Here is a 144179-nt window from a genome sequence, read left to right as displayed (position 1 = left end):
TACGATATTTGACAAAGCGGTCTAACTACAATTCGAAGCAGCAAAGCAGCACACCACCCAACTTGGGTGGGTCATAAATATCAAAGATAAGTAAAGAAAGGGAAGCTTTGCGAAAACGAATTGTACAAGCCGAAAGCCAAACTCCTACAGTACTCCTCATGCATGACATTGTGATGGACTAGTTGACTACAAAACAAGTTGTTTCACACGACGTACGTTTCGCCGTATGGTTCGTGACGGCTCATCAGGTGTGCAATTTGAAACTCGGATGTTGAGCCATAAATAAATGTAAAATAGAAAAGGACATATGGATACGAGTTTAGAGTAACTCTCCATCACTGTAACATGATACTATATACAGTCAGAAAGTGCAATAACTAGGCACAAAACTGACAGAGTACTGAGACATTCGACGTCCTGACACCTAACTTTAACACATCTCCGTAGCGCTAACCGACAGCCTTCCAACTTGGAAGGTTCAAGGTTATGGAAAAGACCAAAGAGGGGAAGGCAAGCGCAACGAAAACGAGCAAAAGCTACAGTCCCAACGGAACAAAGAATGTCGATTGTTACTGGACGATGACGAGACCAGTACGATATTTGACAAAGCGGTCTAACTACAATTCGAAGCAGCAAAGCAGCACACCACCCAACTTGGGTGGGTCATAAATATCAAAGATAAGTAAAGAAAGGGAAGCTTTGCGAAAACGAATTGTACAAGCCGAAAGCCAAACTCCTACAGTACTCCTCATGCATGACATTGTGATGGACTAGTTGACTACAAAACAAGTTGTTTCACACGACGTACGTTTCGCCGTATGGTTCGTGACGGCTCATCAGGTGTGCAATTTGAAACTCGGATGTTGAGCCATAAATAAATGTAAAATAGAAAAGGACATATGGATACGAGTTTAGAGTAACTCTCCATCACTGTAACATGATACTATATACAGTCAGAAAGTGCAATAACTAGGCACAAAACTGACAGAGTACTGAGACATTCGACGTCCTGACACCTAACTTTAACACATCTCCGTAGCGCTAACCGACAGCCTTCCAACTTGGAAGGTTCAAGGTTATGGAAAAGACCAAAGAGGGGAAGGCAAGCGCAACGAAAACGAGCAAAAGCTACAGTCCCAACGGAACAAAGAATGTCGATTGTTACTGGACGATGACGAGACCAGTACGATATTTGACAAAGCGGTCTAACTACAATTCGAAGCAGCAAAGCAGCACACCACCCAACTTGGGTGGGTCATAAATATCAAAGATAAGTAAAGAAAGGGAAGCTTTCAAATTGCACACCTGATGAGCCTGATGAGCCGTCACGAACCATACGGCGAAACGTACGTCGTGTGAAACAACTTGTTTTGTAGTCAACTAGTCCATCACAATGTCATGCATGAGGAGTACTGTAGGAGTTTGGCTTTCGGCTTGTACAATTCGTTTTCGCAAAGCTTCCCTTTCTTTACTTATCTTTGATATTTATGACCCACCCAAGTTGGGTGGTGTGCTGCTTTGCTGCTTCGAATTGTAGTTAGACCGCTTTGTCAAATATCGTACTGGTCTCGTCATCGTCCAGTAACAATCGACATTCTTTGTTCCGTTGGGACTGTAGCTTTTGCTCGTTTTCGTTGCGCTTGCCTTCCCCTCTTTGGTCTTTTCCATAACCTTGAACCTTCCAAGTTGGAAGGCTGTCGGTTAGCGCTACGGAGATGTGTTAAAGTTAGGTGTCAGGACGTCGAATGTCTCAGTACTCTGTCAGTTTTGTGCCTAGTTATTGCACTTTCTGACTGTATATAGTATCATGTTACAGTGATGGAGAGTTACTCTAAACTCGTATCCATATGTCCTTTTCTATTTTACATTTATTTATGGCTCAACATCCGAGTTTCAAATTATTATTATTATTATTATTATTATTATTCAACGCAATAAATAGAGTAAGCTGCGCACTCAGTACAAACACCATAAGCAAAACTTGTTTTCATGTATAATAAATAAGCTTGTTCCTAAACGTTTTCGTCGCCATCTCATCAGAGGATTACTGGCAAATCAACAAAAGCTCTTAACTCAATATATATACGCACAATGCAAGTAATAATTTAGACCCTAACTAGCGCGATAAAATGAGAGCTGAAAGAAACATTACACCATTCAACGATATCAGGTGACAACAAATGCGATAAATTCACCACTAGAAAGTTACCAAGCAACCACAAACGAGAACTACTGATCTAGATTCACAAACAATTTCAACGTAAACAAATTCTTTTTCTGCCTACACAAAACCGGCCTGGTGGTAAAAATGTAAATAGACTCCAATACACGCAAATACCTTTGACTACGTGAACGAGACCAAACAGAAAAGCAATCATCAGCATAACTAGAACGACAATCACTATTCTGAACAAGATGGTTGGCGATAGAAGATTCATACACCCTAACAACGCTACTAGAACCAGTACATACTTTGGAATTACGTGACAATGAAACCGACCTGACATTCCTTGCCGCTACTGCCAATCCAGACGAGGCCGATGTAGATGTCCGTACCAAAGGCACGTCCGTTGCTGGCACTGCCTGCTGCGATGATGCTCCCTTTGACGTTCCAATGGCTGTTGATGTTGATGAAGAGGAGGAGGGAGATGAGGAAGACGCTGACGACGACGATGACGACAACGACGGAGACGATAAAGACTCTGCTAACCTCGCCCTAGAGCGAGTCACTGGTCCCGCAGACACACCATCCGGTGGTTTCTTCGGTGGCCGGCCACGCTTTTTGCCACCGGAGGTGGACACACCGGATGACGGTACAGAGGAAGTCAAAGAAGACGAAACCGCAGATACCAACGATGATGACGTGAATTATTATTATTATTATTATTAGTGAAGAAATTATTATTACGCACACACTCATGGCCAAGGCCAATCAAGGAGGAGGTGAGGGCGATTATAGCCGGCCATGGCAAAAAAAAAGAAAAAAAGAAAAACAAGTACAAATCCTGCTAGGGGAGTTTAGAGCTACACAGGTACAATGTCATAATATTACTACTTGTACAGTATAATGGCAATAAATAAGATAAATTGTGCACTCATAACAACAGCAAAAATGAAGAAAGTCAAGTTCCATAACGTTTTCTTGTGACTGTCATCAGTGGACTATTGTCTCCTCGTTGATTGTTTAAATACTTGTACAGTATAGTAAACTTTTGGGTTACCATGGTTACCGGTACGTGTTCTGAGGGCAGGGTCCAGCGGATAATGCTCCTAAAATGTTCGTATAATGCTAGCCATAATGCTCTAAAAACTGCCTTATAATGCTGATTATAATGCCTCAGCAAGGAATAAAATGATCTTGGTTTGGGACAAAAATGGAAGAAAGCCTGCACATTGTCAAATTTCAAGGAAATTCCTAGCCTGTTTGACCTTTTTTGGGTGCACTCCTGTCACTCGAGTTGAACTCGAGTTGAACCTTGGTGTGAAAGTTGTCGCCTGCTGGCGTGGTGACCAGGTGATTTGGGCACCCAGGAGCATGTGACCCGGCTTGTTCAACCATGTTCGTTTGGGAATAAAGGAGGAACGCTGCATCGCAGCCTTTTCGGACCAAAACCAGTCGACTCAGCGTCCAAAAGAGTACAACATATGGACCAATCGCCGTCATCCGTGCTTTTATAAGAACGAAATGGCGCTTTTAGTGACATTTTGCATACAAATCCCCATCTAGTAGGGCGCAGTCACCCAGTTTCGGTGGAAGTGCGCGAGTTCGATTGGGATTCAAGTAGGAAGGGAGCGTCTCAGCTTTCTCGGACCAAGACCATTCGACTCAGCACCCCGAAGACTACAACTGGTGAAATTTTGATTTTTGCCTTAACTTCCCCTTTACGTTATGCCTTTTAAAGATGGTACGTCATGTAGCATAGCCTAGGCCTGACGATCAGGGACTAGTCGTCAAATACCGTATTTTCCCCATTAAACGTACACGTCTCCATTACTAGTACGTCCCCAATTGTAGTACATGTTGGGTGTGGATCGAAAATATAAAAGTACACGCCTCTAATAATAGTACATGCCGGAATGATATGATGGGCATTAGTGGGGTACAGATACCAGGGTCCACCTTACTTCGTTTTTCTTACCCGTTCATCGTCATTCTGTGTGTCTTTGTACACTGATTCTTACCATGGTTGGGTGTATTTACAGCCTTACAGCATCATTATCACGGGTTGTTTGCCACTCAACCCAGGCAATCATTCTTTCCAGAAATAATAAAAGTACACGTCTCCAATACTAGTACAGTCTCCTAGGCTATTGTAGTACAGGTCTGACCACCTTTGAAAAAAGTTACGTACTGTACATTTTCCTCTGAGACAAAAATGCGATAATACTCATAAAAAGGACACACTTCAGGCTCATTACAAACATCTTGAAAGACAAAAACTTTCAAGATGTTTGTAATGAGCCTGAAGTGTGTCCTTTTTATGAGTATTACTGTACATTTATTGGGGAAAATACGGTACTATTGGATGTTTTGGCGACGACTGCAGAGTGCAGATCTACATGAGGTAGGAAGGCGTGAAAACGCCCTGACATGACCCTGGATCGGCTGACCTGAGCTGAGTGCTACTGCAACCTCGATGACGTCGGCTGGAGACGGCCGTCTGGAGCGGCCGCGGCTTCATCGTTTTTTTCCGTTGTGCGTGATCTCGACCACAGACTGCCATGCTACCCCCCGATCGTCGACAGGCTTGGCCGTAATTGGCCATTCCTAATCGTAGTGCCGCTCATGTGACTAACGCGGGACGGGTGGGTCGACTGGGTCGACCTCCGCTACGTGACATGAGCGGCACTACTACAATGTAGGATTAGGAATGGCCCGCCAAGCCTGTCGACGATCGCGGGCCGGGTAGCATGGCAGTCTGTGTGGTCGAGATCACGCGCCACGGAAAAAACGATGAATACAGCCAGTATGCTAAATGTACGCCATGACATCTACACGGCCCCGGGCTTCAATCGATTTGTCTCTTGCCTTGCAGCTGGTCCGAGATAGCTTTTTTTAGTTATCTGTCTTGGTCCGTTCCTGTAATCCACCAGTCCGCTGTACAGTAGATGCTCCCGACCGAGAAGTATCAACGTTTCAACGGTTTGTCAAGAAGGGAAAATCGAAGACAGGCGTAGTTACCAGCGTAAGAGTAATAGTCGCCCATCTTCAGTCCACCGCAGAATTAGGAGCTCGTTTTGCTGCATGCTAGGCTAGGCCAGTACAAGTACTTGAAGTAGCTAAGACCCAGTGACTTCTAGACTAGAACCAGTTTGTAGAAGCCCAGCCCCTGTTTGAAAACGTTGAAGGCGTGCTCTGTAAGTGTAGCTAACGTTCCTTGCGCAGACCATCGCTCACCAATACGTTAAGACTCAACACCCGCTGGTGTGAGCTAGCGCACCCTTCACTTCCCGCTGATCACCGCGGCTTAGCGAAAGCTGACTGAGAGTTGCCAGCCTCAGTAGCACGGTGAGTTTCAGAGTTTCAGAGATGCTTCATGTCTCGCTGCTAAAACATGCATGCTGGTTTTCTCTACTTGTACTAGGGTAGTTCTGGATTTCATTCCAAACATATCCAGGGGCGTAGACGTTGGGGGGGGGGGGGGGGGGGTGAGGGGTGAGGGGGGGGGGGGGGGGGTTGAGTGCCAAAGCACTCAAATTTCCGATCTTGGTTGGAGAGACAGCATTGTACACTGTCCGTTCATCACACGTGCAACTCTGCAGAACGTACAGTGACTGTTTACCTATCCACAATATTTCCAAATGTAGCGTATTTTCCGGAGTATAAGCCACACTTTGAACGCTCAAAATTCACCCAAAAATGGGAGTGCGGCTTGTACTCCGATGATCAAATTAACAGTGATAGATAGGGTAAACGAGAGAGCTTGGAAGCTCAGGGCCCTGCGCTATGCTTTGTTGCCTAGCTCATCGTGGATGTTGTTAGAACTGATGGAAATGCTTTTTCCTTTGATTAGCTACATCATTGTACTGCAAAAGCGTTTCAATAAGATAATGAAGTAACGTGTTCTGCATACCTATGGGACCGGCGCTGACTCTGCCGATCACGGGCGTTCTGGAGTCCACGGGATGTCTGTCCTGTTGTTTCCTGGGACCGGCGCTGGCTCTGCCGATCACGGGCGTTCTTCTTCTTCTTATTATTATACTGACGGCAACTAACATCCATTCTGATTGCATTTACTCGTCTCCCTACTTCGTATTACTTTCCAGAAAATCTCCCCATACAGCAGGGAGTCCTTTACATAATATGACTCCCTGCTATACATCTACATGACTGTATATACGTTATAATTATTATGCTATCGGCCTACATGCGATTCCCGGGCTGGTCGACAGGCAGCCCAGCCAGCCTGCTAGTGGGATCTCGGCCTCGCACACAAATCCACACAAAATGTTACTGCACTGAATGCATCCCCCCGATACACTTCGCATATATACTCATTCTTTTGATGGTACGGGACAGGTACGGGATAGCGCCAGGCATGTCGATGGCACAAACAAACAAAAATATTGTGGCCAGCTGTCTTTGCTGGTACGGTACAGTACGGGACAGATACGGGATAGCGCCAGGCGTGACACAAACAAACAAACACCAAATTAAAGCTGTGTGGACCCTGGCTAGCACCAGACGTTACTGAAGTAACGTCTTCTGCATAGCTACGGGAATAAGTACCCTTAGCATTGAGACGCTAACGGTAAAAGTGAACATTGAATTTTGCGTCAAATGGACTTTATGCGTTAGCAATCTGACGCTACTTCAACAGAGACTTCTGTGTGTTGGTGCTGTGAGAGTGTACCACAAAGACCCGGCTTATACTGCAGTGGCGCTTATGCTCCGGATACTAGCGTACTGGTCGGTGTTTTCAAAATGGTCAAGGAAATTTCTGAGAGTGTGTAGATGTACAGTAGGTAGAAGTAGGCTAGTACCTGTCTGCAGTGGAGTGGTGTTAATACATGATTATAATGTTTTGTGACAGGGAGTAGTAATATAGTAGTATTTTACTACTCTCTGCTTTGTGCATACTGTTTATCCACACAAGCAGCAACAAAACTGGATTCTCCACAGCACCACAAGATATGTGTTGAGGAACACATCAAGCAAAGTCGTTTGCTTCAGCCGGGCAGATCGCCCCTGGCACTTGGCCCATATGTCCTAGTGTTTATGTCGCTGATTGCTGGTGATGGTTGAATGTAGACAAGAGGGGATACGTCTATGAACTAAATCAGCGTGTAGCTGTCGCACAGCCCTATAGACTCATCCTTTGATAACACAAGAAAAAGCCGTGCCGCATAGCAATTTGTTTCGTTGTGTTTTGTAGTTCTGGCTTTTTAGTGTTAGCGTTGGCGGTCGTGTTAAAGAAAAAATAAGTTTCGTTCATGTTTTTCCAAGTGCACTCATATATTAGCGGAAGCAGAGCGGTACATGTACAAGTTGAAATGCGATTCACTTTACTTTAGGAAAGGTAGTAAGTCTGATCAACCAGTCAGGTTTCCTGCACTATCCGAGAAGATAAAGAGAAAAAAGAGGGGAGAAATCTGATTTGGGGATCAAAGCAGAGTGTGGTAATTCCAGCAAAAGCAGCATCCAGGATCTGGCTCATTACTAGGAAGCTGAACATTGAAGAGTGATCTTGAATGTCAACTGTGGTGGTTGCTTCTGTTGTTTTGCCTTCATTGGCCGTACATATCATGGACTATGTGGTAATCTAGCGGCATCCTAGCAGTACTTGAAAGTACAGTCATGTAGTACCATGGCATGGTGTGTGTATGAACACACAGAACACATCTACAAACATGTACTTTTGGGGGAAATTTGTGCCCCCCCCCCTCTCTTGATCATGATCCTGGCTATGCCCCTGAAATCCATATCGCAGTGTGTCCAATCAGCAGCTGTTTGAGCCAACACCAATAATACGTGGCGGGAGAATTTCTTCTCTTACAAAAAGAAAAGGGATTCCCGGGCCGTCCCGCACCAAAATCGAGCCGAAGTCATTTTTTATAGTACTGATCGTGTGAGTAGATCTGTGACAGGGAGTCACACAAACCCGGGGTTGTACGACTCCCTGGTGTACGACTGAGGGCCGTTGTTGACCGAAATACCAAAATATTTTCAACATAGAGTTCTCTATAAGCAAGGGTAATTATAATTAGCCCCTGGGAGGGTGCAACTCAGATGGGATTCTTTACCAGCCAAGTCAAAACCAGCAAGTTCTTGTGTTTGTAGTACAGGTAGAGATCAGCCGTGTGTCTCTATCCGTACAAGAGAGCAGACTGAGTATGCACAACTGCACATCACATTGCTCAGCTTTTCTCATCTTTAATTCCAGATACTGTTTTGTAGAATGTACTAACTTACAAGCTTGAGCAGGCCAATGGGAGTTATAAAATTTGGACTTTGATGTATGTGTATGTGAGTGGGGGGGGGGGGGGGGATTGGGGCTTAGAATGTGCAGATCCTTTGTTTGAAAGACATTCCTGCTCCATTTTTCTTGCTTTCTTCAGATACTAATTTCAGTGCGACGGCCGGCCGTGTGCAAGTATTGCTGGTACTATGGTCTGACGCTAACTGTCAACATTGCTAGCAAAGAACTGACGTGCAGTGAATGAAGCCTGATTGTCAATTCTTGTAAGTTTCAGTCCTGGATCAACAGTTGCTGAACCACAGCACAAACACACAACACAGGCACGGTTAGAAAGCACACCATTCCACTAATCACCAACTAGCGATTACCTTAGCCATCCTCTATGACAGTGAGTCACGTGTGAACTGTGTGGCATGTTTGTCAGCTAAGTTTATGAGTCAAACGGTTTGCTTGAGATCGAGACTGTAGATGTGTTCAGGCGGTAACTAGATGCTAGTTTAGACCAGAGACAGTTGTTGAAGGGGAAAGGATGTGTTGTACTGCAAGACCGGAGACAATTGGTTGGTATGGCAATGCAGAATTTTCCCTTAAAGGATTAGGTACTGAAGTATTTTTTACAGTGCTATGCAAGATAAAAAGTTTGAACTCTTATCAAGCTGTGCAGGACTTGAAATGGATTCTACAGACTCATCGGGCCTACCAGTGGTGTACCCAGGGGGGGGGGGGGGGGGGGGAGGGTGCTTTGGGTGCTCAACGATCCCCCTCAAAATGTTCGACATAGGCCAACGTTCATGATGTTGTACCCACAGGGGCGTAGGAACAGGTCCGGCAGGTCCGGCATCCGCCAATGCTTCGGCAAAAAAGAAGAAGGAAAAGGCAACAAGCTCGTTTTCAACCATGCGGAGGGTCAAGTCCTACACAGTACAACCGGCCAGGAAAGGCTCAAACACATGACTCCTGATGTTCCTGAATGTCCACAAGAAACTGCTGGACGTCTAGTGCCTGAAGAGTGAATTTGAATGTGGAAGTGAGCATCAGCTCTCCCAATTCGGACAGTTTTAAAACCTCAAGTCTTTCATGATACCACAGTATTTGTTCATATCAATCCTTTTACAAGTAAAATCACCCTCTTCATTCAGTAGAGACAGAGTCGAGTGAGCTGTATTCCCGGTGCCAATAGGCGGGCTCACCACCCCTGTATGGCAACTTCCCCATGCCTAACCCCCAAGACAAAGTGAATACTGTTGTAGTCATACTGGGCGGAGTTAAAAATTGAAAAATTGCGACCTTTACGAGCTAAAAATCCGCTGGACCATTGGAAATCTGCTTCCTACACCCCTGGCCCATGCCACTAAAAGTATCATAACTTTTCCACCGTTAGTCTGATTTTTTTGCCTTCCACTTGCTGTCACTAGTTGATCATAGTTAACCCTGTTACATGTACTTAAATGTGCCAGGACGGAGGGCTATCCATATCGTCAGGGCCTCGACTTGTTCTATTCCGATTTTCCGGAAACACTCAGTTCAGTTGTTATGAAAAAGCGACCGAAACGATTGTTCACGAAAGTGTACTAATTTGTTGTTTCGGGCCATTGAAATCCTAAAAATGTTACGGCTTCTAAAAGGGTCGCTGTCCCTTCGACTCCCTGCCATTGAACACCTGCTTCTGATTTCTGCCAACAGAAAAGTGGCAGCCCTCTGCTACTATCCTGTTTGTGAAGCTACTATTGTCCATTACACTTGCTTCCTCTATTACCTGATTCTATTTCTCCATACCAGAAGCAAGAGTAGATAAGCTCGTGGGAGCTTATTTACTCTTGCCAGAAGTTTTAATGGTAGTTTTACCTTCTTGCCCATTCGATAAGTGAAGTATGTTGTTCCTACACGTGGACTACCTCTAATTCGAATACGGTATAATTCAAACATTCCGTGTAATTCGAATTTTTTCGTCGTACCCGTCTTCTGCAAGTCACTTCAAGTCAATTTTTCATGAAAATAAATAAACACAAGCGCAACCTCAACAGTACAGGAAGAAAAAGAGCAAAAAAATGGCTGTGAACACGGTCGAGAGAGCAAAAATGGCTGTGAAAACAGTCTAATACGGAGCCTCGGGAGGGAGTTAAAAAATGCCATGGCTGTGATCACAGTCTATTACAGATTTTAATGACTCTCAAAAGAACCTAACCGATACTGCTCATGGCAACCGCACATCGGGCCGAGTCGTTTGCATCTGAGGATACTCAGTGCCGATGGCCTCGCAGACTGGCAACAGCAGCACGGATGAGGGCTAAGCTTCGCTTGCCTCGGATGTACGAGATTGTGGCAGAGTTCGGCTCCTGCTTCTTGGCTGAGCTGCTCGCCGCCTTCTGCATGAGTGGGAGGAGCTCAACGGCATACATGGGCATTGCCATCGGGTCTCCCTGGGTGGTGTCCTCCTCAGAAAGAAGACACTCCCCATCGACGAACAACCGTGCGGGATGCCGGTAGGTGTTGGTGACGGCACCCGCAATGGCCGGACAGAGGTGCCGGATGTTGTGCAAGCACACACTGCGGTTCAGCCTGTTGAACACATTGCTTGCGTCTGCCAGGAGGACTGCTTCGGTCTCTTCCTCGTTCCACAGGTGCCGCATTGCGTGTATTGCTGCTTCCACTCCACATTCTTGGCCGCCACACAGCTGAAGCGACCCGACCGCCTGTTGGATCTGCCCTCCGATGATGGTGAGGATGGCTTTGCCTACTATCCTTCTGAGGACTTCACATATGCCAATTGGGCGCAGCCCGGACTTCTTATCCAGAGGCACCAAGTGGCATGCTGTGAATGGCTTGAGGGAGATTGGGTTGAAGATTCCGGTGGCGATGCGCTTAGCACAGGCGGCGATGCTATCACATAGCTGGTCCGAGGACGCTCCAAACGAGGTGCACAAACGTTTCCAGCTGGTAGAGTCCATGGCGGATGGGCCCGCTGCTCCATTTGTCCGTAGCACCGATTGCCGAATGATGTCTCTGTTCAGAACTTCGAACAGCACCGGATGCGGCAGTTCGGGGCAGGGGCCGATGATGAGGGCATCTGCATGCATGGGTTCCGCCGGCAGTTGCTTCTCTTTCAGCGTTTGCCTCACGGTTTTACCATCAGTGGAGGAGTCCAGATTTAGCAGCCCACCCGAAGGCGTTGCTGTCAGGGACTGGAGATCTGCACCCAGTTCACCATTTGTGATGAGGGTAGCGAAACTCGCGCATCATCTGGACTTTGGGCCCGTTTCCGGCCACGTTCCTTGGTTAGTTGGCGTTGGATGGTACGTGCCTCCCGGACAAGCTCATCGATGTTTCCCTCGTTCCAAAGCTGCATTCGTCGGTTCAGACATTCCACACGCACCTTGCGTGTCAAGCAGTTGACCGGTTGTTGCAGTAGAAGACTGTGGCACATCATAATTGCCTTCAAGGCTATGCTTTCTCCCGCTGCGTTTGTTCAGAACGTGTTGAGGTAGCGAGCGCTCAAGTCCACCACTGACCTGCCATGTGCACCCGATGGGATGGAGAACAGGTTAGGCCGGAAGTGTACGATTTCCTCGTACGCTGTAGATATGATCTGCCCTGTGTCCTCGGGGCTCAGCTCACCGAGTCTGAGTCGTTGGTCAGCTGGCGGGATTGGGGGTGTTGCAGCCCCCTGCCCACTAGCTGTGCCATGCGAATTTGTGGATTCCGGCTCGCTGTTGCTATTGAGCTGCGAGGAGCTCAGGCTCGCCAGGAGGGCGACCTCTTGTGCAGTTGGTTGTCGGTGTTGCAGTGGAGCATTGGCATACGCCCGTGTCTACTACTATACACTGTGTGTAAGTTGATAACCTGTATCAGTATAGTAGAGTGTTAAGTAAAGACACATGTAAAGCCATTACAGTGTAGTTAGTGACTAAGAATGAGCATAGGCTGCTCATCCATGATTCATGATACATCTCTTCTGAATAATTATCAGTACTTTAAAACCTGACTTCTATTCTCAAATTTCCTTCTTTCAGACACCACAACAAACGTGTGCACCTTACACACTGTACCGGCAGATGTAAAGGTTGCGACAGCGTAGCAAGGAAGGAACTGATCACTGCAGTGAATGAGGCATTGTCAACTCTTGTATGTTGAAGTGACCTGGATCACTGGCCCAGCTGAGTTTCTGGCAATCACATAATCCAGCCGATCAACGCCTAGCAGCTGCTTTCATCTCCCGATGATAGCGGTGAGTTGTATTGCAGAGCCATGACTTCCCGCTGCTATATTCTGTATTCCTGGGAAAGTCTTCAATGAAAACTGGGCATACCCAGGGGCGTCACCCGTGATGGGCACGGGGGGCACGTGCACCCCCCCTAAAAAATTCGACCTTGGTTTTTGCGAACTCCTGGTTATGGCGGAAAAGTGTAGTGCTGGTAGAATCAACTTATTGTTAGATTGACAGCATGAAACAAGGTGGAGGACACTGTGTTCGGAAACAGTGACCTTACTACAACTTCCGCGATTGGCAGAGCCCCGGTTCCTGCGGACCATTTGAACCATATGGGTGTTGAACCCGGTTCTGACCTCATTATGCTAGGGGGGGGGGGGGGTTGGAGGAGACTACTCCTTGCGTCCGTCGTACCGTGTATTCTTTGATCGCACCACACTTGAAGAGTCTTTGGAGCTGTTTCCTCTCAAAATGTCGTCTTCTCGAAAAAGGAGAGTGTCTGGCCAGCTCACTATCAGCGAACTTTTTCGTGTTTTCCGGTGCATAATTTTTCCTGTGCAAAATTCCTGTGCACCCCTCTGAAAAGGAGTCCAGTGACGCCCCTGATACCGGTTTGAAGAAACAACAGCACCAGCACCAGCAGTGGCCTATCTCAAATTCAGTTGTGTATTCATGTGTGTGTGTGTGTGTGTGTGTGTGTGTGTGTGTGTGTGTGTGTGTGTGTGTGTGTTTGGGGTTTAGAATGTGCAGATCCTTTGTTTGAAAGACGTTCATGCTCCATTTTTCTTGCTTTCTTCAGATACTAATTTCAGTGTGACCACCGCCCGTGTGCAAGTATTGCTGGTACTAAGGTCTGACCCTAATTGTCAACATTGCTAGCCAAGAACTGATGTGCAGTGAATGAAGCCTGATTGTCAATTCTTGTAAGTTTCAGTCCTGGATCAACAGTTGCTGAACCACAGCACAAACACACAACACAGGCACGGTTAGCAAGCACACCATTCCACTGATCACCAACTAGCGATTACCTTAGCCATCCTCTATGACAGTGAGTTTGTGAACTGTGTGGCATGCTGGACAGCTAAGTTCATGAGTCAAACAGTTTGCTTGAGATCGAGACTGTAGATGTGTTCAGGCGGTAACTAGATGCTAGTTTAGACCAGAGACAGTTGTTGAAGGGGAAAGGATGTGTTGTACTGCAAGACCGGAGACAATTGGTTGGCATGGCAATGCAGAATTTTCCCTTAAAGGATTAGGTCCTGAAGTATTTTTTACAGTGCTATGCAAGATAAAAAGTTTGAACTCTTATCAAGCTGTGCAGGACTTTAAATAGATTCTACAGACTCAGTTCATACCAGTGGTGTACCCAGGGGGGGGGGGGGGGGGGAGGGAGGGGGGTGCTTTGGGTGCTCAAGCATCCCCTCAAAATGTTCGACATAGGCCAACGTTCATGATGTACCCACAGGGGCATAGGAACAGGTCCGGCGGCCGCCGATGTTTCGCCAAAAAAAGAAGAAAAAAAGGCAATTAGGGGTCGTCCGTATTTTTCGAAAAATTAAAAAATCCGTCCTCAGGCAAAAAGGGGGTGGGTGGTCAAGAGTGCTGGCGGAATTTAATTTTTTGATTTTTCGTACCTTTTTATTTTTTGCTCCAGTGACTTTCATACACTTGTTGCACTGATTATAGCTGACTGTGTAGTGTACTGTAGACGTAGTGTAGGATCGATTGTCGCTAACACCAGTATCTACTATGATATACATGTACATGACTTTTCATGTAGTTGTAGGACGGTGCATGGCCGGGACGTCGGTAGACCTACTACTCACTGTACTTAGCTACTAGTACTTGACACAGGTGCAGTCAGAAAACATGGGATCAGCAGTTCTTATTTTTCGAGCTGGGTATGCCGGCATCGGTAAAAATCAAAAAATTAATGGGAAAAAATGGGGGGTGGGTGGGTGGGTCAGAGACAATTTTGCACGAGGACGGATTTTTAATTTTTCGAAAATTACGGACGACCCCTTAGCTCGTTTTCAACCATGCGGAAGGTCAAGTCCTACACAGTACAACCGGCCAGGAAAGGCTCAAACACATGACTCATGATGTTCCTGAATGTCCACAAGAAACTGCTGGACGTCTAGTGCCTGAAGAGTGAATTTGAATGTGGAAGTGAGCATCAGCTCTCCCAATTCGGACAGTTTTAAAACCTCAAGTCTTTCATGATACCACAGTATTTGTTCATATCAATCCTTTTACAAGTAAAATCACCCTCTTCATTCAGTAGAGACAGAGTCGAGTGAGCTGTATTCCCGGTGCCAATAGGCGGTCTCACCACCCTTGTACGGCAACTTCCCCATGCCTAACCTCCAAGACAAAGTGAATACTGTTGTAGTCATACTGAGCAGAGTTAAAAATTAAAAAATTGCGACCTGTATGAGCTAAAAATCCGCCGGACCATTGGAAACCTGCTTCCTACGCCCCTGGCCCATGCCACTAAAACTATCATAACTTTGCCACCGTTAGTCTGATTTTCTTGCCTTCCACTCGCTGTCACTAGTTGATCATAGTTAGCCATGTTACATGTACTTAAATGTGCCAGGACGGAGGGCTATCCATATCGTCAGGGCCTCGACTTGTTCTATTCCGATTTTCCGGAAACACTCCGATCAGGTGTTCCGAAAAAGCGACCGAAACGATTGTTCACAAAAGTGTACTAATTTTTTGTTTCGGGCCCTTGGAATCCTAAAAATGTGACGGCTTCTAAAAGGGTCGTTGTCCCCTTGACTCCCTGCCATTGAACACCTCAGACACAGCTTCTAATTTATGCCAACAGAAAAGTGTCAGCCCTCTGCTACTATCGTGTTTGTGGGGGACGCGGCGGCTGGAATGTATTGTATGGTTCGAAAGCCTACGGGACTGGCCCTCGCCGCGGTGGTTTGCGAATTTCGGCATCTTGCCCTGTTCCCGGGCCCGCAATCCTCGCATAGCTTGCCAGCTTCTGGGCAACAGCAGCTTTTTCCACACTTGGAATTGCCAGTGCACTAGCAACACTGGCTTTCAGGGGCGCCAGTCGCGGGGTTGCCCTTTGCGGGCATCGCTGTGGAGAGAGCTGTCAAGTCTACTTATGCGAAGTTCGCGAAACTCGGGGAATTCACGAGTCAAGTTCGAATGCATAATTCGAAGTACGAAAAGTGCGCCCGCTGGATAATTCGAACTCACTCTTCTTACAGAAAAGCTGTTTACAGTACAGTGGCTATGTCCTTCGAGCGCTTATTTCGAAGTGAAATGGAGTTGCTCTACTCGTAATTCGAAGTTCATTTTTTCTCCTTCTCTAGCCAAGAGTGACTCAAAAATTGATCCCCGGTCCGCTCCAGGATCCACAATATCGTTGAAGAACCCCACCTTCTCTCGAAACTTGATTCAAGCCTGTGCAAGACAAAGTGCAAAGTTTTGATTGAGGACGACTTCTTCCAGGTGTCTGGTTCCCTTCGCGGATCTACTGAGATCCGCTTGGCTTGGCGTGCCGTGCCAGCTCATGCGCAGCGATGTTTGGGACTGAACAACAACTAGAAATCGTAATAATAATTGTCTGCCTATGTTCCACTTCCGTTCAGACTTCTTCTAAACGACACCGTTCTGCTCTCCGACAGGCTTTCATGACGCTGAGAAGTCAGTGCTGTTCTTTTCCATTGAAATAGTTTCAGGACAGCTGCAGTGACTGACAAATTCTTCACTAAGAGCTACCTAGAAGATGAAAATAAATGTCCAATGACCTTGTGTCGATGCAGTGATTTGATAAAATGAACTAGTTCGTTGTACCTGACCACCCATATTTCGTTGATGCAAATAAATTGTGCAAAAGTAGTCAGCATGCAATTATTTCAAGCATTTTGACATACATATCATGTCAGTGCATGGGACTGCATTTGGATAACTAGAAGTTCCGGATAAATTCGAAGTTGCGGCCTTGCAATTTGAGGTTCGAATTAGAGCTGTCCCCGGGGAAAATTGCAATTCCGCGGCCGCGTTTTTTTTCCGCGTTTTTTGCGATTTTTTAAAAGACCGCTTTTCCGCGATTTTCCCGCGTTTTTTGAACTTTTTTGTTGCACTACACGTACACACAGTGCACTGTTCGGTCAGCAACGTCTCATCGTGGCGGCTTTTTACTCAAATATGACGAGTGCTTACACCAGAGACTTGTAACTGATTGATTTCACTACATACTCACTGAAAATTGCCGCAGATCAATATTATTCACCGCATATTTACCGCATATTTACCGCAAATTCACAGCAAATTATGCCATATTATGCCGCGTTTTTCCCCGCGTTTTTTGCGATTTTTTCCCGCAATTTTCCCCGGGGACAGTTAGAGGAAGTCTACATTGTAGTACTTCAAAGAAGAAGGGGGCAGTAGTGAAATAGAAAATGTTTTAGTGAAATGATCTAGCAAGAGGGGTGTTATCTTGGATCTAGCAGAGGCAGAGGAAGTAAAGTTTGTTCTCCAAAGTGAGGGATATGTTTGGGATTGCCAAGTGGGTTCTTCAAGGCCTCATGGTTGCTCCATCCTACAGAACCGGTCCTACAATTTCCCTCGACTTGGTACATCATGGTAAATAGCGCACTAAAAATCAAGATGTCAACCATCCATGCATCACATGTACATGAATGGTCCTTTATTGGGTTCTTTGGGAAAGGGTTGGAGCACTCCCCTCATTGCGGATCCTGCATACGCCCCTGTCTACTACTATACACTGTGTGTAAGTTGATAACCTGTATCAGTATAGTAGAGTGTTAAGTAAAGACACATGTAAAGCCATTACAGTGTAGTTAGTGACTAAGAATGAGCATAGGCTGCTCATCCATGATTCATGATACATTCTCTTCTGAATATTATCAGTACTTTAAAACCTGCCTTCTATTCTCAAATTTCCTTCTTTCAGACACGACAACAAACGTGTGCACCTTACACACTGTACCGGCAGATGTAAAGGTTGCGACAGCGTAGCAAGGAAGGAACTGATCACTGCAGTGAATGAGGCACTGTCAACTATTGAATGTTTGAGTGACCTGGATCACTAGCCAAGCTGAGTTTCTGGTAATCACATAATCCAGCCGATCAACGCCTAGCAGCTGCTTTCATCTCCATAGCGGTGAGTTGTGTTGCAGAGCCATGACTACCATTGCTAGCTTCTGTATTCCTGGGAACTTGTGCCGGATAGTGTTGGGTCTGTTGCCAACGGGCTCGGCAGCTTGAAGGTGTAATGTTGTACCTACCACCTTTGTTGGTTTCAGGGTTCATACACTTTCTATTTGAAGTATACCTGTTAACCATGGACTACTCTGGCTAGATTAACTCTTGTGTAATCATGGTGCTAACTGTTAGTGAAGCTTGTATCAGATCCACTCTGATTTAGCCACCCACACTAGTAGCAAGTATTACCTTCACTGGGGGCAAGGGTAACTGCAGTTGGATCCCGGGACGGATACCCTGATGCCGTCAATCCTTTTTCTGCACCTTGTCCTCACCCACTTACTGAGGTGTGGTGAGCCCATAAGTGGGATCATTTTCAAGTCCACCCAGAGTTTTGGAGATTTCAGGGGGTGTCGGCTGTTAGGCGGTTCAATAGCCAATTGAGTCATCTTTCCAAGATTCCTTTTGAGTCTCTCTCCCCTCGCCCGGGGAGACCCACGTGACCAGTTTTGGCAGTGAGCAAGAAGTACAAGTGTGTGTGTGTGTGTGTGTGTGTGTGTGTGTGTGTGTGTGTGTGTGTGTGTGTGTGTGTGTGTGTGTGTGTGTGTGTGTCCCATATGGTGCAGTGGTATGTGCAGTCGATTTCCAATCGAGAGGTTGCCGGTTCAATTCCCGAAGATTATGGTCGCACACATCTTTCTTCTCTTTCTCATTCTCCTAGCTCTTCTTTCATCCTCCTGGGTGGTTACCAACAGCCAGTGTATGCCGGAGTATGTGGTGTGGCGTGTGTGTGTAAAAAAAAATAATAATAATGAAAAATAGGGATTCGCTGGCCAGAAAAAGCCACTTAACCCTCACACCACAGAAGACATGAGCCAGTGGGGTGTCGCAAGCTTATATTGAACGTGAGCACGACATGATTATTGTGATCATGATGACGTATAACATAGTTCGCGGGAAATGATCGGACTGGGCCATCTAAGGCCGGCCATCTGAAACATAGTATGATAGGAACAAATAACGGCGTCTATCAGCTTTGAAAGAGCGTTTGAAAGATGACCCATGGGGACATGTAACAATCATAAAGGCTGGGTGTCCCAGTACATTGCTATGGCAACTGCATGACCACTAAGTACTCGGTAGTACCCACAAGGAGATTTAAAAAATGTATTGTCTGCGGCAGCCGATGGATGTGCACCATGCGGATTTCGTGCCCATCGGCCGAGCCCGTGTCTCCCCTCCGTCCGCTAGGTGTGGGAGGGTGGGAAACGAAATTGCGTGGAGAGCTCTCACAGCAAAACAGACAACTGGCAAAAATTACACCAGCCAGCAGTAGAAGAGCCGTCTACGGATGCATCCGCCAGACGAAGGGTGGCTCGTGCGGGATGTCGTACGCGAGTTCGACTCGAATGCGGAACTCCGCAAGAGTGCGTGCTTGCGCAAGTCGACTGCGGCGGCACGGCGGAGTGTGTAAGGTCACCTAAAGTCATCTAGCGGGAATATTCCCGTGCGGGGCGTGGCCCGTGGCGTGCTGGTTAACTATGGTTTGCGCAACGCAAACCAACATCTCAATCATCTGTTTGGTGGATACCAGGCTAAAAATTAGTGGCGGTCAATTATAGTGCGTTTCAAAAGTATAGACCTCTAGACGTTTTCGAATAATTCAAATTTGGTTTGAGCTTTTTGAGAAATTTCTTCAGAATATTGCTCAGGCAGCTCACGCAATTTTTCTCATGGAAATTTCTAAGCGATTGGATAACAGACGCCCAATTTCGAAAATTTTATGCACAAAGTGATCACAGATTTTATGTGGTATTGATGCTGGCCTAACGGTTTTTTGAAACCAGAGGTCTGGACTTTTGAAACGCACTATAGTGGCGGTCATTTCATCAGTCTTGCAAGCTGTTGAATGGTGTAATCCCAGCACAAGTTGCTATGTCCAACAATGTTACATAGCTGTTCGCTATCGTCACTTCCGCGATGGGCATGTCTGAGGTGAGGTCAGGGGCGGATCTAGGATTTTTCCAAGGGGGGTTCAGTTTTCTTCCGCCCTTATAAAGGGCGAAAGAACGGGCTTTTTCCAAAAAGGGCCGAAAAGGGCGAAAAAAGGGCGGGCACCTTTGGGAAAGGGCTAGAGGATAGGCGCTCTGATCCCATTGTCGAGCGCTCGAGCGCAGGTAGTGCTTCAGCCATTTCAAGGAAGTGTTGCTGCGCTCATTCTCCGCAGAGGTGACGGGTAGTGTTGAAGCAATCCGGAGGAGGACGTGGATGTTCGGGAAAACATCAGCATCGCAATGCACAAGAGCTCGTGGGGTAGCTGGAAGTGCGCCAGACTTCTCTGCTGCGTCCTTCCATTTCCTGACCCACTTTCGGATGTCAGTTGATATAGTTGAAGAGCTTGGCAGATCATCAGAGTACGTGTCGACCAAGCGTTGAATGTTGGCAAGTAGGCCTTTCCCATATCGGCCGGCCGAAAAATTCGCCCAAAGTAGCCTTTTCAGAATATCGCCGATCTTTTCGCCGAATTCTGAGATTTTACCAAGAAATCGCCGAATATACAAGTAAATGTACATGGAGAGTTACTCTTAACTCTTAACTCGTATCCATATGTCCTTTTCTCTTCCACAAATGTACATGTAATAATAATAATAATATCTTTATTAGGATGACCCAGAGGCTTGTCGCCTATCAATACCTTATTCCTTGGACTTTTGCTGACTTGGCTCCTAGACTACAAGTACAAGGGGTTCACCGCTTTGAAGGGTGTACATGTACATGTACATGTACCGGTATATGTATGAGCTAAAGTGAAAGTAGTACAATGTACATGTTTTGCAGGGTCGTGGGCAACTGGGCATGACCGCTCGTGTGCGCCTGCGCCACGGCCCGTGGGCATTTCCCAAATCGGCCGGCCGAAACATTGGCCGAAAATAGTGGTTTTGAAGAAATCACCGATCTTTTAGCCGAATACGCAATTTTCGCACTGAATTCGCCGAAAATTGATGTTTTAGTGCCTCAGTAGCATGCAAATACAATTTCTGTAATCATTGCCTGCGAAAGGTGGCTGCGACTTTAGAGCCGAATTTCCACCTTTTACAGACATTTTCAGCCGATTCTGGCGATTTTTTCAGCCGATCGAAAAGCCGAATAGCCGAATAGGCCAAAATAAATGGCCGATTTGGGAAAGGCCTATTGGCAAGGTGTTCGTCTGAGGATCATATCAACGTATCAATGTAACATCTGCATGATTCAGCTCGGGTTATATATGCGCTACGTCAGGATCCTAGGAGCAATTCGCATGCCTGGCTTTTGTAAAAAAATAAAAAATAAAGCACCATGGTCGGAAAAAATTTAGGGGGTTCGTTCGAACCCCCCCCCCCCCTGGATCCGCCCCTGGAGGTGTGTGTGTGTGTGAGTGTGTGTGTGTGTGTGTGTGTGTGTGTGTGAGTGTGTGTGGGTGTGTGTGTGTGTGTGTGTGTGTGTGTGTGTGTGTGTGTGTGCCATCCCATGCCCGACCTGCTCTCGGAAGTTCACACGTCTCCAGTACCTGGCTCAACACAAATGCAAGAAGTAACTCTGCCCTCCTTGCCTCTTTGAGGCACTGCATCACCTTTAGGTGGCAGTTTCAAGGTTCAAGGTTCAAGGTGTGTGTGTGTGTGTGTGTGTGTGTGTGTGTGTGTGTGTGTGTGTGTGTGTGTGTGTGGGTGCCAGCTAGTTCAGTTGGTGGGTACACTTATGCCAGATAGTGGTGGGCCTGTTGCCAACGGGCTCAGCTGCTTGAAGGTGTATTGTTGTACCTACCACCTTTATTGGTTTCAGGGTTCATATACTTTCTATTTGAAGTATACATACCTGTTAACCATGGACTGCTTCTGGCTAGATTAACTCTTGTGTAATCAATGGTGCTAGTGAAGCTTATATCAGATCCACTCTGATTTTGCCACTCACAATAGTAGCAAGTATTACCTTCACTGGGGGCAGGGGTAACTGCAGTTGGATCCCGGGACGGATACCCTGATGCCGTCAATCCTTTTCTGCACCTTGTCCTCACCCACTTACTGAGGCGTGGTGAGCCCATAAGTGGGATCATTTCAAGTCCACCCTAGTTTGGGGATTTCAGGGGGTGTCGGCCGTTGGGTGGTTCAATGGCCAATTGAGTCATCTTTCCAAGATTCCTTTTGGGTCTCTCTCCCCTCTCCCGGGGAGACCCACGTGACCAGTTTTGGCAGTGAGCAAGTACAAGTACAAGTACAAGTGTGTGTGTGTGTGTGTGTGTGTGTGTGTGTGTGTGTGTGTGTGTGTGTGATTTCCAATCGAGAGGTTGCGGGTTCGATTCCGGACGATTATGGTTGCACACGTCTTTCTTCTCTTTCTCAGACTCCTCCCGACTTGTCTTTCATTCTCCTGGGTGGTTACCAACAGCCAGTTCATGTCGGAGTATGTGGTGTGATGTGTGTGCAGAAAAATATGAAAAAGACCAAACGTGGGGAGTCACTGGCCAGAAAAAGCCACTTCATAGCCAGGGGCGGATCCAGACCCCAAAGCTGAGGGGTGCGAGGATGAAACTTACGTATTTTCTTTTGCAGTAGTAAACCAAAGACATAGTATGTTATGTGTGTTACTGTATAATATCATAATTACACATAGCACCAACATGAGTAGTATGATTAGTTACACATTGAATGTCAAAATTTACAAGTAATTTACGACTGCTACCGGTATGATTCTCAGTCAGACAAAGATTATGCTATGTACATGCTATATACACAATGTAGGGAGTTCAGTTCCGGTCACTGAAAAGCGAAAAGTGCAGTCACAGCTCGCCTGTACAAAGTGAATGGGCGCCTCGTGGCTGCAGTTCGAGATGCAGTTCGCGGCCCGAGTATCTTCTCCCACGGCCTTTTCGGCCTTGTCGATGCTATTTTTAGGTAGCTGAGGTCATTACCTTTCCAATGGTGCCACACATGCCATGCTTCCAAAATAATGGATTAATGCCTCCGCGCTTGGCGCGGGTGCACTTCGAAGTACTAATTTTGACCAGATCCGTACTCGGCTTCGCGAGGAACACCCGATTTTCGTGTTCAGCGGCCTGGAATTAGCCTAAACCAAGAGGATTCTACAACATTGAGGCTCGCGCTTTATCGCCGTAGAAGGAAAATGATCACAGAATCTATTTCATTCCTTGGTGCTGACCGCTTTAATGCGCTTCCCGAATCCCTTCGCACAAATCGTATCCCCAATTCATTTCGCCAGGAACTTAACAATTTCATTCATCTTGGGCACCCTGTAAGAAGACCTTAGGGTCTGTTGGGAATGTCCAAGTAAAATAATAAAATACAATACAATACAATACAGAAACCAGGCCACGGCGATTTCCTGGTGGTAGAAGAAAAAATCGAGTGAACTGCGCGCACACTGGTAGAAGCAGTGACGGTGAAAACGTGTGACTTCTGCAAGTCGGCGCGCACGGCATGCGTGCACACTGCATGCATGCACACATCCTGTATCGCCATGTATGCACCAGATAGTGCAGTGCTGGACGGAAACCACACGGCTTCCATACATACTTGCATTTACTTCTGTGACTACTTTCTCCCCCGTTTTCCGATCTTCAATCGACTATAACTCTAGATTGCCTTGGAATTTTGGGTTCAAATTTTCACAGGTTGTTTCTCGATTCTTCCCGGTTTAGAAACACAAGCGTTTTATGCAAAACTCTCGAATTTGATTTTTCAATTGAAGTCCCTACACAATGTCAACTCGTTAGTTCCAAAAAAGTTCTATTCCAAATGTGCAGCCCTGGCGCGAGCACGTGTCCAGAACGATCACGTGATTGCACACAAATCATCCGCGGATCCGCACAGCCAGCCTGGGCCTGGCCTGACCTTTTTTTTTTTTTTTTTTTTTTTTGGAAAAATCCTGACGGGTTCATTTGCACCCTTCGCACCCCCCTGGATCCGCCCCTGATAGCTGTGTGGTGTAGACCAGGCTGAATAGTGGCGGTCAATTCTTCAGCCTTGCAAGCTGTTGAATGGTGCAATTCCAGCACAAGTTGCTATGGCTTCTGCTGTAGCATTGCCATCATCGCCTCCTGCGATGGGCGTCAAAAGCTCAAAGGTTAAAGGATAGTGTGTGTGTGTGTGTGTGTGTGTATGTGTGTGTGTCTGTGTGTGTGTGTATGTCTGTGTGTATGCAGTAAACTACACAGACCATGATTGCAGTGAAGAGTGTATGAACCGTGCTACAATAACCAGTTTATCATCGTCCTGAAAGTACTTCAAAATGTCTAACAGTAAGTCAGACCAGCAGTCCACCATAATTGAATGTGCAGTATCTTAGCAACAAGCCTTTGGTTACATGTGATTACAAGAGCAAACAAGAAACAAAACTCCTATAGACAACAGACTTGCTAAAGAAAGTAGATACCTTGTAGAGAACCAAACCCATTATGGAATGTTTGTTGCTTACAACCTTTGAGCCGCTGTTTTCCTGCCGACTTGACTTGTCATTTGACTGATCGTGACTGCCATCCCGCAGAGCCGCCCGTATACAAGAAATCCATCAAATGAGTCACTTTGCAAACCTTGGATGCAGGAGGCTACATGATGTTGATATGTCCAAACATGACCCAGTTGTCATGGTGATTTGTTGTCCAGGATACTGTCCCAAAATTGCTAATGATTATCTGTCAATGGGGTTTTGATTAGTCAGACATTCCTGTATATTTGGTTTGTGTCTCTTCGTATTCTCACCAGGTGTCGACGACGTCAAGCCCAGGAGAGGAAGACCGCCCCAACAGAAGGCACTCGCAACAGCCCTGTCAAAGCCAGCTATCGCCGTTTCAACCAGCGTACAGCGTGTCAACTCCAGGAAGGGAGCGCCCAAGAAGGTGCAGGCAACAACAAGCACTCGTCGTAGTACTCAGCAACTACGACAGCGTCAAGTTGCAAGGACACCGACCAGGAGCTCAGCTGATCAGATAGCGCTGACAAACACTATCTCGAGTAAGTGTGATCCCAACCAGCGTGATTCACACAACCCATCAGCTGAGATAAATCATAGTGCAATAACAACACATTTTATCATGTCCCCTGCGTATCTGAATGCCATACATAAGAATGTTCCGGAGCACTTTAAGATTCACTCGCGGACGTGCAACAATTGCCACCTAGATGTGCTAGAGGCTGTTTACATTGCCAAGCTACAGCTTGAGCTTTGTAGACAGAAGGAGTTTGTTAGGAACAGCGGTGGATCCAGCGATCTTTACAGGGGGGAATTCCAGTGTAGTCAAAACTGAATAGCTGACACATATACATGGGCATGCATATGGTTGCCAGTAGTAGATTTAAACATTTTAGGGGGTTCCCCAGAACCTCTGGAACCCCTCCTGGATCCACCCCTGAGAAAGCTAGTGCTATTTTCACTTCCCACTTCCCAACTCACACCATTCTAATTACGATAACTTTAAGTACAAAGTAGAGGCGATGGTTCGATACCGGAACGTCTTGACAGCCACATTTGTATAGACCCAAAACGATCATCAGCGTTGATTGTTCACTTGAAATATGTTTGTGGAAGGAAACTGGCATGTTGAAGTTTGCTCTGAGGCCAGAGTCAATCGAACTGAGCCACTCCTTTGTGTTGACCCACTGCCTCCAAGTTGCCCAATTTTTCGCTTCAAATCAGAGGTGGCTCCAAACCGGACATGTTTTAGAGTGCACGTCAAATTCACTCTGAGTTCTGAAATTGGGTAATTGCTATCGCTCCACGATGGCCAGTACAGAGTAACAATAAGCCTTGTGTGTGCTTCCATTAGTTTTCATTAGTTTTGATTGGTATGCGGTGCTTTATTGGCGAGAGGCGAGCCGCTGTTTACCTGCGACAAGAAGTTGATTTTTCGAAAGTCGTAAAACTCAAGTCGCAGTACAAAGCAACGTGTCAAAATCTCACCTGCTTGATATGGTGCTTCTGGTCATCGTAGAGCCATACAATTTTGGCTCGGAGTAAAACACATCGTAGTCTCACTGTGATATATGTTTTCTAATCAAAATACGAAGAGAGAAAGTGAATATTGAGTCCGGTCCGGTTTGCAACCTATGTCCTATTTGAAACCGTCGCCTACCAGAAACTGGTGTAAAAGATATTCATCATGCAATGCATACATCTCACTGGTGTAAAAAATATTCAGCATGCAATGCATACATCTCACTGGTGTAAAAAATATTCATCATGCAATGCATACATCTCACTGGTGTAAAAAATATTCAGCATGCAATGCATACATCTCACTGGTGTAAAAAATATTCAGCATGCAATGCATACATCTCACTGGTGTAAAAATATTCAGCATGCAATGCATACATCTCACTGGTGTAAAAATATTCACCATGCAATGCATACATCTCACTGGTGTAAAAAATATTCAGCATGCAATGCATACATCTCACTGGTGTAAAAATATTCACCATGCAATGCATACATCTCACTGGTGTAAAAAATATTCAGCATGCAATGCATACATCTCACTGGTGTAAAAAATATTCAGCATGCAATGCATACATCTCACTGGTGTAAAAAATATTCAGCATGCAATGCATACATCTCACTGGTGTAAAAAATATTCAGCATGCAATGCATACATCTCACTGGTGTAAAAAATATTCAGCATGCAATGCATACATCTCACTATATCTACTTCAAGTACATACATAGTAAAAATATTAATAATGAAAAAATTCCTGCCCACACTAACTTCACATGGGTCCTGCCCGGAAATCTCGATTCTACTTTGATATGGCCTTACAGAGAACCAAAGCCATTATAGAATGTTTGTTTCTTGCAACCTTTAATTAAGCCGGTGCTTTCCTGCCAACTTGACTTGTCATTAGACTTACTTGTGAGTGCCATCCCGAAGAGCTGCATACAGGAAATCCACCAAATGTTTCACTTTGCAAACCTGCAAGAAAACACCTCTCCCTGTTAAAAGCGCAGCTTTACCGGGAGGTCACCCCACATCAGTTTAGCTTGTTTATGCTGAGGGGGGGGGGGGGGGGGGGGGGTGCACAAGGCTACATGATGTTGATGTGTCCAAATATGACTCAAATGTCATGGTGATTGGTTGTCCAGGATACTGTCTCAAAATTACTAATGGCTATCTGTCAATGCTGTTTCGATTAGTTCGACATTCCTGTATATTTGTTTTGTGTCTTTTCGTATTCTTTAGATGAACCATTTGGTGATCCCAAGTTCATTGCTAATATCCTACCCTGGATCTGTGAAATTGATACAACGAGGTTTCGACATGCTGTGCAGGGCAAATGCGTGTTCATAAGTATAACGGAAATTGAGACATTGCTGCGTCTGGAGAAGTACGAAGGAAAGGAAAAGCATAATTCTCACATCATCAGTCTTATTCGTCCTGGAGGCACAGCTGCTTATAAACTGCTCTGCAATGCAATCCATGACTTGGGTCCACTGTACAATGAAAAGTACCAAGAAATGCTTCTCCTGTTGCCCGTTGACCAGCGACCAACGACCAAGACATCCTCTCATGAGACAGGTAATTGATATGTCCGGAATGGGGATGATCACAAGAATGGTGTTGGGGGTGTGGGTATACCACTTACAGTCTGAACATCCCCAATTTAAACATTGCCATCAATCAAACTTCTGCTGTGAAGGGAAATTTTAGTTTTGTACCTTACCAGCAGAATTAAACTCATTACACCAAAGTATAGTCTACAGTACATTCAGAAAAAGATGATATCCTAGCTTTTGGCCAGAAATGGGTCAAATTTTGAGTTTTTTCTCAATTTTTGTTCGCAATCCCCATGGAATCCTCTTCCAATTGTGTTTTTGAAGTCTATTTCTCCAAAAAGCAAGCCATAACAAGAAAAGGATTTCGGCCGGGTTTTGCCCCCAAAGCACTGAATTGGGGAAAACCATGAAAATCCAACCCGTGCACTCCACTTGCAGAACAGTGCATTTGAGGTTCAAACCCCAGTTGAGGTACCTTTTTTGGACCCTTTTCAAGTTTCGAATCTCGCGTCACTGGCGAAATCACCAAGCACGAGTGCTCTCCGGGGCCAGCGCTCATCTTTTTCTGAATGGACTGTAGCTAAAACCGAACTGTACCCCTCTTGCGGCCGCGATACACAACAGAAGGCCAGCTGTGTAGTAGGAGAGAATACTTTGTTCTTTCTCTAAGTAGACGTCTGGGCAACTGACGTATGACAACTAACAAGTGAATATTATCCAGGAAAGTGGTGCACTCATCAGGGCAAAAGTGGTACGCTCACCAGCACAAAATGTGCACGGGTCAGCGATACAATGCTGTCCCAATGGGGACCAGTGCGAGAAGTGTGTACAGAGCGGGTGACTATAAAGCCTAGTTCACATTCGACGGGGCACGACGGGACGTGACGTAAGGATCGACGGGAAGCGACGGGACAGTCTGACGGCGTCCAATGTGAACACCAGGAAGGGGAATACAGCCGTACTGCCACACAGATCGGGAAGCGACGGGAAGAGTTTGATCGATCCAACTTTTCATACCGTAGACGGGCGTAGACGGGGATGCAAGTGTACAAAACAGCTGCATTTTGAGTGTGAACAGGAGACGGCGTTGTGCGCCGACTACTCCCGATTCGTACTTTGGAAATTTTTAGCATTTCGAACACTGTGCTTCCCATGATAACTCGCAGAATGGCTAACACGACTTGAGTTGAATTTTTGCAAGATACGGTCTGGTGTCACTTATGGTATTTTGGGATAGTTCAGGAGCGTGACAGACGAACTGTTTTATCATTCCCTGGAGCTATAATTTGAATGGCACAGCTTTCGATGCTACTTTTTTGGTGTTCATGAAAAACTGGTATTGTGAACTTGATTCCGCTTCATTCAAGGAGAAATAATTGAAAAGAAATACCGAAAATAAGAAAATAGGGCCAACGGTCACCCTGTCATGGGCCGTGCCTTATGACTGGCGTCGTTCGCTGCTGAATGACGAAACGACTGCAGCATGTCGTGTCGTACAAATCGTACAAGATTTTACAGTTCATCCCAGCCTTCCCGACAGGCCTTACGTCCCGTACCGTCAGCGTTCCGTCGAATGTGAACTAGGCTTTATGCATGTGAGTACACACCTGTTGCAAAAGCGCAGCAGCGTGTACCACGATTCAGCAGCGTGTACCACGATTCAGCAGCGTGTACCACGATTCAGCAGCGTGTACCACTATTCAGCAGCGTGTACCACTATTCAGCAGCGTGTACCACGATTCAGCAGCGTGTACCACTATTCAGCAGCATGTACCACTATTCAGCAGCATGTACAACTATTCAGCAGCGTGTACCACGATTCAGCAGCGTGTACCACGATTCAGCAGTGTGTTCCACGATTCAGCAGCGTGTACAACTCTATCCCCCACCGAAAAAAGACATCCTCTCCTGAGGATGAAAGCGAAACAAATGAAGCCCAAAAAATTGAAGAAGACGAATCGGGGAAGACAGAAAGAGGAAAGAAATGAGATTGTGAATGAGCATAAAAATGCGAGAATAAAACACATGTATGACCACAATTGTTGGACACGTGACGAGTAGCCGCACGCTGGACTCCGCGACGCTGCCGGGAGCGGTGAGACCGAAGGCACTCACGGACCGAGAAGACAGTGGCGGCAGAACTGGGTATCCAGGCATCTTGCAGCACAGGACGCACACTGGACGGTTGACCGAAAAACCACAACACAGCCGATGGGGTTACGAAAACTCACAGAGAGACAAAGACGCACACAGAAAGAAACATGGACTGACACAAACATCTCAACCATTGCCAAAAATCAGAAAAGAAAACCACACGAAGGAATGGAAGAACAGCAAGGAAGAACACATCGACTGAAACAGGATCAATTAATCAGTGAGGACACCAGATACCACGCAAACAAATCGGTTACCAATACGCAAAAAGACATTAAAGAAAAAATCACACAACGCTACCCTGAATAGCCCCAGGGCTCCACCCTCACAACCACAGGGATCCACCCTGACAACCACAGGGCTCCACCCTGACAACCACAGGGATAACACCATAATAACACCGGAAACATTTAGTACATCCGCTCGCAAAGCAAAAAACCAAAACCGTCAGACACTTATTGTGACGCACATGTGACAACCAGCAACACCCAGAACCCACAACACCCGCAAGGCAAACCGATACAAATAAGAGCATGATCCCTCCAGCCCACGAGGCAGACCGTGGTTCACCAAGATCGGACGCTCGCCCACCCAGGTGAACTGAAGAGACCCACATGCCGGAACACAATACAAAATAAGACGCTCACGAAAAAATTTCAACCTGGATCTAGAACGAGAATCCTAGATGCATTTTCGCACCTCCCACCAAACGAGAATCTAGCAGCTTTGCTACATTTTCGGCAGTGCATGCCTGAGCACAACAACGCTCCACACAGAACATGGAGAACAGTTTTTCAAGAAAACCCTGCCCTGTTTATTGTGTTGGACATTGTGAAATGCAGCTGTGGAATATCGACGAGTGATACTGGCAAACTTTGAAATTATTTTACAACAAAGCTGTACACAGCGTCAATCGAGATTACTCACTTATTTGTTTCTTTTGTTGATGCCTTTCAGCCCAGTTCTTCTGTAAAGAGTACAATCAGTGGTTCACACACACACACGCACACGCACACACACACACACACACACACACACACACACACACACACACACACACATACACACACACACACACACACACCTGTCCTGTCCTGTCCTGTCCTGTAGAGCCACTACCACTAGGGTCACGTGGGCCCCGAAGGGGCAGCAGAGAGAGCGAAAGAGCACGCCACCCGATGGCGCTCCAGATGCGAGACTAGTCGGAACCGGCGAGAGCAGATACACATATGCGGGAACTTGTCCCGTTCTCTGGCCATTGGACGGTGGCATTGCGTTGAACAGCAATGGCGGTTGCGTCCCTGGGTTGAGCGAAAACAACGATTGCAGGTGTCACAGTGAGCATTGCAGCACCTCCGAGCGGTAGTGTCACCGGTGACAACAGCAGCTGGTTCTGTCGGTACTGGGCACGCGGTAGAAGCGGAGCAACGATGCACACCCACAAGCCTCCGCGGCTCCGGAACCAACGATGACACCGAGGGCACTGATGTGCACCTCTCTGCTCCGAAACCGGCTTCTGCCGTTCAGCCGTGCACTTGTGCCTAGCGAGGTCACCCTGACGTGCGAAGTGCCGGGCGCATGTGAAACAAGTCACCGGTGAGGGTACGAGGGGATCCGGGGCATCCCAGGTGTAAGCCAACCTCCAGTCTGGGCGAGAGTCACAGGCAACTCTGTACCAGTCCGCATCAAGGTCTCGTGAGCGGAGGTCCTTTACAGCGCAGTCTTTCCACCGCCGACGTGGGCCATGTGCCGGGCGACGAGATGGCAGGGTGCCGAACAGCAACTGTTTGGGCAATTGCACGTCGTCCATGCGGGCGACATGGCCTAGCCACTCGAGGCGCCGATGCTGAACCTTGGTGACGATGGTTTCAGAGTCACCCCACTACTCAAGCAGCTGGTTGTGTGATAATTATGTGGTCATCCCAGCAACGATGGCGTGTGATACCCAATATGGACCGCGCGCATCGAATGTGGAAAACGGACATGCGACGGAGGTCCTGCTTCAGCGGCGTCCAGCACTCGGACCCATGCAGGAGCAGAGACAGGACACAGGCATTAAACACACAGCGTTTAATATGAAGATCTAAGTTCTTGTTCCTGAAAACTGATTGCTGCCAAGCACCACAAGCCCGGGACGCACTTGCCACCCGAGCGCTGATATCCTGCGAAGATCGGCCGCCACAGTGGATGATACACCCCAGGTACTTGAACTCCGGCACACACTCAATGTCCACACCGGCAAGCTGTATGGGCGCCTGGTCTGCAGCCGTGACGCCAGCTCCCGCAACCAAGAACTTGGTTTTGGTCGCGCTCACGGTGAGGCCAAACTCCGAAGCGGTCAAGTTGAACAGATCCAAGGCAATCTCAGCACCAGCACGCGATGTTGCAAACAGAGAGGAATCGTCCGCGAACTGTGCCTCTAGGGCGGTGGCAGCGGTGTCAGCCCGGCGTGCCTTGCGATATAGTTGACCCTCACCATAGTGGTAGCTGAACTGGAAACCAACGCCAGGAATACCTCTGACCCTCTGTTGCCACTTGGTGACTACTGCCCACATGAAGATGTTGAAGAGGACAGGAGCCATAGTGCAGCCTTGCCGCAAGCCGTTGGTGACGCTAAACAGACCCACACCTGTGCCACTGACGCGCAATACTGCATACATCCCATGGTGGAAAGATCGGATGACTGCAAGCAGGGGGGAGGGACACCAGCACGGGAGAGCACCTGCCAGAGGCACTCACGGGGCACGGAGTCGTAGGCCTTCTTCAGGTCAATGAAGACGAAGAAACCCTTGGCTGTATGCTCGATGGTCTTCTCGAGCAGCTGACGTACGCTGAACACCATGTCCGTGCAGGATCTGCCTCGCCGAAAGCCGCATTGTGATTCCGGGAGGAAGCTGCTGGCCAGGCCCTGGAGTCTCGTCTGAATGAGACACGCCAGGACCTTGCCGACAACATCGAGCAGCGCGATGCCACGCCAGTTGTCGAATCGGGTCAGGTCCCCTTTTTTCGGAATTGGTACCAGGGTAGCGTCTACTCACTCCTGCGGCACTTGGCTGGCACGCCACACATCTCCAAATAGCTCCACAAGCTTGTTGTTCAGCGACTCACCCCCTGCCTTCACCATCTTCGGCAAAACGCCCGAGGCTCCAGCAGCCGTGCCATTCTTCAAGCGAGCAACGGCGCGGCACACTTCGCGCAGCGTGGGAGGTTCAGCAAGGTCTTCGGCAAGCGGTAGTTGAGGGACACCATTTAGCGCGTTCGGTGTCCAAGTGCTCATGACGTTGAGCACTCCAGAGAAGTGCCTTCCCCAGCGCTGTCCCTGCAACGCGGTGACGTGCATATATTTCCGTTCTCGTCAACGATCGCTGCTGTCCGTACTGGTTGAAGGCCGCGCCCAGCAGACTGGAGGTCATGGATACATTTCCACACGACAGCGCCATTGAAACGGGCGTCGGTGGCCGCCTGAGCTTTAGATTTGATCCAGTCCACTCTGGCCATATCGATTGCTGCGCGTGCGTTCGAGCGGGCTGCCTTAAGCTCCTGATGAAACGGAGTGTCTCGCTGCTGGCCCCGGCAAAGCCAATCCTCGTAGGCCGAATTCCGCGTGTCCAGTAGTAGTTGGATGTTTGGCAGGGCTTCCTGGAACCAGTCCGGCTGACGCCGTTTGGTGATTCCAAGGGCTGTGGATGCAGCAGTGTCAAGGGTGGACTTGATAGAGGACCATTTCTCACTAATGTTGGCATTCTCAAGCCAGTTGCGGTCGATCTCCTCCTTGATCACTGCCTGGTATATATCGGTAGGCGTAGGATCTTCAGGGGAAGACGTGCGACAGTCCTTTAGCTGTGCAACGTCAAACCGGCGCCGAACACTATCCTTGCTCTGCGCCCCGCGCCGCACCGGCGATGGAAGCTGCAAAGCCATATATAGCAGTTGGTGGTCGCTGCCGAATTCAGCACTCCGGATGACGGCCACGTCGGTGCATAGATGGCAGTCGTCTTGCCGCACAAGTATGTATATGCAGTGCCACTGCAGCGTGCCACGGTGCTGCCAGGTCTGTTTGAAAATGTTCCGTTTAGGGAACCAGGTGTTGCATATACACAGTTGATTGGAAGCAGCAAATGACAGTAGCTCAGCTCCTGATGCATTCATTGTGTTATACCCGTGAGTGCCTCGCACATCGGACCACTCATCGCCCCTTTGGCCTGAACCAACCCGTGCGTTGAAATCGCCAACTACGACACAACAATCAGATGGTGGAACGTTGTACAAGACACTTTGGACATCGTCAAAGAATTTTTCTTTCACGGTGCGACTAGCTGCGTAAGTCGGGTCGTAGGCACAAACCAGAGTGAAACTCTTAGCTGACCCATCAACGAGGGCGAACTGCAGGAGGGCAGATACAACGCGAGAACTCACCGCCTTCCAGACGCAGCCACCAGCTCTCCACGCGCTCGCAGCGCAACGATCCAAAACAATTGCGACTCCTTCTCCTCGGCGGCGAGAGTCGACTGTGCCAGGAGATGGACGGCCAGAGCTGAGGATAGTGAAACCATCCACGACGTAGCTCTCCTGTCCAAACCAGTGAGTCTCCTGCAGGCCTGCTGCGGCGATATCAAACCTCCGTAGTTCCGCCACACCCCGATTTATTTTTTTGTTTTCAACTACTCGGCCAGAAACGCTTGCCGTCTCAATGGCTCCGTCTCGCTCGACCAGAGACCTGACATTCCAGCATCCAAAGCGCAACAGATGGCATCTCCTTCTCTCTCTCCTCTCTTCAACAAATTTCATGGCGCGTGATGGAATCCACTCGGGGGCTTGTCAAACCTCCGCGAGTGGCGATGAAGGGTGCAGTCAAAGGTGACGGCATCAAACGCCGTCCCGTCATTTAGCTGTTTCGGTCCCCTCGTCGAAAGCGCTTTGCTGGCCTCCGGCTTGGAGAGAGTATACTGAAAGGTTTTGACCAGAGATAACTGGAGCTCGAAAAAGGCAAACCGTCCCCCACGAGTACAAGGACACACACACACACACACACACACACACACTATCTACATTTAGGAATATACTTGTCCACATATCATCACAGTACATCTGTACAATGATATACCATCAAACAATTTGTTCTTTTTCCTCTTTCCTGTCCTGTGTTTCACCACAGTTGATGTTGCTACTATGCGTGCAGCCAGCAACACAGCTAACGATGGCACAGTGACATGTAATATACTGTTAGTGAATGATGATGGAGCAGACAATGGTGGGCACATTCAACGTCTTAAACAACATCTACACAGAGTGAATACACATCTGTGCAAGACCACCGCTGATCATTCAGATCTAACTTGCTTGTCCGGCGATGTCAAGGATTGCTTCGTGCCCATGCAGGCTCTGACGGAGAAAGATGCTCTGCAGCTGACGTATCGTGCGCAACAAGCTGCAACTCGCCGTGTCACTGGAAGACAGCCAATATCTGACCGTGCACCAGGCGTTGCTATCCCAGGAGCTAAACAAGATAAGAGTGACAAAGTGGAAGGAGGAAGGCAGTTTGGTCTGTCCAGCGCTAAGCAGCTCTTGTCTGATCCCCATTATTATGAAGGTGTAACAAGCGCTGGCAAAAGTGGTGTTGGTGTTGGTGGTGGTGATGACACAGTTGACACAGACATTCTGGAAAGTTGCATCGTAATTGGGAACGCTGGGCAGGGAAAGACAACACTGAGCAAACGAGTCATTGCCGACATCATGGAGACAACGACTGGGAATCTGGCAAAGATTGAATTCATTTTCTACGTGCCATGCCGTGATTTGAAACGTATGCAGTCAACTGATTGGTGTGTATTTCTTGGTTTGGACCAGTTGCGCATCAGTACACAGGAGCAATATATACTGCTCAATTACCTCTCTGAGCATTCCGACCAGGTATTGATCGTTATTGATGGCATCGACGAACTTGGCAGTGGTGGGTTTGGCAAAGGATCAGCAGCCCAAGCTGTAATATTGAGGAGCAGCAGCAGTAACTATTCACTACTACCTGATGCTATTGTAGTCGCAACTAGCCGACCGTGTGATGAAGCGTATCACCATATCCAGAATTTCCGCTTACGTTTCCGACTTCTCGGCTTCTCGACAGACCAGCTCTTTGCGTACTGCTCACGACAGCTCGGAGAGGAGGTTGCCAAGAAGTGTATGACAGAGCTCTCACAGCCGCCCAACTGTCTGCTGAAGGAAGCCATTCAACAATCTCCACTCCTATGTGCTCTGCTCGTTCAGCAATATCCCATCAACAACTCTCTACCCTCCAGTGTGACACTTTTCTACGACCACTACTTACGCTCCTCAGTCGCAAAGCTGGAAAAGCGGCGAGAAGGGAAGTTTGGTCAAGTACGGCTTGCACATGACGTCATCAGTCACTGCAGTGGTGGCCGGCACTTCAGTTGTGGTGATCTTGTCAGTATCCCCGTGGTAATAGAACATCATTTGGAGCGCTATGTGAAGGAGACAAGCAACAATGATGAGGAGTGTGATCACCATGCTGTGGAGCTAGTCAAGGCATTGCACAATCTCTACACGATGTGTCTTGCAACATATCAAAGGGGCATGGCTACTTTTACATCCACGCTGTCAACCCTCCACCAGTCCATTTGTCAAGATCTCGGCTTACTGCTCAACCCTGGTATGCATCCGTCGGCGGTCGGTTCCACTCAGACTGTGTCCTTGACTCACTTGACACTGCAGGAGTGGTGTGCATCGAGATGCATCATTTCTTCTGACTCGTGCGTAGACATCATCCGCAGCTGCATCAACACTGTCGGCACAGACTTGAACACACTTGTCTTTTGGCAATTTGTCTTTGGAGCACTGAAGCCAGACCTTCTACATTCATCTTTGTTGGCTCTGAAGTCTGAAAACAGCATCAGTGATTACTCTTTCAAGAGCAAGAAGAAGATGCTTCTGTTCATGATAAGATGTTTGATGGAAAGCCACATTTCACTCCAACATAACCGCGCTCTGGGAATTCCCAATCAGGACACTGACATAGTCACCCATAGCTGCTATGGAATGTCAGCCAACCTCCTGGCCAGTGATGGAATTGATGTTAGTGGAGTCCACCTTGAAGTTGTTGATGTGATGGCTTTACATACTGTTTTGGAGCTTGTCGACCATGTAAAGTCTCTGGATCTCAGCACTTGTAATCTGTCAAGTGACAGTGTCATTTTGCTGTCTGATCAACTGGATAAATGCGTCAAGGTGACTTTGCGTAGTGCCAATCTCACTGCAGCACCATTGGCAAGAATATCAAGCACACTGTCTAGATCAACACGGCGTACCCTCCAGATTCTTGACATTAGCAACACAAGGTTGACCAGTGGATCTGCAGATGGAGCAGCACTTGCTGGATGTGTAAAACACCCAAGTCTAACGTACCTGAATGCAAGGGCTACAGTACTTGGCAATGATGGTCTGGCAGCATTTGTGAGCAACTTGGCTCCATGTTATAACCTCCAAAGACTAGAGCTGGCATCGTGTAGACTGAATAGTGGATGTGGATCTGACCTGGCAACACTGGTCACACAGTTACCATGCCTTGAAGCTCTATGGCTGGATAACAACTCACTCTCCAACAGTGACGTGTCATGTGTACTATCCAGTCTCCATTCTCATGATACCATACAGCATCTTCACTTCGAGAACACCAGACTGACTGATGAGCTAGCCGCTAGTGTGGTTGACTTTCTGCAAGCTCGTCGCGGTCGTGAGCACACTGGGAGTGTCAGCACAACACTACCACCATGCAGGGTTTATCTGACCGGCAGTGGTGTAACAATCCGTCTTCTACAGGAAGTGGCTACGTCTAGTCAATGTGGTGGTGACGTAATCGACATTGGCAGCCGCTATGCTACTGGTACTTTAGTACAGACTCAGTCGATTGATTATCTAGTCAGTGTACATGGTGGTAGTCTACAAGGCAAGGTTGATGACTCCATGATGTCATCACTTGGTCAGTACCTTGCAACCAACACTGACCTAGACCTACTGGACATAGCCGAGAGTAATATCACCGATGCTGGAGCAACTGCTCTGGCAACATCTGGCCTTGCTCACAACACAGTGCTGAAATACCTTGCTCTGGACAGCAATAGGATACAGCTATCTGGTGTTGTGAGTGTACTACAAGCAGTGACATCACCACAGTCACATGTCAGTGTATTGGGTCTGGAGGGCAACCCAGTGTTTCATGATGTACAGCCCAGTCATGCTGATTGCAGACTGCTATGCCAGCTTCTCCCCGGATTCCACTGGCTGCGCTTCATTTCATTTGCCAAGACGGGCATGAGTGATGAAGTCGGTGCAAGTATCTTACACTCTCTCCATTACCATACACGTATTGAATGGATGGATGTGGAATACAATGAGATTGGTGATGCCACAGTGCATGCCCTGGTGGATATGATGAAGAAGAACACAAGCTTGAGATTGATCAGCCTATCTGGCTGCAAGATCACCGATGATAGCATTCAAGCCATGCTGCAGTCACCAGGCATCATGAGGATGGAGGGTGTACACTTGTACGGGAACCCATGCTCTATGGACAAGCTTCGACCTCCATTGTACAATTCCTTGCTATGGTATACCAACTCTACTGTCCTGGAGTTCATCTCGGATTGATTGCAGGAAGACGTTGCACAACATCAGCATATTCCCAGGTATGTGTTGTACAGTAGTAGATGTACAGTGTTGATCAGTGTATGAAATACGGGTACACCTGTTTGTTGATGAATAATGATGATCAGACAGACACTACACTAGTCACCCTAGCCAGACTCTCAATCTACAGATGTGTGTACTTGACCAGTACCATAAAGTCTGCAGCAAACTTTCCGGTCAACCTCAGCTGGTCTGTATCAGGGAGCAGTAAAGCGCGATGCACAATATCAATTCTGCGATGCGATGAGCGTCGAGCGAAAGTCTTTTTTCGAATCGCACGAAGAGTCTTCGATGCACAATGCACGGCACATCGTTGCAGGGCATGCACAGTCCAAAAATGTACGCGAGCTGTCATGTGCGCCCGCCGTGTAGAAAGTGATGCGCATCGCTCGTCGCTTGTCGCAGAAGTTGAACTAGGCTCAACTTTCCGCGATGAGACCTGCGACGGAGGTGCGATTCAAAATTTTGCAGAAAAACATTTCGATCGCATTGCTCGTCGCTCATCGCGTCGCATAAGTGATATTGTGCATCGTGCTTTAACCAGTTAGTTTGTAGAATGCCAGTAGCGTCGGTCAGTGTCGTGCAATGTTATCACATGAGCTAATTGTTCAGTAACATGTAGGCTTTGCACAGCAAAGTCTAGTTAGCCCTGGCACACGCGCAATATTGGCATATTGCTGTGAGTGTGTGTCACGTGACTGTCCCTGCACGATTTACAAGCTGGCAAAATTGTACGGACATCCTGTTAGTGTTATGGTGTCATATCGGAAGACGTGTCTTCTTCAAGCTCTTGAATTGTCGGGATGTGAAGGAGCGTTCCTTTGCAGTTGATTTCTTCATGTGTCAAAATGCAGTTTAAGCTTTTAACCCAGGCCCACGGGTACACACGCAGGTCAGGTCACACGCACACACACACACACACACACACACACACACACGCACACACACACACACACACACACACACACACACAAACACACATTCATGTACACAAACATAATTGCAGACACTCCAACGCTCCGTCTGTGCGTACAACGACGTACTCACGCACGCACTCACAAGCAATCAACACATAGGTTTGGGGGTTGCCATGACTTCATTTTGATTAAATATATTAATATAATAGTATGTGATGATAAACCAGTTCCAAGACAGCAAACGATAATATTTGCGTCATATCATCACATTCGGTCGTCAGTAATTCGCACCGCCCACCGGCGGCAGACGCACGAATGGTCCACCATTAGGCCAAGTAAAAAAAAAGCTAGATGATCGTCCCCGTCCGCCCGAGTTTTTGTCAGCGCCCCAAGAAATATTTTATTTTTTAAATCGTGAGTTTTTGCCGAAATCGTTGGTTTTTTACCGATCGCGGATGCAGGAAACATGTGCACGCTTTGTTTAATACTTTCTTTACTATATGGACCACATACTACTAGTATATCACAACGTCAGTATCGATCTGCTGAAGAAAGAAAAAGAAAAAAAGAAAAAAAAAGAAAAAAAGAGAAAAAAAACCTTGATGTTGTTGTGTACACTGTGTGCATGAGAGGGTAAAAAGTAAAAAAATAAAAATAAAATCCTCCCGCCCTCCCCGATTTTTCCAAAAAAAAGGACGATCATCTAGTAATTTTTTTTACTCGGCCTTATATTGTATGTGTGTGGTGTGACGCCTCATGCCAGGCAGTTGTTTGAGTTCTTGGCCACTAAGGGCTAGCCTGCAGCTGCCCAAGGTGGGCCGGTGACATGAGCGGCTGGGGAAGTCAACAACCAAGCCACTGAGGGCTAAGTAATCCTGCCCGCTGTGGACCGTTAGCATACTGCCCGCCGAGGGCGCACAAATGGCCGACATGGCCAGAAACATGCCCACTGCGGGTGCATGAACGGCCGCCCAGGCGAACAGCTTACCCATCGAGGGTAAAAGCATACTGCCCAACCGAGGGCACGAGAGAAGCGTATAGCCCGACCGAGGGCGCATGATTGTAGCCCGATCGAGAGCGCATGATTATAGCCCGACCGAGAGCGCGAAGAAGCGTATAGCCCGACCGAGGGCGCATGATTATAGCCCGATCCAGAGCGCATGATTATAGCCCGATCCAGAGCGCATGATTATAGCCCGACCGAGAGCGCATGATAATAGCCCGACCGCAAGAATAAGCGTATAGCCCGACCGAGGGCGCACGAACGGCCGCCGAGGCCAGAAACCTGCCTACTGAAGGCTAAATCATACCGCCCAACCGAGGGTGCACAACGGCCGTCAAGTCCAATAGCCTGCCCCCGAGGGCTACAGCAAACTTCCCGCCAAGGGATAAAGCCTAGTACCCACCGAGGGCCAAAGAATGCTGCCCACCGTGGACCGATTATATACTGCCCACCGAGGGCTGAATCATACTGCCTATTGAGCAAACGAATAGCCACCGAGGCCGACAACCTGCCCGCCAAGGGCAAAAGCATACTGCCCGCTAGGGCCGACCTCATACTGCCCAGCGAGGGCAAACGAACGACCACCGACGCCAAGAACTCACACAACTGCCTGGCATGAGGCGTCACACCACACACATACAATATGATGGTGGGCCGTTCGTGCGTCTGCCCCCGGTGGGCAGTGTAAATTACTGACGACCGAATGTGATGATATGACGCTAATATTATTGTTTGCTTTCTTGGAACTGGTCTATCATCACTTTGCTGAAGTAATCAAAATGAAGTCATGGCAACTCCCAACTTATGTGCTGATTGCTTGTGAGTTCGTGCGAGAGTACGTCGTTGTACGCACAGACGGGGCGTTGGAGTGTCTGCAATTATGTTTGTGTACATGAATGTGTGTGTGTGTGTGTGTGTGTGTGTGTGTGTGTGTGCGTGCGCATGCGCTTGCGCATGTGCATTAGCCCCATCCCTCACACAAACAAGTCAACAAAGAGGCATCTTTGGATTGAGGAGTGCTGGTTTCGAAACAACTGGTTTGAAGCTCAAAGTATAGCTGGTGTTAGCTCAGAGCAGAGCTGCTGTTAGCTCAGAGCAGAGCTGCTGTTAGCTCAAAGTAGAGCTGCTGTTAGCCCAAAGTAGAGCTGCGGTTAGCTCAAAGTAGAGCTGCGATTAGCTCAAAGTAGAGCTGCTGTTAGCTCAAAGTAGAGCTGCTGTTAGCTCAAAGTAGAGTTGCTGTTAGCTCAAGGTAGAGCTGCTGTTAGCTCAAAGTAGAGCTGCTGTTAGCTCAAAGTAGAACTGCTGTTAGCTCAAGTAGAGCTACTGTTAGCTCAAAGTAGAGCTGCGGTTACTGTAAATATACAAAATTTCGGCGCTGCAAAATTTCGGCACTTCACGATTTTTGACATTTCGGCGGCGATATATTTTCGGCGTGGGGTACGTTCGTAGAGGGCATGGTATTGCGACAGATGCTGTGAAAAATTTCATCGGCGTTTTAATTTAGGCGTTTTGGGTCGGTGCCGAATATAGCCGAAATTAAATACCTGCCGAAAATTTGTATATTTACAGTAGCTCAAAGTAGAGCTGCTGTTAGCTCAAAGTAGAGCTGCTGTTAGCTCAAAGTAGAGCTGCGGTTAGCTCAAAGTAGAGCTGCTGTTAGCTCAAAGTAGAGCTGCTGTTAGCTCAAAGTAGAGCTGCTGTTAGCTCAAGGTAGAGCTGCTGTTAGCTCAAAGTAGAGCTGCTGTTAGCTCAAAGTAGAGCTGCTGTTAGCTCAAAGTAGAGCTGCGGTTAGCTCAAAGTAGAGCTGCGGTTAGCTCAAAGTAGAGCTGCTGTTAGCTCAAAGTAGAGCTGCTGTTAGCTCAAAGTAGACTGCTGCGGTTAGCTCAAAGTAGAGCTGCTGTTAGCTCAAAGTAGAGCTGCTGTTAGCTCAACATAGAGCTGCAATGCTAAATGGATGTAATATAGCGCAAGGCAGAGCCGCAGCAAATAGCTAGATAACACCAGTTGTGAGAGTGGACCCGATTAGTGGGTACGATAATTATGATGGTGTGAATAAGTTGGATAGGGAGGGATGGTGGGAAAAGAAACACTGCTGAAGCACGATCCGTTGTCTGGAAGAGCACAACAGGGCAAGCAAGATTTGTTTTTCTTTTCCGCAAAATGGGCTGGTGCCATTTGTGATTACGCAGCAAAACAATGCGCATGACGTCAGTCTTGAATGCAGTACAAAGAAATGCAGTGCAGTGTGTGCGCTAGTTCGGATTGTTGCTAACAAGTACTAGCACAGCTAGTACACCATATGCAGAGGTATGCCCGGAGACCTGGGTGTTTACACGTGGGCCTGGGTTAATGGTGGTGTTAGTGGATATCATAGCGTAACTTGTAGTTCCTTGGTCATTTTTCTTTTCTATTTTCTATATGCAGGTCATTTCTTTGTGTGTTGAATTTGTATACGAGAATGACCGTACTGCCTACGAACTGCCTGTCTTTCCAGAAGGCCAACATTTTTGTGTGATTTGTGTGCATGTGTGTGTGTGTGTGTGTGTGTGTGTGTGTGTGTGTGTGTGTGTGTGTGTGTGTGTGTGTGTGTGTGTGTGTGTGTGTGCGTACGTGTGTTTGTGCATGCATCTTTGTGTGCATCGTGTGTGTGTGTGTGTGTGTGTGTATGTGTGTGTGTGTGTGTGTGTGTGTGTGTGTGTGTGTGTGTGTGTGTGCGTGTGTGTGTGTGTGTGCGTGTGTGTGTGTATGTGTGTGTGTGTGTATGTGTGTGTGCATGCATGTATAATGTTTTCTTTAAAAACTTTCTATCACTTCCAGCCGTTGCTGAAGGAGTAGGCAAGGACAGAGCTGACGTAATGTTCAAGTTTGATCTACCAACCAACAGTCAATGAGTGCACAACTTCCAGAATGGTGTGTGTGTGTGTGTGTGTGTGTGTGTGTGTGTGTGTGTGTGTGTGTGTATGTGTGTGTGTGTGTGTGTGTGTGTATGTGTGTGCATGTGTGTGCATGTGTGTAGGCGTGCAGCACACATCACACTGAGTATTGAATTCACTTGAGTACAATGTAATTTGTGTGTGTACTGTTTTCAATGATTGTATTGTGTAGCATGCATGACTCTGCTGAAGAAACAGTTCAATGATCAGTTTTCTGGTTATTCTAGGATTTACGGATATAATTCCTCACAGTCAAGTATATACACAAGAATACATGATGTTACTGGTAGTGCAACTGCTGATGTTGCAGACAATACTTCTGTTCATACTGTTGCACACTACGTAGCTCTCCGTCACGATTCTTCTGTTGGTTTTGTTGATGTGGTTATTGTCACCAGCAAGTGCTGAGTACACTGTACAATAGTCTTATAGATATGTATATACAGTATAATTATACTGATGGTGTTCACTGCTCTTCTGCTTCTGCTCTCATAGTCCATTGCTGATGTACGTGTTTGTCAATATTGACACCAATGCCAGCATTTTAATGAAATACATTCTTTATTGCTGGTGGTACGTTTGCTGGTGGTACGCTTGATCAGCTGTAGCCGGTACTGTAAAACCGGAAAGTTTAAAACCACCAAAAGTTTACCTTTTTTTGTAATTTTGGCATGATTACGTGCAGAAAGTTTAACGATGGCTACCTGGCTGCCCATCTGTATGCGCATCTTTACACAGACATCTAGTGATAAATTTTTTTCAAATAACGAAAAATAAATTTTAAAATTGGTCGTTAAAACGTTAGACTTTGTGACTCGTTTGACTTTCCGGTTTTACAATACTGTGCTGGTCCCAATGACTGTGACCAAGAGTTTAGCTAGTCTTGCTGTGACCAGATGTGCGGTAACTCCAGTGGTCTCAGTCCACACTGCATTTGCGGCCTTGCTGCATCACCTCATCACACATGATAAAGTTGTAATGTATTTCCTTGATCTCAAGCATGCAGTCACGGTTTGCACTGCACACCGAGGCACCATTCCAGAGAGGGCAATATTACCTCCAATAGAGGGCACCATTCCAGAAAGGGCAGTATTACCCCCAATACAGTGCACCATTCCAGAGAGGTCATTATTTTATTACCCCCAGTACACATAGTACATTCCACCATGTAACTTTGCGGATATCTACTGCATGTACACGATGTCAAACTTACACTGTACTGTTGGGTTAGAAAGAACTGGGGGGTCAGCCTGGTAGTAGCCTAGAGCATTCCTATTTTCATGTACTATGGTTTATGCACAGTTGAGTTACTGTCTATACATTGGTATGCTGTGCCAGGGTGAAATTCCAGCCTGCATGTCCGTTTTTCACCTAACCCAACCGTTCTTCAGCACCCCACAGTACAGCTATCTGTACTCTTGATGATGTAACCATGCACTGGTCATGTGACTATAGTATAGATATTCAGACAGACCGTACACATATACACACACGAGTGCAGTGTAGCTGGCTCAAACGTGCAGCGACGTACAAAACAACAGTAAATAGATGGTAGAGTGTTGATTGCTGTTGCAGGCAAGAACAAAAAGGATAGATTCAATAGATTGGAAAGCTTTCAGTATGACAGCAGGCAAGGGGTGACGGGGAAATCACTGATCACGGTAAACTCACGTCATCTCAATAAAAATGATACGTATACGGCGGCGGAGGCAGCAGGCGATGGAAAGTAACCCGGTGCATGATTCACTACGTGTACTATGCTGAAGATGCTGAGAACAAAAACACACAACACACGCCAGCCACACCACGATGGTGTGTGCAGAGCAGTAAAACTGAACATGGGAGGGAGATAAAGTGTGTACTGTGTTGCCATGGTACCCACTGCTGCTGCAGCTGTACATACAGATATTACAGGTATGTTAACAGGAGAATGACGTCATGTCTGCTGCTAGTAATACTATTAGTCTTGAAGTAATGATGCGCTTACTTGCTTACAATAGGTCAGGAATACTAACACATATTCATAAGAACACAACACACACACATATATATACTATAAACAGCACTTGAGAACATACACACACACACACACACACACACACACACACACACACGCACACACACACACACACACACGCACGCACGCACACACGCACACTGTTCTTCAAAGACGTAAAACGAAATAAAAGAGCCCACAGGCGTTGCACGCAGAGTACACTCGACATGTTAGCAACACAACGCATCAAATGTTCTTGTCATCACTGCAGCTTGATTGCTCGTGGAAAGACCACGTGGCAATGAACACACACATACACAAGAAGTGTGTGTGTGTGTGTTTGTGTGCGCGCACGCATCATGCCAGAGGTCGTACGGCGAATAAAACAGATTGTGAGCGGCTGGATGGAATCAGGTCACTGCTACTGGAGCATTGTTGTATACTGGACTGAGGATACGGCGGGCTAGTAGGCAAGTTTGCTGCTGCTGACACTGCGTAAGTGGAGTTTTGCTGATCCTCTATTGATGGTGAGGGTGTACGACGGAGCAGTAACACTGTGCCTGGTGATGAACAGGGTTCATGCTCATGCTGCTGCTGCTGCAATTTGTCCATTTCGTCCAATGTAGCAGCAGCTGGTGGCATTGATGGTGGCAGCGACGTTGCTTCAGCCGTAGTGTCTTCTGGTGGCTGGATGCTCGATGGATGTGGTCCAAGGATGGTGACGGCGGCCACCATTGCACGGTGGCATATCGAGTCAAACGTCACTCCCAGCAGCCTACACACGTGTGCAAGAGAAGATACACACACACACACACACACACACACACACACACACACACACACACACACACACACACACACATACACACAGGCATGCACAGACACAGGCACAGTTTTACACACATGGATAGGACACAAGGATGACACGATAGGACGCATGGATAGCAACACAAATGGATAGCACAACACACATGCTGTTCACACGCAACATGTGCATACACATCATGTATGCACAAACATGGACAGGCACACTCAATGCTCACTGTCGAGTCGGGAGCGACAGGGACTGTCCCCGGTGGGTGTCTTCACCAGCCGTATTTCGTTAATTTATTAGTATGCTGACAATGGCCACACACACACACACACACACACACACACACACACACACACACGCACACACACGCATGCACACACACACACGCACACACACGCACACTCACACACACACACACCTTTGACCATTGACGCCCATCGCCAGAGGCGATGATAGCGATGCTACGGCAGAAGCCATAGCAACTTGTGCTGGGATTGCACCATTCAACAGCTTGCAAGGCTGAAGAATTGACCGTCACTATTCAGCCTGGTCTACACCATACAGCTATTTGAAGTGACATTTTCTGGCCAGTGAATCCCTGTTTTTGGTCTTTTTTCTTCTTCTTTTCTTCTTTTTTCTTTTTTTTCCCGCACACACATCACACCACATACTCCGGCATGCACTGGCTGTTGGTAACCACCCAGGAGAATGAAAGAAAAGTCAGGAAGAGTCTGAGAAAGAAAAAAGACGTGTGTGACCATAATCGTCGGGAATCGAACCCGCAACCTATCGATTGGAAATCGCTGCACATACCACTGCACCATATGGGACACACACACACACGCACACACACGCATGCACACACACACTCACACGCGCGCACACACAAGCGCACACACACACACTTACCGAAGACAGACCAGCTCCAGCACTGCCGTGACAACAATCACAGTATACTTGGCCAAGTCATGGAACGGAACATGTTTAATCACAAACGTCACTGTGATCGGCATGGCAACGATAACACAAATGAGTAATGACGAGCGTAAACCTTGCCTACAATAAAACACCGGACAGAAACCAACAACTGATGAATACACAGGGGTGGACGTCATGGTTGAGAGAGAGAGAGAGAGAGAGAGAGAGAGAGAGAGAGAGAGAGAGAGAGAGAGAGAGAGAGAAAGAAAGAAAGAGAAAGAGAGAGAGAGAGAGAGAGAGAGAGAGAGAGAGAGAGAGAGAGAGAGAGAGAGAGAGAGAGAGAGAGAGAGAGAGAGAGAAGAGGCACAGCGAACTAGAAAGCAAAAACTGAACACAGAGTGAGCAAGGCAAATGCTTACATAGTTGTGCAGGAGAATTTGAAGCGTCGAGTTCGGTCAAGCACGTACTGAACACGTAACATCAGCACAAGAGCACACACACACGCACCGTACACACACACACACACGCACCGTACACAAGAACACTCATTAAAACTAATTTCATACTGAGCCTGAGTACAATCATGATGTAGATCTACATGATATTGTACTACTGTTCCCAGCCACTATACTACAGTACAGTACAGTACAGTACAGCACTGCACTGTACTGTACTGCACTGCACTGCACAGCATTGCACTACACTGCACAGCACTGCACTGCACACAGTGCACACAATTTACGTCCAGGGAATACATGACACAATTGTAGAGATTTGGACAAAAACAGGTGATAACTGAAAACAGGTGGTTGTTGAAACCAAGTGGCCACGAGACTACTTGGCAGCAGCGGCAGTGGACAAGAGTATCATCAATGTACAGACACTGCCAGTCAGTACTCCATAGTATCATCAATGTACAGACACTGCCAGTCAGTACTCCATAGTATCATCAATGTACAGACACTGCCAGTCAGTACTCCATAGTATCATCAATGTACAGACACTGCCAGTCAGTACTCCATAGTATCATCAATGTACAGACACTGCTGGGTCAGTACTCCATAGTAATCTGATAAGACGTACCCCCAGGATGGGCAGTAGGAAAGTGTTCTTTAAAAAAGTATCCAAGTTGCAGTGCCGCTCATCGGCTCATCCCCTAATTCAGCCGTGTCACTCAAGTTTGTGTCTTACATTATTTCACAGCCTAGTGTTGACAGGTCTAGGGCTGCACAACGTCCAGTGGCGTGTACTTGAGCAACGCCACGGGATTTCATTTAGCAACACTGTACTTCTTTGGGGCCGTCCACAATTATCCATCTTTTACACGAAGAGAAAAAAAGTTTTGTTTTAACATGGGTGGGTGGGTTAAGGTGAGTTTCGTTTCGAAAAATATTCATATGTGAGATATCAAGGCATTCTTGCTGTCAAGTCAATCTATTTTCCGTTCAGGGGGGTGGGTGGGTGGGGAAGGGTCCTAAGTAAACTTTTTTTCGTTTCGTGAAAATTATCGATAATGCCGGATATCCCCTTATCCCAACACACTTGAGTATGTATAAATATACTGGTGTGCTCCGGACACTGTGATGACTGCACAAAGCAAGAGAGTAGGTATGTCTTTATCAGAGTACCGGTATGTACAAGACGTGTGTTCCACTGTACATGTACGGGAGAATATGTAATCGATTCTTGTCCACTGCTGCCACCAGCACCAGCACCGCCGCCGCCACCACCACCACCACCACCACCAGCACCACCGCCAGCACCACCACCACCAGCACCACCACCACCAGCACCACCACCGCCACTACCACCACCACCACCACTACCACCACCACCAGCAGCAGCAGCACCACCACCAGCACCAGCACCACCACCACTAGCACCACCACCGCCGCCACCAGCACCACCACCACTGCAGCACTGATACTCAGCAAACCTGCACTGATATCTCTGATAGAACATGGCTCTTGTAGTCTCAGGGCAAACGCTGCAGTACAAAGGGTCCCGGCCCCTCAAACAAAATGCAACAGCTACATTAGCCATAGAAATGCACGAGGAAGATAACAGCTGATGCAAAAGAAGAAGAAAAAAACACGTTGCATCTTGAGCAATTACACTCACAGGCTTCTTGCAGATGTCACACTGAGGGACCTTGCGCTGAGACAACTCTCCTTGCTGCTCATATCGACACAGACACACAGACACACACAAACACATACAGACACAGAGACACACACACAAACACAGAGACACACACACACAAACACACAGACACACACACAGACACAACACAAACACACACAGACACAAACACACACAGACACAACACACACAGACACAAACAGACACAAACACAGACATGGACACAGGGAAGCACAGAAGCACAGAACTTCATTTTAGAACGATGCACGGCTAGACAGACAACGTGCCAGCATGCTGACGTGCAATCAAAGTTAGTACCAAACGCAAGAATTCAACACAAGCTACAATGAACGGGCAATCAAAAGCAATCCTGCGCTTTGGTTTTCAAAGAAAACACACCATGTACCACACACACACACACACACACACACACACATCACTGATCACTAGGGTTATGCCATATCCCACACATCACTGATCACTGGGATAAGGAATATGATTATATCCCATGTCAGAGTGGTGAGCATGTGAACCAGGTATCACCCCCCCCCCCCCCCCCCCCGCCCTCTTTTGGGCGCCACACACACACACGCGCGAATCAGATATCCCCCCCCCCCCCCTTCTTCCGGGCGCCACACAGACACATACGTGAATCCAGGCGCGTCGGAACGACTTTGGAAGTGGGGCGGCCATGGAAGGGGGGTCCGGGGGTCCTCCCCGGGAAAAAATTTCAAAAATTAAAGCCAATTGCAAGCATTTCCGGGCATTTGGTGCCATTTCAGTGTACGGTAACTACAATGAAAGACTTTCTGATTCTGCAAAAAACCAAGAAGATGCTACAATCGGGGACAAACATTACCCTCCCCCGGGAAAAAAATTCAAAAATTGAAGCCAATTGCAAGCATTCCCATCCCAGGCATTTGGTGCCATTTCAGTGTACATGGACTTTTGATTCTGCAACAAACCACGATCGGGGACAAGGATTTGCCACGTTTGCGCTGAGATCACCGCGCTTTGTTGCAGTGTGCTAAAAAAAAAAAAAAAAAAAAAAAAAAACGGCCGAAAAAGTGGGGCGGCCCGGCCGGTGCGGTTCCGACGTCCTTGGAATCACATATCTCCCCTCCCCCCCCCCCCCCCCCCACCACCACCATGTACCCACATACTCTCTGCAGCTACAGTGCATAGAACTGCATTGTCTAGCACTGCCTACACTACCTGATGTCAGCTATCAGTACATTACACAGTCTAGCACTGCATACACTAGCTGATGTCAGCTATCAGTAAGTCATTACACAGTGTAGCAGCACTGGCTGATGTCAGCTACTACAGCACTGCATGTACAACACTACTAGTACAGTACATGACTGTATAACACTAACCTCCAGTAGCCATCGCTTCAAGCAGTTGTGATGCACAGCAGCCGTGCCTCCCTTGCAATCACACGGGCAGATCAACGGTCCGGACTCGCCACTTTCCACATCATAGCAAATCCAGCACTCAAACTCATCGGTGCTACATTGCTGCGCACGATTCGCTGTACATCGGTAGACATCATCAACACCAGGCAAACAGCATGGTTTCAGACACAGCGAAGCAAGAGAGGGGATTCAATCTGCCTCAGATACGCCAGACCACTACTACTATGTAGACAAAGAATTCAAGCTATCACTGTGCTGCAGGAGGCTAGTAGTGATAACAGAATTAGTGTGAATTAGAGACAGCAGGGTGCTCTGTCGCTCTCTTTCGTGAAACCGGGCGCTTTCGCAGCAGTACTTTCCACTACAGGACTGTCGGGCGCCGAAGAAAGGAGCGCCGGGAAATGACCAGGCTGGAATTTCACCAAGCAACAAGAACGGCCTAGGCTAGGAGGCTGACCCCCCCCCCGAGCTCTTCGTCGACCGATGGTACTGCACTGGTAGTCAGTTGGGAGTGTAGAGGTCTCTCAATCAAGCAGACTTGCAGGCTGTGCAGACACACTAAAGTCCTGGCCAGAGAAATTCAACCTCATGAATAAAGTAGCGCTGGCCTTAGCACCACACACACACACACACACGCACACACACGCACACACACACACGCACACACACACACTACCCTGCACACTTGGGTGCGGCGCTACTTTATTCATGATGCGGTTAAATTTCTCTGGCCTGACCTGTACACACTGTACACATGCATGGCTGATCACTTGCACGATAAGAGAAGATCAATTGCAGCAGAGCGAAACAACATTGAGCAAAGACTCTACAAGCTTCCTGCCATACCTGATACACGGCGAATGGTGCTACCGTAAGACCGTTGGTTCTCAGCCGATAAAGCGGCATACTGCAGAGAAGAAACCAAGAACAAGAACAAGAACAGCAGCAGCAGCAACAGCAGCAGAAACAACAGCAGCAGAAGCAGCAACAGCAGCAGAAACAGCAGCAACAGCAGCAGAAACAACAGCAGCAGAAACAACAGCAGCAGAAGCAGCAACAGCAGCAGAAACAGCAGCAACAGCAGCAGCAACAGCAGCAGAAACAACAGCAGCAACAGAAGCAGCAACAGCAGCAGAAACAACAGCAGCAGAAGCAGCAACAGCAGCAGAAACAACAGCAGCAGAAGCAGCAACAGCAGCAGAAACAAGAGCAGCAGAAGCAGCAACAGCAGCAGAAACAAGAGCAGCAGAAGCAGCAACAGCAAATGTTTCATTAGCTTAGGCAGAAGTAGAAGTAGTTTACACACAAGTTGTTTGCAGTTCCAATTTCCCGCATTTGTCCTCACAACTTCCCTTATTGGGCGGGTGTTGCTGTTTGAACCGTTCGCAGTGAGTTGACGACACGGCCGGGGAAACGTGAACTCACATGCCTGCCAGCATAACATTGGCGTAGTGTGTGAGACTGAATAGAGTCAAGTACACTCTTCTATCAAACTCAAACTCAAATACTAGTACTGGACCGTCAAGTAGCACAAGGGCTCCCCGTCTCGCCAGAACGCCCCATCTTGATTTTACAGCCAGGAAAAGGAAAACTGTATGGCAGAGTGTTACTAAGGGGCCTTCTGTAAATACCGATATCTATATAGAAACGAAAACTAGTCGTTTCTCTTCAACCCCCCTCCCCCTACCTAAGAAACGAACACATGCAAATGGTACATAGTATCGATATTTTTGGTCCTTTTTTCTGGACATGCTCACGCATGCAAAATGTACATCGATGTTTTTCGAGAAACGAACAGGCGCTCAACCCCCTCCCCCCTAAACGACTAGTTTTCGTTTCTAAACAAATATCTATATTTACGGATGGCCCCTAAGTGTGTATGGTGTACTAAGGTCTCACACCGTATGTTCTTGTGTGGCGCTCGCATCCACTCGACTCACTGCGTATGTTCTTGTGTGGCGCTCGCATCCACTCGACTCACACCGTATGTTCTTGTGTGGCGCTCGCATCCACTCGACTCACTGCGTATGTTCTTGTGTGGCGCTCGCATCCACTCGACTCACTGCGTATGTTCTTGTGTGGCGCTCGCATCCACTCGACTCACTGCGTATGTTCTTGTGTGGCGCTCGCATCCACTCGACTCACACCGTATGTTCTTGTGTGGCGCTCGCATCCACTCGACTCACTGCGTATGTTCTTGTGAGGCGCTCGCATCCACTCGACTCACTGCGTATGTTCTTGTGTGGCGCTCGCATCCACTCGACTCACTGCGTATGTTCTTGTGTGGCGCTCGCATCCACTCGACTCACTGCGTATGTTCTTGTGTGGCGCTCGCATCCACTCGACTCACACCGTATGATCTTGTGTGGCGCTCGCATCCACTCGACTCACTGCATATGTTCTTGTGTGGCGCTCGCATCCACTCGACTCACTGCGTATGTTCTTGTGTGGCGCTCGCATCCACTCGACTCACACCGTATGTTCTTGTGTGGCGCTCGCATCCACTCGACTCACTGCGTATGTTCTTGTGTGGCGCTCGCATCCACTCGACTTACTGCGTATGTTCTTGTGTGGCGCTCGCATCCACTCGACTCACACCGTATGTTCTTGTGTGGCGCTCGCATCCACTCGACTCACTGCGTATGTTCTTGTGTGGCGCTCGCATCCACTCGACTCACTGCGTATGTTCTTGTGTGGCGCTCGCATCCACTCGACTCACACCGTATGTTCTTGTGTGGCGCTCGCATCCACTCGACCCACTGTGTATGTTCTTGTGAGGCGCTCGCATCCACTCGACTCACTGCGTATGTTCTTGTGTGGCGCTCGCATCCACTCGACTCACTGTGTATGTTCTTGTGTGGCGCTCGCATCCACTCGACTCACTGCATATGTTCTTGTGTGGCGCTCGCATCCACTCGACTCACACCGTATGTTCTTGTGTGGCGCTCGCATCCACTCGACTCACTGCATATGTTCTTGTGTGGCGCTCGCATCCACTCGACTCACTGCGAATGTTCTTGTGTGGCGCTCGCATCCACTCGACTCACACCGTATGTTCTTGTGTGGCGCTCGCATCCACTCGACTCACTGCATATGTTCTTGTGTGGCGCTCGCATCCACTCGACTCACTGCGTATGTTCTTGTGTGGCGCTCGCATCCACTCGACTCACACCGTATGTTCTTGTGTGGCGCTCGCCTCCACTCGACTCACTGCGTATGTTCTTGTGTGGCGCTCGCATCCACTCGACTCACTGCGTATGTTCTTGTGTGGCGCTCGCATCCACTCGACTCACTGCGTATGTTCTTGTGTGGCGCTCGCATCCACTCGACTCACTGCGTATGTTCTTGTGTGGCGCTCGCATCCACTCGACTCACTGCGTATGTTCTTGCGTGGCGCTCGCATCCACTCGACTCACTGCGTATGTTCTTGTGTGGCGCTCGCATCCACTCGACTCACTGCGTATGTTCTTGTGTGGCGCTCGCATCCACTCGACTCACTGCGTATGTTCTTGTGTGGCGCTCGCATCCACTCGACTCACTGCGTATGTTCTTGTGTGGCGCTCGCATCCACTCAACAGGTAAACTGAGTATGGATTGATTGCACACAGAGGAATGTGTGTACAAGATAAGTGTGGAATGACCTACGGACAGGACACCACCTCTACAACACGACCACGAAAGGGACGTGCTGGTGTGGAGCTGTCGCAGTACTTAACAGTACACTGAAACTGATGACTTCTGTTTGTGGATCATATGTGGGTGAAAGTTGTGTTCCGCTCTTCCCTTGCGCCAGCCAAAACGTTTTGAAACACTGCGGTCTGACACGTGATCAGTGTTTTTTCAGAACCCGTGCTCGAGTGGTGGTCAGAGCGAGTTTCCTACAGTTTCGGTGTAACCGGACCTAACTGTATGGTGTGGCATGGTATTTTAATTTTAATTCACCAATCGAACAGGCATAGCTGCCTTCTTGCCGGGATGGCCAGAGCCAACTACGGCTCCTACTAATTGATGAATATTGTATACTGGACTAATTTCACTGGGGGGGGGGAAGGAGATGATGACCTTCACTTCCTCGCATACTCTTATTACTTGCTTCTATGATGTTTATATGCACGCATACACGTTTGCTCTCACGTAACAGGGCTTGCTGCCCGTTCAATTCTGCGAATTAAAATAAAACAACCAACCAACCAAGGATAAAATAAAAAATAAATAAATAAATTCGACGGGGTTCGCGTACCGGGCAGGTCAAGAACAAGGATTCGTACAACTCCCTGGTCAAGCCGTTCCGCTTCCGTGGGAACCAAGGATAAAAGAAATGTAAAAGACTCAGCCAATACGAATACATACACGTAAACATAGCTCGGCGATGAAAAAAAAGGTGTGCTCCCAGCAGGGCTCGAACCTGCAACATTCGCGTTATTAGCACAACGCTCTAACCGACTGAGCTATGGGAGCTCATACACGTGTGCACTGAACATACAGACTGTGAAACGGGAGTGTTTGTGCGCGGTGTGATGACCACCTAAAACATACAACCGCGCATAGACAGTAGACGTCACAGCTGCCAACCAACTGGGTCTGTTTTCCGTATTGCGACTTTCGATTTTCTGTATTTCGCGGTGTTTTTGCGTACTGCCAAACATGTTTTTTGACACTCACTTGTTTGTCGGTGGATGGATTTGCTAGTGCAAAACATGTGTGACTTGTAACACGGCATGATTTGTTGGTGCTACATGTAGTCGAAGCACAGCATGCACTCGTTTTGGTACAGGGATACTAATCGCTCAGCTTGCGCTTGCCATGCCTCTACATACATAGCTGTAGCTGATCGATCCTCTTCAATTTTCTGTATCATCTTTAATACTCAAATTCCGTAGTGCGGACGAAGGAATGATTTTCCGTACAAATACGGAAAACACGGAAGGTTGGCAGCACTGGTAGACATGTAGCAACGCAGATAAGTGGACACATGTGCACAGGAGATGCCAATACACCATGTACATTATACTCAAGTAGCTACCCGGTCTGCAAGTTTGGCCCTACCTCGCCACTTGTCGTGTCTAAGACTTGACGGGGGTTCAGGATCCACAGTGTTTCCGGTCTGGTGAGCACACACACGTACACACACGCGTACACACACATTTTTATAATATTCCACTGTATGTCTGTGGATGCAGCTAATCAAGTTCCCAAGCGTTGTCAGCCTACACGGCAGCACGGTGTGAAGTACAGCTAATAGACCAATCCCGAAAAGATTGTCTGGGTTCGAAAGGGGGCATGTCAACTGAGAGTACACTGTACAACACATACATGCACTACCTGATCAGCATGCGGCACAGGACGTGTTTGATAGTTTGCGTGTGAATGCGAGGGTAAGTACACGGTTTTCTCGTTAGTTGCATGCAAGAGAGACGATGCGACAGAAAGCAAAGCCCTTTGTAGTTTTCTCTCTCGCACTGGTAATGGTCTGCTTTTGGAGTTGAAATGCTAAGACATAATCCTTGTTTCGCTCTTCTGTGTAGTGTGAAGAGGTCAACGAACATGTAGAGCTCACTTTGATGAAGAAGGCAGGCTGTGAGCGCTGCGGCTCAAAGCGATAGGTCCTACATCTTACGAGATATTTCGAGTGCTATTGTTTGTTGCGAGCGCTTCGTCTTCGATGAGTCCTGCCTCTTTCCTGGCAGCTGCCCTCCTATAAGACCAACCACGAAGTGACTGTACTCATCTGCAGCCGATCAATGTTATATTGCACAAGAAGATAGCGTTTTCGCCAAGCCAGTGCCCCGCCAAAGACCATAGCCGTGTCACACCGTCGGAACGAGTTCATGATGAGAAACATCATTCGCGCGAGCGCGATGAAGAACTATTTCGAAAGACAACATAGTCTTTACCCCCGGGACGACAACTATGCGCACGTCCTGCAAGGGGAGAATGTCACCAGCGACATCAACGAAGACGACGGCAGTACTTCGAAACCTGGAGTCAGCGGACGTCGTCAAGCTCCTCCGCGACCCGGTACATGTACAATAGGTGACATGTCGACACGAGCTTGCGGAAACACGGTATACACTGTAGTAATGTTGCGAGAGTTTGCGGAAGGAGTCCAAGTCGGGAAATCCATCAGCTCCAAAAGCTACCTGTAGGTGGGCGATGAGACTCCAGCTTCAGACTACAACAGTCAGGACTTGTAAATAGTTGAACTTTGTGAAGCAGCAGATCGAGAAGTTAGCTGAAATGGTAGCTGTTGCAGTATGTCGGCGCTATGTAGCTTGCATTTTTTTACGGAGAGTCAATCGCCACGCGAATGTTTCTCTCCTCACCGAGAGCTAGCTGGCCTCCAAACTCCGTCAGGGTCTGCCTAAGGTACCGAAGGTCCTTTGACTAGCTGCTGGAAGGACTCCATCAAATCCTTTAGCTTCAGCTCGGCGAGCAAAAGTCTCTCTCTCCGCCGCCATGAGCCGACACACACAAACTGAATACAAAACGATGCATTTCACACGTGCTGGCTTGCACGCGTGCCCCCTTTCACGAACCCAGACAATCTTTTCGGGATTGGTCTATTAGCACCGTGAAGTACGACTGATCCCCCCCCCCCCCCACCCACACCGTGAAGTACAGCTGATCCCCCCCCCCCCCCCCCACACACATACCGTGAAGTACAGCTGATCCCCCCCCCCCCCCCCCCACACACATACCGTGAAGTACAGCTGATCCCCCCCCCCCCCCCCTCCCACACACATACCGTGAAGTACAGCTGATCCCCCCCCCCCCACACATACCGTGAAGTACAGCTGATCCCCCCCCCCCCCCCCCCCCCACACACATACCGTGAAGTACAGCTGATCCCCCCCCCCCCCCCCCACACATACCGTGAAGTACAGCTGATCCCCCCCCCCCCACACACACAACAGCTGATCCCCCCCCCCCCCCCCCCCCACACACACACACACCGTGAAGTACAGCTGATCCCCCCCCCCCCCACACACACCGTGAAGTACAGCTGATCCCCTCCCCCCCCCCCCCCCACACACACACCATGTCGCTTCCCACCTGGTTTTTCGGCAGGGGGCGGGAATTAGATCATTTCAGTCACGTGCAGTACAATGTGCAACAAAGCAGAAGATCAGACTTGGCATGCGGGACTGTGCACATTCTCATCCTGCTCTGGCACATATTGTGTACAGCAGTGCATGCGTCAGTTCAACACCATATTTCACTGTATACACCGAAGTCGCTTCACAGGCGGAAATTCGACAGGGGACGGAAATTAGAACGGGGGTGGATCAACGGCACTTTTCGGTACATGCCCTCACTCCTTACCGCTTGCAGTTCCACAGCGCGCATGGAAACCAGATGACGACGGCGATGTCCGTCACACGACTGACAATGTTGAACAGGTCACGGTTAAAAAAGCGACTCCTGAATGTCAAAAACCACAACAACAAAAATGAACGGTCCCATCTTCAACTGAGTAGACAAGAAGCAGGTAATATAGAGAGCAGAGAGGATGGAGTTAGATTTTTTTGGTTCCTCTTTTTTCATTTCCTTCTCTATCTCTTAATTTGCTAAATCCTATATATAGGATTTTGGTCATATTTTTCAACTCAAAATGGGTGTGGCATGAGCATAGGGAAATGTATGTGACCAATTCTTCCGCGTTATGTCTTAGTCGATATGGAGAGTTGAATAAGATATTTTTTTCAAATACTAACATCTAAGGCTCATCTCCTTGCGCAATATTTCTAAGGCCTGTGCCCTATTTTTTGAATCCTATATATAGGATTTGAGATTTTACTGGATCTTGTTTTATCCTTAAAATTGGTAGTTTCACGACGGCATGTGCGATATGTCGTCATGAAACCACCCCGTGCCACACCTGTAATGTTCTTTTGCACATTCACTGCTTCAGTCCTTCCCATGACACCAGCTGAACAATGCTGCTCAAAATTCCAATCCTTGCTCAAAATGGGTATTCATGATGTCCTATGAACCTAAAAAGTAAACATCCATGCCTCAAACATATTTACAGCTTCTAATAAAACCATTATGCTCTTATTATGGGTCATGAATGACTCATGATGACCAATAACAACGGCATAAAGGTCACGCATTTTCAAATCCTATATATAGGACTTTTGCCCAGCAAATTAAGAGATAAACATTGCAGCTGCAATTGCAATTCTCAATTTTATCAATTTTGCTTTTCCCTTTTTGAATTCTTTGCCCTTCTTGCATGCACACTTTTGATGGATTTGTGCGTTCAATAAAACACGACGTTTCAGTAGAGAGGACTTTAAGAGTTGAAAGTGTGACGAGTCCAAAGTTTTACGATTTGAAGAAAAATTTCCCACTTAGCTGGCACAAAGTTTAACGACTCTGCCAGCACACAGCTGTCTTCTATTTCTCTAGTACAGAGGAGAGAAAGAATACCATACGATTCTTGAGTTAACGATGGATTCTTTGAATTTCTTTCTTGTTAAAACGTTAGACTTTGTGCCCCGTTAGAAATTCAACTCTTACAGTATTCTATGACATGGTCTGAATTTCTACCTGAATAATAATTATATTGACCACACTCACTCAGGTGGGAAGAAGTGACTGGAGAAGTCAATTACCAGTAACGTTACCACACTCAGCTGGGAAAACAAACAAACACACACACACACACACACACACACACAAACACACACACACACACACACACACACACACACACTCACACACACACACGCGCACACACACACACACGTACACACACACACACGCACACACCACACACGCACACACACACACTCGCACACACTCGCACACACACACACACAAATGCCCACACAGAAATCCAGCAGATCAGTACACGTGAGGACAAGCACAGCTACAGTCAAACTTCAGATCCAAGAGTTGTAAAATGTGTATTTTTTATAGCCAAGATACTACTGTGTATCTAAGGTCACACAACTGTCACATGACTGTCACATGATTGGTACAACACAATGCAGGGTACTCAGAAGTACATGTACTGCATATCCAATGCAAAGAGAAAGGTTGTTACATCCAGGGTATCATGGGTAGCTTCAAAGCAGCTGATGAATACTGTGGAGAATCCATAAATACAAATACCTGATAATTGCCGGATGATCATAGTGATACGTGAAACTCAGAGTTGCGACACAGCTTCCAATCTCTCTTGTGCAAATACAAATAGAAAAGACCAATGATGCACACTGCCTTGCTGCTTTGCAACGTTCTCCAGTCCTACCTGGAATATTCCCTGGAAGAAGACGCCAGCCCGGGAGAGGCTGAGCTGCGTGGTGTTGACACGGCAGTCTTCCGTTTTGAACGCTCCAGTCACTTTGTAGAACATGCGCACGCCGTAGAAGAGGAAGAACGCTACGCACAGCAGCTGCACAATGGCAAACACCAGGTAGAAGATGCGGTGCACAAAGGCCTGTGACAAAACATGCACATACGCACACCCACGCATACACACACATACATACACACGCGTGCAAATACGGACACAGACACACAAGAGAGAGAGAGGGGGAAAGAAGACAATGAGTGAGCAGGAGAAAGAGATAGAGACAGGTAGATAGATGGCCTCTGATGATCGCCTAGTGTGTGAAACTCAGAGCCACAACGCAATTTTTCCTCTTCTACTTGGTGATACTGTAGCAGACATGGAAATCCAGTCAATTGACCGGGGCCGGCGCCCTCAGAACGCTGCGTGCAGTGCACATATTGTTGATCCGATGCGACCAGGGCGCTACATCGCATAAATGCATGTGTGTACCGCTGATCCACGGCTGCATGGCCAGCGCTCTGGGGCCGCTAGAAGTGCGACCGGATTTCCATGTCCACGACAGTAGATAGATACTTGAAACCTGGGTATACCCACTTACGTAGATAGATAGATAGATAGATAGATAGATGGGAGAGAGAGGGGAGAGAGAGAGAGAGAGAGAGAGAGAGAGAGAGAGAGAGAGAGAGAGAGAGAGCTAGAGAGAGAGAGTGAGGGTGAGAGAGAGAGAGAGAGAGAGTGAGAGATAGATAGATAGAGAGTGTGAGAGAGAGAAAGAGAGAGAGAGTTTGTAACGCATTCTCGAGAGTACAAAACTGACACTTCAAAGTGACTTGAGGCAGAGAAACAACACTCGCATCACCGGCCATGCCAGGACTACACAGTACTTCACGGCACGCACACACACCCACACACACACACACACAGACACACACGCACACACGCACACACACACAGGCACACAGGCACACAGACACAGACACACAGACACACACGCACACACACACACACACACACACACACAGACACAGACACGCACACACGCACACACACACACAGTGTACTCACACGCACTATCAACAAAGACAAAGCAGCATACCTGTTCATCAGCTGGGAGAGCAGCAGTTAGCACAATCATCAGGAAGAACGATACCCACAGGGCCACGTTGAAACCGACATAGAAGAGAAAAGATTTCTTTATGGAGTGCGTCTCAGACGACGGGACTTCCAGATAGTACCTCTGAAATTACACATGAAAAACAAAACAGTTTCACTACACGGCACACATTACATCGAAGCGTATCCACTATCAAAAGCGTCTGTCACAGAAGGGTGCCAAATAGTTTTAACTGGAGTTCGATTAAAAACACTTTCCCTTCCCCGAACAAAACGCAAGCATAACTACACAGTAGCTTGAGAGTGGTACTTGCAAGAGAGTGATCATTGAGTAGCTATGGTTGTACATGTACATGGTCACAAGGAACCCTATTGCGGCTTTTTTACGGTAGTCAGGGTGGTGGCGTTCCCACAGGCTGCTGGCATGAAGAAGAAAAAAAGAAGGTTTCAGGCCTTTTCAGCACGGCCATACACGCAGAACAGCGATGCAAACAGATACCGGTGGCTCCAACATAAGAGCTGGCTGGACAAAAAGGGGGGGGGGGGGGAGATGAGCGGGAGCACTTCGACAACCTGATCACCTGCTTGTTTCGACAGACATCGGTGGTGAGAGTTTCTAATCTATTGACGCTTTAATAGTCAAAGAATGTTTCCTCGCTATGGACTACGGTGTTGTGAATGTGGGCCAAGAGCGCAGTGTGGAGAGGTGGACAGTTCAAATAATTTTCAAATGCCAGAGTTGGTCACTACTTCTGAGTTGCGTTTCAATCCATGACTGCAAGCCTTGTTAGGCAAGATAACAACTTACTTCCCCGAGTCACCGAGTAGATATGCTAATCCATGACTGCAAGCCTTGTTAGGCAAGATAACAACTTACTTCCCCGAGTCACCGAGTAGATATGCTAGTCCATGACTGCAAGTCTTGTTAGGCAAGGTAATAACTTACTTCCTCAAGTCACCGAGTAGATATGCTAATAAGGAGCCAAGGTTTTTGATATTGATATTATATTTTCAAGGATTCTCCAGAGGCAAATGGATGTCTATCAAAGGGAGTCTCCTGGGGAAAGGAAGTGAAGGTGGCTGTTATGAGAGAGGGAGGAAGGGACAAGTGTGATCGTAACTTACCTCCCCGAGCAGGCATGCTAGTAACGAGCCGAGCGTGATCAGAAACGGGTAGTAAACACTCTGCACATTGAGTGCAAACCCAGACGATAGGCCCTCCTGGCGACGACAACGACGACCACGTTCCCAACATACAACACACACACACAGCCACACGCAAGCGCGCGCACACACGAGAAGAATGCCATCAGAGAACACGGAGAAACGTGCACGGTATTCCCCCTAATCACCGGCTCACCCACCAGTAGGACAACAGTGCGTAATGGGCCATTCACACTACGCCCAGAACGTGGCGTACGTGACGTTTTCGTCCGGATAGCCATGACAACATGGAACGTGGCGGGAAAATCGTACCCCTGATACGAAAACGTAGACGACGTATCCAGACCCCTGTACCGAGTTTCGTTCTGGCGTTCCCAGCAGTTTGTGTCCAAAAGAAGCTGTACACACAGCTGTACGAGCAGCGTGTGCTGGCCTGTCTGAATGCACCTGCATGAAAACGTGACGCGTATTGTAACGTAGTATGAATAGCCTATAACACAGTGATGGTTTACTATACATCATGCACAGTACACGGTATTACTGTAAATTTCGACGTCAGGGACCTGATGGGTTTCAGGTGTAACTTAAAATTAGGCGACAAACATTCCCTTCACATTCTAGTACAGTACACACTTTTATGCCATGTAGGTGTAAACTAAATTGAGGGGCCTGAAATTTCTACTGAAATCACCGAAATTAAAGTTACACCGATACCCTGCTTGACAGTAATTCCAACTGTAGCTTTCACAAAGAAAACACGAGCACAGTGCAATGACAGGAACAAGAACAAGAGCAACACCAAAAACACCAATCTTGCACACACGGTAACGCCAGTCAAGGCGACCACTCGAACAAGGGGGCCACCTGTCCTAGAAGACCACTGAAACCAGGACCAAAGGGATGCTGTTTTCATTCAAATGACCCTGGATAAGGAGACCACCTGGTAACAGAGACCACGTTTTGAAGGTCCGTAGAGCAGCCGTCTTAGACAGGTTTCACTGTACATGTACTGTCAGTCTACACATGTTCAGCGTGTTAAAATTCCAGCCTGCATGGCTAAAAGTCTTTGGGGGCCAGCAGCGTGCACTGTTGACACTGGCACGGCATAACCTACTGCTATTGAAACATGTCACGGGAGTGTGACACTCTGCTGCTGCCACACTGGACAGAAAAAGAGCAGCCAGCTACCGCCCGCTCTTGGGTGTTATGAAGTCTAGCTGGGGTTAACGGCACTCGGACGGTGCAGAGTTTCCAGCGCAGTACGCGTGCAATTCATACCTGCATAATGAGAGAGAAAGCCCTGGATCCTGCCGCCAGCCAAGCGACAAAGTATAGCCACTTGTGAACTGTGAAGCGAAACGCCTCTCGCAGCCGATCGGTCTTGCTCTTTTGCGTGTCATGGTATATTGTCAACGCCTGCACGAGCACAAACGCACGCACCCCCCCCCCCCCCCCCCACACACACACATGCACACACATGCACACACATGCACACACACACACACACACACACACACACGTGGGCGCACACACACACACACACACGTGCACCACACACACACACACACACACACACACACACGCATACACACACGCGCGCCCAGGACAGTGTCTCACATCTGCAGAGTATGCACCTGGGCGGCAAGGAACAACGCCACCAAGACCTTGAGTCTTGACTACAATGCACTTCTTTGAAGTAGAATGGTGGAAAATTCAAATGTATGAAATGTATGCCTGTGTGTGTAAGTGGCAGTGTACGCCAAGAAAAAGACTTTGTATGCAAAGTGCAATGCTGGCCCGCAGAGAAATCCAACATCCAACCTCATGAATAAAGTAGCGCCGCGTTCGGGTGCACACTCAGTCACTGCACATAACAGGGTATGTAGTGCTAGGGCTGCGTAGCGCCCGGCACTATTTTATTCATGAGCTTGGATTTTCGAACAAAGTAGCGCCGCGTTCGAGTGCACGGCACAGTGTATGTAGTACTACGGCAATGCTATTTTATTCATGAAGTTGGATTTCTTAGGCCAGTACTGTCCATGATTTCGCAGTCCATGTACACGTAAAACCTGTATCCAGAGATCACCTGACTTAAGAGACCACCTTTCTTTACAGACCAGTAATCTCCGGCACCTAATCATGATTCAGCACACATTCATGTCAGACCTATGTAGAAAGACCACCTGCCCTAAGAGACCACCTTTCTTTAGAGACTGGTAATCATCACATTCATGTCAGACCTGTGTAGAAAGACCACCTGCCTTAAGAGACCACCTTTCTTTAGAGACCGGTAATCATCACATTCATGTCAGACCTGTGGAGAAAGACCACCAGTCTTTAGGGACACCGGTTTCTCTGCAACATGGCCCTGGGGGTGGTGGCTGAACACAGGTTTGTCTAGTGGAAAGCTCGAAACATTTTCTCCAGCCATGCATCACATACGTATGAAGAGGTTGGCAAGCCATAGTCTTGTCATAATCAAAAGTCTAGCATACGGTGCTGTACCCTCCCTCGCATCGCCTCATCGAGCACTCTTTCCGGTTAGCGTGCACGTTATCTGCCCTCGTGTAAAGACCTTTTTATCAGTCAGAGCAGTGAGTGCCGCGACCTGGGGAGTCCGGATTAGGGGAGTTTTCCAGGACATGTAGAAAAGCAGAATGCAGAAGAAACGTGAAGAGACTCACCAATTGCACAAAGGAGACCAGAGTGAGAAGGGTGAACACTGTGCCAAAGGTGACAACGTATGGATAGTTGGCACTGGCACACTCTCCGCCAGTCCATTGAACCTGAGACAGACAGACAGAGAGAGAGAGAGAGAGAGAGAGAGAGAGAGAGAGAGAGAGAGAGAGAGAGAGAGAGAGAGAGAGAGAGAGAGAGAGAGAGAGAGAGAGAGAGAGACAGAGAGAGACAGACAGAGAGGGGTTCAATTTGAACTACTAATTTCTCATGTCCCCTTCCGATCATAACTTTGCTTTCCCCGTGGTGAATCCGGTGATCTCAGACTTTGCGAAAAGCTGGCTCCATAAAGAGTACTCTTGCCCCACTTTCTAGCTATCACTACGTAAGAGAAGCAAGTACAAACTACAATACGTAGCATTGCAGCAGAGATGCGCCTCGACGGTATAGCACTGCGTAAGCGTTATCATCAACAGGGTGTATTACCATGGAAGAACACACTCAAATTAGAAATGCAGACTCCACACAATGCAGAGAGAGAGAGAGAGAGAGAGAGAGAGAGAGAGAGAGAGAGAGAGAGAGAGAGAGAGAGAGAGAGAGAGAGAGAGAGAGAGAGAGTGAGAGAGAGAGAGAGAGAGAGAGAGAAAGAGAGAGAGTGAGAGAGAGAGAGAGAGAGAGAGAAGAGAGAGAGAGAGAGAGAGAGAGAGAGAGAGAGAGAGAGAGAGAGAGAGAGAGAGAGAGAAAGAGAGAGACAGAGAGAGAGACAGAGAGAGACAGAGAGAGACAGAGAGAGAGACAGAGAGAGAGAGAGAGAGAGAGAGAGGGGGGAGAGAGGGGGGGAGTATGGAACGGCCATGCAGTTGCAATGTACTAGAAGTACATTCATCCACCATTCTGTTCTGAGCAACACATTGCATTGGATACACACTCATACCTCAGTTATTCAGACCCGAAAGTTATGGGCACTTCGGTCTACCGGGCACCCTTTGGGCGAGTTCAACGGAAATATTACTACTCTTTCGTCACTTTTCGTGGAAATAGTGACGTAATATGCCACATCTATGGCCTTTCCCCATGAAAATGTACGTGATTCGGAATTGCGGACATTTCAAAGTTACGGGCAGTGCCCGGTCCCGGACCGCCCGGAAAAAATGAGGACGAGTGTACTTAACTAAAGCCAGTATTGTGATGCCTACAGTCTTAGCCAAGGCAATACCAAGTACACTCGGACCTCATGATTTGGCCAAAATTTCTCAACTTGGCCAGATGCGTGAAATAGGCTCCAACGAATGTGAACAAAAATACCGGCATGGGAAATTTAGGAACCAAAAAGTAGTCGGTTTGGTGAGATCGTCGGAGACCAAGACTTTACACAGTATTCTATGTAACACAATAAGCACTACAGAGTGGTATCATCACACTTGATAATGACATCATCACATTAGATAAGGACAACATCACACTTGATAATGTTTGGTATGCATGTTGTGGATATCGAACACGCCTCACCGAATGGAGATGACTCCAGTCAGATCAGGAAAGTCCCGGCTGCACCAAGGCTGTCGCTGGGTAACAACAGGGGCTCACCACTTCACCGTATACTGTATAAGCAGAAATATTCGTCTGGAATTTAATTTCGTCTTTTTCGTCCAAGGAACGTTTGGACTAAAGTGCCGGACTAATGTCGATTTGTCCAGCTTTTCTATACACTATTATGATCCATGGACGAAATTTTCAACCGGACGAACTCCCTTTCTTAGGAGTTGGACGAAATTTTTGACCGACGAAATTTTCTGCCTCTACAGTACAATAAAACCTGGTTTAAGCGGCCACCCCACGGTGCAAGCAAAAGCAGTCGTTCTTTAGAACCAGGTGCCACAGCGTCTGTGTAGAACTGTAGGTGCATGGAAAAATGGTCGTTAAGAGCAGGTGGTCGCTAAACACAGAGGTCGCTTACACCAGGTTTACTGTAGAATGTCATGTACTTTCAGCCATTCTGCCATTCTACTATCCTTGCTCGCACCGAGCTCAACTTTGGTTGCAAAGACTCCCGCGAGTCCACTGACAGTTTTTCGAAATGTGGACACACAATGAGTCATACCTTTAGTTTACCTTGATTTTTATGATCTTGGGCTCCCTGGAAAGATCTCGCCAAGAGGAACAGTTTGAGCTCAAACTCAAGTCAACACACACGCGACGAGGCCAGCGCAGCAGCGACAACACTGGAAAAGTCTTGAAGATCAATCCTCATCGGCCATTTCACTCTCCTTGCTCCTATCAATCTCAATTCTTTTGGGAAGATTCACCAAGAGTACATGAAAACCAGAGTGTGCAGCTTGGGGACTTTTCTGCTATGGGTGTCTGTCACGGCGGAATTCCGTGATTACATCATATTTGGCGCAGATCTGAGGCGGGACATGGCGTAGTGCGTACAACTGAGCTGCAGTTGTGCAGAAAGAGACCCGCTTGAATCCTGCTTGTACGCACTACATCACTAAAATGATGTAATCACGGAATTCCGCCGTGACAGCAACCCATCCGAGCTGCACACTCTGGCTTTCATGTAGTCTTGGATTCACTCATGTCCCAAGCTGCATCCACGTTCCCATAGAAACATCCAGCGGAAATGGGGAAATCCCCAACTCAGTGACAGGCACACGCACTTTCCGAGCAAAGTGCCGTGACTCAACTTCAAAGAATCTTAGCACATCCATAGTACATCCCGCCGATTGCGGCGATGGAATGATACGAGCTTCCTCTTCGATTTAGATATTTCGATAGTCAAAAACGGTCAGATATTGACCAAGTTATGGTCGTTTGAAGTTTCGAACACATATGTTCGAAACTTGTATGGCTGGCCTGTAAAGGGTGAACTAAGGCTGTGTTTACATGAGGCGTTTCAACCCGGGTCAGATTTCAACCCGCCATGTACACAAAATGAATGGCACGTTTACATGACGCATTGCGCTTGACCCGGGTTGAAATTTCGCCCCGGGTTGATTTCAACCCTCCCCTTGGGGGGGGGGGGGGGGGGAAGGTTGAAATCAACCCGGTCGAAGATTCTGTGCGTATCTCGCGCCATGTTTGATCAATTTGAACAGCACTGTACATGCAAATTTCGCGCGAAAGGATTCACGTGACCATACGGAACTTTAGAAGTGGACTTTTGGCGGCATATCAGTATTTGACCCGGGTCAACTGTCTTCATGTAAACGCTCACCTATTTTGTCTATCGTACAGACTTTCAACGCGGGCTGAACTTGACCCGGGTTGAAATTTCTCATGTAAACACAGCCCAAAGGGTTAACTTGGATTGCCACACACACGACAGCATGAAGTACTGTAGCAGACATGGAAATCCAGTCGAATGACCGGGGCCGGCGCCCTCAGTGCATACAGAACGCTGCGTTCAGTGCACATGTATATTGTTGATCCGATGCGACCAGCGCGCTGCAGCGCATAAATGCATGCGTGTACCGCTTTTCCACCGGCTGCACGGCCAGCGCCCTGGGGCCGCTAGACGTGCGACTGGATATCTATGCCCACGACAGTACATAAAAAGAAAATCAAGTGGTCCGTGAACTGCGCCATAGTCTTTCAGAGCGTATATGTTCGAGCGCAACAGTGATTGTTGACTAGGTTCCTTTGCTCATGCGTTGGGTGTAAGCCAGCCATTACTTCAACAAATAAGAAGTTTAATCGATGGAAGAGCTAACCAGTCATTGCTAAGAAATGAGTAGATAAAAAAAGGGAATTGTCCTTTGGAAGTGTCATTCTATACTTCATTGTCTTTGTTTCCAATATTGGAGGGTAAACTGTTATCAGGAATTCATTAGGTTACCAACCTGACAGACACATGCTCCTTGGTTACAAACTCCATGACCAGAGCACTTGCTGGGGCAAGGCGTTGGTCCTAACCTGGTTGTGTTCACAAGCATTCCCACAGTGGGCCTTGAAGTTATCGTCGACATGCTACTGACCAACTTCGCTCATCAGCGATGCGGACACGTCCAGGAAAGCAAGGCCATCTCAGCTGACCATCTGGGAAACTATAATTATGTACTAAAGTGGCACAGAGATTCTGCTCTGGAAGCACGTAAAGTGTGTAAGACGAAAAATGGTTGCTTTCCGCAAGACAACGGCCGTCGTCACTGCTATACTCAAACAAAGGACGACTATTGGGCTGGCCGTTTGAGTCGCCACACTCTACTTCTGTACTAGCCCTGATGACAAATGATGTGATTGTCCCTTGGGAGTTGAGGCAAGAGAAACAAAACAAGTCTTACAACTCTCTTTCATGCAAGTCTTGTTCCTTTGAAAAGAGGCCTTCAAAAAACAGAAAATGTGCGAGAGACTGACATGATGCATGCCAGTGCATGCAGCGCAGTGACTGAGTCGAGTCTGTACTGTCAGTCCATGCACCATAGATCTACGTGCCTGGCCTGCATAATAATGCTGAATCTGCTGATATCATGATCCCTTCTGTTTCTGACGTCATGCTTCATGACCACAATCATGACGTCAAGCATGCACGTCTACAAAAATTTGTACTTACAATAGTCGTGTGACCATGGTGACTGGTGACTGTCGGTTGGCAGTCTAGTCGACACTAGACTCGTAGGGAGTCGTAAAATACCGACCTAGCAACACGTAACTCGTTGACGGCGCGGCGCTCCGGTCCGCTCGGCGCTCGCCCGTAGATCTACGAAATATGACGGCGCGGTACTGTCGTGGTGAAGCGCCAACCTTGAATCGGCCTGATCCCACACGCGCGCACATAATGCAGTGCATGCAGACTGCACTGACTCAGTCACTGAGTCAGAGCATGCTTCGGAAGCCTGTGATTTTGAGCGAGAAGTCCAAGGATCCGTCCACATCAAGCCTTGCTTGAAGATTCCAAAATTACTTCGTCGATGTTTGTGCGATCAAAAACGAAAGTACGAGTTGTAGCCTTCATGTATGAGGTACACTTTTGTTTAGGCTGGAGTTTGGACTGTGCTGGTATTCAGAATAAGTTTTCTATCTACAGCATCCCCTAATACTCTGCTGTGTTTGCTGGTGAAGTGGCCTGTTCGTCGTCCCTGGTTGAATTCAGTCAGTGCTTGTTTTTGTTTTTGTTTTGTACTGAGAGACACGCTCAAACTTTATTTCGTTGGTGTTGTCGTGCTTCTTGCTTTCTGTCAGATATGCACAAGCGCCCTGGACAGGCCCCTGAAGGAGGGTTTGGCCAGAATCGAGCTGCTCCATCTGCGGTGCCACCGACTATTCATCCCAATCCGCCTCAACTGCAGACCTTTGACCAGCCAATGCAGGATGTAAACCAGCAACACGCTCCCCAGCAGCAATTTGTGCCAGCAATACCTGCAATGGCTCCAGTATCGAACGTTCCTGCCTATCAGTAAGTTTTCCTGAATAGATTCCACCTGTTCCATCCCTAGGCTGATTGAAAATATCGACAAGCAACAAACAATAATGTGTTCGTATGACTGATATTCTTCATCCCTGTTGCAGATCTGCAGCTGCGAATCCCGTCTCTGGACACGTACCAGCCGTAGTTCAAGTAGTAAGTGCTGCAGTTGATGTGATCTTCTCGGGCTCATTGCAAAGAGGTGTCGTTTCTTTTTGTTCCTTCCCAGAACTCTGTCATGATTTCGACAGTGTTGTGCAGTTTTTCGAAATTTTCAATTTTTTTGCATTCTTTACACGTGCCGCTTTCCACGCAAGTACATGTACTTGGTGGTTGTGCTGTTTCGAGGTGGAAGAGTTTCAGCCAGGGCTTGAAGTAACTAACTTGTGTGAGTTGTTGTGTGCTGTACACTCCTTTCCTCTGTGCCCAGCCTACCCAGGCTGCACCTGCGGCAAGTCATGCTCTTCCTGTGACAAACAACCCTCGACCTGCAACACCAGCTGCAACTGTTGCCAGTGGCACTGCTGCTGCTGCTGCTGCTCCTGCTCCTGCGGCTGGGTCTGCCCCTTCTACCACTGGCACAGTGACAGCCATGCCTGCTGCTGGTGCTGCTGCTGCTACTTCAGCTATCCCAGCTTCATCCAATAGTGCTCCTGTTTCGAATCCTGGCCCCGCGCCTATAGCATCTGTGAGTATATTTGTGCGTATAATAATAATAATGAGAGAGATAAAGTAGGAGTGTGTGTGCGCGTGCGCGCGTCAGTAACTGAATATGTATGCCGATGCAACTGAAGCCTGGTTCACAAATGGTGGGACGCGGCGATAGTTGACTGGGTGCTCGTGACGATATTGGGTTTGGACATCGCGGAATGGGGATGTAGTGCTACCGTAGTACGGTACAAATTGGGACGTACACGTACTGTACATGTTGCATTCTCCAACTTCTCTCTCTCTCTCGCTCGCTCGCTCGCTCGCTCTCTCTCTCTCTCTCTCTCTCTCTCTCTCTCTCTCTCTCTCTCTCTCTCTCTCTCTCTGTATGCGGGTACGCAAGCACACGGCATGGCTGTGTTTCAAGTGTAATGCACACAACAATTTCGCCAACTTGCACTTATCGAGCGTTCTGTTGCCAGCGATAACTTTGGGGATTTGCGCACGTGGCCCTGCTACAGTCGACCTACCCTTATAACGATATTACCCTTATAACGATATTTTTCTGCCAAACCAAGTCACTCCATTGACTTGTGTATACAATGCCTTACCTCTATAACAATATTGCTATAACGATATTACCCCTATAACGATATAAAATGGGCTGACCAATCGACATTTTCCATTTTATAACAATATCTAGCAGGGAATAATGTAGAGGCCACTATCCAGGTAGGGCAAGCTTCACTTGATAAGTCGCTGGGACATGACGAAATGCAATGGGGGCACCAATGGGCACCTTGCTGTGTACAGAATGTGCATGTACATCAGTTTTTTATGCTACATAGAGTGTAAAAAATGAACAAAATACATGCATTATGACGTATGTGTATGAAATGAACCAGTTACCCCTATAACAATATTACCCTTATAACAATATGTCTTGGTCTGACGCAAATATCGTTATAAGGGTAGGTCGACTGTATATTGTGGGAAACTCGATTTTGGCTTTCTTGGAGGCAGAAATGCAGTCGCACTAGGGTACAGAGCGAACTTCAGGCTTGTCACAATATTTGCACAATGTTCCTTGCGACGAGGCGAAGTTTGTTCTGTTCCTAGATTTCGATCCGTGTGATACGTCCTTCGCATCAGCTAGATTCCTGGCCATTTGCGGCAGAACAAGTTTTGACTATCATAACACTGGCTAGATTCAGGCTTTCACGGACACTGCCTACTGTCTCGCACCAAGCATCACCATTCTCTATACACCATTCTCGTTGCTCATTGCGTGCCGTGTGAATTATGCAAGGTTGTGTAACTTGCCGTAGTCGCACTAGCGGTTCATTCTTGTCGTACGGTACGCATTGTGTTGAATGTGAACCAGGGCTCGACACTCACTGTTTAGGGGGAGAGGGGTATGTCTGGTGTCCAGTCTACCGCTCCGGTTGAACTGCACGGAAGCCTAAGCACATGGCCATGGGGGTTCTGTCTGTAGGCTTTGGAAGAGGCCTAATGATCCAGCCTCCCCTAGTATCATCCCATGGTGGCAACCTGCCTTAGTTCCCATGGTAACCTGCCTTGGTAGTCTCCCATGGCAACCGCTCATGGCAACCGCTCATTCTTACACACATAGCTACCGTATATTCTCTATTATAAGCACAGGTCTCCATTACTAGAACAGTCTGTAATACTAGCACACTGTGAGCACCTTTCGAAACATTATAAGCACAGTCTCTATTATTAGCACGGTCTTGGTGGAAATCAATGCTGCATGCATAATATCTAGCATGTATTTCTTCTTGCTCTGTATGGATGTATTGGTTGAAAAATATAAGCACGGTCTCCAATATAAGCGCGGTCTCCAATATAAGCACGGGGTAGAGGGGTGTTGAAAAAATATAAGCACGGCGCTTATAATAGAGAATATACGGTATGTGGTCATGCACAATGTATTGTTCTACTGTATTGACTTTTACAGTCATCTCCAGCACAGGTTGTGAGCAGTGTACCAACCACCATACCAACATCTGTGGCCCAGTCACATGTCGCTATACCTGGCGGACAGCCTCAGCAAAACTTCCAGCGGCTCAAGGTACGTACGGCTTTAATCTGATATAACTCGGCCTCTTTCAGTGTTGGTTCTCCCACTCTCTTCTTGCATGCGTTTGGGTGGAGGTTTCTCTTTCTCAGCCTCTCTCTCTCTCTCTCTCTCTCTCTCTCTCTCTCTCTCTCTCTCTCTCTCTCTCTCTCTCTCTCTCTCTCTCTCTCTCTCTCTCTCTCTCTCTCTCTCTCTCTCTCTCTCTCTCTCTCTCTCTCTCTCTCTCTCTCTCTCTCTTTCTCTCTTCCCCCCTCCCCCCTCCCCCCCCCCCTCTCTCTCTCTCTCTCTCTCCCTCCCTCCCTCTCTCTCTCTCTCTCTCTCTCTCTCTCTCTCTCTCTCTCTCTCTCTCTCTCTCTCTCTCTCTCTCTCTCTCTCTCTCTCTCTCTATCTCTCTATCTCTCCCTGTTTCTTGCTTTCTTTCTCCTCAGCACATAAGCAATTCACATGTTTGTCCACCTGTGTGTTCAGGTTGAAGATGCTCTATCATACTTGGATCAAGTGAAATTGCAGTTTGCTAACCAACCGCAAGTCTACAATGACTTTTTGGATATCATGAAGGAATTTAAGTCACAGACGTAAGCACCCAGACACGCTCTGCTCACGTCCCTCTCTCTCTCTCTCTCTCTCTCTCTCTCTCTCTCTCTCTCTCTCTCTCTCTCTCTCTCTCTCTCTCTCTCTCTCTCTCTTTCTTTCTTCCTCTCCTTTGCATGACTTCTTCCGAATGTGTCCTGCTCTTCAGATTGCCTTTCAACCTTAACACTGACAGAAAAACCAGAGCCCAGTGAGCAGTGAACTGGCTGAACCCCAAACAGGAGAAGATTGTATGCAACTGGAGTGTATTCTCCAGTGTAATGCATTGCCTCTGGAGTGTATTCTCCAGTGTAATGCATTGCCTCTGGAGTGTATTCTCCAGTGTAATGCATTGCCTCTGGAGTGTATTCTCCAGTGTAATGCATTGCCTCTGCAGTGTATTCTCCAGTGTAATGCATTGCCTCTGGAGTGTATTCTCCAGTGTAATGCATTGCCTCTAGAGTTTCTTGGGATTACGCATGTACCCACAGTGCCCTGGATAGTAAGCTGTTCCTGCTGCCAACAAGTAGTACTACTGTGACGAGGGCCCCAGGACCAGGTTGTGTATGCAATGGTCTGTAGTCCATGCGTGTGTGCGTGTGTGTGTGTGTGTAGTGGTATGTGCGGATTGCAATCGGTCATTCTCGCGCCCTGGAGATCGTGCTCGCCACAAATGTGTGGTTGAGCGGGCAAAGCCGATTGCTGAGCAGCGAGGGGCTTGCCAATGTGGAGATTGTGGGCGTTGGTTTCGCAGCAAGGGTGGTCTAGCTGTTCACCGCTGTTCCGCACCTCAGCCTCAGCCTCCCGAGCCCCGGCAAGTCTATGTGCAGGATGCCTGCTGTGCTGCGCACTGTGATGTGTGTGCCCGCTGCTTTCGGTCTGTGCAAGGCCGCGGTCGTCACCGGTGCTCGAGGACTGGCCCGCGCCCGACTGCCCAGCAGCGTAATTCGTTCAGCCATGTATGCGTGTGTTCTCGCCGGTTCCGTTTGCCCCACCATCTCCGGCGTCATCAGGCTGCGTGCTCCATCTTCCTCTCTGATGCCCCTCCGGGGCCCACGTGACCCCTGTGGCAGTGGCTCTACAGGACAGGTGTGTGTGTGTGTAACGTTATGTTCAGGGAATGGTACAGGCAGACCTCGCTTAACCGCACATATCTGTTTTCCACAAAAATATCCGGATAGGCGAGGGAACCGGATAACTGAAAACACATACTGTATATGCATGTGGCATGTCAAAAGCAGTGACATCGTACATACATGTACATGTGGACTAGACGGGTCCCATGCAGTACAACCAGCGTGCACAGTATGTAAAACAAGCGAGAAAAATGACAAGTGCATGCAACTGAGTGCTGTCCGCATGCACCCAGCAGGTCAAGGACCTCATTTGCTTGCACAACTCCCTGATTCTAGCTTCTGCAAGCCACATGCAACCGGATACGACGAAGCTTTTTGTACACATTTTTACCAGTTTGTACACAAAATCATGCACCGGTATGCGGATCGCGAGGTCCGGTTATGTTGTATGCATAACATATGCTGCACATCGGTAACCAACGATTTTCTTCCGGATGGCGAGGGATCCGGATAAACGAGGGCCGGATAAGCGAGGTCTGACTGTATTGACGTTTTGGTGGTGGCCTGGCATGAGCAAAGCTTCTCTAAGCTGCTTGTGTTTCTAAAATCTTAACACAATATTGTATAGCCGGTGGTAACACGGATGTGCGAACTATATTATTTATTCGTGTATTGGCTTTTGTCTCCTTGTGTGTGTGTGTGTGCGTGCGTGCGTGCGTGCGTGCGTGTGTGTGTGTGTGTGTGTGTAGTATTGACACTCCGGGTGTAATCCAGCGTGTATCAACACTGTTCAGTGGTCACCCAGAGCTGATTGTCGGCTTCAACACATTCCTCCCGCCCGGCTACAAGATTGAGCTGCGGACGCTCGACGACGGTCAGATTTTGGCAACAGCCACGCACACGGCACAGGCCCAAGGCGGGGGCACCACCACCAGGGAAGTCTTGTCGACGAGCACGCGCCCGACTAGTCAGTTGCGGCCCCTTCCCACGTCTGCCGTGTCCGGTGCTGCTGTGTCTTCTGCTGCTCCCCGTCAGGTACAGAGAGCAGTTTGTGTGTGAATGATGGGAATAGTTCTTATCATATTGATACTGGATGGAACTGTTCTCCGCATTGTGAGGTTTGTGCTTGACCAATGTTCTGGCCGCAAGCTCAGAGCCTCCATCCAGTATCAGTGTTTGGTTGTCTGCTGTTTGTTTGGCTCTGTATTCTGGTCTGGCCACACAGGGGGCTCTGCAATGACGTAGCCCGTCGTCTCTCTGCTGGAGTTGAGTGATGCTAATGGACACGTGTGTGTGTCTGTCTGTGTGTGTGCGCGTGTATGTGTGTGTGTGTACGTGTCCGTGTCCGTGCATATACATGATGTGTGTGTGTGTGTGTACGTACGTTTGGGTGCGTGCGTATGTGTGTGCATTCATGATTACATCATCCCGGCTTTGTTTGCACACGTCCTGCAGGCACCCAGCATGTCATCGGTGGTGACTGCCTCTGCAACGAGCGCTGCTCCCATTGTCAAAACCGAGCCGACGTCCGCAGCAGCAGCCAGCAGCATGACGTCGTCCAGCTCCGCGGCGCGGCCAGTGTCGTTTGTGTCCTCTGTCATCAGCAACATTAACGCATCGCTGGGCGGCGGCGGCGCGAGCGTTGGTGCGTCTGCTGGCGCTGCCGCACCTCTGCCCGGATCTGGCAGTGGAGTTGTCACGGCAACGGCCACAGCAGCCAATGTCGCCGGCGGCATTGCTCCCGGTGTGGCCGCAGGCGGTGGCGCTCTCTCCTCTATGTCTGCGGCCGCAGCGGCTGCTGCAGCAGCAGGTGCTGGTACTGGTGGCGTGACGGCAACAACTAACTCTGCTGCTGCGGCTGCTGCTGGCGGTGGCTCATCGTCAAATGCAGCGGCCAGCGGCAACGCCGGCAATAGTGGTAGCGAGGTGAGGAGTCGGCTGGCATGTTGTAACCATAACCACGGCACCTCTACCTCGGAAGTACACTCGTACCTCGGTAACCCGGACCCCAAGGTTACGGGCACTTCAGTGTACCGGGCACCCTTTCGCCGAGTTTCAGTGGAAATATTTCTAGTAGTTTTTACTAGTCTCTTGTCACTTTTGTGGGATTAGTAACATATGCATACTCAGTATGTATGGCATTTCCACATCGCAATGTATGTGATTCGGAGTTACGGGTAGTGCCCGGTCCCGGATAAACGAGGTATGAGTGTACTCTATGTTGGTACTGCAGTTCTACGATGTTCCAGTCTTCCACGTGTTACTGTGTCAGCTGCTGCTGCTGCTGCCGCCGCTGCTGCTGCCGCCGCTCTCCATGAGGCACTCGACACCTGAACGCTAAGTGAGCTGTGTCTGGCACTCTTCCCAGACTTATTGATTTGAGAAGAAACTCATGGCATGCTGTCCTGGACATTCTCACACTTATAGAAGTACAGTCAACTTTGCGAATAACGACACTCGGTGGGGCATCAGAAAAGTGTCCTTATTCGCGAAGTGTCCTTATACGCGAAGTGCCATTTAAATGTTCTTGAAGTATGTGAACCCATATAATTATGGTAAAATATGACATGCATTTCAAAACAAAGCCCTTTTCATACTCTAAATCTTTTCATGTACACGCAAACTGAAGTCATGTTTTTATAGAGAAGCTGGAAATTCGTAGGTGGAATGATTTCTGGATATATGAATGCAATGCTGGTTGCCGGATGAGGTGGAGATGTGTGTCCAGCCATGTTTTCGCACTGTCGTGGTCTTCAGACGCGCTATCTCCCACGATCTGCTTGCAGGACACACCATGTTGTTTATCCCATCGCTCAATCCAGTTCGAATCCAAGCTAGCGTGTCGTATCCTTCGTTGTGGTCCTGGATCATCGAGTACTTCTCCGCAAAGGAGAGGGCTTGCGGTTGAGACCTCGTTCAGCCATGTTCACTAAACAATGTCTGAACGACAAACGAAATCACATCGACACTAGGCAAATGTCGCCATTTTATGCGATTTTCCGAGATCGATCGAGCCTCGTACCGAGTTACCAACACCCCCAGAGTGTGCAACGTCCGATCCAGCTCTGCATAAGGTCTTCGTCGAGCGTAGTCGGATCTTCTGATGTCATGTGCACGCTCCACACCGGCGGAAGGCCAGTCTCGAGGCAGGTCACCGTTGTTTTTGATCCGAGAGTCTCCGCGACTCCCCGGGTCCCCTCAGATCTGTACGGTATTATGTCCCAAAGATCCGATTACGCTCGATAAAGACCCTATTGCAGAGCTGGATCAGGCCTTGCACACTCTGGGGGTTACGTACTTTTGGTCATAGTCATGCGCCATCATACACGGACCGGTGTTGTGTTTGAAGAAAAAAGTAGTTCTCTCCTGGTGAAAGTTCTCTCCTGGTGAAAGTGCTGGCTCTCAACACTTTCCAGTGCTGCATCTAAACTTCTGGCACCTCTGTCTATGAGTTCTTGTTCTGGTGATTCAGCATGACAGGCGGGTGACACACATCAACGGTGACAGGTACGATCATGCACCTGTCAAGAGCCCGAAAAGTCGTTATTGGAGTAGTGGATTTGACGTTGAGGCACGGAAATCGTGTCGTTAATCGTGAATTGTCGTTACTCAGATAGTCGTTGTATCCAAAGTAAAATGTATGCTGGGACTTTGCTCTGGGCATGGAAATTCTGTCGTTGTTCGCGAATTGTCGCTATATCCACAGTCGTTATTCGCGAATTGTCGCTATATCCACAGTCGTTATTCGCGAAGTTGACTTTATTGCATGGTGGTATGTTGTATGTACCACGTCATTGTATTGTGTCAAGAATTGCAGCGTGTTATTATGAGATTGGCATGGCACTGCTTAGGGCTAACGAGTTTGTTTACGTGCCCAGTACTCTGGTAAATGAGATCAGCTGAACGTGAGGACTGATTTCCTGTGTACGTGTGTGTCTGTCTGTCTGTGTGTGTCTGTGTGCTTGCTTGTGTGTGTGTGTGTGCATGTGTCTGTCTTTGTCTGTGTTGTACTCGTGTTCGTGCTTCGTGTTCGTAGCCGGTGGAGTTCAATCATGCCATAAGTTACGTCAACAAGATCAAGGTAAGAGTGACGGCGTGCGTGTGTGTGTGTGTGTGTGTGCGCGCGCGCGTGTGTGTGTGACTTTTTCTGGTTGCTATGTCTAACATAGCTGTTCGCTATCATCGCTTCCGCGATGGGCATGTCTGAGGTGTGTGTGTGTGCGTGTGCAGGTGTGTGTGTATGTGACATGTGACCGTCTTACGGCAACGTTCAGGACAGGCTTCCGGCTTGGTGTGTTGTCCGGTACATGGAGTGTAACTCTGCCGGTTTGCATACCCTGAATCAGCCTCAATCACCCTCAATCAGCCTCTATCAGCCTCAATCACCCTCAATCACCCTCTATCAGCCTCAATCAGCCTTGTACTGTCAATGTACAGTAAACCTCCCCAGATCCGGGCTGGTTGGGACCGAGCGCTGCCCGTAACTTAGAACTTGCATAATTACTGCATGCAAGTAAAGGTTGTATGCCATTACAGTCCATTCATAAGAAGATGGGTCCTGGCTCTGGCGAGCTCCCGTATTTGGCGATTTTTCGTGATTTCATCGTACACAGTGCAGTGCTGCGAACTTTGAAATTTGAAAAAGGGTCCAAAAAGGGTGCCTGAACTGGGGTTCGAACCGCAGAATGCACTGTTGCAGGCGGGGTCAAACGGCCTGGATTTTGATGGTTTTTCCCAATTCAGTGCTTTTGGGGCAAAACCTGGCCGAAATCCTATTCTTGCTATGGCTTGCTTTTTGGACAAAAAAACTTCAGAAACATAATTGGAAAAGGATTCCATATGGGATTGCAGAAAAAAATTCTAAAAAAACTCAACGTTTGACCCATTTATGGCCAAAAGCTAGAAGTTCATTTTATTCTGAATGGACTGTAGGGGCCATCCGTAAATACCGATATTTATTTAGAAACGAAAACTAGTCGTTTCCCTTCAACCCCCCCCCCCCCCCCCCCCCTCCCTCAGAAACGAACACATACAAACTATGCATAGTATCTATATTTTATTCTTTTCTTTTCTGGCTGTGCCCACACATACAAACTGTGCATCGATATTTTTCGAGAAACGAACAGGCGCTCAACCCCCTCCCCCTAAACGACTAGTTTTCGTTTCTAAATAAATATCTATATTTACGGATGGTCCCTTAATAATTATGACTGTTTTGAGGCCGGTGGTCGTTGTAAAGCCACTTTTATAACTCTAGATGGGTAAGAAAGGTGCCCGGTAGACAAAGGTACCCGGATTAGGGACGTCGTCCAGATCTGGGCAGTTTTACTGTACTCACCAACTCCTCAGATCCGGATATGTCCATCTAGCGGACACCATGGCACACCCGCTGTGCACAGATCCAAGCACCCTTTTGCTGCGTGTACATATGAACTTCTTGTGTCTATGGGTGTATATTGTGGTGTGCTGCTGCTTGCGTGTGCTGTTTAGAATCGATTCCAGCGGCAGCCTGAGATCTACAAATCCTTCCTGGAAATCCTGCACACATACCAGAAAGAGCAGAAAAGCATGAGCGAAGTGAGTAGCAATGCTTGCCGTGGGTGACACTATGGTTGTTGCTGTTGGTGGTGGTGGTGGTGCTGCTGTTGGTGGTGTTGTTGTTGGTGGTGTTGTTGTTGCTGTTGCTCTTGCTCTTGCTGTTGCTGCTGCTGTTGCTGCTGTTGCTGCTGTTGCTGCTGTTGCTGTTGTTGTTGTTGTTGCTGGTGGTGTTGTTGCTGGTGGTGTTGTTGCTGGTGGTGTTGTTGTTGGTGGTGGTGGTGGTGTTGCTGTTGCTGTTATTGTTGCTGTTGTTGTTGTTGTTGCTGCTGCTGCTGCAGCTGTTGCTGCTGTTGCTGTTGTTGCTGCGTCTACTGTTGCTGTTGTTGCTGTTGGTGCTGCTGCTGCTGCTGCTGCATGTCGGTCATGCATGATTCCTGTTCACATCAAGCTGTGCCTGAACTGCACTGTACATACCGCTGTATTGGTACTCGTACAACTCTATTGGTACTCGCACGTGTGTATTGTGCGAGTGCAAGTGAGATAACAGCTAAACAGCAGCCTGTAGGGCTTCAGGTAGTGTTGTTCTGTCTTACGCTCTTCACTGAACAGGTGCTTTTTTGTTCTCCGCGAGCTGCTGGTGTTGGATCCATAAGACAGTTTGACTTGTATCAGAGTGACTGTGAAGCTGTGAATGCTATCTGTCATGTTACACAATGGTGAAATCTGTGTATACTCAGATTGATTGCACAGTGGCTGGCACCAGTCAGTGTATAGGGTTGGAAAGTGATGACGCCAGAAGTCAACACATCTCGTGGCCTGGGGGCAAGCTGGATCCACAAACTGTGCCGTAGCGAAGTACAGTATCAGGGGTGAATAGGCACCTCGTGTCGCGAGCAGGTGTGATTTGTTTTCTGTACCGCGAGTGGGGGGGTCGTCCTCGTACAGTCAATACCGGCAGACATGCCACCCTGCTGTGTGTAGTTAACCCGCCTTGTCCGTGTACTTGTACTTGTTGTTCACTGCCAAAACTGGTCACGTGGGTCTCCCCGGGAGAGGGGAGAGCGACGCAAAAGGAATCTTGGAAAGATGACTCGGCTGGCTATTGAACCGCCCAACGGCCGACAGTGACAGTCACACCCCCTCTAATCCCCAAACTTTGGGTGGACTTGGAAATGATCCCACTTATGGGCTCACCACACCTCAGTAAGTGGGCGAGGACAAGGTGCAGAAAAAGGATTGACGGCACCAGGGTATCCGTCCCGGGATCCAATTGCATTTACCCCTGCCCGCAGTGAAGGTAATACTTGCTTATAGTACCACCTAAACATGTCTGGATCTATCCGAATACTGGGATTCGAATGGATCCATACACAGACTGGCTACAAGTGGATCCATGCAAAACTGGCTGTGAGGTGGCACTTTCAAGCCCTGTTGGGCTATCTTGTTGTTGACTAACATGACGCTGTGTTTGTGTCCTTTCCATCGTCGTGTTCAGGTGTACACTCAGGTTGCTCGTCTGTTTAAGAACGAGAAGGACCTACTGGGAGAGTTTGGAAACTTCCTGCCTGACGCCAGTGGTGGTGGAAATCAAGTAAGCACTGTGCACTGCTCTCTGTGTGTGTTTCTGCCTGTTCTGCCTGCAGTGACAGGCTGTGCATTACGTTCTTGTTGTGTCCTGCTCAAGGCAGACCAACTCTTCGAAAGATGAGAATGAATCATCAGTGAAACGCACTGGCTTTCAAAAAGGGTAGCTGGCTGCAAAGGCGGCTTGAAAGGTGACGTGTGAATGTGTTATGCGCAAGGTGCGAGAGGTCCAGCAGTGCAGGGCCTAGGGTGCAACAGTGCATGGAAGCAGGTGCGAACAGTAGCACTAGCAGCCTAATTGCCAAGACCCATGCAGGGAAAGGTGCTATAATATCACCACATGCCCCCTCGGCTTGAGTGCGACTTCAGAGCACTGCCACAAAAAAAAAACCTGAAATTGATATTCGAAAAATCACAGCGTCGCGCGCAAGCTACAAGGAAAAAGCAGAAGAAGCATGCCTAGTCAATCTATGCACGCGGCCGGAGGAACCGTCTGTTCCGCCAGAAGCTGGACCCCAGTGACCGTGCACCGTGTAGCTCCGTCCTCTTCTCGTGCATCTTGTGACCGTTCCTTCCATATCCCAGCGTTTTGAAGACTGGTTCTGGATCCATACCTTATCGCCTACGTGGAGAGGGGGGGGGCAGAGGTTTGCCAAGCCGGGATGAGACCTGCTGGGGAGCGCCGCGGCTGTGGGCAGCGAACTGCTGCAGATTTGCAGGGAGTGTGTGAACCTTGGTCCTCGTCGGCCTTCCAAACAGTAGCTGGCCGGGCTTGCTCCTCCTGCACCCGGCGTGTTACGCCACTCCAGCAACCCTTCTCTGAAGGCACTGCTGTTATAGGCGTCTCCTTTGCCGATTTTCAATAACAAGTGCTTCATGGCCTTGACCACCGCCTCAGCCGCGCCATTTGACTGAGGGTTGTACGGGCTGCTGGGGTCGTGGCAAACGTTCCACTTTGAGCAGAACGAAGCGAACGCTGAAGACCTGAATTGTGGCCCACCATCCGTCGTGAGGCGCGTAGGAACACCAACGTCCGACATCCACTGAACGAGATGTTTGGTGACATCAGACGCCTCAAGCTCAGTGTCGTACACGATGACATCCTCTACCACTTTCTGAAGATTCGAAAACCCGGCGAACACTTGGTCTCTTCTCCGGTTGTGTTCGTCACCTGCCGACACCAAGCCCATGACGTTCCGCTTGAAACGGTAGGCACCCGATGGCGTCATGAACGTTGTGAGCCTGGTGCTATCGTCGTCGAGGGGTACCTGCCAGTAGCCATGGTGAGAATCTAGGGTGGTGAAGTACTGCATCCCCATTGGGACCGACGCGACGACCTCCCGAGGTACCCGGGTTGGGTATGCCGACCCATTATTTTATTTAGACCCATCAGGTCCACCGTGATTCGTGGCTCACTGGAATTCTTCTAAGGGACCACCACCAGTGGGTGACACCAAGTGTATGCTTCGCCGACAGGCACCTTCTCAATGACGCCCTTGCCCACCATGTCGGACAGCTGGTTCTGCACAGCGTCCCGCCACCTGAATGGGATGGAGCGAGCGCAATACAGGCGGCATGGCGACGCACCGTTGACGAGCTCGATGTGCATCGGCCCACCGCTCATGGGCTTGAGCGGGGTATCACAGAACACTTCTGGAAACTCTTCCAGCAAGGTCCGTCGGATTTCCTCAGCCGCCGTCGACGCAGTACCTACTGACGTGTCTGCGACTTCGGCTGCTTGCTTCCGAGGTATGGAGATGTTTGCCACTCTTAATGCCCTTAGGCGGGAGTGAGGCCATCCATCCTCGAGAAGCCGCAACTTCATGCATGTGTCCTTGCTGAGCAAAGGTGTGTTCAGCTGCCGGAATACGTGCAGAGTCGACACGGTAGTAGTGTGGCTCAAGGACAACTGAGCCTTCAGCTTGCCCATGGAATCCAAAGCTGTACCGTTAGCTGCCTTGACATCAGCTGTGCCCGGCACTAGATTCATCCTGAGGCTTGGGTCGATACCATCCAGGTCCGTCAGACTGATGGCGTCCACATCTACGCCCGTGTCCGGCAGCCACCCGATAGCGCATGACGATCCTTCCTGGATCGCGACGCCAACCGTCACCAGCTTGTTCCTAGAAGGACCAGCCTGGTTCACAAACAGTGAGTCGATAGACGTCGTTTCTGGTGAGGGCGAGGCCCGCTGTCGACAAACCCTAGCAAAGTGACCCATCTTGAGGCACAAGCGGCATGTCTGGTTATAGGCCTTGCATTGGCCCTTGGGGTGAGTCTCCCCACAAAACCTGCACGTGCTTACGTCCGACTTCAGCATCTTTGCCTGCGCCTGATGCCGCTTGTAAGCAGGGAGTAGTACAATACCGGGAGATGACACGGGCACATAACCGGACTTCCGAGCTTTGCCTCACGAAAAGGACGAAACCGCGCGAAAATTCAAATATTGTGTGTTTGACAATGCTGAGAGAACCTCAAATTTGTGACGAGAAGACCAGACGTATCCCTTCGTGACAAGCTATCACTTCATCTTTTCTGGTCGAGACTTTTTTGGAAGCTAGTCTGGTACATCGTCCACACTGCTGCCAAGTCACGACTCTCCAAAATGGATGGGGGTGACGAATATGGAGGACGCTATCCTAGGTAAGTAACGTAATGGAATTTTCTCATCTTGACATGGTGTAACACAAACCTGAATTTTTCATTTGGACCCTCTCGAACACCCCACCCAGCTGGGATATTTCGAAACTATACCTATTTGTCTTCCATTCTACTTCATTTCAACGTGTTAGAGACTGCAACACTTTGGAAAACTCGCTTTGAAATTTCACAACTAATTTAGTTGTATGGATTTGAACAATATGTTCAAGATCATGTACAATATGCTCAAGATCACTTGTTTTCAACATTCAATGACGCCAGGCTTTGTTGCTCTGTTTACTTGCTGTACACATGGGCAGAAGAGAAAGGGTGCAGCCTCCGGTATGGCTGCAAAGTCTGCCTTCTTGACGCATCGCCCAAAAATAAGGAAATTCAAATAGCATCAGTATTTCAATGCATTTTGTGTTTGGATATTGGTGTGTATTTGTGTAGTCCTAGCGTGTTGAGTAATATTACTAGTCCTGAGAAGGGTCTATGCCACACTGCATTGTGCTAGTATGAAACTGGAACTACTATTCTGAACAACCTTTTAGGCTGTAAATTCTGCACGGTACACAGCGCAATCTGGTGTGGAAGAGCCCCCACGTATGAACAATGATAATAGGTCTCATCTGGCAAGGTTAGTTACACAGTTCTACCACCATTGCCCATTTAGAACAGAAGGATTGATGTTAAAACATGGCTGTTCTTTCTTTGGTATGCATACTACACAGAACATGTCATCAGAAGCCGACGCCTCCGAATCGCCGTATCGTGTGCGAGAATTTCTTGAATAACAAGTAAAGATTACCTTTCTCAAGCAAACTGCATGCAAGGCCAGCTTCACGATGAGCATGAAGCTTCTGGAATAAGGGAACTGCACAGTAACTCAAGTCGTCCACATGACGCTTGTCATCACCATCATCATTGCTGCTAATGCTATCAACAACAGTGTGATAATCATCATCTTTCCGAGATACATTAGCTGCCACCACCAGATCTGTTCCAAACTTTGGAATGATCTGAACCAAGTAATCTGCTGATGTATAGCCAAAAGAGAAATAAGAACGTGAAGAACTAAAAGTCAACCAACGAAATTCTGTTAAAATCACTCTTTCGACAGCTGCCCACATCGAAATACTGGTCACGCTGAACGTATCCGGCTGACTGAGGTACAGTGGCCACTTGGCGTACCTCATCCGATTCCTCCTCGTCACTTGGAAAAACTGATGCCATTTGCTTGTTTCCAAAGTTCCATTGCACCAATAAACTTCTTATATTACCGGTACTTCTCCAAAACAGCTCTCCAACTTGTTGCAACTCTTTGGAAGTCTTTCCATGAAATATCATTTCTGGTGTTAAGTGCTAAAATATATTGTTACTAGGAAATCAACACACACACACACATGTGCGCATGTTCTTTATTCTCAGTTCATGTTTTACCTGATTACCTTCATGGTATATGTGGCTTGATTACTTGTAACATTGAACACAATTCCACATTGACTGAAAATCCGAGCAACATAGGTTTCTTGGCACCAACACCAGGGAGTGGCACAATCCCTTTGTGCTACTCCCTACTTGGCACCCGCTGATATCATAGACATCTGCGGATACATGTAGCTGCCTTGGCATCTTACTTTTATTCATGTTGTGTCGCATGAATGTCTCTGATGATCTGTCTTTGGAATAGGGAAATCGGCAAGTCATACCTGAAATATCTTGTGCAGTGTGACGAACTTGCGTCGCAGTTTGTGTATCTCCCTCAAGAAATGATGACGTGCATAAACTGAAAATAAAACAAACTACTTCCCGTCGTAGTAAATATTTTAGAGAAATCAGGCTCTTGCAAGCTGCCCACGTAAAATACTGCACACACTGAAGGTACCCGCGTGAGGTCCGGCTGCAATTTGACCTTCCTCGGAGGATTCCTTCTCGTCACTTGGCAAAACCGATGCATTCGTTGCCTGCAGCGCATAAACAAACTATTACTTCCAACTTCTCGAAAACAACTCCTCAGCTTTTCGAAGTCATTCTATGGAAAGATTTTGAAAATGCTACGGTAAATGGTTTGCAAAGTACGAAATTTCACGCCATTTCCCGGGACGTACCCGGGAAACAGCGCTCCACAAAAAAGTGATCTGAGGCAAACCCTGTCCGCAGGTTTGTGTGCCCGTGTCATCTCCCGATATTGTACTACTCCCTGCTTGTAAGTGTACTTCGTTGCCGCCGCCAACGCCAGGTCGGACAGCTGCTCACCGAGGCCAGATTCCGTATCGGTAGAGGATTCATATGCAGAGCATATCTGCATGACCCGATCGAGCGATAACTCGCTGGCATACTCTTCTTCAAGCACCCGTCGTTGCATCGCTCGATCCCCTAGGCCACAGGCGAGCCTGTCGCGGAGCCGGGTTTCCCGAAGTTGAGCTTCATGGCCGCACAGTGACCCGCGTCTGCCGCACTGCAGACTATCTGGGTAGTTGCATGCGTTATGCAGCTGAGACAGACCCGAGAAGTACTGGCTGATACTCTCACCTTGTCTCTGGCTCCTGCCATGGAAGGCCTGGCGGTCGAGTAACGGGTTTCTTCGTTTTCTCAGGAAAGCTTCCATCTTCTGGACGGCAACCCGCTCATCATTGCTGTCGGCTATGGGAACAAACCCGCCTGCCACAGCCGCACCCAACCGTCGTTCAGTGCTGTACGGAGAATTGCCTGCTGCGTAACTGTACCTGCGTTTTCTGCATAGCCCAGTCAACGACACGTAGTCGGACCACTTGACTTTCCACTCAAGGAAACCGGCTAGGTCTATCGAGTCCGGACTGGGCAGGTGGGGTATTTCTGCTCTCTGGGCCCACGGCCCTGCCTCTGGCTGTCTTGAGGTGGATGGTGGCGGGCCGCTGGGTGCGCCTGCGGCGGGCTGGCTTGACTGCGCCATTGTGAGCCTAAGCAGAACCTGCTGCTGCTGGCTGAGGCATTGGACGATAGACTGCAGCAGGCTTCCTTCTTCTTGAGCCCCTGGCTGCATCCGCCCTGTCAACCCGTCGTTGGTTGCTGCTGCTTCCTCAGCCTTGGCCTTGACAGAGGTTCGTATCCTGTTTTATTATGATTACTGTTCACTGCGCCATGTTGTGTCCTGCTCAAGGCAGACCAACTCTTCGAAAGATGAGAATGAAACATCAGTGAAACGCAATGGCTTTAAAGGGTAGCTGGCTGCAAAGGCGGCTTGAAAGGTGACATGTGAATGTGTTATGCGCAAGGCGCCAGAGGTCCAGCAGTGCAGGGCCTAGGGTGTGAACAGTAGCACTAGCAGCGTGCCAAGACCCATGCAGGGAACGGTGCTATAATATCACCACAGTTCTGTGGTGCAACGTCGGCCTAGTCGACTACCGTTCTTATGACGCAAGCTCAGTGCAGCCCTTGATCAATAGTTGTCACGTTTGTCCTAGTGACAGTACCATTGTCGTTTGTTATTAGTTTCGAGCTGGGTATGTGAACATAGTGAAAAGAAAAAAGAAAAAAAGCCACCGGACGAGTGTATTGCCCAGGGAACATGCATGGTGGTGTTTGGCGACTTGCTTCCACTATACGTGACTTGCTGGCTTGCTAGCAAACTTGAAACACTCCACCGCTCCACATTGCGCTCTTAGCCCGCATTCACAACACCACACTCCTATAATTATAGCGAGGAAACTCGTTCTTACGTTGCTAGCAAGCTTGATTGTAGTACACGGGTGCTGTTTGGCATGTCCGCCATTCTTATGTGTAGCATTGAAATTGAGCGCCGGAGGTAGTGCCACTGGTATGGTGTTGCGTACGTCTTGTACCTACCAGTATAGAGCTTGTGCAAATAGCTAGCGACTGACCCTGACAATTCCTTCTCACCCACCATTCTAGCAGCCACAGCAAACAAGTAGTTGGATTCGGCACTTTAGCGGTCAGAGCTGTGACACAAATAGCACCTAAAAGTAAGAATGCGTTAGTGGCGCCAACTACATGAAATGAGAAGGACTCTGCAATATACCGTCACCTGATATCATCACCGACCTATCTGGGTGCAGTGTGCAAACGCAGCATTTACTCGCACTTCAGTATCAAAGCGCGTGTGTGCAACAAATCTCACCGTGCTGTGCTGGAGGCGGTATAATTATATTGCCAAGCTGAAACCTGAACTGCACAAGTACCAGTATGTGCGAAAGTTGTCACTGTTTTGACATTGTAGTACCGTTTTCCCCGCTGTTGGTTGATAATACGTTCTGTATTGATTGTCTGACTATGTAGTTGGCCGCCACTAGCGCTTTCTTAGGACGGTGCCATTGTTGTAACTGCTCTGACTGCCAAACTGCCGGATATAAGGACTAGTTTGATGCGGCTTTAATCATCACTGCATTTTTGAACAGTTCTGGTAGGAAATGCTAGTTTTGCTTCTGTGTGAAGAGGGTTTACTGTCTTGTACAACTACATGTACAAGGTCGGCGTATCTGGAGGCATAGCCAAGCGCCGTGGAGGCTCACAGGGAACCGATCTAGTGCTCTTGCGTCTGTCTGCCCGGCCACCACCGCCCTATTTGTCTAGTTCCCACAATACAGTGTACGCTGGTGGCTGAATACAGTGCATTGCGAGTTTCTTGGCTCTCGAAAAGCAGCTTTTTTGTTACTTTGCAGTTCTCTGGGCTTTAGGCCCTCGGAAAAGTCTTGTATTTAGTGCGAATATGGCTAGTAAGCCACCCGCTGTTGCAGTGGACATTGCAGTCCTGATCAACAGACAGCTGAGGGCCCACGTTAGACGGCGGGGATGGTAGTTTCAACGAAACGCCACCAGACCTGAACTTGTTGCTCTGCTCAGGACATCATAGCATATAGACAAGGATGTAAGTGTGCGCACTAGCGCGAACTCTCTGGCTGCTGGTGTCTAAGTGAGCGTGTTGTTGCCAGCCTGTGCTCCGCTCTGTCTGAACTTACTGACGTTGTCCGAGAGTTGTGAAGGCTGAATTCAACTTATTCCATGAAAGAAATGGAAGCAGCTTTATTTCGTGTGCACTCGTGTGTGTGTGTTTTGAGTTAAGTATCTCTTTGTGGTTATGAGCTAAAGTTTCTTTTTTTAACAAAACAAAAAAAGGAACGAAAGGGCTTGAAAGCCCAGGAGCCATCGTTCTTGTCCCTCACTTATTTTTTTATTTTTTAAATATAATTTACGCTGGTGCCTTCTTGTCCGGACTGCAAGTAAAGAGGGTGTTCTTTTGGAATACATGTGGTAAGAGTGTAGCGTTTGCTGCCTCCTGAAGATTGCCGTCCAAGCATGAACTTTGGAGTCCCAGCTTGTATGCTTTCAACTGACCATTCGCCGTGGGCGGGTGTGCTTACTGTTAACTATGCCCCGCTGTCTACATCATACTGGCAAGAGTAAATAAGCTCCCAGGAGTGTGCATCTCTGCATATGGGGTCTCTGACGGCGAAAACTCACATCACGTGTCTCATATACTTGTTGTACTACGCACACCTAAAGATAGCAGGCGCGCAACCCCAATATCTGCCATGATCATGCTGGCGATTTGCATATGCACGGTGAGTTTCTGTCCGGGAGTTCTTTTTATTACTTCGCTGCTCGCTAAAAACGGGCTGGAAACGTACAACTGGGACACTACACCACGTGATGTGAGTTTTGGCCGTCGGCACACCCCGTAGAAAGGGTATCAGGAGTTGCACACTCTTCGGAGCTTATATACATGTACTCTTGACAATGGTTGTAGCAAGCGGATAGCTTCTATGACAGTGTATGATGTAATGATGACATCATCGTGATTGATGCAATGGGTTTTGTTTTCTCCTTCCTATGTTGTTGCTGTAGCTGATGACTTCGCTGCAGAACACGGTTGCTTCCAACAGGCCAGCATCAACAAGCTCCAGTACAGCACCGCTCGCCACGAAGAAATCAGGTTAGCTGATCAGTGATGGTGGTGTTGTTAAGACTTCTTTAATTTCGCAAATTTTAGCTGTACTTTTATTTTTGGCGGGTCTCTTTCATACTCCTCAGAGCTCATTTCAGAATGCTGATAGGTTGATCGAAGTCGTGAAGTTTTTGTTTCCGAATGAAGCACATGTATATTCTCTTGCCTTAGTTAGGTAGATGAGAGCTGGGGCTTGCTTGATAATCTGCATTTGTTGATTTTTTGTACTTTGTTCATCTGTTGTATGCTGCTGGTGGTTCCGGTGTGTGTGTGTGTGTTGGTGTGTGTGTGTGTGTGTGTTGGTGTGTGTGTTGGTGTTGGTGTGTGTGTGTTGGTGTGTGTGTGTTGGTGTGTGTGTTGGTGTATGTGTGTGTGGATGTGTGGGTGTGGATGTGTGTGTGTGTGTTGGTGTGTGCATGTGTGTGTGTGTGTTGGTGTGTGCGTGTGTGTGTTTGTGTGTGTTTGCAGAGGGCAAGGCTGGAAAGGACGTGAAGCGCGTGTCCAAGCGAGGTCCACCGACCGCCTCACCCATGGGAGGTGCTCCGCCAGCCAAGGTATACAGAGGGCTAGACACCGCTGTTGCCATTCTTGCCATTCTTGTGTAGAAGAGGCTCAACTGTCACTGTCAGAGCCTTTGCAGCTGCAGCAGTGTCACTTCAATCCACAGATGGGGCCAGTCCGTGTAATCATAGTTGCTGGATGCATCAGCTGCAGGTGCAGGTATTTCTGTAGTAATCTGTACTACTGAAATGAGCATTGCGTTTGCTGTGCGGCAGTGCTAGGATCTTTTCAGCGGAACGTAAGAAGAAGAAAAAGAAGAAACCAACCCCGCAGGCTGGTTTGTAGTCCCGCTGCAGTCTCCTGCAGCCTGCGTGTCAGTGTATGTGTGTGTATGTGTGTCTGTGCAGCTGTGCAACTGTACTATACTAGCTCAGACAGCATCTGTTCTGCTTCTGTCTTGCAGGAATCTAGTGTAGCCGGAACTTTCACCGCCCTGAACTTTCAGAAATTCATCCATGCTCACTGCTGTTGACACGAATTCTTCCCGTTGGCTTTGTCCGAAGCAAGGGATCTGCAACTGTGCTATGTGCACTTGTAGAACAAGTTACATATCGTTTTCTGTCTGATTCTGCGTCCTTTCCTGTGTGCACAAGAAAATCAAGCCCCAGCGAGAGATGGCGCCGAGCGATGCGGCTCGCATTGATAACTATTGCGAGTTCACCTTCTTTGAGAAGGTCAGTGAGTGTGCTGTGAAGTGGAGGGGGGGGGGGTGCGTTTTGGGGCACGCACGCACAGGGACAGACTGATGAGAGAGAGACAGAGAGTGTGTGTGGGGGGGGGGGGAGATTTCACGTGTCATTTTCACCACTTTTCGTACCCTGCAATGGACTGGTGATTGAACATGATATCAGTGTGTTTTCTACTATTCTATACTTGTTTTGCTGTTTTTCCTATGTGGTGTTTAGGTGCGGAAAGCGCTGCGCAATCAAGACGTCTTTGACAACTTTCTTCGTTGTCTGACTCTCTTCAATCAGGAGGTCCTGTCACGTGCCGAGCTCATTCATGTTGTCTCGCCATTCCTATCGTAAGCTTGTGGTTATCCTGCTCTTCTGTGGCGTTGCATCGACGCATACCCCTCCCCCGTCTCTCTCTCTCTCTCTTTCTCTCTCTCTCTCTCTCTCTGACCTTCCACTCATGAACTCATTCCACTCTGTCCAGCAGTAAGATAAACTTGAATACATTAACCACCAGAGCCCTTATGATTTCAGGAAATCCCAATGCACTGTTTGCACCATTTGGCAGTTGCTAATCAGCGGCAGTTGGGCCGTTACTTCAGTACGGCCGGTGGTGTCAGCTTGCACTGTACCTTGATAGCACAGACGGTGTTAACAATAATAGATTATTACACCTGCCCAAACTCATAATAGAGAGGTTCTGGGGTACGATTTTCCGTGCCAAAATCCGTATGGGCGCTACGGATTTTTTCCAGGCGTGCTCCATACGATTTTTCGGCACGGAGAATCCGTGTGGACTGGCTTTCATACGAACCATGTTTCGTATGGAGATTTTGCATCATCGGGTGCAGAAAGATTTTTCGCGTACAAATTTGGTACGAGAAACATCGATTTTGCGCGGGAAGTTTTGAATTTTCAAAATAAAAAGGCATAGCGCGGGAATGTGACGTGTTTGCGATCGTAACCTAGGGCGCGTTTGGTTGGTACGAACTAGAACAGGATTCACCAGAACAGCGCGTTTGGTTGGGACTGCACCTGTTCTGGGTCGGCCGGAACATGTTCTGCTTGCTCCGGCCTCGAGGCCGGAGCAGACCGAGCAGTTTCACTTTTTCACAGTGAAACCTGGCGGGAATATCGATTTTGTTCCCAAATGATCACTTGCATACGCTTTTGGGTTGGACTCGTCGTACCGTACAAAGTGACCATGGTGATCCATACACATTTTGAAGAATGCACCAAGTTTGGCACATTTTTCCACAAAAATGTGCTCTGTTTCTGAAGTAGCGTTTGGTTGGCATGAGGCTGCTCCATGTGCACCAGCTGTTCGATCCTGTTCTAGATCGTACCAACCAAACGCACCCCTAGGCAATGACGGCAAACACATAAGTTCCGTACCCCGGAACTTTTCACTGCTCGAAAACGACGTATAAAAAATCCGTAGCGCCTCCACGGATTTTGGCACGAAAATTCGTACTCCGGAACCTCCCTAATGCCACCATCCGCTCTTCTGATGTATGTTGTTGCACGGTGCTGTTGTTCTATGGCCTGATGGTTAATTTGCAATCTGGCTCTCTTTTTGTGCATGTATTTGCAGTAAATTTCCGGACCTATTTACGTGGTTCAAGCAATTCCTCGGCCACCGTGATGTCACTAACCTGCAGTCGGCTGCTGCTCTGGCCAATAAGGAGCGTATGGCATCCACCGCTCCCGACATTGGTACGTTGCCGCAAGTTCGGGAGCCCCTTTCCAGCATATTGCCGCCAGCTGTGCTGACACAGGCAGAGGCGTGACTTCACGTTTGTGTTCAATCTGTTATTCCCGACTTTGGAATGTCTTCTTGTCTTTGGTTCGTACTTCATGCTGTCACGTGATTAGCTTTGTGAATGCACCCGTTCTCAGCGGTACGTTTTCACTGTCACAATACTTATCCCTGCTGTCTGTCTGGCTGGGTGCATGGGTGCATTTATGTCAGGCCAAAGTCAGAATTCTTATTTGTCCTGTTTCGTTACTGACCTGACCCCATGGTGTCCGTTGTTGCTATATGGTGTTGAACTCAGACTATTCATCATGCAAGCGCTGCGGCGTCAGCTACTTGGCCCTGCCCAAGAGCGTTGTCTCGCCGAAATGCTCCGGTAGAAATACCATGCATAAGGAGGTTAGTGCAATATGACATTGTGTTGTGTGGGGGTTGGTGGGTGAGTGTACTTGTTGCGTTTGTTTGTGTGGAAACTTCGCCCAGGCCTATGTATATGCAGAGATATAATATTAGCCACGGTAATTGTATTGATTTTGTGGTTGTGTGTGTGTGCGTGCGCGTGTGTGTGTGCATACGTGTGTTGCTTGTTACTAGGTGTTGAACGACACGTGGGTGTCACTGCCGCTCTGGTCCGAGGACAGTGCTTTTCTTGGCACAAGGAAAACCCAGTTTGAAGAGTACATCTTCCGGTAAGACACTACTGCCTGCTGCTGCTGCTTCCGGTGCTGCTGTCTGGTGCTGCTACTGGGTGCTGCTGTCTGTTGCTGTGGTGGTGCTCAGTGAAATACTCTCAATTGAGTCGACTGACTTCATGTAGTGCCAAATGCTGCCCAATGCCTGACCTGCAAACACTGGACTGTGCACTGGGACAGGCCCGCAGAGCACTGTGTAGTCCCAGAGCTGCGCCAAAGCTGGGCTGTGTGTTGGCTCAGGACACTTATTCCAGAGATTAGATTCATTGGGCATGGATATAATTATATTGGTTAGTGTACAGTGTGCAGTGTACTTGCTAGGCTCTCTTGGTGTCTAGCTATGCTCTGGTTTGTTTGCTATGATAGGCAAGTCTGAATAGGGTCTCCTGTCATAGCAGGAGCAGCGTGTTCTCCACGCCTTACTGGAACACAAAATGGCCAAGTGCCGTATCTGTGTAGGGCAGAGCTTCTATACCTGCCATCAAGACTACACAACGCGCAAGAGTGTGCAACTTCAGCTATGGGGTCTGCGTCGGCAGACCTTCACATCACGTGACAAACCCGTAGACATTATTTGCACCCTGTGTATGATATTGATATATTATACAGCTTTGGGTTCAACTCTCTTGTGATCACTTTGCACTGTTTGCCAGTGTAACCTTCTGAACTATGTTGCGTCAACTGCATAGAGCTTGTGCAGGCTGTTGCACACTCTTGGGGGTTATGTACTCTTGGGGGTTATGTACTCTTGCTACCACGTGTATGTATTTGTAAGGGGTTGATGGATTGCTGCCGTACACCGTACAGCACCCCTAGTTTGGTAAGGGAACGCTGCGTACTTTGTCATGTTCTGGTGATCTGAAGACCATGATGTTCTGCTCTGCTGTGCTTGCTTGATTACTTGCTGTCAATGGTGTATACACTCGTGTTGCTGCATGCTTTGTCATGTGCTGGTAAACCGATACCATCGTTCTGTGCTGTGCTTGCTTGCTGTCAATGGTGTACACACTTGTGTTGCTGCGTCATCGGCACTCAGGACTGAAGATGAGCGTTTTGAGGTGAGTGTGAGTGTGCTGCTACATGTATTATTGTAGTGTTAGTGTAGTCGTTTGCCATGGCATTGCTGCACGGAGTGATTGTGACATTCCTATTGCAAGACTTCCTGTGTACTTTCTCAGCTTTGTCAGGTAGTGCTGTAAAAGCAGAAATCTTCGCTGGTGTTTTATACTTCGGTGCCGACCATTTTTACCGAAAATAAAACGCACCGAAATTTTGGGTACAACCGGTACTGTATACATGTAGTACCAGTACACTTACCTGGAAAACGGGTTTTACCGAAAATTTCCCTCCACCGAACCGCCGATTTTGGAAAATATTACACCACCGAAAATTTCTGCTTTTACAGTAGGACATTGTTCATAGACCTGTGTTTTGTCTAACTTGATAACCTCCCCAAGGCCGTATTACCCGATGGTAGTACTACAGCCTGACGTGTTCATAATTCTGAGGAGTAATTCCTGCCTGGCCATTACAAATGTACATCGGTGTAAAAAATGGCATGTACTAGAAATTGTACATTGTTTTTCGTACGCTATTTTTCCTGCTGCAATCTATTTCACGATGAAACAGTTGACAGATGTGTGGAACCCGTATATTTGGGAGACATGCGACCTGTATTATTATTATTATTATCATCATCATCATTACAATTCATGCGCCTGCTTCTTCTTGACCGCTGTGATTGTGTGTGCGCGTGTGTGTGTGTGTGTACAGCTTGATGTTGTGATGGAGACTAACCTCTGCTGCATCCGCTATCTGGAAGCTGTGCAGCGCAAGATTAGTCAGATGAGCACCGAGGAGCAACACAAGTTCCGCCTGGACAGCCGTCTCGGTGGAGAATCCGAAGTGCTGCAACGAAAAGCCATCAATTGTATTTACGGCTCGAAGGCGCCGGAGATCATTGAGGGACTGAAGAAAATGCCTTGCATTGCCGTGGAGGTTGTCTTGAAACGGTAAGCATTGTTGGAGAGCCCTCTCTAGCATACCGTGTGTGTGTGCCAATAGCAACTATCGACAGACTTCAGCTTAGCCACCAACCGGGTTGTTATTTCTTCAGCTTTCTTTTGAAGGGGGGGGGGGGGGAGTCTTTCCGTATACTGTTTTCCTTTGCGCGTTTGAATTCTGGTTTCGCCTTGTCCGGTCATCTTTATTTTCAATTTGCTGCTTTGTCACAATAGGGTATGAAAGTGTAGCGTGGATGTGCATCTAGCGATTTAAAACTTGTAATGTTTCTTGGCTACATTGTAATTATACTGTAAGGGCTGCAATGTCCGTTGGGTTGCATTTCGACTGAGCCTGCTGACCGCTCGTTGCAATTAAGCTGCTTGAAATTTCTCTAGCTGTTTCAGACTTTTTGGTGCTGTGTCGGTGGTGTGGAGAGCGGAGAGTGTAGTGGCGAGCAAGCACTTAGGTCAGGATATGACAATGCCTTGTGTGTTCAACGTGTGTGTGTGTGTGTGTGTGTGTGTGTGTGTGTGTGTGTGTGTGTGTGTGTGTGTGTGTGTGTGTAGGTTAAAGAGCAAGAATGCCGAGTGGAGAGATGCACTGCGATGCTTCAACAAGCATTGGCGAGATCAGAACGAGAAGTACTACTTGAAGGTGAGCTTTTCTTTGCTGTTGCTGCTTGCGCACATGGTGTTTGATAGACGGCTCTGACTGCTGATGCTTGGAACAGGAAAGAAGTTGAACGTGTGTCTCTGCGCATGTTCATTTGTTTTGCACAGTCTCTGGATCATCAAGGCATCACGTTCAGGACGAATGATTTGCGCTACATTCGCTCCAAGAGCCTCGTTCACGAGATCGAGAACGTCTTTGATGAGGTATGTACATTCTCACACCACCTCGCCAGCCAGACTTGATCTGCTGCACTTGATCTGCTGCACTTGATCTGCTGCACTTGTCGCACTCTATACTCTCTGTGTTATCCCCGTACATGTGTTCTGGTCTGTGCTCTGCGTAATCCCTGTACATCCACTGGCTTTCAAGCTACTGTAATGTAGCATGCTGTCTATGCCTGTGTGTGTGTGTCCACGCGTAGCATCAAGAGAAAGCATCCGATGGCTCGACAGCACACGATCCCAGCGAGCCTCACATGACGTTTCGCTACCAGGTATGTACATGTATTTGATTGGTATTGCAGCAGGTGACCAGTCAACCAATCCCTTACCAGTCCCTTGTTCATTGTGACGGAAATACATTGTTCAGAACTCTTCCTCCTTTATGCTCCCGGTATACCGTAAATGTGCTGGTGTGATAAAGACTGTCGTTAGTAGTGGCTTGGTGGTGGTGTTGTCTTGTTGTGATTGTTGTTGCTATGATTGATGATGCACGACATGCTGTGTGTGTGTGCTGTGTGCTGTGTGGTGGATACCAGGCTACAATTAGTGGTGGTCAATTCATCAGCCTTGCAAGCTGTTGAATGGTGTAATCCCAGCACAAGTTGCTATGTCTAACATAGCTGTTCGCTATCATCGCGTCCGCGATGGGCAGATCTGAGGTCTGAGGTGTGTGTGTGTGTGTGTGTGTGTGTGTGTGTGTGTGTGTGTGTGTGTGTGTGTGTGTGTGTGTGTGTGTGTGTGTGTTGAGTGGATTTTTAATGCTTTGGTCGTTGTTTTGTTGTTGTTGTCCTGTGCTGTGTATGTGTATGTACATCGCATCCCCAGGATAAGTCCATCCTGGAAGACGCCGCCTCACTTATTATTCATCACCTGAAGCGTCAGACGAACATTCAGAAGGATGAGAAGACCAAGATCAAGCAACTTATCCAGTGCTTTCTGCCCGACTTCTTCTTTGCACCACGGTTAGTATGGTTAGGCAACTGGTGTGCACATGTGCCCTCTTACAATCCACGCACTGACAAGGCAGTGGCACGATATCGAAGCGGTTAGCCCAGTGTTTGCCATGGAAGCAATGTAGGACACCCCCTGGTGGAGATCCCACTCAGGATCATCATCCCTTCGGCTAGTTTTCATTTAGGGTTTGCAATGAACGAATGACAGCGCAATGCATGGTTTGTTCTGTACGTGGTCTCTTGCTGCTGCAATGCATGGTTTGTTCTGTACGTGGTCTCTTGCTGCTGCAATGCATGATTTGTTCTGTACGTGGTCTCTTGCTGCTGCAATGCATGGTTTGTTCTGTACGTGGTCTCTTGCTGCTGCAATGCATGGTTTGTTCTGTATGTGGTCTCTTGCTCTTTGTCTGGCTGTGCAGTGGAGAGCTTAGTGACGATGAGGAACGTGATGACAGTCCCACTGGAAAGGATTCTGGCGACAACGATATCGCGGTGAGTTGTGTCCGCTCTCTTACTCACCTCTCTCTGTCTTTGTTTGTCTGTCTGTCTCTCTCTCTCTCTCTCTCTCTCTCTCTCTTTCTCACTATCTCTATCTCTCTCTCTCTCTCTCTCTCTCTCTCTCTTCCCACCCATGCCCACTGCAATAATACATGGGATGCAGCAGAACTTCTGTTGCCCAAATAGTGCTGGATTAGAGAGTGAGAACTGTTAGAGAATATTCATACCTCCGTTGTGTTGCTTTTGAAGCTTGAATTATCATCATACAGTTATTAGACGTGTAATGAGAACTTTGCTGTGTCTTCTGCTGCTGTTTTTTTGCTGCTGTTGCTGCTGGTGTTTGTTGCTGGTGTTGTTGTTGGTGGTGTTGTTTGTTGCTGGTTCAGAGCTCTGACAGTAACATGTTCTACTTGAACAATACGTGGTACGTTTTCATACGGCTTCACCAGGTGAGTACCAGACATACTTGTGTGTGTGTGTGTGTGTACGTGCGTGTGTATGTGTGTGTATGTGTGTGTGTGTGTGTGTGTGTGTGTGTGTGTGTGTGTGTGTGTGTGTGTGTGTGTGTGTGTGTGTGTGTGTGTGTGTGACGCTTAGATCAGATCCACTCTGATTTAGCCACCCACACTAGTAGCAAGTATTACCTTCACTGGGGGCAGGGGTAACTGCAGTTGGATCCCAGGACGGATACCCTGATGCCGTCAATCCTTTTTCTGCACCTTGTCCTCACCCACTTACTGAGGTGTGGTGAGCCCATAAGTGGGATCATTTTCAAGTCCACCCAGAGTTTTGGGGATTTCAGGGGGTGTCGGCCGTTGGGTGGTTCAATAGCCAATGGAGTCATCTTTCCAAGATTCCTTTTGCGTCTCTCTCCCCTCTCCCGGGGAGACCCACGTGACCAGTTTTGGCAGTGAGCAACAAGTACAAGTGTGTGTGTGTGTGTGTGTGTGTATTTCTCTTGCATGCACTGGACACAGCCTTGTCTCGACTAGTCAATCAGTTTCTACTGTCATGATGTATGAAATGTGTTGAGATGACACACATCACTGTTCTACACCTGTAAGCTGTACACTGGTCCATGTTCTCAAGTTGCAGCACAGTGCTCTTACTGCTCGGTACACCATTGCCACTGATTTAGTGTGTATGTCCACCCTGGTTAATATCCTGCTGTGTGTCGGTCTGTGTGTGGGTGTGTGGGTGTGTGTGTGGATGGTTGGGTGCATGGGTTGTGCGTGTGCTTGCGAATGTGTAATTTGGCACTTGCAGTTGCTATGTGACCGTCTTCAGAACATCTATCGCCAGTCGGTGATCATTGCGGAGAGAGAAGCGGCATCCAAGCAGAAATCTAAGAAGACGTCCATTCAGAACACGGCCTCTGTACAACTACATCTGAAGACACCAAGTATGTACTGTGTTTCCCGAGATATGCATGCATCACACCCTTCACTTTTGTGGACCAAACAGCTCACCAAGTGTATAGCTACCGTTCAGCATGTACTCGTAAGCTGAATCATTTATCTTCAGCCTTGCTACAAACAGCTGCTTTCCGGAGGCGCGCTCATTGTACCTCCTGAAGACCCTATGCTTCTATCTTTCTCCCTCTCTCCCTGCTGGCTAGCGGGTTGAGCAGTAGAAAGCAGTGAGGTTACACAATACCATAATATCCATGACGTGGAACACTTTCCAACAAAGTATCATACAGTCCGTGTGTGCAGAGTGTTGCTTGCATTTTGCTGATGAAATGATAAGCTCTGCGAAATTAGTACAGTAAAACCTGTCAAGGCGACCACCTGTCCTAGAAGACCACCTGTCCTAGAAGACCACCTGCCCTAGAAGACCACCTGTCCTAGAAGACCACCTGTCCTAGAAGACCACCTGTCCTAGAAGACCACCTGTCCTAGAAGACCACCTGTCCTAGAAGACCACCTGTCCTAGAAGACCACCTGTCCTAGAAGACCACTGAAACCAGCACCAAGGGATGCTATTTCCAGCCAAATGACCCTGGATAAGGAGACCGCCTGGTAACAGAGACCACGTTTTGAAGGTCCTTTAAGCGGTCGTCTTAGACAGGTTTCACTGTACATGTACAGTTAGTGTTCTGTGAAATCCGACCCAAATTGCATACTCGGCGCTCTCAATTTGCACAACACTTGATGCCCTGGAAGTGGTATGAATGCGGCTGGGTGTACGCATGTACACGTAGAGTGATACAATCGGAACTTGTCCATGGGCACCGGTTTTGCAATTTGGTTCGGATTTCAGTGAGCGTAGCTGTAAAGTTGTGCGTTCTTCACCTAACGCTCGAGCATGCTCCACTCTACTGTAGCAGGTAGCTGAAAACAGACACACCTAGGTCCACCATGGCAGGCTTCCAAGTCCCGCAGGGCCCCTACGCCACGAGGTCCAGACCACCAGGCTCCCCAAAGCACACAGGAGAAGTTCAGACCTACAGTTTTCTTTCTTAAGATTGTGAGATGGTCTGGAGGTTCTGTGACTGCAATACAAACTCCATGTCGGTGTGCTAGGTTTGAGTTTGTTTGCCTGGTTTGTAAATGTGTCTTCTTTGGCTTTTGCTACAGCTTCCGTTGATGTAGAAGAGTACTATCCAACTTTCTTGGACCTTGTCCGGAATCTGTTGGACGGTGCGTGCTGATGGGCTGCCCGCTGTTGTCTGCATGTGCTGTGCCAACTGCCTTTTCCTCTCTCTCTGTCTGTGTGTCTCTCTCTTTTCTCTCACTCTCTCTCTCTTTTCTTTCACTCTCTCTCTCTCTCTCTCTTTCTCTCTCTCTATTTCTCTCTATCTCCTTCACTCTCTCTCTCTCTCGCGCGCGTGCGCGCATGCTGGCTCGCTCTCTCACACTCTCTCTCTCTCTCTCACACACACACACACACTCTCTCTCTCTCTCTCTCTCTCGCTCTCTCACACACACTCTCTGCCCATTTCTCTGTCTGTCTGCCTTGGTGTATGCCTCTCACTGTACAGCTGTGTCGGCTAGACCTCACTGTGGCTTTGTAGACATGCTGAGCATGCTGCCATGTCAATCACAGTATTTCTTTCTGGATTGTACGGTGTTTTCTTGGCACGCTGCACCTTGATAGAGAATTCATATATGTGTTGGCGGCACCAGGGTTCCAGGGTTCAAGTGTGATGTTGGGGGAGTGTGCTGTTGGCTGCACTGCCGTTGTATTCCTTCCTCCATTGTACGTCTTGCCTGTGTTTTCTCCATCGCCATCTCTCTATCTCTCTCTCTCTCTCTCTCTCTCTCTCTCTCTCTCTCTCTCTCTCTCTCTCTCTCTCTCTCTCTCTCTCTCCTGCCTATACTACTGATAGGCCAAATGGAGATCAACGCATTTGAAGACACGTGTCGTGAGATGTTTGGCGTGCACGCCTACAGCAGTATTACCATGGATCGACTCGTGCAGAACATTGTCCGACAGGTTAGTGTGATAGAAGAGGAGTATCGTATTTTCCCCAATAAATGTACCTTCCTTTCTATTGTTCAACGGTGGTCAGACCTGTACTACTATAGAAAGCTGTACTAGTATTGGAGACGTGTACTTTTATTGTTACTGGAAAGATTGATTGTCTGGGTTGGGTGGTAAACAACTGGTGATAATATTACTGTAAAGCTGTAAATACATCCAACCATGGTAAGAACCAGTGTGCCGAAACGATGATAAACGGGTAAGAAAAAACGAAGTAAGGTGGGGACCCTGGTACCTGTACCCCAGTAATGCCCATCACATCATTCTGGCATGTGCTATTATTAGAGACGTGCCCTTTTATATATTTTTGATCCACACTCGACATGTACTACAATTGGAGACGTGTACGTTTAATAGGGAAAATACGGTAGTACAGATTAGAGAATCCTCAGCAGTACTAGTAAGCTGTTGCCTGCACTTTCTCTATCCAGTCTCTTTCCTGGTGCTGTATGGTTGGTGTACTTCGCAGTAGCTATATTGACCCAACCTTTGCTGTATGATTGCGTGTGTGTGTGTGTGTGTGTGGGTGTGTGTGTGTGTGTGTGTGTGTGTGTGTGTGTGTGTGTGTGTGTGTGTGTGTGTGTGTGTGTGGGTATGTGGGTATGTGTGTGGGTGTGTGTGTATGCCTGTACCTGTACCTGTGTGTGTGTGTGTATGCGTGTACCTGTGCGTGCGTGTATTACTTGTGTTGCCTACAGCTTGTTCTGCTGACATCCGAGGACCAGTCTATTGAGCTACGCAGCATGTATGTATCCGAGCTTGGCACGACATGGTCGGAGAGCACTGACTTAGCCTACAGGCAACGCTGTGAACAGCTACTGGGTGATGAGAACTGCTATCGCGTACAACTGGTCAGTAGTACATGACAACAGTCTATACATACATGTGTTGTAGTAGCAACTAAAACCCGACCCCTGATTTTCATGCACAAGTGCCGCGCCGATTCTAGCGGTCTGTATTTGGTAGTGTACAACCCCATAATAATAATAATATTCCGCGTCGGCATCGCTTGAATGTTCAGAAACACATAAACTAGCCTTCGCATCCGCAGGCCACCACTATGCCTGTTCACCTTAGTGGCGAATGCAGACCTCACAAGTGAGTCAGGGGAGAGGAGGTTAGCCCATACTGGGTTTTAATGCGAGTGCAGCACTGAGCGGGGGCCGGATGTCACTTGCGACCACTGAATTAGCAACAGTAGTACATGTCTAAGAGTGTGCGTGTTGACGCTCCCCCTGGCCCACGGCGCAATGTTTTTATGACATCGGTCTTTCGCTGCCATTTGACTCACTGATGCCATCATGCGTAGCCAGAGATCGCAGGACAAAGAAGTTGTACATCGCAGCTACGGTAGTCAAAGGAGAACGGCGGATGGTAGACCCATGTGTCCTGAGCCCGATAAACTGACACCGCATCACAACAAGACAAGCGTGGAAAAGCATACGCTCTTTGATCGTCTTCTGCCAAAGAATGACGCAATGAAAAAATTCCCCCGTGTTTGAACCCATCTCAGCTCGAGAGAGGAGTTGCACACTCTTGGTTATGTACTCTTGGTAGTAGTTCCTAACTTCCTAAGATTGTCGATATTTGTATGCCTATTTCGATTAGGTGGCTAACAAGTTCATGTGTTTGTGTGCGTGTGGCACCTGGCTGCTTGAATGTGTTTGTGTGCGTGTGGCACCTGGCTGCTTGAATGTGTTTGTGTGCGTGTGGCACCTGGCTGCTTGAATGTGTTTGTGTGCGTGTGGCACCTGGCTGCTTGAATGTGTTTGTGTGCGTGTGGCACCTGGCTGCTTGAATGTGTTTGTGTGCGTGTGGCACCTGGCTGGTTGAATGTGTTTGTGTGCGTGTGGCACCTGGCTGCTTGAATGTGTTTGTGTGCGTGTGGCACCTGGCTGCTTGAATGTGTTTGTGTGCGTGTGGCACCTGGCTGCTTGAATGTGTTTGTGTGCGTGTGGCACCTGGCTGCTTGAATGTGTTTGTGTGCGTGTGGCACCTGGCTGCTTGAATGTGTTTGTGTGCGTGTGGCACCTGGCTGCTTGAATGTGTTTGTGTGCGTGTGGCACCTGGCTGCTTGAATGTGTTTGTGTGCGTGTGGCACCTGGCTGCTTGAATGTGTTTGTGTGCGTGTGGCACCTGGCTGCTTGAATGTGTTTGTGTGCGTGTGGCACCTGGCTGCTTGAATGTGTTTGTGTGCGTGTGGCACCTGGCTGCTTGAATGTGTTTGTGTGCGTGTGGCACCTGGCTGGTTGAATGTGTTTGTGTGCGTGTGGCACCTGGCTGCTTGAATGTGTTTGTGTGCGTGTGGCACCTGGCTGCTTGAATGTGTTTGTGTGCGTGTGGCACCTGGCTGCTTGAATGTGTTTGTGTGCGTGTGGCACCTGGCTGCTTGAATGTGTTTGTGTGCGTGTGGCACCTGGCTGCTTGAATGTGTTTGTGTGCGTGTGGCACCTGGCTGCTTGAATGTGTTTGTGTGCGTGTGGCACCTGGCTGCTTGAATGTGTTTGTGTGCGTGTGGCACCTGGCTGCTTGAATGTGTTTGTGTGCGTGTGGCACCTGGCTGCTTGAATGTGTTTGTGTGCGTGTGGCACCTGGCTGCTTGAATGTGTTTGTGTGCGTGTGGCACCTGGCTGCTTGAATGTGTTTGTGTGCGTGTGGCACCTGGCTGCTTGAATGTGTTTGTGTGCGTGTGGTACCTGGCTGCTTGAATGTGTTTGTGTGCGTGTGGCACCTGGCTGCTTGAATGTGTTTGTGTGCGTGTGGCACCTGGCTGCTTGAATGTGTTTGTGTGCGTGTGGCACCTGGCTGCTTGAATGTGCTAATGCCTACTACCTACTACCTACATACTTGCCAGTGTCTGCTTGTGTGAATGACTGTACTGTTGGATGTGTGAATGACTGTAATGTTGGATGTGTGCACGTGTGTTCATGCGTGTGTTCATGCGTGTGTTCATGTGTGTGTTCATGCGTGTGTTCATGCGTGTGTTCACCGCTCTGCCTGTGCAGTTCCGCAAAGACTGCCGTCTTACCATTCAGCTAGTTGAATCGGTAGACAACGCGCCGTCTGATGAGGACACGGCAATATTCAAGGTACATGTTTGTCTGTGTTGTTAGTGGTGTTTGTCGGTGTTGTTAGTGGTGTTTGTCTGTGTTGTTAGTGGTGTTTGTCTGTGTTGTTAGTGGTGTTTGTCTGTGTTGTTAGTGGTGTTTGTCTGTGTTGTTAGTGGTGTTTGTGCACACATGTGCTGTACACTGCCTTTTCCTATTTGCATTCATCATCATCATCATCATCATCATGTAATTGTGTTCAATTGTTGTATTTCATGGAAAAACGATCTTTGCGTTGGATTCATTTAAACTATTATTTGTGTAGGGTTCCACTCCTTCATCTTGGGAAATTGTGTTTTGTTTGCCCAAAGAAGTGGCTTCATAAAAAATAAAAAAAATAAAAAAAATCATCATCATCATCATCATCATGAGAAAAGCCTCTTTTACGGGCAAAGCAAATGTATATCATTACAATATGTAAAGTGAACAGGGGAAATCAACACAAAACCAACCGGAAAATGATGAAACACAAAAGCAGTCAAGGAAGTAAATCAATACAAAAACAAGCAATGAACACAGAGTAATAAAAGGGGAAAAACCAAATAGCATTATATTAAGTTGAGGCCAAAGGCAGCACCCTACTCCGCCTGGCGGCACTGGGCCAGAAATGAGTTCGGCTGTCGCCTCTTGCCGTACGAACCGCGGCAACCGCGGAAGCAGGTGACTGCCCATCGCAGCAAGCAGAAAGACAAACGGGTGCGTAGTATGCCATCATCATCATCATCATCATCATCATCATCATCATCATCATCATCATCATCATCATCCACTGCCTATTCACATGTACATGTGTGCATTGTGTACTCGTCTACACTGCAGGACTGGGAAACTTACGTGTCCAGTTTGGTCAGTACGGGCAACGAAATGTCTCCGTCCGTTCAGGAATCCCTGAAGAAGAAGAAGCTCTTCTTGATGAGGTAACCCCTTGGCTTGTGTCTCGTGTTGTTTCCCTCTTACTGTCTGTTATAGTAACTTGACGACTGCTTGTTTTGCACATTACTGCTCTTTAATTTAAGAAAATACTTCTACGAATATAGTCTCAGGACTGCAAGATAAAAAATCAATGAAAAGAGGGAGTTGCGATATCGATATTAATTTTTATCATTGCTGCTCTTGCTCTCTTCTTACTCTTCTGTTTGAACTGATGGCGCCACTGTGGTATGCTGTTGGAATCTGAGCTGCCACTGTGGTATGCTGTTGGAATCTGAGCTATCTGAATGTGTACTGGATACAGTCTACTTTGCGTATAATGACACTCAGCGGGGCATCAGAAAGTGTCCTTATTCGCGAAGTGTCCTTATACCCGAAGTCTCAATATTTATTACAGTTAGATGGGACTTAAAACGTCACTTTGCTCTGGGCATGGAAATTCTGTCGTTATACCCGCAGTCGTTGTACCCGCAGTCGTTATACCCGCAGTCGTTATTAGCCAAGTTGACTGTACATGCTGCACCAGCTCACTATTTGTGAGTGGAAGTCATTGCAGCGCGAATGTGAAATGAGTGAGGGTCTGGTGCATCTGACCAGAGCATGACTGTGCAGGGGGTCCTGGTGATCGGTTGCTCTTGCAGTACATGTACTTGCATCGCTTGACATTGTACTGTGCGGGTGTGTGTGGGTGCGGGCGTGTGCGGGTGTGTGTGGGTGTGTGTGGGTGTGGGTGCGGGTGTGTGCATGGGTGTGTGCATGCTTTCTGCTTTTTGTGCCCATGTGCTGTACAGGAACATCAATAGGTCACGTCGCCTCTATGCTTCCAAATGCACTGGATCAGCATCATCCCCGCCACCACCACCTGCGAATGCTGACATAGCCACTAGGGGTGAGGCTACTGCGGGTGCTAGCACGGATGATGCCACTCAGCGTGATTCTGCTGCTGCCGCTGCTGCCACTACTACGGACACTGCGGGCTCCAGTACTGCCGGGGCTACTGCTACTGCTGCAACACCGGCTGTCTCATCAGATGCTGCCAGTGCTGGCGATACGGCTGCCAGAGATAGCACGTCGGGAGGCGCAGCAGCAGCGAGTGACAAACCTGTTGGAGGATCTGCTGCCAACTCTACTGCACCTGGCAATGGTGTAAAGCTGGAGGCAGGTCAGTGGTTTGTTAGTTACCTCTTCTAGTCATATTTTGATCAGTGACAGCTACAACCAGGTACTGTATGTTCCACAGTATAAGCCGCACCCACGACGTGTTTTGTCACGAAATAAATACAAACATCTATCTCATATATCTCAGAACAGAACAACAAGGACAATCTAGGCTTGTTTGCTGCGACTTCAAGTTTCATGCTCTGGCAATCATCAGGCAACAATATCTATCCGTTGATTTGACCATAGTAGTATAAGCCTGGCCACTGACTATTTCCTATTTCTGGCTGAATTACTGATGTTTAAAGTGCGGCTTTTACTCCGCAAAATACGGTACGTTGTATTGACCAACTTTTGAGTTTACGCAAATGTAGTGCTGCTGCTGCTGCTGCTGCTGGTGAAATTGTGTGTGTGTTTGCAGTGCTTGGTGCTCCTGCTTTTGGGGACATGATGTGTGCATGCATTTTATTCTTGTGTGTGTTTGTGTGTGCGTGCGTGTGTGTGTGTGTGTGTGCGTGCGTACGTACGTGTATGTATGTTTGTATGCATGGTTTTGTTGTGTATCCAGACACTCCATTGCCACCGTCGTCGCCCACGCCCAGTGGCGGTGCCGCCATTGCCGCTGATGGTGATGCCTGTGCTGCTGCTACACCTGCTGATATCTCTGCTGGCAATACTTCTGCCACCGACCGCGACGTGAAGAATGCGGCCAGTGCCAGCAGTGACGAGTCTAGAGAGCTGGTAAATGCGACACCCGCTGCAGCTGGCTGTGACGGCTGTATTGTCCGCGGCGCACTGGAATGCCGCATCAACCTTCGCTCGTACAAGATGCAGTTTGTGGGAGGCTCAGCTGATCTGCTGTATCGCCCATACCACTCGCGTCCTGCCACTCAGGTACATTTTGCATGAAAGGAAACCGACATCACAAAGCTATGCTGTTGTAGCAAGTGGAATCCGGACCCGATGTACACTTGCTGCGCTGCTCCTGCCTCGACATTCTAGCTCTCTCTCTCTCTCTCTCACTCTCTCTCTCTCTCTCTCTCTCTCTCTCCCTCTCTCTCTCTCTGTGTCTCTGTCTTGCTCTCTCTCTCTCTCTCTCTCTCTCTCTCTCTCTCTCCTCTTCCTTCCTCTCTCCTCTCTCCTCTCTCATCATTTGCCTGCAATGTGTACACAGCACGGTGCGTATGTGTGCGTGTGTGAGTTTGTGTATATGTTAGGGGTGAAACGAGTATCTATTTTGACCAATCGATCACTCATTCATAATATTCGATCGAGTATCCGATTATTTCGAGTATTTTATCAAAATTCAAAAGCGCTAGATTTGTGAGTTCTCGACCAATTCGGAAGAAATTATCTGTGAACATAGAACAAAAGTCGCCAACGTCTTGTACAGAGTGTAAAGTAACGATTTTCACCAGTGCTTTTATTATCTCATAACAAACTAACGTTACTTGCCGTGGTGATCGCATCGTCCAAGTCGTAAAATACTGACTCAAAGGCATGCATAATGCATGCATACCAGTGGATGAGCGGTACAACAGAAGTTTTTGAAAATAGAACGCCAATACTAAAAAAAAAAAAAAAAACAATCGAGTGCAAAATTTCGAATACTCGCTCGTTTGAAATTTTTGAACGAATACTCGAATATTCGAACTAATCGTTTCACCCCTAGTATATGTGTGTACGTGTGTATACATAAATGCACTGGGTATTTTAGTACAATTGTTGTGCTTGTGTGTGTGTGTGTGTTTGACTGCTGTACAGAACTGGGCTAGCGTAGCTGAGCGGCGTCTCAGCCGCTTCCACCACTGGCTGGACAAGGAGCACCCTGTGGATGTGGAAAGCGTGCAGCAGTGCGATGCCTGGCTGATGGGTGCCGGCCGGCCCAGCGGTGGTGCAGTGCTACCTGCGACTACATCATCCAGTGCCTCCACATTAGCACAGCAATCTACGTCATTGTCTGCTGCTGCTGCCGCCGCCGGTGGTGACGGGAAAGCCCCTACAGTGCTGCGTACAGTGCGCCAGTGCTTGTCAGATGGACGCAATTACTACATCACGCGGGAGTGTACTGAAGAAGAAATGGACGAGACATAGTACTGCTGGATAGTGGTTGTTGATTTTGTAGCGCTTACTAGTATCATCTTTATGTTAGTATCGTCCAACTGGCTGGCTGGCTGTTTGGCTGACTAGTTCACTGGTTGACTGGTTTACTGACTGGCTGGTTGGTTGACTGACTGGTTGGTTGACTGACTGGCTGACTGACTAATCTACTTATCCGGGCTACTGTGGTGAGTGGCCCCATGAGCTTGCTTGCTCTAGCGTGCCTGTATCTGTGTGTGCCTGCGTGCGTCCGTGTATGCACGCGTATGTCTGTGCATGTGTGTGTCTGCGTGTGCGCGAGCACGCCAAGGCGATTTGCATCGGTTCTATGTACATATTAGGCAAGTTAGTGCTCGCGCTGTACCCACTGTATAGCTATTAGTTCTGTTGCCAGTGCTGACATTGCTGCCTGTCGGCCTGGCCCGGCCCGGCCTGGCCTGCTGCCTCCTGGCCTGTCGGCCCGGCCTGCTGCCTCCTGGGCTGTACGTGTTGCATGGCTGTAGCCTATACCGTGTGGTCACTGGGCTGTACGTGTTGCATGGCTGTAGCCTATACCGTGTGGTCACTGGGCTGTACGTGTTGCATGGCTGTAGCCTATACCGTGTGGTCACTGGGCAGTAACCTATACTAGCTGTACCGCCTGTGCCCTGTGTGCTGCAGCGTATGCAGTGTACAGCGTATACAGTCACTGAGTGCATAGTGTATGCAGTGCACGGCGTATGCAGGAGTGTACATACATGCGCAGGGCGGACTCCTTCCATTATAAACTTAGTTCTAGTGCTACGAACGCATGTATTTAACATCTTATTTGTGGCTTTCTAGTTTGCATTGTCAATGTATGGAGTATTTTATTCCCTTATATGGCATTCAGGATATGCTGCTGCTGCTTTTCATATGGCACCCATTGACAAGAGTAGCACGCCTTAGGGATGTACTCTGGCCGTGCTCGATTATCTGATCTCTATTCAGCTGCATGCAATCCTTACCAATACCATGCTGTGCTGCTGCTGCTGTTGCTGCTGTTGTTGTTGTTGTTCTGTCGACAAGCCGCACTGTTTCTTACTAGCATGCTGTAGATCCACTGACATGTGTTGGTATTCTGGTGACACTGTACATGATCTGATGTAGAGTATACGAGTAGTAGTCCTGGATCAGTGTCATGTTCGTTGACACGCTGTACATTTGTACGGCCATGTACAGTGCCGGAGGTGATGATGTGCCGAGCGTAACAATTGATGCTGAAGTAGTATGTGTCGAGCCGGTTCTGGGACAGGTGCATGATCCAGCCCGAAAAAAATGGGGTACTATTGCCGTGCGCCATCACATTATGCTGTGTGTATTGTTTTTCCCCGAACTTACTAGCCTCGCCGGCTTGGCAATAGTAATCTGATTGCAGCGTCAGCAGCTAGCAGGGGGTTGATTCTCCATGGCAGCAGAATGGGGAATGAGAGGGGACTACAAGTACAAGTACACTGTTGGCCATAGAAATCCAACACCTCATGAACAAAGTAGCGCCGCGTTTGAGTGCACAGACCAGTATGTGTAGTGCCAGGGCTGCGTAGTGTCCGGCGCTATTTTATTCATCAGGTTGGATTTCTTTGTCCAGTACTGTGTGCACAATGAATTCACGTCAAATCTGAAAAGGCACAAGTGCCGCATGCGCACACACACCATTTGCCACATCCAGCTGTATCATGCCACCAGCTCCTGGTAGATGTACTGGGTCGCAGCATGCACAGAAGGAAATTTTCCCTCCGCTGCCAAACAGGACTGGTACTCGTACACAAGTAATTGTTATACCCATGGTGACGGTGCCGTGGTCACATGATCCAGTGAGGCTTTGGAAAGATAAACGAACAGATGTGAGATTGATATGCCTGTCCGGTCGGGCTGGGGTCAGGGGTCTGTATCTTTGAACAATTATCTTCAGTAAAAAAAATAAAAAACTGCGAGTTTGAAAAAGGAGGTCAATAAACAGAGTCAAGTCGGGAAAATACAATCGATGCAAAACAAAATTAATAACTGAAATACAAAGGAAAGTAAGAGTGGGCGGTTTCATCGCGACGAAAGAGGTCTATAGATCTTGCGATGCTGTACAGTGTGTAAAGAGCAGTTCAGCACCAAGTACGGTCAAACATGGAGCAACCCACACCGGCACTGGCAATTGATGAGCCACTGAGCACATTCACAGAAGCCACTGCTGCTACTGCTTACCCCCCCCCCCCCCCCCCCCCGTGCTAAAGGCTAAAGCATCATGACCAGCACCAGGGTACAGTACAACAAGGCTGAGCAAGCCATACGTCTGTCTGTAATCGAAGACAACGGTCAACTCACAATGGCCTATCAACACAACACTGTAGTGCATACTAACAGGTGCTTGCTGTCGACAGTATTGGGACAGGTGCTAACTGATACATGTAGTCATGCAGTCATGTAGTCGTGTAGTCATGCAGTCGTGTAGTCATGTAGTCATGTACAATCATGTGCTGCAGAACACCACGAGAAGTGGACACGTTCACGGCAGAGTCTTCAACGCATTTGAATGAAAATCCCCAGCCCGTGCCACTGCAGAAACTTAGCAGGCAAGATGGACGTGAGGAGGATCACCCCATGCACTAAGGTGTGACAGAGGAAACATCACCAGCAGCACCACCAGCAGCAGCAGTGGCAGTAGAGCTCTTATCAGCGGGCATCGGTGCTGCAGCGGAGTCCAGTGCTGCTACGTAACGATCTCGAGCGACTCGGACCCTGCTCATCAGCTCATGGAAGTGATCCTGTAGGACACGGCAACAACAATAAACACACATACAAAGTGAAACTTCAGTACACATATCACATACACTGATGGTGCACATATCACATACATGTACATGTACCTCCAAGGGAAGTACAAGTCAATACTTCATAGGTGTGAGGTACTCAATAGAGAGGTCTAAAAGATGCATGTTATTTCCGACGTGACGCACAATTTCACGTCAAATTTGGCGTAAAACTCCAAATTTCAATGTGAGCTGCAGGTCACTTGCGTTGTTTTTGGACGTGCGAGCCAAATAACGCGAGCTGAACTTTCGCGTCACGTCAGAAATAACGGGCATCTTAACCGCTCTGTTAACCGAGGTAGAATGACTGCAAAAAGATATGCAGTCTCAGCTTTGGCTGACATTTTACGGCAGACTCACGAAAAGAACTCTGCATTCTCTGCTAGTCCACCAACAATGAACAAATTCGTACAGCAAACAGCATGGACACACGGCAAAGCTACACTATAGTCTAGAGAGACAGCAAAGCAGCCCAAAGCTACATCACTGCTAGTGTAGAGAGACGGTAAAGCTACACAGTAGCTACACTTCAGAGACTGCAAAGCTAGACTCGGCAAAGCTAGACTCGGCAAAGCTAGACTCGGCAAAGCTAGACTCGGCAAAGCCAGACTGCACAGGGACAGCAAAGCTAGACTGCAGTTACACTGCAGAGAGAAAGAGGCCAACGCTACACTGTAGAGAGGGACGGCAAAGCCACACTGTGGCTATACTGTAGAGAGAGAGAGGGAGAGCAAAGGCACACTGTTGCTACACTGCAGAGAGACTGCAAAGCAGCTAGACTGCAAAGTTACACTGTGCGGCAGATACCACTGACCTGAGCACCGTCGTAGTTGAACAACCCGACAACACTAGCCGGTGTCTTGCGGTGCATGGTACGTCCCAACTTGCGACGGTTCAGCGCAAACACAGCCGGCACTTCCTGCTCCTGGCAATGCTGCAGTATCTCCGTCACCTGGTCATCTAGACCACCTGGGCACACGGACAAGCAAGAATCATTGACATCACATTACATCATCACCACATCATTATGACATCATCTTCGACTCGGACGGTTTAAAGGTGAGCAGTGAGTACTAGTATCCCCCACGCCTACAGTACATTGTACATCCACACCAACAGTACATCCACACCAACAGTACATCCACACCAACAGTACATCCACACCAACAGTACATCCACACCAACAGTACATCCACACCAACAGCACATCCACACCAACAGTACATCCACACCAACAGTACATCCACACCAACAGTACATCCACACCAACAGCACATCCACACCAACAGCACATCCACACCAACAGTACATCCACACCAACAGTACATCCACACCAACAGTACATCCACACCAACAGTACATCCACACCAACAGTACATCCACACCAACAGCAGGCTCTGTGCTGGCAACATTTCACCCACTGAGTATCATCAGGGCAATGGTGTGGTCAGGAAGGTCTCATGAATCTTCCTGTCACTGGTAGATGTCTGCAACAGTATCACCGGGCTCCAGGGAGATAAGGGGGATAAAACCGAACTACCCTCACCAGAATCACGCTCTTCTTAGCACCCTAAGCCATTGTGAGAATGAGGAGAAGAAGTCTGACACATAAGTTGACATAACGTTAGCATACCAAAAATATTACCGGCTATAAGTCGACTTTTCATGACCTAAAGAAAAAAGTAGTCGACTTACCACCAGGGTTTAACCGCTATTTAACCGGGAAATCAAAGCCACAACCAAGTACACGGGTCACTGTACATGGGTCACTGTACATGGGTCAATCGGTAAAAAAATACAGTTCATGTATCTCTGCCTAGTCCCAACACTCATGTGTCAACAGTCTCATGTACATGTGTCAATCGTGGAATCTCTTTCATCTTTCATATCATAGTCAATGCATAGCACAGCGGAGATTTCTGTTGGCCAGGTCTTGCAGAAACTCCTTGCTGAAGATCGGTTCTTGGGACAGATCAACTATAGGGAGAGTTTTGGATCTCCTGAAGCGTTGTGTCATATCTTATCTCCAACGAATACCCAGGAAGAAAAAAGAGCAGATCAGAAATGGCCACAATTGATAAGTTCATGTTTTCAGAGACTCGTTAGCACCTGAAGCGATTTCACCTCCACTACCCTTTGAGTACTTGTCAGCATCTTACCTGGATTTTTGCTGCGTTCCAGGTTGGGTGAGATCAATACACACTTCAGCTTCCTGGCCTTGACGTGCTTCTTGACTTCACGCAGCCCTATAACATAGCGACGTCGGTATTTAGCCTGTGTGTTGGTGTGTTGGTGTGTTGGGCGAGTATCACCAGCAGTGGACAACACGGTGAGTAACACAAGCAAAGGAAGGGAATTGAAACGTGGCAACGTTTTTTTTGTTACATTTCAAACCAGATCGTGCCGATTTTATAATTTTTTAAACCCCATTGTCATCGACACCCTCTGCCTCCAAGTGCACATACACCCTCTACCTCCATGTGCACATACACCCACTCTTTCTCACTCTCTTAATAATAATAATAATAAAACTGGTTTGAGGGAAAGAGACAAACGGGAAAAGTCTGAAGAAAAAATTGACTGTCACCACCAGGACTCGAACCAGGGACCTTCGCTTGTAGCCAGCGATGCTCTAACCACTGAGCTATGGTGTAGTCGTCATCCCAGCAGAGGCCGTTCAACATCTTCTTCAGACTTCGTAACTCACACTTCCTGTGAATCCACACAGGTGGGTAGGACGCAGCCCTCACTGTACCCACACACTTCACGTACAACCTAGCACGCAATAATAATAATAATAATATTATCTTTATTAGGATGACCCAGAGGCTTGTCGCCTATCAAGGGGTTCACCGCTTTGAAGGGTGTACATGTACATGTACATGTACACGTATGAGCTAAAGTGAAAGTAGTGAAAAGTTGCGCAGCGTGAATGCGTTGGGGAGCACTTTCACTCACCCAACGTGTATTTACCAACAACACACTCTCACCCAACTGACCACACAATCACCCACCCACCAATTGGTCCCACTCATCCATCCACCTTACTGCCCATTCACTCGCCCGCTCACTGACTTTCTCACCCGCCCAACTGCCCATTCGGCAGCTTCGCCGATGATTTCTTCCTTAGCGCTGCCCGTTGCATGCAGACTTCGCTTGCAAGTCAGGTGCGTCTGCATTCTCATCTATCGCTTGACCTTCGCCACTAGTACTGGCTACACGCTTTGCCTGCTGCTCAAAATAGCTCTGAATAGAGCGCTGGCCCTCTGGATGTCGACGCTTCATTTTTCTTTTCCACAAAGCGAATGCATCGTCCAAAACACGACCAACTTTGTCAAAAACAAACTGCAAAGGAAAATTTGACTCTGAGACCGAGGAATCCGGCGATGTAACTAGAAACGTGTTGGACCCAGTTCAGTACGCTGTGTCCCAGCACCATTTTTACACCTGGGCTACACTTTAGTCACCGTCCTCGGACCGTCAGGTGGACTCCATCCAGGCATGCACTGCGAGCGCTGGGCCTGGATCAAAAAATTCTCCGCACCCACATCGAATTTGTTTTACTGGTTCCCGGGCATCCCGGGAACCGCCCCATGTACGCCCCTGCCACTCACTCACTCACCCACCCACCCACCTACCTATCCACTCTCTCACCCACTCACTCACCTACCCACCCACTCACTCACTCATCCACCTCCCCATCACTCACTCACCTACCCATCACCCACCCACCTACCCACTCACTCACCCACCCACTCACTCACTCACCTACCCACTCACTCACTCACCCACCACTCACTCATCTACCCAGCAACCCACTCACTCACTCACCCACCCATGCATACAATCATTCTGAAAGACAGAATGTCAATAGACATGTAGACACAGTTTAAACTGACCTTCAGCGGATTGTCACGATGTGCCCGATCCTGAAAGAAGATGATTCTCTGCAGTAGGAGAATGACCACTTCGTCAATGCTGGCTTCTAACATGTGATCGCAGTACCTGATACAGTGATAGCAGAGAGAAGAGGGAAACACCCGCATATCAACACATAATATACTTCGAAGTAATAGGAATAAATATACTCAACCTGCGGCGGACAGAACCGTTTCGTCCTTTGTGGACTCATCAGCGCAGCACAGAGGAATAAATATACTTCAAGTAAAAAGAATAAGGTGAACTTTTCTAATTGTCCGCAAACTCCAACGCAGCCACTTACACATTTAGCAAACTTGAATGGCAGTGAAGAGACCGTTTTTGGAGTTGAGAAGTGAAGTTTGCTAACAATTTTTAAAGTTGCCTGCATCTATACGATCACCGGAGAAACCAGACCACTCTTTTATCCCACCTGAAAATTCACTGACCAACGTTGCTCACAGATCAAATAATTATGTAATCTTTCCTCTGCTGTCTTAAACCCTACTCTATTTTTGTTTTCTTTTAACCTTTTCCTTTTCCTTATATATATGTGCCTGCAAGCAAGCAAGCAAGCACACACACACACACACACACACACACACACACACACACACACACACACACACACACACACACACACACACACACACACACACACACACACACACACACACACAACCGCACCCACGCATGCAAGCACACACATGCAGACATACACACATACACAGTGTCACTTCTGGATGCATAAAGGAGTGTTTTTGCAGTCCACCATGACACCCATGCATGGCCATGAATGCCAGGATTTGTAATACATGGTACTTCGAAGTAGTACTGTGCTACTGTAGTGGATTGGCGGGTCCAGGTTGAAATTGAGCAGAAGGAGCAATGTCCTTGTGTAAGCAGCAAGCACACACACATACACACACAAAATGTGGCAAGTGCATGTGCCCTACTGCCCCTACATCTTGCGCAAATCGTATCCAGCTCAAAAATCTGAAGTTGCGACAGATTCAGCGGTGAGGCAATCATAGTTCCCTCCACCAAAAGTAGAGTGGGGTGAGTGCACAGAACAGAGTGAGAGAAATAAAAAAAATAAAAAATAAACTGTCAGAAGTGGGATTCGAACCCACGCCCACATACGTGGACCAGAAGGCTCCAATCTGCATTGACTGCAGAAGGTACAAGACCTTGAGTCTGGCGCCTTAGACCGCTCGGCCATCCTGACAGGACAGTAAACAAGAGGACAAGTACTATAAACAAACAAGACATTGAGAAGTTGCCTACTCCGCAACACATACGAGACACATGTTTTGACACGCAGACAGCCCAAACCCTTTCTACCAAGAGTAGACTACTACTAGTATCAAGAGTACATAAACCAGAGTGTGCAACTCCCACATACCCTGCTGTCCCGACAGAATTTCAAGTTGACGTCATTATTTATGACGCAATGCTCCTTGCACCAGTGATTTACAACATGTGTACGGGTATCAACGCATCACACGTTTTTCTTTGCAAGAATTTGTACAGGATCAGATCGGCTTCGGTCAACTACAGGTTCCGGATTCGTCTGATAATCCGTGTACAGTGCGCATTGCATCATCAAAATGACGTCAACTTGAAATTCTGTCGGGACAGCACCCATAGTGGAGTTGCACACTCTGGGGGGTTATGTACTCTTGCTAGTATCAAGAGTACATAAACCAGAGTGTGCAACTCGGGATGGCTCCTGTGGGAGCGTTATTCGTGCAGTACGTCATTTCTGACAGCATGGTAAGCCACAGGTACGGTGAAAAGTTGCGTAACCAGTCACGGTAGTGCAGGTCACTGAGTTTGTCCTGATTTCGGTTTCTTGATATAGATAGCCTAGTGAATTTACTTGTCGATGAATGTACGCAGCAGCATACACAGTCACACAAAAACACTGAAATCCTGAAACAGGACGTCTAAAATCAAGCAAACTTGGTTGATTTCCGGGCTATGAAACACGAAAATTTGAGCTGTACGCAAGTCGCGGCTTGGCTGATATCATTAGGGTGACGTAGTGCACGAACTGCGCTGTTTCAGATCTGATATGCACAGTTGCACACTCTGGTTTATGTACTCTTGCTAGTATTCAACTGTGATCACTGGTCTCTGGGCAAGATGCACAGCCAGCCACTTTTGGTCATGGACACTTGTTCCTACCAGTTCTACGTCAAGAGCAAGGCACTTTTTAGCATATCACTAGACAAGTACTTTTAAAGAGTACAAGTACATACACTACCAAACAACAGTCAAAGTCATGGTTCCCTTGAGACTCAGTTAGACTGAGTTTTCAGCATCCGTAGGAACGCCATCACCCTGCTATGATCAAAGGCGCAGATGCAGCTCCCAACCCGGGCCAAAGCGGTGGGAGGTGAGTAGATCAACCCACCAGCAAAGTGGTCAAAGACCGAAAAGCATTGTTTCAATACAAATACAAATGTGGTGACCTTTCTTCCAAAGTACACTCATCCCTCGTTGGTCGAGCACTTTACACTCGAGCACTCTCCATACACCATCAGTGCTGCTCAGCGACATACGATCAAGTGACTTAGCGATGCACCAGGTGCTGTGCAGCACCAGGCCTGCAAACACTGGGCTGTGCACTGGTGCAGGGCGCTGTGCAGTCACAGACCTGCAAACACTGGGCTGTACACTGGTGCAGGGCGCTGTGCAGCACCAGACCTGCAAACACTGGGCTGTGCACTGGTGCAGGGTGCTGTGCAGTCACAGACCTGCAAACACTGGGCTGTACACTGGTGCAGGGTGCTGTGCAGCACCAGACCTGCAAACACTGGGCTGTACACTGGTGCAGGGTGCTGTGCAGCACCAGACCTGCAAACACTGGGCTGTACACTGGTGCAGGGTGCTGTGCAGCACCAGACCTGCAAACACTGGGCTGTGCACTGGTGCAGGGTGCTGTGCAGTCACAGACCTGCAAACACTGGGCTGTACACTGGTGCAGGGTGCTGTGCAGCACCAGACCTGCAAACACTGGGCTGTACACTGGTGCAGGGTGCTGTGCAGCACCAGACCTGCAAACACTGGGCTGTACACTGTTGCAGGGTGCTGTGCAGCACCAGACCTGCAAACACTGGGCTGTGCACTAGTACAGGGTATTAATTTCTTCATGGGATCAGGGTTTCCTTAGCACGGCGGAACTTTTCCAAAGGATGCCACCGGGAATTACAAGAACATATCACCATCGTTTGCTCCAGACTTGAAAGCTTTATTCCGTTTCTTTTCTTTTCTTGCCATGGTTGGCTATCACCCCTCTCTCGCAATTTGTGTGCCAATTGGTCATGTACCACGAGTTGAGTGAAATAAAATAAATAAATAATAAAAGCAGTGCAGGCCGGCCATAACACATAGCTTATTCCCAATGCTAACTGGGGAGGGAATGATAAGATGTGTTATGTTATGACGTAACATTGTACATTAGCTCTACTGTGTATGCACGTACGCACATTTTCGAGAGTCCTCTCTGTCGTTTACAGATTGAATCTTCTTAGTTTTTTCTACTTGGCGTCTTCGAACCAATAGACTACTTGTCTCTTGTCTACCGAACCTAACAACCTAACAACCAAACAACCTAACAACCTAGCAACCTAACAACCTAGCAAGGCGGAAACATGATGCTATAAACAGGGTAGACAGCTTACTCTCTGAACTTACTCTCTGAATCGTCGACTGTGCAGAACGCCAGCTTTGGGCATGCAACCGTCAGCATTGTCTGGAGTAACAAAACACACGCACAATACACACGCGCGCACACACACACACACACACACACACACACACACACACAACATACACACACAATATACACACCATTGGACCATTGGACGCCCATCGCCAGAGGCGATGATAGCGGTGCTACAGCAGAAGCCATCGCAACTTGTGCTGGGATTGCACCATTCAACAGCTTGCAAGGCTGAAGAATTGACCGCCACTATTCAGCCTGGTCTACACAACACAGCTATGAAGTGGCTTTTTTCTGGCCAGTGAACCCTACTTTTTGGTCTTTTTTCTTTCCTTTTTTCCTTTTTTTCTTTTTTCCCGCACATACATCACACCACATACTCCGGCATGCACTGGCTATTGGTAACCACCCAGGAGAATGAAAGAAAAGACAGGAGGAGTCTGAGAAAGAGAAGAAAGACACACACACACACACACACACACACACACACACACACACACACACAAGAATAGCAGCGACGGCAGAGGCAGCAGCAACACCAAATAGTGGCAAATACACAGCCAACTACAAACATAGGCACACAGCCACACACATTGTACCCAATAGGCCATGCACACCATAGACTGCGAACGGCAGTGACACCATCCTATGCTACAGTAGGAGGCATAGATACTAACTTGTGTATCATTCCCAGACACGCACACCCGCACTACATGCAACACCCCCGCACACATATACGCTCAACCGTCACTCACTGTTGGGAGTGTCATCCACATGTTCCTCATCGTCATCCAAGACCATGGCGGCGACATCATCAGTGACATCACCAGCATCGTCCACAGACGCTGCACTCACTGCTGTTGTCAGGGTATCCACACAGACACTGGCACTGAATGAAGTACGCACACCACATGACAACACAGCATTACCGCATCTGCTCTCAGCCTACCATCTGTGTCACCAGTGCACCAACGCTGTCACCACTGCACACTAGCGGCATTGCCATTGCATACCACCCTAGTGGCAGCCATTGTCACCAGTTACCCTGGCCGTTCACAACAAAGCAACAAACCTAACCGCACTACCAACACACCTGTCCTCAGCAGTATCATCAGCAGCAGCAGCAGCATCAGCAGCACTGCAAGGAGCCCCATCACCGGAACACAGCGACAGTGCAACTGCAGGACTCTCAGCAGTGGCGCTGGCAGCATCCAACGAGTCACCATTGGTCAAGAGAACATCTTGATGGGCCCTACCGCTGTCAATATCATCATCACCAGCACCAATACTGTATGTATGTTCACTCTCAGCTGCATCCATTGCATCAGCCACACAGTCATCATCATGTTCATCATCAGTGGCATTGTCATCTTCAGGTGACTTAGCATCTGCAGTGCCGGCGGAATTCGATGGTGCCGCTGCCTCACGAGCTTGACGACGACTTTCTCGTTCCTGCAAGATAGTCTGAGAGAGAGAGAGAGAGAGAGAGAGAGAGAGAGAGAACACAGTCAGATGTAGCACTGTCACAGACACCGTTACCACGGCAATACAATTAAATTACCGTGACAGCACTGTACATCCACGTCAATAGTCTCAATGCACAGACTCATTACTGGACACCTTACTCGCTTCAGAGCCGTGGGCTTCTTCTTGCGTCCACCTTCTCTCTCCTTGCCACGACGAACCAGAGGGGCAGTGGAGTCGAGCACATTGCGAGGGACGGAAGCTTGCTGCTGTGGTCATGAGTAGAAAGTAAGCAAAAAACAAAAAAAAACAATAACAACATGACTGTAGTCAATAGCCATGCACAGCAAAGAATGTACAAAACGAATCTGCAACTCAATATATGGAACATTCCCTTGAAACAAATTTGTGCACAGTGTATATACAGCAGAGCTGCCAATGCATGGAATACACAATACCTGGTGTTTCTGCCGTTGACTGGCTTGTGCTTGCGCTGCTGTGGCGTGTGCTGATGTGGACGCGCTAGGCGCCTTTTGCGACGATGCGGCCGAAGTTGTAGCTACCGTCGCCGCTGTTGTTGCTGCTGCTGGCGGCGGTGGTGCTGGCGTTTTCTGTGCGCCTGTCGATGCAATGCCGGGGACGGCTGGCCAGACAGGAGCGGCCGGTGCAAGCGACGGCCAAACACTGGGTGATGGCTTAACAGCAGCATGGCCAGCAGCAGGTGTGGACGATACTGGGACTGCACGTGATTGCCGCTGTGCCTGTGTAGTAGCATCAGCATCAGCATCAGCAGCACATACATGTAGACAACAGTCACACAGTAAAACCTGACAAGGCGACCATGCATGATGCAGTCAGAGAGTAAAACCTGTCAAGGTGGCCACTCGGATAAGGCAACCACCTGTCCCAGAAGACCACTGCAACCAGGACCAAGGGACGCTCTGTTCAGTCAAATCACCCTGGATAAGGAGGACACCTGGTAACAGAGATCACGTTTTGAAGGTCCCTTGAGTGGTCGCCTTACTTAGACAGGTTTCGCTGTATTAGTAAGCAAGGCTGAACACAAGCGAACAAGCTAGCTTATACATTCGTGTTGTAGCTATGCAATCGTGCAGGCAAACACACCCAGCTGCAGGAGATCCAGCTTGTAAAGTACTGTTGCAGTGCCTAGGTCATACTGCTGTAAATTTGTAATGGACCATTGCTGTGTCTAGATCATACTGTTGACAAGAACACTGCCTGTCAGCCACAAATGGAGCTTCAGTTTCTCAGCCATGTACTCAGCAACACGGTCAAACTCAGCCACGGCCACAAAAAGAACATGGGAACTTCTACTACCAAACAATCCTGTGACAAAGTCTGCCCAGGCGGCACCTCATGGTCAAGGTAGAATAATAATAAACACAGTTAGCATCAGGGGCGTCACAGGGCAGTTCGGAGTGGTACGACCGGGGGTCCGGGGGTGTCCCCCGGAAAAAAATTTGGGATTTTTTGGGCAATAGGGCACGTTTTGGCGCTCTGCAGCCGCAAACGAGGGTTTCCCGAGCACTTATTAGACAACCCCACTTACACTCAATATGCACATGTATCACACGGGAAACTTTAATTCAGAATATCAGCAAAGACACTTGATCCGACAAATAATTAAAAATACGGAACAATAGTTCTAAGCGGCATCAACATTGGCCAGACGCAAGATTTAAAATTTGCCAAACAAATCAATGCGGTGCTGGTTGGAGGAGGCAAAGTCATTGCCAATATCCTTCAGGTCAAGGGCATCACACTCCTCTTTCATCGTGGTGAGGATGGCACAGTGATTCAACCTCTCCTGGCTCATTGTGGACCGTAGGTAGGTCTTCAAGCGGCGCAAGGTAGAGAAAGATCTCTCGCTAGTGGCATTGGTTGCAGGAGCAACCAGAATTAGCCTAAGCAGGGCTACAACTTCACTTAGGAAGTGCTTGTTGGGCAGGGCCTGTACGTACTCTGCGATACGAGCAAGAGACACTTCCTTGGAGGTGAAGTAAGACGCCAGGATAGCGAGCTGCGACTCCAGCAATGACATATTGATGTCATCGCCCCAAAGCTTAGCAACATGCTCCTTCTCGTCCTTGTAGGCAGAACCAGCTGCAGCCTTCAGCAGAAGTTGCTCTAGGTTCTGGTAATGCTGCAGGCCAGGCTGGTCAAACCGGTCACCGATAGCTGCTATGATGGTGTCCAGTGCCGAAAAGAACATCGGACGATAGAGGTCCTCTACTGTAGCTGGGAAGTGAGGACTGGAGGTGCCCGTCTGAAGGCGAGCAGGGGTTTTGCGGCGACGTGGCAGCTGCGGCTCACTGACATCCACAGCAGACTGTTTGAGGAGAACATCGGCCCAGAACTTCTGAAATTCCTCTTCGGATCGAAGCTTCTGTAACGCCTTTACAGTCTGCGAAGCCATCCTTTGCCCATCTGCTGCTGAGAGTGACTTCTGTTGGAGCGCCACACTCAGGTTGTCAGCAAGACGCAGAACTAGGTGACCGAGGCAGGTTCCAAACAGAAACTCGAAAGTGGCTAGCTGATGGCCGACTCCGTTACACTTGGCTGACATCTCGTGGTCGTACTTCGCCAACTCCGTAAATCTCTCAAGACTGGCCTGGATTACTTCATAGTTTGCCAGGACACTCTGCAATGATGCTGCACGGACAGTCCAACGAGTCGGGCACAGGGTTCGAAAACCAGGCTCATCAGGTGCTATCTCTTCTTTTAACTTCGAAAACTCAGCAGTCCGCTTAGCCGAGTACTTGAGTAGCTTGCTCAGCTCGAAGGTAGTGTCTAGCGCATCCTTCACCACCTTCACGTCTCTCACCATGTCCTGGCAGGCCAGATTCAACGAATGTCCATAGCAATGCGTGAAGATCGCTTTGGGTTGCTCGTCCTGGATCTGTTTTGCCACACCATTCCTTGTGCCCTTCATAACTGCAGCACCATCATAGCATTGGCCTCTGCAGTTGGCGAGTGACATGCCCATGCGAATAATGCTGTCTTTTATTACCTGTGCAATGAGGAACAAACCAAGACCAAAACACCCAGATCAAAACAATGTTGTGGGACTGCAAGTAAATGGCACGCTGTGCAAATACATTGCAAAATCATTCACACTGACTGCTACCATATTAAAATAGTCAAATCCCTGAAATGTAACTATTGCACAGTACATTGTCAATACAGTGCTCTATCAAAAAGATTTTAAACATCAAGTGACAGCATTTACCTGGACAACAGTTGAAGCGTTGGCTGTGTGGATTGCATAAAATCCAAGGAAATCCTCTTGGGCTTCGAGATTGTCGTCTACCCAACGGACAACTACAACACATTGCTCCACGGTGGAGCAGTCAGTTGTCTCATCAACCATGATCGCAAAGATCTCGTTCCGAATCCGGAGTGACAACTGACGAAGCAAACGATGGGCCATCACCTAGGAGAGGCAAGCAAAAGGCCAATACAACAATAATAAGTTTGTGTGAATATTAGTCAGCTGCAATATATTCACTGAAATGGAACAATAGCTGATAAGTGATAAGCCATTGCTATCACGAAAATGCCACAGTATTTATTGTTCGCTATTTTCGAAGTACATCGAAGTTGGAAACACAATTATTGCTCTGAGTCTGAAGAATAATAATATCCAATAGCATATCATTAACATGCAGTCATTTGTCTGATACATCGAAGTTGGCAACACAATTATTGCTCTGAAGAATGTATCCAATAGCATAACATCATTAACATGCAGTCATTTGTCTGATTCTTACCTGAAGTATTTCATTCTGAATGGCAGCACTAGTGTACTTGTCAGTCCGACGGTTCAGCCAGCGCACAAGACTCTCATCATTGTCGGACAGTAGAGCCAGAACCTGCAGAAAATTACCGTCACACTCTCCACCTCCCGACCTGGAGCTTCCACGCAAAGCGAGTCCCTGTCGTGCGAGAAAGCGCACGGATCGGAGCACTTGCAGCAGACAAGCACGATTCTCCTTCCGCTGGGCAGTAAACTGGGAGTCCAAGCGCTCACCAACATCGCCGACATTTTCCGGGATTGTCAGCAGGCGATCGACCGCTTCCTTGTGGCAGCGCGACTCGGCATGTTTCGACATCACGCGCCTTGCCTCCTTCCAATTCTGATAGCCTGTTGTCACGAAGGCTTGCTCCACGGTTCTGGAGGAAATAAGGCCTCGCCTCGACGCTCTGACGCAAGTGTGGCAAAACGCTCGCTCGCTTGCGGAGTCCCAGTGCAACCAGGGAAAAACATCAAACCATTGTGGCTGGAAGGACCGCCACAGAACAGTCGCTACGCCATAGCTGCGCTTCGGAAACTGGAAATCCCTGGGCTGATTGGGCTTATCCGCAATCTCTGGTCCAGCGGATTCCGCCGCCATTGAAACTACCCTGCAGCTACGGAGCCAAGTGTGACGGTAAGTCCGCCTCAATCACAACATTATAACGATTTGGCTTCGCAAACTGTGTACATAGATCTACGGCGTGCTCCTTGTGCGCAGTTGTGGTGTGACTGTGAGGTGCTAAGTACTATAATGTGATTAGTACTAGTGGATGTACTCTAGACTAGTCTTGCAACACTTCGCGTTGTGCTACGAGGTGTGACATGTCACTGGTCACATCCGGCCTACCAGCAAGGCGCGATCTGCCTTGTTTAGCACACCGACATGTACGATCTGTACATATGGGCGAGTGCTGCGACCATCTTCTCACTGTACGAGTACACTGCTAGAGTGTAGTACACATGTACAGGAATGCCGTGCTTCGTGCCGTGACTTTTAGAGCGACTTTTAGTTGTAGTTACGATGTTTTGACTTTTGTACAAGTCCGAAGATCCTTGAATTTTTTTATCGCTTTTTTGGATGAATTGGGTGGACCATCCTGGACGAAAAGTGGTACGACCATGGTCGTAGTGGTCGTACCGTGTGTGACGCCCCTGAGCATGAAACATGTGGGGTTAACGCATGTGTCTGCAGGAATAAGTCAGGTGAAACATTTGAATCTGACGTACAATTGATAGTAGCTAGCGGTAGGGGCTAGCTGGACAGCTTTAGGGTCAAGGTGTACACAAATTCAACTTACCACCTTGACTGATCCTGCTACTGGGGGTGCTGAGGGCTTAGCAACGAAATCAAACAAGTCCAGGGTTGCTGCTTTGCCAAATTTCGGTTTGACCATCGCCCCAGTTGCTGCTGCCGCTGCTGCCCCTGCCTTTGCTGGTGCGGATGTCGTTTTTGGCTTTGCTTGAGTTTGGCGTTGTTTAGGTTTACCGGATGCTTTCCCTGCTGGTCTAGTCTCACTGATTCCTTCAGCGGTGCCTGGTGCTCTTTTCTTCTTTTTCTTACTGGTGAACTCCTCAAAGCCGTCATCACGCTTCTCCGCCCGGCTGGGCTTGGGTGACTTAGACGCGTGGTGTCGTCGGTCTTCCCGCCCGGGTGCGCTGTCCTTGGTCATCGGCCTTTCTCGGGCCGCCGCCGACGCGGAGGATAGCGGGGGCGGCGGAGACACACCGTGGCGGCGATCTTGACTGGCGCTGCTGCTGTTTGTGGTGCTGGAAGAGTGCTGAGGGAAGACATGGACACACGATAGTTTTAAAATGTTCACTAGTTCAGGAATGGAAAAGGGAAACGTCTGAAGAAAAAATTGACTGTCGCCACCAGGACTCGAATCAGGGACCTTCGCTTGAGGCCAGCGATGCTCTGACCATTGAGCTATGGTGTAGCAGCAACCCCAGCAGAGACTGTTCAACATTTTCTTCAGACTTCCATCATAGCTAATTAGTTATTCTTCAGGCTATTCAAGCAACTAGGTTGGTCAGTGTCCAATAAGCAAGCTCATTACAACCCCAACATCTCACACCAAGACTAGCTCAACCAACCCAACAACAAACAGTGTCTATGCTTGTAGGAGTGACTAGTGAGTACAAACAAGTTGTCGCAAAGACATTGGGTTGTTCTCATAATGATGTCATGGTGATGTCATAATGGTGACATAGTGATGTCATGATGATGTCAAACCATAACCAGGGGCGTCGGAAGGTAGTTTTTAGTGTGGTACGGTCAGCCATCTGAAGTACAATTTACTCGTGCGGGGAAGGATGGCTGAGCCGAAAATTTTGGAAATTTAGAGCCCAAATCAGTGCATTTTACTGATTCGCGGGGGTACTTGGAGCAAATAGTGGTACGGTCAATACCGTAGTGACCGTACCGTGTGCGACGCCCCTGATATCAAAGAACCAGACATGCCCCGGTGCACCTCTTGCTCTACCAGCAGAGCTACTAAATAACTAGATAATATGATACAGTACATAGCACACACACACACACACAAACACACATACACACACACACACACACACACACACACACACACACACACACACACATACACACACACAAACACACACACATACAAACACACATACACACACACACACACACATACACACACATACAAACACACACACACACACACACACACACACACACACACACACACACACATGGTCTGAATCCCTAGATCAACACTTACTTGACTTGTAGCCGCCCCTGTGGACCGCGCCCCACCTTTGCGCAGTGCTGATGCATAGTCAAACGCTACCGTCGGAGCTGGCGCCTGATCACCACGTCGCGCCTGGCGTACATCACGTGCATTGTCCGCCGAGTGACGAGTGCTTGGTGCAGACCCAGCGCGCTTCTCACCGCCTAGTGACCAGGTAGCATAGGCAGCAGCGGTGGCAGATGCACGGGCCTGTGAGCTACGGTACGGGGCGGCTGCTGCTGAACGGGTCTGTGACTGGTGCCATGACATTCCCGCTGAGCACCATGCACCACTCTACACCACTGTAGTACACAGTGATAACGACGATGGCGACGACAACAGCAAACATGCAGGTATCACACACATGCACATGAACACATGAACACACACACGCACACACACACGCACACACACACACACACACACACACACACACACACACACACACAGGTATTCTTTGGTCACATAATACATCGCATGTTGTTATGAGTGCACAATTGATCTTATTTATTGCCATTTTACGACTATTGCCTTCTCGTCGATTGTTGAAAATCACATAATTATTAGTATTGGTATCCACAAATGGGAGTGCTAGTAACGTCCAAATACTGTACAGAGTATTTTTATGTGCCATTCTCGTACTACAATTCTCCCAAAGGACATTCAAATCCTTACCCTGAGGTAATTGCTGAAAAACTATGCTACTCTTGATCTTCACCCACTCGTTCAAACAAATCAAGGACGCTGTGTCTTGAAAATTTGACAGAACAAAAATTCAAGCCAGGCTGGAGGACTACACGACACGAAGCACTGACATGGAATAATAATACCGCTGTCTTCCTCCTTCATCTACTCAAGAGTACTCTTGCTATCACCAGTGATCCCACAGTTTCATACAACTACTTTATCATTTTTATGTGACATGCAAGAATCGAATCTGACGAAAGCCAAAATCTCAACTGGTGCATATGTCATGTTGTCTTTCACAGTTTCAGTTTGATTCCTGATCTTCAGACTTCACAGGACTTTTACTTCTTCGTCTTTGCTTGGTCCTGCTTTAGATACGAGTCTACGCATGCATGCATGCACTCACGTACTGCAGCCATGCACGTGGTACATGGCATGCTGTCGACATGTCATTCTCAATAAGATGACATCATCACTGACAGAATTTAGTAATTCTTCTAGAAAAGCAGTCATCTGATCTGGTCATGCACTAGCAGAACCATACAAAGAATATGATGGGCCTCATAATCAGTCTTCTGTTGCTCCTCTTCTTTACCCACAATACCAGGCACAACCCGACATGCGTGAAACATTCCAGAAAAAGTACCAAAATAATAATAATTCTGCCAATATTTCTGTCGGCATTACAAATCGGTACCCCACCCATCAAGGGCTATCCGAGCCAGTCTCACATGCTCACAGTTACAGCAACATGTACAGCAAGGTGTGACTCTCTCTCTCTCTCTGGCTGTTCCAAGATCACCGGTCTGTTTGAAAGATGCAAAACGAGATGTAGGATAATCCTATTCCCATGCACATGTACTCTAACTGTTCCTGAGTGTTTGTCATGCGGCTGGTGTGTTAGTTTGGACCAGGGAGTCGTAAAATATTCTATGCCGTGACTCCATGGTTTTGACCAGGGAGTCACGGCATAATTGTTTACGCGGTTACTCCCTGGTTTCGACCAGGGAGTCCTGGGGCTGGATTTGTACGACTCTGGTTTCGATTGCAGCCACATCAGATCTCATACTTATGTGCTCGGGAAACACCAGGACAAGAGACTTACAAAGGCCAAAACCGTATCCTCAAACAGGCAGGCACACACACGCGCGCACACACACACATACACACACACGTACACATACACACAACAGGTAGTCACCAGTGATCACTGTATCTGAGTAGCTACATGTACACGAATCCAGTTTTACTATTGACATGAAAACTTTTCTTGTGCGTTATGCTGCATGATTATAAAAATGCAAGAAATTGAACCGAAGCAAAACTACAGATAAATTTTCATAAAAACACAGTTTCACTATCGCATACTGAGACCGAATTAGTAATTACAGATGTGACATTCTCTCTCTCTCTCTCTCTCTCTCTCTCTCTCTCTCTCTCTCTCTCTCTCTCTCTCTTTCTCTCTCTCTTTCTCTCTCTCTCTCTCTCTCTCTCTCTCTCTCTCTCTCTCTCTCTCTCTCTTGTGCAGGATATGTTTTCACTCTTTTGGGGGAGTAAAACTTGGTTGATAAAAAAATAAAAAACACAGATTTACTAGCGAATATTGAGTCATAAATACAGTCGTTATAATTAGATTAAAAAAAAGACAATCTGTCTCTCTGAATCTTGTGCAGGATAAGTTTTGGCTTTTTAAACATTCTTTTACCATTCACCAGAACGGAGTCAAGTGATAAGCACTGATATCTGGACGACGCCACCTGCACACAAAACTATCGGCGAGTTATTCCCGCTTTTCCGGCACCCGGCCTAGCGGGAAGAACGGGACAAGCCGGCTGGTGACTTTCTGGTATTCATAGTACAGCGGATAGCGCTTCAACGTCAGCATTTCCGTGAACGACGTCGAGCCCTGGAACAGGGCCATGAGCAAGAGAACACCGACGCACGAGTAGTTGATGTACCGACCAGTGGCTGCCACCGAGAACAGATAGACGCACAGCCACATGCACTGCTCGGCGAAGAAGTTCGGATGCCGGGAGTAGCGGAACAGACCGGACGTGAGAAATCCGCGAGCATTGTCACCTGCGAGGGGCTTTCCCTCACGCTTCGCCGTGTGCTTTCTACCCTGAAAGTTCCACTGCTGCTGGTCAGCGGTCGTCTCTAGGACTAAGAAGAAGAGGAAGAGACCTGCTGCAATGTAGTCCAGGTTGTTCAAAGGTGTCTCGCTTCGACGGCTGACATATGCCGGCACCGTGATCAAGAACAGTAACACATGCTGGAACGATGAAATGAAGAATAAGTTGAATAGCTGGAAGACGATTGGGTGCATGCGAGCACGTAAAGCCTCCCAGCGGTAGTCCTCCATGCCCGAATACCCTCCGCGTCTCCAGAAGTTAAACGTCAGCCGCACTGACCATAGCGTAGTCAGACCAGCCATGATCATCACCCGCTCCTGCCCTGGTGCTCCTGATCGTGTGCTGGGGTGAAATGCAAAGATCAGGGTGTACACTGTTGGCACCAAGGACCACTGACGATCCACATAGGAATAGTCACCTGTTAGCCAAGAGGCCACAAGGCAGTAGACGAACAAAAACGTGACCAACAGGCAAGCCACGGCTAGCGGATCCAGCACACAGAACGCTTTCCACAAGCCACGGGGAAAATCGCGTAAAACTAGATCATACTCCAAGCCCCGCAGTGATACTGCCGCATCACCGGCAACAGACATCAACGGTGCAATAAATTCATCCATTATTAATATTCAAATCTATTGCAGCTTTCCTCAGGCTATCACAGCTACAAGATTACGGTATCTCCCGACTTGAGGGATTGGGATGATACCAACGTTCAACGTATAACCAGAGGGACCAGACAAGCTCTTCGTCCTTCAAAGACTCTGTTCGCTACCTGGCTTGATCGACTTATATATCAGGAACGACCATACGCACGAAGCAAGGATGAACTGATACCATTCTTTGCATTTTGAATTTTTTGAAATCGAGGGCGCAGCTAGCTAGCGCGGGCCCGGGCGCCCGGGCGGGGAGTACAGTCATGACGTCGTCAGTGAGTGAGTGTTACCTGCTCGAATATCGCTGATCGGCCCGGCCAAATTACTCCGTAACCGGTCACGACACTGTAGTGTATATTTGTAGTGCTGTGCTTGCATTGCTGCACCTGTACCCGGCCGTCCCTGGCCCTGAGTGAGTGTTAGTAAGGAAGTACAATCATGTACATGATTGTGGTATGATGTTGATGTGACTTGGCTCGTGCTCCCCACAAAGTTGTGTCACGTTCTGACGCATCATGACCTTCTAGTTAGTACCCTTTCACCCTGGCCTTGGAGCTGCCTGCCAGTTAAATTTTTTATAAAATTAATTAATAGTGCCAGTGCCTGTACTGCCCTACTGGTGAGTGGTATGGCACTGCAGAGATTGATTCATTCATCACCATCATCAAGATTCATCAATCATGCTTGGTCATCTGCACCTGGCATACAGATAACTGCGAAGTGCCATGTCATGTACGCTGGCATAAATAGATGAAAGGGAAAGGAGAAAGGCCAGGATTTGGGCATGTCGGAGACTATGGAACTGGCAACTTTCTTTTACCAATTTTAGTCTTCCTGTTGTGTGTAGGATGCAGGCTTGCAGCACTCTCCTCTTTGTTTTTGAGCTTCCAGAGTCCACCCCCTCTTGACAGTGCATCATTGCTGCAATGCATGCTCAGTGCTCAGGTCTCTCTTCTGTATCAGGGAGTCTCCAGTAATACCACCCTTTTATACAAACTCTTTGACCCATTCAATAATAAAAAATAAGTGTCTTCCACAGAGAGCTCAAGTATATAATTATCCATAAATACTACGGCATTGGAGTTTATTCTGTGCATATACGGCAGTGGTAAACCTGAATATGAAAGCCTCAAGCTACTTTTAGGAGTTGAATGGAGGTGTTGTATAGAGGCTGTACTTCGAAGTACATGTACTGACTCAGTGACTCTTACTGACTTAGATTTACATTTACATGTACATGTATATGTGGAATGTAAATCAGCGTCAAAATCACACAAAGTCAAACCTGGGCAAACCAGAGAAGTTTAGATTCATGTATAAACGTAACGTTACCGGCAGTTTGTATTTTAATGCACAATCATGGTAGCGACTTCGGCGATGATTGCATAGGAATGGTGTTTGCTCCCCACACAGGAGCTCATGCTTTTCCGCCGATTTTACTGACTTACGACTGCCATCCAGAACACATAACAAGTCCATTGAACTTTCCACTCGGCAAACCTGCAAGAAAGCACCACTCCCTGCTCAACACACAGTGCCTCGGGAAATTCACCCCTCATCAGTTGAGCTTGAGTAGGCCGAGGAAGATTGTGCCTGAAAAGCACTGCTTACATAGTGCTCTCCGGGCCAAACTATCACCAGGGATACAAACTTACAGAGACGCTCCATTTCCAGCACGACAAACACATCACCGAAACACTGTGGAGTGGTGCTTTCGTTGCAGGTTTGCCGAGTGGGAGGTTCAATGGACTTCTCGTGTGCTCTGGATGGCAGTCATAAGTCAGTCAAGTGGGCGGAAAAGCGTGGTGAGCTTCCGGGTGGGGAGCAAACACATTTCCTTTGTTTTAAATTTCTAATATTTTACATGTAAGAAAGGGTTTGCTCCCCACACCGGAGCTCGCGCTATTCCGCCGACTTTACTTGACACTTGACTGACTCACGACTGCCATCCAGAGCACACGAGAAGTCCATCGAACCTTCGACTCAGCAAACCTGCAAGAAAGCACCACTCCCTGCTGAATACACAGTGTTTCGGGGAATTCACCCCTCATCAGTTGAGCTTGAGTAGGCTGAGGAAGGTTGTGCCTGAAGAGCACCACTTATATAGTGCTCTCCAGGCACAGACATCACCAGGGATACAAAATTACAGAGACGCTCCATTTCCAGCGCGACAAACACCTCGTGAACACCAGATAGCAGCGCGAGTCAGTGTCGCTCCTGGACGGTGAGACCAGACGTTGAGGACCCTCGGTCATTCGCAACGCTGTCACCTCCAAACCAACTAGTTGCAAGCCCGCGCTGGGCACAACAGTACGAAGTAGTGGTTGCATGTGTTGTGTATTTTACTGTACTCCTTTCCTAAGCTGGTCGTTGTGTTTCTCAACACAATTGTGTAGCAGGTGGTGACCTGTTGTTGTTGCTATCATTGTCGTCCTCGTGAGCACAACCAACACGATGTACTGGCGCATGAGAATATGAGGCAGGGGCGTCACCCGTGATGGGCACGGGGGGCACGTGCACCCCCCTAAAAAATTCGACCTTGGTTTTTTCGAACTCCTGGTTATGAAAAGTGTAGTGCTGGTAGAATCTACATACTAATAAACTGCATGCACTAAAACTAGTTGCACTGCACTGTGCTGCCGCAATCGCGTGAGTGCATGCAGCGAGTGCATGTACATGACCAGTACGAGTACGACTCGTAGACTAGTTACACTGAAATGGCACCAAATGCCTGAAAATGCTTGCCTTCAATTTTTGAAATTTTTTCCGGGGGAGGATAATGAAGAATTCTTGTCCCCGGTCGTAGCGTCTTCTTGGCTTGTTGCAGAATCAAAAAGTCTTTCATTGTAGTTACACTGATATGGCACCAAATGCCCGGAAATGCTTGCAATTGGCTTCAATTTTTGAAATTTTTCCCGGGGAGGGCCCCCATACCCCATGGCCGCCCCACCTCCAAAGTCGGTGCAACGGGCCTGCTATCAGCGAACTTTTTCGTGTTTTTCTGTGCACCCCCCCTGTGAAGGGGCCCGGTGACGCCCCTGTGAGTGATTGATTGCATGTACATGTAAAATGTCAACGATGAACTCTGCTAGTAGTGATACATGTGTGGCATGAAGAGTATGGACTCTTGCTGGTATCTGTCACCAAAGATGGATCCACTGAGAGCTGCACATGTGGAGATAGTCAAGAAGATGATTTCTACATTTAATACTACATGGTTGTGTAAACATGAAACCAGACTCCCAAGTCGGTTGACAAGTAACTATTAGTAGGACCGTTGCAGTGCTACAGCCTTACAGGTTTATCAGAATCACAGCTGATACTCTGGGCTGAATTGTGCCTTGGACAGCTCAAGCTTGACCATCGTTTGCAGGCAAATCACTCACATATTGGGGGCCAGGAATCAGGAGCTCTGAAAGGTGCACTATCTCACTGCACTTTTCGCTTCTGCTTCTCCTTGAGAGTCGACACGTCTACGATTTCCTCTAAACGTTTCTCAAGTCCCAAGCTGGGAACACTTCTCTACACCCTGGCCTTGCCAGTCTTGTCTGATCTCCGGAAATGATAGACTGTGCACTGCTAGCTACGAACTATGGGTGAACTTCGTACTATCGTAACTATTGCCAGTCACTTGTGAGGTGCCCCACCATTGCCAGTCAGCAAAAAACTCATCGGACTGAGTACGAACACAACCGTTTCACGCACCGGCCTTTCCCCGAAGGTGATGCGGCCACGTCAGCGTAGAAGCTGCAGCCAGATTCGATGCAGGATACAGTTCAAGTCCGCTCCGTCGTAGCAGAAGGGATGCCGGAAAGAGGTCACCCAAGACACAACTCTACAAGATTGACAACCTGTGCTCACAAATATGGATCCAATGGTCCAGAGAACAAACACACGACGACTGGCTTTATTGTGCGCATGCGTACACATCTGCTAGTCATCGGAAGAAGACGTTGTCTTTCTTATCAATTTCTGTTTGTAGCTGTAAAGAGAGAATCCATAAAACGAACAGGAGTCTTAATTTTCTTAATTAGCACGGCTTTTAATAGCTTACACCATGGCAGAGGAGGCAGAGAAGTTTCTGCGAAGTGCCGCTGTTGATCAGAATGCTCAGCAAGCCTTCGACTCCAAGAAGTGGCTGTGGGTACCCGATGATGCCGAAGGCTTCAAGAAGGCCACCGTCACCGAGACGAAAGGCGAGCAGATTACTGTTCAAATCGAGAATGGAGGGGTGAGTGGTTGAGTAAGACAAGGTTAAAGCCTTTCCTTAGTGTTTCGTATGCTTATTTCGGGGGACTGATTTTCCAACATGACACCGACGTTCTTTCTGCACAGGCTGCAACCTTTGATGCCGAGAAATGCTATCAAATGAATCCTCCCAAGTTCGAGAAGATCGAGGACATGGCCTGTTTGACATACCTCAACGATGCTTCTGTCCTGGAGAACTTGAGGCAGAGATACTACAGCAGTCTCATCTACGTAAGTATAGCTTCCACTGCGTACTCTAGAGCTCTCTCCGTACGTTCAGGTACTTTCCTGCTCTGTCCTTCGTTTGGGACTTCGAAGGCCACCGCAATGGTCGTTTTCACCACACATCCTGTTCAGAAGAGTGTTTATTGTATGCACTTGTATGAACGACGACGCATGAGATCAACAGGAGACGCGTTTGGCATGATCCTCGCATGTTTCAACGAATCTCGCATTCTGAAAATTTCCTTTGAGTGCAAGCGTGGGTACCGTTTGTACGAAGCTTTCTTCTAGTTCTTCAAACAAATGTGCACGTTGTCATTTTACCAGAGAATTTCTCTACAGGATAGTAATTTTGTGGTTAGAAGCAGAGTTGAGGGATATGTTTGCAATGTACGTCTCCGTGATTGGCCAATGCACGTTGGCGAACGCGACTGCGACTGTCTGAAGCATATTGCCGAGAACTGCTCGAGTTTGGTGAATCTCATAGGGGGACTGGCGCAGTACAATCATGTACTACGTCAATAATACGTCAGCCAGTATGCTGTAACTCATGAAACCTGTAGTGCGTTGCACTCTGGCAACGATCCTCGCGGAGAGTTTGCATTGCTCGAACCCAGGATTTGCCCTGTTTGAACCAGGAGAGCTCTATTCCTCTGCTGGACATCCACTTGCCTGCAGTGTTCCGACTTTGTGGCAAAAAAATAATCCTGCAAAAGGACTAGGCACAGGCACTGCATTCTCTCCGTGTCACGCGTGCTGTGCCACCTATGCTGCTTGCCTCAGACTGATTCTTCTCACCATTTTTTGTTTGCTTCCCGTACAGACCTACTCCGGTCTTTTCTGTGTGGTGATCAACCCCTACCGGCGACTGCCTATCTACACCGATGCAGTTGTACAGATGTACAAGGGCAAGCGTCGCACTGAGATGCCACCCCACGTCTTCTCCGTCACTGACAACGCCTACTGTGACATGCTTCAGAGTAAGCGGAGAAGATCTACAATGTTTGTTTGCCCCCCCCCCCCCCACACACACACGTTGACTTGCGCAAAACACAAACATTGCCAAGCAACCGTCACCAGCACTCCAACAATGGTTATGTAAGGCTGAAAATCATACCTTCTTGAAAGACTTGTAGTAGCAATCAACGTCCCAGTTTCCTGAGCATTATGATAGAGCTCTTTTGGTAACCCGAGTGTCGCTATTTGATCAATACTACATTATTATAGGCTTCACCACACACGAATCCTGCCAAATATAGAGGAGTTCACTGACACACAATCCCTATAAGGTGGTCCAGTACCGCACTGTGGCTATTGCATGGGCCTTGTCAAGCCCTGGTGCTCTTGATCTGGTTGGGTGCCGCTGGCCATGTCCAACGCCCACACGCCAGGACATCATGCAATAAGCCACACTTTCCCAGAGTTTTCGGGTACAAACCTAGATTGCCAGACTAAAGCTACATTCTACCTGTGTGGACACGTAGCGTTCATTCATCTCGAAATGTGGAGCATTTCTTGGCACACTGAAGGCACCTGCTCGTGATTTTACAATTCAGTTGTACAAAACACAATGTGAATGCCAAAATGCTTTGGACATTCACTCGTCGTTCAGAGTAATCAGTTCTCCACACGGCAATGCCATTGCTTTCACTTATGAATTGTGTGTCTGTATGTGCGTGTGTGTGTGTGTGTGTGTGTGTGTGTGTGCTTTGCAGACCACGAGAATCAGTCTATCCTGATTACGTAAGTTCTTGTCCCTAGTTTGACATGCTAGCCTTGGCATGTGAGAAAATGTGCACTGGAAAACATGCTGGGCATGAATGAGTCAGTTTGCTGCTATTTCTGATACATGTTGTGGTGCGAAAAGGACAACCTAGAATGTGCTGCTTCCCATTTGCATTTACTGTAAAGTGAGAAACTTTCGCTAGAGATTAAATTTCGCTATTATCGCGACCATCACGCATTCGCGAATATAAATCGACGCAAACTGATTGTAGACAGTACGAGATCCGACTGAAGCGATAGAATCGCAAAAGTTTCTCATCGTGAACCAGCCCAATTTATGAAAACGCTAAATTTGCACACCGCGAAAGTTGTCGTTTTGCAGTGTCTATAGCGCAATTTGTCATTTCCATCACCCAAACGGTGAAAAACGGACGTAGCAGATTTTGTTAGTGCAGCACTGAGACTGAGAAGCAGTGAAAGATTGTGGAATCATGAATTTGTTTGTTTGCAATTGTTTGATCTTTTTCTTCTGTTTCTTTGTCTGGCATGCATAGTGGTGAATCTGGTGCCGGAAAGACCGAGAACACAAAGAAGGTCATCCAGTACCTGGCTCAAGTTGCTGGCAGTGGAGCCAAGAAGGTATGTCTGGTGCAGAGAGTCATACGGAACTAATGATGAAGTTCGTACAAAATGCTTACAACCCTGAACTACAAAAATGGTGCTGCATGTTTTTACAATCCGCAATGCATGAACATTTCTCTTGAAAGTACACTCAAACGCCTCTTATCCGGACGCCTCAGATACGGGCACGTCTCTCTACCGGGCACCTTCAGCTTGAGTTCCTATAGCACAAATGCGTCGAATTCGGGTTTTTTGAACTTTTTTCTGTATGTGGAAGTGCTTATGTTTAACTGCCAACCTATGTAATCCACTCATTTTTATCAATGGGTTCCTTTTGTATCCTCAACATGTGCAATACGTGCCAAATAAACTTCTTCAAAAAATGATATCATGCATGGTAGATGAGTTATTCTGAGATACGGGCAAATCTGAGATACGGGCAGTGCCCGGTCCCAAGGTGCCCGGATAAGAGACGTCCGAGTGTACTCACTTTGTCTCTTGTTTGTTGTTTGGGTTCACCCTTGTACCGCCGTATCTGAACTGAGCGTGCACACACGAATGCTTTTTTTTGTTCTTTTTTGTCCAGGGACAAGGCAATCTGGATGAGCAGGTCATCCAGGCCAATCCCGTGTTGGAAGCTTTCGGTAACGCCAAGACCGTCCGTAACGATAACTCTTCTCGATTCGTAAGTCCTGCATTATCAATCGTCTTTACTTCCTCTTTCTGTTCTTTGCACCAACTTAGGCAAGCCAACAAAATTTACAAGGATGATGACTGAAGGGATGCAATGTTTAATTTTTGTGACTTTTCAATGTCGAATCAATATTATTCTCATTTTTCATTTTCTTACCATGCACGTCTACAGGGAAAGTTCATCCGTATCCACTTTGGCAACAACGGCAAGATTTCTGGTGCCGATATCGAGTACTGTAAGTAGAGATATGAGCGGCCACTCTGCACAGGTCTGCCTATTATTTTATACAGCTGCCTGCTCTTCTCAGCCTTGTGTTTTGCAAGCCCTGATCAATTCAGTACCGCATCATTTTGTACTGTCTCGCAGACTTGCTTGAGAAGTCGCGTGTCGTTCGTCAGACCAGCAAGGAGCGTAGCTACCATATCTTCTATCACCTCCTGGCCGGTGGCTCCAAAGAGATGCTCGGTGAGTTACGCACACACTGTACATATCCATACGCATACACACACATTGTTTTTGAACCCATGGGCATCTTCAAGTACATGTACACTCGTCACAAGCATATCTGCATCACCTGAGAACTTGTGGAGTATACATCTACTGTAATTCTTAGCAGACATACAGGTCGTGCTCTTGATACCAAGCCCTTTTGTACACGAGAAGTCGCCTTTCCATATCGCTGACACCTGTAGAGTGACAAGATCATGTTGACAATGATTATATCAAATGAACTTGTGGGCCACAACATATCGTGTGGCGGCCCAGTGGAATTTAGACATGTATGCATTTCTGTACGGCGTGCGGTTTAACAACAGCTATGCGCCTGCGTTTGAACACTTTCTCGCCGTCATTCTTGTTGTCCTTACAGAGAGTCTGCTGCTTGGTCGCAACTACTCTGACTACAAGTTCATTGCTTCCAGCTGCCCCACTGTAGAGAGCATGGACGACCAACAAGAGTTCAAGGCAATGGAGGTCAGTTGTGCACTTTCTACCACATTGAAAACTCACAGAAAATCTCTATGAATCAATCACCACCCCACCGGATTTTTAATTCCCTTCAGAGCAATAAAATATTTTGTACTACCATTCCCATGGTGCCGACTGTCCATTTTGACCTTGTCTTGCACAATGTATAACTTGTCATTTTGTGGACGTGTTTTCAATCTCTGTGCCTGTACAGGAAGCTTTCAATGTACTTGGATTCGACAAGGAAGAAAAGATGTCGCTGTACCGCACCGTTGCCGCCATCCTTCATCTTGGCAACATCAAGCTGCGTTCCAAGAGTTCCCGTGACGACCAGGCCGAAGTCGCTGACCCATCTGGCAAGTAGTACTATATTCACTGTACATGTAATTGTATATACCTTGTGCTGGACTCGGCATACTTGTAGTAACCGGACACAGCTATAAACTTGTGCACTCGCAGCACCTCGGGTAGACCATGAGCTTAGGGTGAGAGAGAGAGATGTTATCACCCCCGGGTAACACAGTTACCCCAACTAACCATGCAAGGCACTAATCTAATCTGGGTGCTTGTACTTCGTATGTATTTCATATGTAGTTGCTCATTACTCACGTCTTCATCTTCTTTTGCCTGTTGTCTGTTCAGATGCCCAGAAGGCTTCTCACTTGTTGGGTATCAAGGTTGACGAGCTGTGCAAGAGCTTGGTGCGCCCGCGTATCAAGGTCGGAAACGAGTGGGTTGCCCAGGGCCGAACCACCGACCAGGTCGCATTCAGTCTTACCGCCATCTCCATGGCCCTGTACGAGCGCATGTTCCGATGGCTGGTACAGCGTGTCAACAAGACCCTCGACTACAAGGTACGATAAGAATAGACACACTGCAGGAATGGAACGGAAAATAGCTTTTACAGTCTCCACAATACGCCCCCCCCCCCCTTTCCTCAAATGGATTCATTGCTCCAAGATCTGTTTGGATTGCTTACACCTTACCGTTAAAGGGGAAGTTAAGGCAAAAATTAAAATTTCACCAGTTGTAGTCTTCGGGGTGCTGAGTGGAATGGTCTTGGTCCGAGAAAGCTGAGACGCTCCCTTCCTACTTGAATCCCAATCGAACTCACGCACTTCCACCGAAACTGGGTGACTGCGCCCTACTAGATGGGGATTTGTATGCAAAATGTCACTAAAAGCGCCATTTCGTTCTTAAAGGGGAAGTTAAGGCAAAAATTAAAATTCCACCAGTTGTAGTCTTCGGGGTGCTGAGTCGAATGGTCTTGGTCCGAGAAAGCTGAGACGCTTCCTTCCTACTTGAATCCCAATCGAACTCGCGCACTTCCACCGAAACTGGGTGACTGCGCCCTACTAGATGGGGATTTGTATGCAAAATGTCACTAAAAGCGCCATTTCGTTCTTATAAAAGCACGGATGACCACGATTGGCCCATATGTTGTACTCTTTTGGACGCTGAGTCTACTGGTTTTGGTCCGAAAAGGCTGCAATGCAGCGTTCCTCCTTTATTCCCAATCGAACATGGTTGAAGAAGCGGTCACGTGCTCCTGGGTGCCCAAATCACCTGGTCACCACGCCAGCAGGTGACAACTTTCACACCAAGGTTCAACTCGAGTTCAACTCGAGTGACAGGACTGCACCCAAAAAAGGTCAAACAGGCTAGTAAGTTGTACCCTGCAGGCACGGTGACCAGGTGACTGGTGTACGCAGCAGCACGTGACCACTTGTTCGACCATGTTCGATTGGGAATAAAGGAGGAACGCTGCTTCGCAGCCTTTTCGGACCAAACCCAGTCGACTGAGCGTCCAAAAGACTACAACATATGGGCCAATCGCGGTCATCCGTGCTTTTATAAGAACGAAATGGCGATTTTAGTGACATTTTGCATACAAATCCCCATCTCGTAGGGCGCAGTCACCCAGTTTCGGTGGAAGTGCGCGAGTTCGATTGGGATTCAAGTAGGAAGGAAGCGTCTCAGCTTCCTCGGACCAAGACCGTTCGACTCAGCACCCCGAAGACTACAACTGGTGAAATTTTATTTTTTGCCTTAACTTCCCCTTTAAAAAAGCACGGATGACCGCGATTGGCCCATATATTGTAGTCTTTTGGACGCTGAGTCGACTGGTTTTGGTCCGAAAAGGCTGCGATGCAGCGTTCCTCCTTTATTCCCAATCGAACATGGTTGAACAAGCGGTCACGTGCTCCTGCGTACACCAGTCACCTGGTCACCGTGCCTGCAGGGTACAACTTACTAGCCTGTTTGACCTTTTTTGGGTGCAGTCCTGTCACTCGAGTTGAACCTTGGTGTGAAAGTTGTCGCCTGCTGGCGTGGTGACCAGGTGATTTGGGCACCCAGGAGCACGTAACCGCTTTTTCAACCATGTTCGATTGGGAATAAAGGAGGAACGCTGCATCGCAGCCTTTTCGGACCAAAACCAGTCGACTCAGCGTCCAAACGACTACAACATATGGGCCAATCGCGGTCATCCGTGCTTTTTTAAGATCGAAATGGCGCTTTTAGTGACATTTTGCATACAAATCCCCATCTAGTAGGGCGCAGTCGCCCAGTTTCGGTAGAAGTGCGCGAGTTCGATTGGGATTCAAGTAGGAAGGGAGCATCTCAGCTTTCTCGGACCAAGACCATTCGACTCAGCACCCCGAAGACTACAACTGGTGAAATTTTAATTTTTGCCTTAACTTCCCCTTTAAGTCGGGTCATCAGTAAGGGCACGGGTTAGATGGGGGTTAGAAGAATATGTGCATAACGAGTATGGTTTGTGTATGGTTTGTCTAGATATTATACTAGACCAGATCCTGCATGGCACGACAGAAGACTGTGCTTCCGTGTGACTTCCCACTTTTCACATTATCGTTCACAAAAGTCCCTTTTATCCAGTGCTTTCTTTTGGAAAAAGTTCTTCTCCGGAATGCGTCCCTTTTCAGTTTTCACTGCCCGCATATCCTCATTGTTATTCATCTGTTTCCTTTCCCTGCGTTTAGATGCACAACAACTACTTCGTCGGCGTCTTGGACATTGCTGGTTTTGAAATCTTCGAGTTCAACTCCTTCGAACAGCTGTGCATCAACTACACTAATGAGAGGCTGCAACAGTTCTTCAACCACCACATGTTCGTGCTCGAGCAGGAGGTCTACCGCAAGGAGGGAGTCGACTGGGAGTTCATCGACTTTGGTCTTGATCTTCAGGGAACTATCGAACTGATTGAGAAGGTGAGTGTCGCCCGGTATTTTTTCAGGGTTGCAAAATTAGCGTTTGCTCCTTTGCATCTCCTTTTGGACTGCAGATCAAATGCCTGGGTTACACTAATTTACGTGAAAAAATTGCTGAGTATCAGTGTGTTTCTTTACATTGTGCTGTGCTGACACAAGAACTTTCTGTCCAATTCTATTCTGTCATCTGCAGCCGCTGGGTATCTTGTCTCTCCTGGATGAGGAGTGTCTGTTCCCCAAGGCCTCTGACAAGACCTACACTGACAAGCTGCACCAGAACCACGAGGGCAAGAGCTCTCAGTACAGCAAGATTGGTTTCACCAAGGGCAACAAGACACCTGCCATGTTCAAGCTCCACCATTATGCTGGTACCGTAAGTTGGTGTAGCATAGGAGGCGCTTGACTTTGTTTCCTTGCACGTCCAGCTCATCCCTTCCACCAACAGTGGGTACTTGGACTAAGCCCAGCTCATCCCTTCCACCAACAGTGACCGGTCTGTGTCGCACGTCTGTAACAGACGACTGGTCTTGTCGAGCTCATCGCGCTCCCATACCCTCTCTAGGTGGGTAGCCATTTCGACAGCCGCTTGGACTGTCTGCGTTGCATTTTCGTGCAACCGTATACGCAACCCTTCTGGGGTTGCGGCATCTAGGAACTGATCTCGGACCAGTTCGTTCTGCAAGGCAGGTTGCATGGTTGGGTACGCCCGTCCCACCAATTTATGCAATTCGTCACGCAAGGTGCCGAAGTCTTCATTCGCACGCCGCCTGCGGGTGCGAAATTGTGCTTTGTATTGGCGTGCTGCGCCCGCCGGAGCAAAACGGTCCGTGAGGTCCGCCACCAGGTCGGCCCAAACGGCTCTCCTTGCAGCTGAGACAGAGCCCAGAAATTTTTGCGCCCCGTCACGAAGACGGACTGCCAAGAATTGTGCGCGCTGCGCATCATTCCATTGATTGACCGCGGCGCAAAGGTTGAAATACTCAAGGTACTCCAACCAATCACCGTGGCCGGTATAAGCCTCCGGCATAATGGAAGGCCGTGCATTTGCAGCATTTGCTGCTCCTCTAGCAGCGTTAGCTGCAGCAGCGACATTAGCACCAGCCGCAGGCCGGTTTTGAGCCATGATAGTTGCAAAGGATTGCAAGTTACAAGTGCTAATAAGCACGAGAGGCAAGCAAGGCTTGAAGGAGAGGCTGTGAAGCTTCTTAGTGCAGACCCGAAGGTGGAATGATTTCTAACCCCACATCGGTCTCTTTTTATCCCTGGGCTGCTGACGTGTCAGCGCCAGTTCGCATTCGGCGCCGTGGCGCGGCCTGCGCAGAGCCTGCGCACACCAGCTAAATGCGGACTGTCGCCAGTCATTGTGTCAATAGTACACCGTGCAATGTTACGAACTCCGTAGACTGTAGAGGATTTACTACCTAGTACCCATAGTACCGGTCCTGGAGTACCGCTCAGGTGTGACGAGTCACACCTCAATTACTTCCCGTAGGAGTTTTCTGAACCGACGTTCCTGGCCTGCTGACCCCCATCTGGCCAGGCTACGCTGGTTTTAGTCAGACTATGAGTACAAC

General features: G+C 48.1%; 6 protein-coding genes and 2 non-coding genes across 9 annotated transcripts in view; 3 read left to right on the top strand and 5 right to left on the bottom strand.

Moving 5' to 3' along the window:
• Positions 1-24021: 24021 nt before the first annotated feature.
• Positions 24022-28293, top strand: LOC135816755 (uncharacterized). The gene is made up of 3 exons (XM_065329862.1): positions 24022-24112; positions 24576-24824; positions 27044-28293. The coding sequence occupies exons 1-3, from the start codon at positions 24103-24105 to the stop codon at positions 27385-27387; spliced, it is 603 nt and encodes a 200-aa protein (XP_065185934.1). The 5' UTR covers positions 24022-24102; the 3' UTR covers positions 27388-28293.
• A 16947-nt stretch (positions 28294-45240) lies between these two features.
• Positions 45241-68942, bottom strand: LOC135818569 (uncharacterized). Its single transcript, XM_065331968.1, has 15 exons — positions 68452-68942; positions 64615-64716; positions 63209-63346; positions 61892-61987; positions 60750-60890; positions 59609-59797; positions 58933-58988; positions 57673-57771; positions 55396-55453; positions 51196-51256; positions 50311-50465; positions 48911-48964; positions 47209-47255; positions 46781-46927; positions 45241-45832 (listed from the first exon to the last, which is right to left on the bottom strand). Exons 1-15 carry the CDS (start codon positions 68575-68577, stop codon positions 45415-45417), a joined length of 1887 nt encoding a protein of 628 aa, XP_065188040.1. The 5' UTR covers positions 68578-68942; the 3' UTR covers positions 45241-45414.
• Trnai-aau (transfer RNA isoleucine (anticodon AAU)) lies at positions 54734-54807 on the bottom strand. The gene has a single exon. It is a non-coding gene; the product is annotated as a tRNA-Ile (tRNA).
• Positions 68943-69467: 525 nt separating the features above from the next.
• LOC135818568 (paired amphipathic helix protein Sin3a-like) lies at positions 69468-109511 on the top strand. The gene is made up of 35 exons (XM_065331966.1): positions 69468-69700; positions 69791-70004; positions 70118-70169; positions 70444-70701; positions 72640-72753; positions 73228-73334; positions 75155-75440; positions 75861-76331; positions 78442-78486; positions 79896-79982; positions 81439-81534; positions 90012-90099; positions 90580-90665; positions 91266-91346; positions 91578-91696; positions 92941-93062; positions 93404-93501; positions 93697-93791; positions 94831-94852; positions 95568-95806; positions 96365-96452; positions 96578-96673; positions 96892-96963; positions 97517-97653; positions 98064-98136; positions 98529-98591; positions 99409-99544; positions 100722-100784; positions 101474-101580; positions 102327-102479; positions 104634-104717; positions 105555-105652; positions 106457-106827; positions 107392-107717; positions 108588-109511. Exons 2-35 carry the CDS (start codon positions 69793-69795, stop codon positions 108915-108917), a joined length of 4875 nt encoding a protein of 1624 aa, XP_065188038.1. The 5' UTR covers positions 69468-69700; positions 69791-69792; the 3' UTR covers positions 108918-109511.
• A 1724-nt stretch (positions 109512-111235) lies between these two features.
• Positions 111236-128403, bottom strand: LOC135818567 (PHD finger protein rhinoceros-like). Of its 2 annotated transcripts, none has more exons than XM_065331965.1 (12): positions 128103-128403; positions 127419-127744; positions 125970-126449; positions 121313-121615; positions 121016-121123; positions 120484-120854; positions 120146-120279; positions 119363-119420; positions 115642-115747; positions 113902-114016; positions 112557-112711; positions 111236-111697 (listed from the first exon to the last, which is right to left on the bottom strand). In XM_065331965.1, the coding sequence occupies exons 2-12, from the start codon at positions 127695-127697 to the stop codon at positions 111539-111541; spliced, it is 2268 nt and encodes a 755-aa protein (XP_065188037.1). In that variant the 5' UTR covers positions 127698-127744; positions 128103-128403; the 3' UTR covers positions 111236-111538. The 2 variants fall into 2 exon arrangements, with proteins under 2 accessions (XP_065188037.1, XP_065188036.1); XM_065331964.1 differs by having other exon boundaries at positions 127419-127729.
• On the bottom strand, positions 116769-116888 carry Trnal-caa (transfer RNA leucine (anticodon CAA)). The gene is made up of 2 exons: positions 116851-116888; positions 116769-116814 (listed from the first exon to the last, which is right to left on the bottom strand). It is a non-coding gene; the product is annotated as a tRNA-Leu (tRNA).
• Positions 128404-129894: 1491 nt separating the features above from the next.
• LOC135817051 (uncharacterized) lies at positions 129895-130863 on the bottom strand. The gene has a single exon (XM_065330151.1). The coding sequence runs from the start codon at positions 130861-130863 to the stop codon at positions 129895-129897; it is 969 nt and encodes a 322-aa protein (XP_065186223.1).
• A 3977-nt stretch (positions 130864-134840) lies between these two features.
• The window catches only part of LOC135818564 (myosin heavy chain, striated muscle-like), an 18332-nt gene continuing 8993 nt past the window's right edge, over positions 134841-144179 (top strand). The window contains exons 1-13 of the mRNA XM_065331962.1: positions 134841-135130; positions 135235-135378; positions 136193-136349; positions 137085-137112; positions 137649-137733; positions 138302-138400; positions 138581-138644; positions 138776-138874; positions 139278-139381; positions 139590-139731; positions 140018-140229; positions 142378-142605; positions 142799-142978. Of these exons, the coding sequence (XP_065188034.1) occupies positions 134957-135130; positions 135235-135378; positions 136193-136349; positions 137085-137112; positions 137649-137733; positions 138302-138400; positions 138581-138644; positions 138776-138874; positions 139278-139381; positions 139590-139731; positions 140018-140229; positions 142378-142605; positions 142799-142978 (1716 nt within the window). The 5' untranslated portion in view covers positions 134841-134956. The remainder of the gene's footprint in view (positions 135131-135234; positions 135379-136192; positions 136350-137084; positions 137113-137648; positions 137734-138301; positions 138401-138580; positions 138645-138775; positions 138875-139277; positions 139382-139589; positions 139732-140017; positions 140230-142377; positions 142606-142798; positions 142979-144179) is intronic.

This window comes from Sycon ciliatum, chromosome 5, assembly GCF_964019385.1.
Source record: "Sycon ciliatum chromosome 5, ocSycCili1.1, whole genome shotgun sequence".
Taxonomy (NCBI): Eukaryota; Metazoa; Porifera; class Calcarea; order Leucosolenida; family Sycettidae; genus Sycon; species Sycon ciliatum.
This window is presented reverse-complemented; position numbering and strand designations above follow the sequence as displayed.

Coding starts and splice junctions, on each gene's coding strand:
- LOC135816755 (XM_065329862.1), top strand. Junction 24,825..27,043: donor GCTGACAAACACTATCTCGA/GTAAGTGTGATC, acceptor CGTATTCTTTAG/ATGAACCATTTGGTGATCCC.
- LOC135818569 (XM_065331968.1), bottom strand. CDS start 68,577: ATGTCGACGATAACTTCAAGGCCCACTGTGGGAATGCTTGTGAACACA. Junction 63,347..64,614: donor TGGTCTCCTTTGTGCAATTG/GTGAGTCTCTTC, acceptor GTGCTCGTGCAG/GCGTTGACAATATACCATGA. Junction 59,798..60,749: donor CTCTCCCAGCTGATGAACAG/GTATGCTGCTTT, acceptor GTTTTGTCACAG/GCCTTTGTGCACCGCATCTT.
- LOC135818568 (XM_065331966.1), top strand. CDS start 69,793: ATGCACAAGCGCCCTGGACAGGCCCCTGAAGGAGGGTTTGGCCAGAAT. Junction 95,807..96,364: donor GTGGAGGTTGTCTTGAAACG/GTAAGCATTGTT, acceptor GTGTGTGTGTAG/GTTAAAGAGCAAGAATGCCG. Junction 98,592..99,408: donor TTTTCATACGGCTTCACCAG/GTGAGTACCAGA, acceptor TGGCACTTGCAG/TTGCTATGTGACCGTCTTCA.
- LOC135818567 (XM_065331965.1), bottom strand. CDS start 127,697: ATGTCATGGCACCAGTCACAGACCCGTTCAGCAGCAGCCGCCCCGTAC. Junction 126,450..127,418: donor CAGGGGCGGCTACAAGTCAA/GTAAGTGTTGAT, acceptor GTCTTCCCTCAG/CACTCTTCCAGCACCACAAA. Junction 112,712..113,901: donor GGAACGCAGCAAAAATCCAG/GTAAGATGCTGA, acceptor CCGTGTGCCCAG/GTGGTCTAGATGACCAGGTG.
- LOC135817051 (XM_065330151.1), bottom strand. CDS start 130,863: ATGGATGAATTTATTGCACCGTTGATGTCTGTTGCCGGTGATGCGGCA.